Source organism: Rana temporaria, chromosome 8, assembly GCF_905171775.1.
Source record: "Rana temporaria chromosome 8, aRanTem1.1, whole genome shotgun sequence".
Classification (NCBI taxonomy): Eukaryota; Metazoa; Chordata; class Amphibia; order Anura; family Ranidae; genus Rana; species Rana temporaria.
In genome coordinates, this window is record NC_053496.1 from 121,268,426 (window position 1) to 121,374,688 (window position 106,263).

Genomic DNA, 106,263 nt, shown 5'->3' on the forward strand with positions numbered 1-106,263 from the left:
TGTGGGAACAGTTTGGGGATGACCCCTCCTTGACCAACGTGACTGCACAACACTGCACAAAGCAAGTTCCATAAAGACATGGATGACCGAGTTTGGGATGGAAAAACTTGACTGGCCTGCACAGAGTCCTGACCTAAACCCGATAGAACCCTTTTGGGATGAATTAGAGCGGAGACTGCAAGCCAGGCCTCCTCCACTGAGTGCCTAGCCTCACAAATGCACTTCTGGAAGAATGGTGAAACATTCCCATAGACACACTACTAAACCTTGTGGACAGCCTTCCCAGAAGAGTTGAAGCTGTTATAGCTGCAAAGGGTGGACCAACTCAACTGTAAATGGGTCCTTCCTCTTCAGACCACTTTCACACTAGGGCCCGCTCGTGCATTCACTGTAAACCGACACTCGTTTTAGCCGCACTTCACCGCTGTTCAAGCAGCGCTTTTCGGCTGCTAGCGGGGTGCTTTTAACCCCAAAAAAGGGGTTAAAAACTCCTGTGTTGCAGTGCTTCTGAAGCGCTTTTCAGCCACTTCGGTAGCACTGCCCATTCATTGCAATGGGGAGGGACGTTTTGGGAGCGATGTATACAGCTCTCCCAAACCGCCCCTAAGATGCTGCTTGCAGGACTTCTTTCTAACGTCCCGCAAGCGCACCGTCTGGAAAGCACCTATTGTAATGAATAGGAGGCAGTTTTCAGGCGCTTTACATGCATGGGCGTCGGCGGGAGGAGGCAAGGGGGGTCAAGTGCCCCCCCAGAGGCGTATCTAGTGAAAATGGCGCCTATGGCAAGCACTGAAACTGCGCCCCTGTCGAAACATTTGAAACCTTTCAAGCACTCTGGAGACCACTGGCGGCTGGTGCTGAAAATCCTGGGGGGGGGGGGGGGCGCAAGTGAGCTGAAAAAAAAAACAATTGCAGCCACTGTGCCATTTTTGGCCAGTCCTCTGCCGTCATGGGGGCACCTGTCACTCCCCTCCCCAGGCCAAGTAGCAACATTAGCAATTGCTGTGCCAGCGCCGCGCTTCAGCCGGCCACGATGCTGGGAGCTACATTCGTGCGGAAGGCGGCCACAGGAGGACGGGTGTTCTTTTTTGTGTGGGGGGGCAGCTTTTTGCCGCCCCCCCCCCCCTCCCCATGGCACTTGCCAGGGCTGCCATACCCTAGATACGCCACTGACCCCCCCACCCCCCCAGAATCCTGGAATCAGCAAAGTGTCCGCACACTATGGAGGAAAGTGCAGGAAAGTAAGATCAAACATTATAAGAGAATGTCCACTTCACCAAAGCTCAGCCTTATTTATCGTCGGGCTGACATCTGGATCTCCTTCCCTGCTGTCACATGCTGCCTGATCTCTGTTATCTTCTGTTATCAGTGAACTGCTTGCGGAATGTATAAAAGAGAAGAAGATAATGTTGGGACTTTAAATGGGGCAACGGCTATTAATATACCATTGTCTCCATCCCTGTTACAGTAAAACCTTGGTTTAAGGCCGTGTACACACGGGCAAACATGTACGATGAAACCGGTCCGCCGGACCGTTTTCACCGTACATGTCTTTCCCGGGGCTTTCTGTACGATGGCTGTACTAACCATCGTACAGAAATCCGCGCGTAAACAATATGCGGGGCGTGTCCGCGGTGTCGCCGCGTCGATGACGCGGGCGGGCCTGCCAGTTAAATGCTTCCACGCATGCGTCGAAGTCATTCGACGCATGCGAGGGATGGCGGGCGCTCGGACATGTACGGTAGGTCTGTACAGACGACCGAACATGTCCGAGCGGGCAGGATTCCAGCGGACTGTTTTAAAACAAGTCCAGGAATATTTGCCCACTGGGAAAAGGCTCGGCGGGCAAATGTTTGCTGGAATCCTGCACGCTCGGGCCTACACACGACCGAACATGTCTGCTGAAACTGGCCCGGGGACCAGTTTCAGCAGACATGTTTGGTCGTGTGTACGGGGCCTAAGACTAACTTGGTTTGAGAGCGTTTTGCAAGACAAGCAAAATGTTTCAATAAATTTTGATTTGATATACAAGAAATGTCTTGATATAAGAGTAGTGTCATGTCACAACAGAATACAAAATAGAACAGCTTTACCCTGGATGCCTGCATAATTAGATGTGCCTCTTTTGATCATCAACCATGTGAGTTGCTAAATGTTGTACCTTCATTAATTGCTACACTTAGAGGCGCCTCTCTTCTCTTTTATACTCTGTAGCTCCTACTGGATTTTGCTTCTAATCCCCTTAGGGGGGAGGCTGCGATTTGTGGATGAACATTTTATGGTTACACAACTTATCACATTGCTAAAATCTTTTTATATGAACTATAAACGGAAGGTATTATGAATAAATGTTTGTGGAACGAATCATTTGAGTTTCTATTATTTCTTATGGGAAAATTTGCTTTGATATACAAGTGCTTTGGATTACAAACATGCTTTCGGAACAAATTATGCTCGCAATCCAAGGTTTTACTGTACTTGTAAAAAAGGAGGAAGGGGTTATGGAACTTTATATGAAACACACCACTGGAATATGATGAATATGATGAATCAAATAATACAAAATTGATTCACCACAATCAATTAATCAGTCAATTAATACAAAATAAAATTCACCACAGTAAATAACAAATTATAATAAACAAGTAATGGTAACTATAATGATGACATAATATGCATCAATGTGCCCAACATTTGATATAATAAAATAGACCCAATTATCTACAAACATGATAATATAAAGCCATGGTACTATATAATTGATTCATGATTCTCTGAGGTAAAAATCGCATAGTAGTGCATAGTTGCTGTGACATAGCATCAATTAAAATCTTGACACGTTTCGTGGATAAACTTCCACTCATCAGGAGCAGATGTAGCCTGGGTATATCTGTAATAGATAATAAATTTACCATTAAAATAGTAATTAGTATAGCGGAAAGAGGGGGAGCAGAAAATATAGCCTCAACACTCTTACCTATGGGTAGACTTGCAGTAAAAATACATGGATGGTACTAATGATATTGGCGATGGGAAGTACTGTGGAAACATGATCCCCGGGGGAAGCTGAGGTAATGGCGCTGCGGCAACAGCATGGCAAGGACTACCAGTCAATGGACATCCAGTGGAAAAGGATCCCCAATCGATAGCTGTAGTTGTGAATAGTGTCAGGTGAAAGCCCGTAGGGTTTCTATAAAAAATATTAAATAATAATAGTGTGTCATTGGGGTGACGAGTATAACTGATGAGTAGGGGAGTAAGTAACCATTAACCAAGGAAAAGGTAGTAGTCCATACAGGAAAACATGAGTGTGAAGTGAAGGGATTGAATGTGACACCAGAGTGAGTGATCAAGAAATAGAATACCCCCAACAAACCCAATGTGAAAACAGTGCTGCCCAAGATTACCTGGGACTAAGAATAATGGCCTGTACACACGAGCGGAATTTCCATCGGAAAAAAGTTGGATGTTTTTTTCGATGGAATTCCGCTCAAGCTTGGCTTGCATACACACGGTCACACAAAAGTTCTCTAAACTTACGAGCGTTAAGAACGCGGTGACGTACACTACGACGAGGCGAGAAAAAGAAGTTCAATGCTTCCGAGCATGCGTCAAATTGTTTCCTAGCATGCATGTTTTTTTCCCATTGGAATTGCATACAGCCGAAAGGATTTTGCAATAGGAATTTTTTCAGATGGAAAAATTGAGAACCTGCTCTCAAACTTTTGCTGGCGGAAATTCTGACAGCAAAAGTCTGATGGAGCATACACACGGTCGGAATTTCCGACGAAAAGCTCACACCAGACTTTTGCTGGCGGAAATTCCGCTTGTGTATACAGGGCATAAGAAACGTAGTCCAAGATAGTGTAGAGTTGTCACAAGAGGACAATAGGTAAGTATGGTATATACTCAAGGTGCCATAGTGAAAGCCGGTCAGTCCACCGCAGAACCCCACCAACGTCACGCTGCATGCTAGTTGGAGAGAAGACACCCACTTCAGAGCAGCTATCGCTCTAAAATAGGCGCCTAATCCCTCCCTCAATATGCACACTGATGGAAAAAGGTCAAGCCAGAACGCTGCATCACCAATGACGTCACGTGTGCAGCATGTGGGCGTCGTGTTGACACGCAGAGCGTACCTGCCTGTTCTCCCGAATCTAATAAGATCGGGATGTTAATCATGTTTGTAGATAATTGGGTCTTTCTTGATCATACATCACAGGACACAGAGCCTTAATTACTTAATGGGTTATGTAGTTACCACAGATGATTGGACACTGGCAAACCCAATTAAAATTGAGTTCCTCCCCTATATAACCCCTCCCAAATGGAGAGTACCTCAGTTTTTTCGCCAGTGTTTAAGGTAGTTGGTCACGTTCAACATGTGCTAAGAAAAATGCTCTTTTAATGGTCTGGCTGCGGAGACCTAGGAGCTATAACCGGATTCATTCCTCGGGCTGATATCAAAGGCCTAAGATGGTTGGTACCCAGGCCTTGTGTAAAGAAAAAACAAGGTTTGCCTGTATTGTCTCTCTGCGGAGGTCTGGGATCCAGAGTTTGGTGTACTAATACATCAGTGGCATGAAAAGTTTCTGACAGAGTCTTCTACAGATCCAGGTATGAGGTTTTCTTGAATAAAACCCCTGATAAGTTGGCACAACTTGCCCGCCGCGATGGGTGAAAGCTGGAACTATTTTTAGTAGCTTTCCTGCGGCGTGGATTAGGTAAGAAGAGGATAATTTTATTTGTGTATTGTCTTCTTTGAGTAGGATGTCTTTCCTGGTTCTCACCACTGGAGGGAGTAAGTACAAACCTGGTGTTTTCTTACATAAGCCATCCAGGATACATGCTCAGTGAAGTCAGTAAAATTTAACACCACTCACCTCCTTTTGCTGCAGGCTCTGCCACAATACGCATACAGGGGTCCATAATGATGCCCCCCAGTAATCTCTCCCCCCTCTTCCTCGTCTCCTGGGATCCGCCATAAGAGCGGCGCGTGCGCGCGCCGGGAGCGCACTTTTTGCTGTCTGAATGAGACATGGATAGGGGGAGGGCCAAGTGGTTGCTAGTAATCCGTGAGCAACTTAGGACACCTGTGTGCAGGCGCCAAGAGGCTGGTTCAAAAGCCCAGAACGCCAGAGCCTTCTGTAAGCGGCATGGACACAGAGCTATGGGCTGTAAGCATCCCTGTGGATTGAACCAGGCAAACCTAAGACTCCTACTCGGCATCAGGTTGTGCAGATATTTTGTGTATTGTAAGACTATAGCACAACAGTGATTGCATTTGTATATAGTACCTTTGTTTGCAGTAAGGACTATGTCTCAGCGAAGAGGGTCAAGGGCTAGTAAAAGGGGCACCAGAAAATACCTGCGCACGGCTAAGGATTCTGAGCTTGCCTACAGTTTACCATCCCCCACAGTCAGCCTGATAGCAGCCTCACAGGATGAGCCCCTGTCTGGTTTTGCAGCTTCTCCTTTGGCAGCTCCTTTATACGTCACTGAGGACGATTTAAAGGTTGCTTTGGATGGCCTGGAAGGAAGGATTGCTAATATTGTCGCAACCTCATTGAGAGATAGCAGAAAACGGGGTAGATCCCCTTCATTTGCTCTGGCTCTCTTTTCAGATGAGCCTGCTGAGGGTGAAAAATCCCTCTCTGGAGATGAGGATCATGTTCAGTCTGAGGACTCAGAGGATTCCTGTGACTTCTCAGTCGCTAAAGATGCAGGTGCAATATTATGCAGAGATGGTGTGTGCTACTTACAAATTGCCTCCTGTTGAAGCTTCTAGGCCCTCTGTTTCCTCTTTGGGATCTCGTAAATCCCTGCAGGCTGAATGCGCCTTTCCAGTGCATCCCTTGCTGGACAAACTGATGTATGATGACTGGGTTCACCCAGATAAACTGTTTTCTCCTCCTAGGCAGTTTTCCCTCCTTTATCCTATGGAGGAAGGTTTCACTAATAAATGGGGCGGTACCTGCTATTGATGCAGCTATTTCTTTTGCAAATAAAAACCTGACCTATCATATAGACAACGCGCAGGATTTTAAGGATCCAACAAATAAAAAGCTGGAGTCCATATTAAAAGCCTCCTCTTCCATGGCTGGGGCTGTAGAGCAACCTGCAGTTGCAGCCATTGGTGTATGTCAGTTCCTCAAGGAACAAATGAAGCAGATGATTAACCTCCTCCCTACAGAGGAGATTGAGGTTTATGAGGACCTTCCTAAATCCTTGTGCTTTGCAATTGATGCGATTATGGACTCTGCTCAACAAGCATCTCGCTTGAGTCTCCTGCAGGTACACATGCGGATGTCCCTTTGGTTAAAACATTGGGAGTTCGAGGCTTCTTGCAAGAAATATTTGGCAGCTTTGGAGGAGAACGCCTGTTTGGGGATGAGCTGAAAAAAAATACATCCAAAAAATTACAGGAGGCAAGTCTATTCTATTGCCAGTTAAGAGGAAGAGTAAGCGTCCCTCATTTAAACGTACTCTCCCTCCAGCCCCTGGAAACTCAGTCTCCAGGCAGTGGCGACAGCCTCCCCAGTCTAACGCTAGGGAAAAAGCCCAGAGCCAAGCCCAAGGGCAGAAAAGAACTTGGGTTCAAAGTCTAAACAGACCCCCAAAACTTCCCTATGAAGGGATGCCCCCGCTCGGCCAAATGGGGGGAAGGCTCCTGCATTTTGCAAACGCCTGACGGAACGAAGTTCAGGACAAGTGGGTCATCATCACAGTGTCCTCAGGCTACAAGCTAGAATTTAGAGAACTTCCGCCACCCCATTTTCTGAGATCAAGAATTGCCAAAGATCCAAAAAAAAAAAAAGGCCTCTACTGCTGGCATTGGAACACCTGTTGTCCCAAGGGGTAATCTTTGAGTTAGCCCCAGAGGATCAGGGGTCAGGATTCTATTTAAACCTGTTTATGGTTCCAAAACCAAATGGGGATGTCAGACCTATCCTAGATCTGAAAAGTCTGAATCAATTTCTGAACATTCACTCCTTCCGCATGGAGTCTGTCCGTTCAGGTGTTTCCACCCTTCAGGGAGGAGAATTCCTGGTATCAATGGACATCAGAGATGCATATCTACATGTGCCAATATTTCCTGCTCACCAAAGGTTTCTAAGGTTTGCGGTGGATCAGCGCCACTTTCAATTTGTGGCCCTTCCTTTCGGGCTGGCTACATCACCTCGAGTGTTCACAAAGATACTGGCCCCGGCCCTAGCAAGGCTAAGGGCATGAGGCATAGCAGTAACAGCCTACCTGGATGATATGTTGATCATAGATCAGTCCGCCACACTCTTGGGCCACAATGTGCACAGCACAGTGGAATATTTAAAGTACCTAGGCTGGAGAAATCTTCCTTGCAGCCTCAAAACAGGCTAGAGTACTTGGGCATGATTATAGACACGTCCCTAAGCAAGGTATTACTTCCCAAGCTGAAGGCAAAAGCCATAGGAGACTTGGTCCAACCGGTAAAGGCAAAAAGAAGGCCTTCCATCCGTCTATGCATGAGATTATTGGGAAAGATGGTAGCCTCATTCAAGGCTGTCCCTTACGCCCAGTTACGCCCAGTTATGCCTCAGCTTGGAACAAAGATGTTCAGGCCCTGGATCTTCCTATGATCTTATCTCCAGGGGTTTACCAGAGCCTCAATTGGTGGTTGCTCCCCCAAAATCTGTCAGAAGAAAAATCCTTCACTCCAGTTACCTGAAAAATGGTGACCACAGACGCCAGCCTTCTGGGCTGGGGGGCAGTGCTAGAAGAACCATCTGCCCAGGGGAAGTGGTCCTGGGCCGAAAAGCTTTTACCCATCAACATTCTGGAGATTCAGGCAATTCATTTGGCCCTCAAAGTTTGGTCTTACAGACTGCAAGGTTGGCCTGTTCGGGTTCAGTCGGACAATGCTATGGCCGTGGCCTATATCAATCACCAAAGAGGCACCAGAGGTCTGGATGCCCAAAGAGAGGTGAATCACATCTTGGCCTGGGCAGAAAGGCATATTCCTTGCTTATCTGCGGTCTTCATTCCAGGGGTAGAAAATTGGCAGGAAAATTTTTTAAGCCGCCAGCAGCTGAGTCCAGGAGAATGGTCTCTACACCCCGATATGTTTCAAATCATATGTCAGAAATGGGAAACCCCAGATGTGGACCTGTTGGTTTCCAGGTTCAACGCAAAGCTGGGCAGCTTTGTGTCAAAAACAAGAGATCCCTGTGCTCAAGGGTCAGATGCCCTGACAATCTCATGGGATCAGTATTCCCTGATTTATGCGTTCCCTCCAGTTCCGCTTCTCCCACGATTCCTTCAGAGTAAAGAGGGAAGGAAAGCCGGCAATTTTGGTCGCCCTGGCTTGGCCCAGGAGACCCTGGTATGCAGAAATCATAAGGATTGCAGTGGGAAAACCCTGGGTTCTCCCACTACGCTCAGACCTACTGTTGCAGGGTCCAATATTCCATCTTGCCTTACAAAGTCTAAATTTGACGGTTTGGTTGTTGAGACCCACATTCTGAGGAAACGTGGGCTCTCAGGGCCAGTCCTATCCACTCTGGTTAATGCTAGGAAGCCGGCCTCCAGGCTCATCTACTACAGAATCTGGAAGGCATATGTTTCCTGGTGTGAACTCAGAAGATGGCATCCTAGGAAGTATGCCATTAATAGATTTCCTGCGTTGGGCTTAAATATGAAGTTGGCCTTGAGCACTATCAAGGGCCATACCTCGTTCTTGTCTGTATTTTTTTAAAACGCTTGCCTCTCATTCCCTAGTCAGGGCCTTTGTTCAGGGTGCACTGCGTTTAAATCCGCCAGTTAAGTCTCCCGTGTGCCCATGGGATTTGAATTTGGTATTATCTGTTTTACAGAAACTACCTTTTGAACCTTTATACCAGGTTTCTCTAAGTCTGTTGACACAGAAACATTTTTTTCTTGTAGCCATATTCTCAGCAAGGAGGGTATCGGAATTGGCGGCTCTTTCGTGTAAAGAACCATATATGATTATTCAGGAAGACAGGGTGGTGCTGCGTCCTCACCCAACTTTCTTACCTAAGGTGGTTTCAGGTTTTCATCTGAATCAAGATATAGTCCTATCGTCTTTTTTTCCAGATCCTCAGTCTGTTGAGGTAAAGAGTGTACACTCTCTAGATTAACGCTCCCTGATGACGTAATCCAAACGAAACGTACGTCGAGGCATATACCATTCACGTACAGCAACGTAACTTCCGGGTCTGCTGGTTGTTAGCGGTGACACGCACGCTACTTCGCTGCAGCACATCCCAACGGGACCCTCTCCCTTTACTAACCCACGCTAACAGCCTCAGTGCCGGGATCGAGGCACCGGATCTAGTAAGAAAACATTTGGTTAGCTTTTTATGTTTTTAAAGTTTTATAATAAACGGTATCACACTATTATGGTCTCTCATTCCGGTTTATATACCTCCAAATTTGACTGCAAAACTGGATCCCTGGCTTATTGGATAGAGTTTTCCTACACAAGCGCATTTGACTTCTTTTTAATTAAAGAGTCAACTCGAGCTGGTAAGGAGCCATCTTATAGCTGGTCACGTCGGGTGCAATGTTTACTATATGGTGAAGGTTTTTCACGAGCACAGATTTTCCTCACATCAAGCAACGTTCATTGCACTTATTCAGTGTTTTTATTTGGAATTTATTGAATGCAATATCTTGGGACTTTATTTGCACATTTGCACTTTATTACGCATGGACTTTTTTGTATTTTTATATTTATATTAATTTGTTATTAGGGTATAACTTATTCAATATTTGCACGTAGCGCCCCCTACCCTACCAATTTTCATATTACTGTTCAGGCCACTGATTCTAGGGAGGCTTTTTCCAATTTATGTTAATATTATTTTTTCACATAATTGTAATTTAATTATTCACATATTTTGTTATTGTGATAACTTTTATATTTTTTGTGGCGCGAAACTCATACCAATTCCAACTCTCTAGATGTTGTAAGAGCGGTAAAGGTTTATCTGCAAGCTACGGCTCAGATAAGGAAGACTGATTGTCTGTTTATTCTGCCACAAGGCCCAAGGAAGGGCCAGGCAGCGTCAAGATCCACTATTGCAAGATGGATTCGACAAGTCATTATTCAGGCCTATGGTTTAGAAAAGAACATCCCTTCTTTTCAGGTAAAAGCGCACTCGACTAGAGCAGTTGGTGCTTAATGCGCAGTGCATCACCAGGCCTCCATGGCTCAGATCTCAGCCTCTGGCGTAGTGTGCTGCAGGCAGCAGTATAGGTCCTCTGGCTCGATAGCAGTCTTATTCTGATCTGTGTCTCCCTCCCCTCAAATTTTAGCATTGCTGAGGGACATCCCATTAAATAATTAAGGCTCTGTGTCCCGTGATGTATGATTAAGAAAATATGATTTTTTAATACAGCTTACCTGTAAAATCCTTTTCTTGGGAATACATCATGGGACACAGAGCTCCCACCCCTCTTCGGAGTTAACATGGAACACTTATTGCTTTGCTACAAAACTGAGGTACTCTCCATTTAGGAGGGGTTATATAGGGGAGGAACTCAATTTTAATTGGGGTTGCCAGTGTCCAATCACCTGTGGTGACTACATAACCCATTAAGTAATTAAGGCTCTGTGTCCCATGATGTATTTCCAAGAAAAGGATTTTACAGGTAAGCTGTATTAAAAAATCCTATTATTTTATTACATCAAATTTTGGGCACATGGATGCATATTATATATATATTGTAAAGTTTGAGGGAAGCAGCTTGATCACAGGAGACAGGCTTTTAAATCAAAACTGAGGTTTATTAAACTTAAATGGCTTCACAGCAGCAAAAACAAAAGAAATAATCAGTCTCACCGACTTGTAGAGCTCAGAACTGCTATCGCAGTTAAACAGTCCTTGCAGGTAAGTTCCCTGGCTATGAGACTTCCAGGCAGGACACTGCCAAGTGCTTTTCACAGCTTTCACAACTTTTTCTTGTCCACCATTCACCATGCACAGTCTCCACTATACTCCTCCACTCTCACCTACAACTTCCTGTCTTGCTTTAAACCACTTTCTTGAACAGGTGTGTTAACCCTTTCTGTTCCCTATATATAATGTTTATTATAATTTGTATGTTATTTACTGTGGTGAATTTTTCATTGCCTAGTAGGCTCAATTGTATCCAATAAATGTCATTTAATTGTATTAATTGATTCATCGTATTCCAGTGGTGTGTTTCATACTTTATATGAAACGCACCCCTGGAACCCCCCCATTTTTTCTAATCAACCCCCCCTTTTTTTTGCTTGTGGAATGTGTCTCCAATTGCTGGACTGCGGGACCTGTCAGCATAAACTGTGTATTTTCTTACACTGTCATCCTAGTTGGACATCAGGCTGAACCTTCTGTTATCATGTGAAGAGATTTAACACTTTACTTCCCTGCATGCTTTTGCTTGGCTACTCTTAGGGCTCCTTCACATGTGTGGAAGTGACTGTTGCTCCTCTGAAAAGAGCCATGCTTGGATCGCTTTTCAGAAGCGGTGAGGAGGCAATATGTTGCCTCCTAACCACCTAATTTAAACCAATAATTGCCATACGGTGGCCACATTGAACGGCATTATTCTTTTTTACAGCACCACTCACTAAAAGCAACATGCTGTTTAACCTCCCTGGCGGTATGATTATCTGAGATTTTCGATGCTGGATGCGGTACAATTATTTTGCATGGAACTTTGGCGTTTTATATTTTAGGCCTGCAATTCTTAGGAATAACTCACTTAAATCTGTCCAAACAAGAGTCTAGTAGACATCCCGAGTATGATAAAGGTTGAAACACAAAACGATAAATTATAATATAATGAATAACTATAAATAATTATAACAAATAATAATATAATAAAAATTATTCAATAATGTAATCAAATACACTGAAATTTGCTCAGTTGCAGAATTGTCGCTGTCATTACTTTTATTATTTGATGATGAATTTCCCCACAAATCGCTATCGCTCAATTCTGCAAGTGATTCTAATTTATTATCGCTGTTTTATAGCTGGTCTAAACTTTTGACATAAAAGGGACACTTTTTGGTTGCTATGGACAATCTACAGTTTCAAGGCAGAAAAAAAATTATTTATTTATAATATAAAAGTGCATGCAGGTCACTGGACAGACCACTAGGGACAAAGGGGGTGTGTAATTATTTCATACAGTACTGTAATCTGTAAGATTATACTGTATGTGTATTGTGTTTTTACTTTTTTGAATTTGGCGCAGCTCTCCACCCCCGTGCATCTTAACGTCGCAGGGAACGGAGTTCCGCGTCACTCGGGCACTGGGTGAATCGAGTGAGGAGACAGCTCGCTCACACGGCAGGGAGACATCGCAGGATCCAGGGGATCCCATAGGGCTTTCACACTGGAGAGGTGTGCTGGCAGGAGGCTCAAAATAGTCCTGCTAGCCGCATCTTTGAGGTGCTGTAGGTAGGAGCACCCCTGCCCATTCAAATCATTGGGCAGCGCAGCGGTGCTTTGCGGGAGGGTTTAACCCTTTTTCGGCCGCTAGCGGGGGTTAAAAGCAAAAAAAAAAATGTCAAAGTACAGGATAAAAATAGTGGCGCTTTACCGCCAACGATGCAATGCCTCAGTGTAAAAGTATTCTTACACTGTACAGAAAAATTGGGCTAATTTTATTGTTTTTTTTATTATTTGTTGTGGAAATTTCCTGTGGAGGAAGCAATTGTCATCACTTCCTGTTTGTCATTGGTTTTGTGGTCTCTGGATAAAAAGCCAAGTATGGTGCTCGGTGGAGGCAGTTGTGCGATGGAGCTGAGAACGTAAGCTGTGGTGATGTCAGTTTACTTGGGGATATATATGGGAAATAAAGTGAAAGGTAAGATGCATTATATCAAGAGACGGAATATGTGCTTATTAGCACAGGAGATATGGTGTGCGCTCAGCGTACAGCCGAATTTCTGTCATATTCATGAAAGTGTATTTTTTCCAAAGGTTTGAAAGAATGCTGCGCAAATACTGTGCGACATAAAATATTGCAATGATTGTCATTTGATTCTCTAGGGCAGTGATGGCGAACCTTGGCACCCCAGATGATTTGGAACTAAATTTCCCACGATGCTCAGTTTCACTACAGAGTGCATGAGCATCATGGGACATGTAGTTCCAAAACATCTGGGGTGCCAAGGGTCTCTGTTAAAAAAATATATATGTTTGGGGGTTTTTTAACTTGTAAGCAACAAAAGTCAGAAAAAAGCTTAGGCATGAAAGGGTTAATGCATTCTAGGCATTAAAGCGGGGTTGCAACCACAATTAGCATTTTTTAAATGTATGTCCTTTCATCATGCGTTTTTATAATATAAATCCGGTCACTTACTATTTTACAATCCGCCGCTGCTCCGCATAGTTATTCAAAAGTTATTCATTTAGCTTGTGGGCATTGTGAAGCCCACAAGCACTTACCTGGAAGTCTTGGATGGGGAGTGATAATTGGGTAGCGCACTGCATCCTGGGAAATGATGACACACATTTCCCAGGAGCATTATAGGGAGATGATGTCAGGATCCTAGGTGATTCCAAAGGCAGATTTCGTAGGACAGCATAGCAACAGGCATTTCCAGATGAGTAAAACATTTTTTTTTTCTTTTTTAGGTCTAATGAGCACAATAATGGAAAAATAAATTTGGGATGGAAACTCCACTTTAAGATAAAAAACCTTCTGTGTGCAGTAGCCCCTCCCAGCACCCCCTAATACTTACCAGAGCCCCATCTCTATCCAGCAATGTCCACAAGACCCTCGGCCATCTGGGACTCTCCCTCCTGATTGGCTGAGACACAGCAGCGGCACCATTGGCTCCCACTGCTGTCAATCAAGGTAAGTTAACCAATCAGGAGAGAGAGAGGGTGGGAGAGAGGGTGCTCTGTGTCTGACTGAGCTTCGCAGCATAATGGGGCAGCAGCGTTGGAACTGGCTTTCACTCATGTGTATAGAAAATGACATCCTAAAAACCATTGACTTCAAGCCAATTATAAAGGAATTCTCTACAAAGAAGTTTAGCAAATTGAATAAATAATTAGTGCTTTTGCACTGTCCCATTTCAATCTGTAATTTCTTGTTTTTCAATTTCTTGCTTTTCAAGCTTGTGTTATATTGTCCAAACACTGATGTTGTTGGAAGTACCAATACATATAGCCTTATTGATAATTTGCATTTTATTCTCGTGCATGATTGTGTAGACAGGGCCCCAGTGCACTGTATTGCCCGAGGGCCTATAATGCTCTTAAAGGGGTTTTCCAGCCATTTTTTGAGTTTATTAAAAGTCCGCAGCTACAAAAAGTGTAGCTGCTGGCTTTTAATAAACTGACACTTACCTGCTCCACGGCTCCAGCGACGCGCCAGCCGGGGCTCCGCTCCTCGCCGGCCGGCGTCTTCATTCTTACTGTGGGCACCCGGCAGTGACAGCTTTCGGCTTCGCGGCCGGGCACCCACTGCACATGCGCGAACAGCGGTGCGCATGCACGAGCGGCGCCGTCCGATTGGACAGGCGCTCGACTACAGGGAGGGGCTGTGAAAAGGCGATTAAGCTAATCGCCTTTCCAGCCCCTCGGCGGAAGGAGGAAGTGGGACAGGAAGTCCCCTTCTCCTGAAGCCCCCACTCCCCCCCCCCAAAAAATGACATGCTAAATGTGGCATGTAAGGGGGAGAGGAGTGGGTTAAGCAGAGGTCCATTTTTAGGGTGGAACTCCTCTTTAAGATGGAAACTGGTCACGCAATTTTGTACCTATCAAAAGGTCACCAATGTAAAAGGCAGAATAACGCCTGTAATCTGCCCATAAAAGAGGATTGTGTACGTTTTTTGAGTTTCTGGCGTTTTGCTACAGGCGACAGAACGCTCAGATGTGAACAAGGGGCCATTTAAATGAATGGGATTTTTGCTTGTTGGGCGCTTTTACGAGCTGAAAACGCTCAGGTGTGAATGAGCCCTGAATGAATGGGCTGCTGTACCCGCGATGTGCGCATGCACAGGTGTGATCCTAGGATTATTCCAAAAGGAACACAACTCTTCTGGAACTGCTTAGAAAGTACTAGCTGTGTTTGTCTTCAATCAGTGCATGGAACACCCCCCTTCCCAAATCTGACTGCTGTCCAAAGGTGGCTCTGTTGCTCCAGAGGGGAACCGAAGATAATATAGTCATCTGTTTAGTTTTCCTCTTGACATTTCCTGGGATACCCGTATGTCAGGTGATGATCACACAGCCCGATCACACTTTCCGTCCAATCACACAGCACTGTCATGTCACTGCACTGTGAGCTGTCACCCCGCACATGAGTGTGTGTCATGGATGTACGCCTGAGGGCGGGGTGTGTGCCAATGGGCGGGGTGTGTGCTCCAGTGGGCGGGGTGTGTGTTCCAGTGGGCGGGGTGTGTGTTCTTCTGGGCTTGGCGCCAGGATGGAAGGAGCCGTGAGAGGCCCCGCCCCTTCTGTACGGAGTGTGTTCCTCCTCAGTGCTCCGTCCCGGGCTGGCAGTGTGGATTCAGAGCTCCGGCTGTATATTCAGGTATGTGTGTGTGTACTTACCTCTCTCTAATATTATCTCCTCCACCACCTCTCCTTGTACTCACCGACACCACAACTGCCTTCTATCTCCCCTCTGTGTGTGACATCAAGTCATACTCTTCTTCTTCCTTCTTCTTCATGACTTCGACTTCAATGCTTCAGTCAGGGCAGAGCTGAGAGAACAGGGAGGGACCATGGCAGGCCTGTGCTAGCTGGTTGTATATCAGTGTTCCCCTATTATTATATACTGTATGTGTGTGTATATCAGTGTTCCCCTATTATTATATACTGTATGTGTGTGTATATCAGTGTTCCCCTATTATTATATACTGTATGTGTGTTCCCCTATTATATACTGTGTATGTGTGTGTGTGTGTATATCAGTGTTCACCTATTATATACAGTGTGTGTCAGGGTTTCCCTATTATATACTGTATGTCTGTGTCAGTGTTCCCATATTATATATATTGTGTGTGTGTGTGTCAGTGTTCCCCTATTATATACTGTGTGTGTGTGTGTGTGTGTGTGTGTGTGTGTGTGTGTGTTTCAGTGTTCCCCTATTAAATATATTATGTGTGTGTGTGTCAGTGTTCACCTATTATATACTGTATGTGTGTGTATATCAGTGTTCACCTTTTATATACTGTGTGTGTGTGTGTCAGTGTTCCCCTATTATATACTGTATGTGTGTGTATATCAGTGTTCACCTTTTATATACTGTATGTGTGTGTATATCAGTGTTCACCTTTTATATACTGTGTGTGTGTGTGTGTGTCAGTGTTCCCCTATTATATACTGTATGTGTGTTCCCCTATTATATACTGTGTATGTGTGTGTATATCAGTGTTCACCTATTATATACAGTGTGTGTCAGGGTTTCCCTATTATATACTGTATGTCTGTGTCAGTGTTCCCATATTATATATATTGTGTGTGTGTGTGTGTGTGTGTGTGTGTGTGTGTGTGTGTGTGTGTGTCAGTGTTCCCCTATTATATACTGTGTGTGTGTGTGTGTGTGTTTCAGTGTTCCCCTATTAAATATATTATGTGTGTGTGTGTCAGTGTTCACCTATTATATACTGTATGTGTGTGTGAGTGTTCCTCTATTATTATATACAGTGTGTGTCAGTGTTCACCTATTATATACAGTGTGTGTGTGTGTGTGTTGGTGTTCCCCTATTATTATATACAGTGTGTGTGTGTGTGAGTGTTCCCCTATTATTATATACAGTGTGTGTGTGTTGGTGTTCCCCTATTATTATATACAGTGTGTGTGTGTTGGTGTTCCCCTATTATTATATACAGTGTGTGTGTGTGAGTGTTCCCCTATTATTATATACAGTGTGTGTCAGTGTTCCCCTATTATATACTGTGTGTGTCAGTGTTCCCCTATTATAGACTTCTTGTTTTTATAAATGGTATACTATACACTTGTTTATAAAGTTATTAAACTAAGGGAAGGAAAGCCTGTCTGTGTTCCTTACAGCAACCAATTGATTTTCTACCCAAGGTTAGTCAGACTAGAAGTAGAAATCCTATTGGCTACCAGAGCATTGCTCTTTCTAGTTTATAGATGAACTCTGTATGGCAGTTACCCAGAAGAGGAAGTCACACACCTCTCCCCCAGTTGTATCTGTTATGTGTAGTTACACAATACAACCTATTACTTGTCTCTGGATAGTAAGCACCGATGTCATAGTGACTGTTTGGCACATTCTTTCCCCACCGGGGGTTCCTCCAGAGGTTGTTAGGGATTCCTTGAGAAATTTCTCTCCTATGAGTATCACTGACACCAATGACCTTACCAGTTATCTGTCAGTGGGGTGGGGGTGAGGGTCTTCCCGGAGACCACAAATGTACAGAATTCTTCCTGGCCACTTTCACACTAATCACCTGGGAGTTGTAGATCTAGTAATTATCATCATCAGGGGTTCCCAGAGTTGTAGATCTAGTAATCATCATCATCAGGGGTTCCCAGAGTAGTAGATCGAGTAATTATCATAATCAGGGGTTCCCAGAGTTGTAGATCTAGTAATTATCATCATCAGGGGTTCCCAGAGTTGTAGATCTAGTAATTATCATCATCAGGGGTTCCCAGAGTTGTAGATCTAGTAATTATCATCATCAGGGGTTCCCAGAGTAGTAGATCGAGTAATTATCATAATCAGGGGTTCCCAGAGTTGTAGATCTAGTAATTATCATCATCAGGGGTTCCCAGAGTTGTAGATCTAGTAATTATCATCATCAGGGGTTCCCAGAGTTGTAGATCTAGTAATTATCATCATCAGGGGTTCCCAGAGTTGTAGATCTAGTAATTATCATCATCAGGGGTTCCCAGAGTTGTAGATCTAGTAATTATCATCATCAGGGGTTCCCAGAGTTGTAGATCTAGTAATTATCATCATCAGGGGTTCCCAGAGTTGTAGATCTAGTAATCATCATCATCGGGGGTTCCCAGAGTTGTAGATCTAGTAATCATCATCATCGGGGGTTCCCAGAGTTGTAGATCTAGTAATTATCATCATCAGGGGTTCCCAGAGTTGTAGATCTAGTAATTATCATCATCATCAGGGGTTCCCAGAGTTGTAGATCTAGTAATTATCATCATCGGGGGTTCCCAGAGTTGTAGATCTAGTAATTATTATCATGAGGGGTTCCCAGAGTTGTAGATCTAGTAATTGATTATCATCAGGGGTTCCCAGAGTTGTAGATCTAGTAATTATCATCATCAGGGGTTCCCAGAGTTGTAGATCTAGTAATTATCATCATCATCGGGGGTTCCCAGAGTTGTAGATCTAGTAATTGATTATCATCAGGGGTTCCCAGAGTTGTAGATCTAGTAATTGATTATTGGGGGTTCCCTGAGCCCAGAAAGTTATTTCAAGGGTTCCTCGATGTTACAAGTGTTGGGGAGTATGTGATCCTTCACTCCTTTGCATCAAGTGATATCTGCCTGTAATTTAAATGCAAATGATTGTAGCATGGGGGTTTTTGTAGGCGACTCGGCCATTTTTTTTCCCTGAAGGGGAAGAACCCATTTACAGTTGAGTTGGCCCACCCTTTGTAGCTATAACAGTTGCAACTCCTCTGAGAAGGCTGTCCACAAGGTTTAGGGGATGTTTGACCATTCTTCCAGAAACACATTTGTGAGGTCAGGCACTGATCGACGAGAAGGTCTGGCTCGTAGTCTCCGCTCTAATTCATCCCAAAGGTGTTCGATCGGGTATAGGTCAGGACTCTGTGCAGGCCAGTCAAGTTCCCCCACCCCAAACTCGCTTATCCATGTCTTTATGGACCTTGCTTTGTACACTGGTGTGCAGTCATGTAGGAACAGGAAGGGGTCATCCCACATCTGATCCCGTCCACCAAAAACAGACTATTTTCCATCTGTCCAGAGGATGGATTGGCATCGGATGAAAACGGACAGGCGGTCTGTTTCCATCTGATTGCCTCATAGAGGTGAGCGTACTGTGTCCGCATCCGCTCTGCATAATGGAGCAGACACTGATCAGCAGAGAGATCCCCCGCTGAGCAAGCAGATTCTGCATAGGGGAGATGCCTGTGTGAAAGGGACCTTAATCTCATAATCTAAAGATGGAAGGAGCCAGGCGGGGATTTGTCAGCTGATCGGCACCACTTAGCTGCAATCACTATGTGAGCATTCTGACCGCCCCAGGCGTTTGTCAGACTATACTAGCTGGTAGGGGAGATTCATCAATCTGTGCTGTTAATGTACATAGGGGAGACTGTTATATCTGTCATTCAGCCCGCAGGCGAGAAGAACTCCGTGTGTTGGAGCAGTTTTCGTCTTTTCATGTATTACATACATTTTAATTACAATACTAGTAGTGTTTAAGTCCATGACATCTCCTACATAACTCTCATATAGTACTCTATACAAAAAGTTATTTTGTTTGTTTTTGTTTTTTTTATCTATTGTTTATAAACATAAGTTGTATGTTTAGGAATGCTATCCATGACTTCTATTGGTTGTATTATTTACTGTACAGTTCTGATCTTTCAGGCTTGCTCACAAACATCCCACTTTTATGACATGTCTGCTTATTGCCTTTAGACTTTTTTTTTCCTAGTGCTGGGTGCAGCAGAGCCATAGAAGTCATATTGTGACCTCACAGGCGGATTTTCCTGTTGGAGGGGAAACCTGGCCTAGAGCCAAACTCTTCCCCTTTTCTTTTCCTTGAGTCTTGTTTATTTTCTTTTCCAAATATAGTAGAGCGGGCTTGTTCCTAACAGAGTGAGAATGATCCTGCGGAGTGAGAGCTACTTTCCTATGGCTGGCTGGCAGACCATTGTGGGGAGGGGAGGGGAGGTGGAGTCGGGCTAGGACAGGTACAAAGCAGCCTTCATCCTGCAAAGTATTTCCACCGCCAGAAGGGCAATTACATACTGTGCTGTCATAACCACACAGGATTTCTAAAGCTGAATTTCAGGCAAATGGCTAAATGCACACATGAAATGCATATATTGGTATTACCTGCCAAAGAATTTGTATTTCTGTCCTGAGATTTTTATGCTAGATTCCCTCCTGCGCATTTTGCAGAAACGCACTACAGTTCTAATAAAAGTTTCCTATGGGACACGTGAAAAATCTGTTTCTCAGCCGCTGCATTTTTGGAAAGGGTCAGTGGCTTTTTTTCCCCTTTTTATTGCGTTTTGCGTGTAAAAGACTTCAATGGACCCGCACCAAAAACGCAACTGTTTTGCATTTTTTCTCATTAAAGAGGTTGTAACCATAAAAAAAAAAAGATATCCTGGTCCGTTATAGCCGGTTAAACATCATAGTGTTGTGCTGTCAAATCTGTCCCTTTCTACGATGTAAAAAACCTGGTTGATCCTGCATGTGTCCCCCCCTATGTAAACTGACCACAGTAATCATGACTGCTGATCCATGATACCCGTGATCAGTTTACGTGCCTCTGTCATCCCACTGCTCTCCTCTATCCCCCCTCCCTTTCCTGCCTGTCAGCCACTGTGTGTGAGCGAACTCTTTCTCGCCACACCCCTCCTGCCGCTATTTGTAGCTGGCAGTAAAGTCAAAGAAGAATTACTGCCAGCCCCTCTGTTCTACCATGCTATACTACATAGTGTAAATGTTTGTATAAAATTATGCCTCTGAATACCACATTTTAGATTGTTTCTGTTCGGCCACGTGACCTCTGGCCGCACTCCTTCCCCGATCTAATGGCTACATTAGGAGGGGCTGAGCGGACAGCACAGCGTCCATCTTTCATGCTGTAGCCCTTATATCGGGGGAGGAGAGTGGCCAAAGGTCACGTGGCCGAACAGAAACAATCTGAAATCAGGTATTTAGAGGCATAATTTTATACAAACATTTACACTGAGTAGTATAGCTTGGTAAAACAAAGGGGCTTTGACTTTACAACCACTTTAACAAACTGTGACTAGCCGGTTGTTATGGAGTAGACGGCCGCAACATTCTTAACAACCAATGACTCATCAGCTGTCTGCAGGATTCCCCGCTGAAAGCTGAATGTAAACAAAAGAATGCCAGCATTAAAAAAAGAAAACTGCCAATGACAGTGCATTCTATGCATTAAGATAAAAAGCCTTCTGTGTGCACCACCCCTCCTAATACTTACCTGAGCCCATCTCAAATCCAGCGATGTTGTAGGAGTGTCTTGGCTGCCTGGGACTCCCCTCCTCATTGTCTGTGACAGCAGTGCAGCGCCATTGGCTCCTGCTGCTGTCAATCAGTCGGTTAGCCAATTAGGAGAAAAATGGGGCAGGGCTGGGCCATGACCATGTGTCTAAATGGACACAGGGAGCAGAGCTGTGGTTTGGCTCAGGTTCCCCCATAGCAACCTGCTTGTTGTGGGGACACTCAACAGGAGAGAGGGGCCAGGAGAGCCAAAAGGGACCTGAGAAGAGGAGAATCAGGGCTGCTCTGTGCAAAACCACTAACATGTTTTTTTTTTTTTTAAACTAGACTTTAGACTGGGCTCACACCCAATACCGATGCGGCTCCCAGCAGGGGTCCTGTGCGTCTCTGTTTACCGTTTCAGGTCCGATTTCAGCCTGAATTTTTTCCTGAATTTGGACCAAAAGACGCACAGGCTCCTGCGCAAATTCGCATCGGAGCCGCAGTGGAGATATGTGTACCGGTTCCATAGATAGCCGGTCAAAATCTCCTGCTATTGCGAATTGGATGCGGGGAAACCGCATCCAATTTGCAATGGTGTGAACCCAGCCTTAGTATCACTTAAAGTGCCTCCAACTAGGTAAAATACTTACCTTCAGCCCAGATCCAGCCATCTTCCCTGTGCGAGCCCTCTCAGAGCCAAACAACGTTTCACAAAGATGCCCGCTTCTTACTGCACATATGTGCCATGGTCCTATTCATTTCTATGGGAAAACTGTTCTTATGGCGTCCTCTAGCAGTCTTTTGGAGTATGACATTCCCAGAAGAATGGGGCCATGGGACACATACACAGTAAAAAAAAAAAACTATCCTGAATGTATTACCTAAAACAAATTAATTTAATTCTTAGTTAGAGATACACACAATGGATATATTGGCATGCATTTTTCATGCTAATCAGGGGCTCCAGATTTCCGAGACAGAAAAACTGCATTGGCCAGAGTAACTTATTTTATTTATTTCAGGTACTTATATAGCGCTGTCAATGTACGCAACGCTTTACATACACATTGTACATTCACATCAGTCCCTATCCTCAAGGAGCTTACACTCTAAGGTCCCTAACACATTCATACATATACATACTAGAGGCAATTTACACAGGATCTAATTAGCCTTTTTGCATACAGCATACAGTATGTTTGTTTGCTGTGCAATACACAATAAGCAGCTAACTGCAGTGACTTTTAGGGCCTCATGCACACTGGACTTAAAAAAATACAGCTTTTAAATGCGTTTGGCATTTTGTTCAGCCTGTAAAAGCACCTCTATGTTAGCCTATGTGTTCATGCACACATAGATTTTTACAGGCGTATTAGAAGAGGAGGCTGAAAAAAGAAAACACCAGTGCGTTCAGCAGAGTAGCTGAATAGGCTAGCTGCGTCTAGGCACGTTTTGAGCTTTAATGCATTCCAACAGCCACAATAAATAATCTGGCTGCTGGAATCCATTAATACCTTGACGCGCCTAAACACGGGTGAAGTACATGGCTTTAGGCACGTATTTGAAGCAGCTTTTACCCTGTCAAGAGTTTTGGCTTTCAAGCCGGGTTCACACTGGTTCGACAAAAGCTCTGACATTGGGAGCTCATGTCGCATGATGTGTGAAAATCAATGATTCCCTAAGAGAGCCGTCTTACTGGTCTGACACAAGTCGGTCTGACTTTGAAAATGATCCCTGTACTACTTTGATCCTACTTCAGCCCATTGAATATCATTGAAGTCGGATCAAAGTAGGATCCTTGTCCTAACCATCCAACTTGTGGCATCTGACATTGTGATTATAGCAGCAATAAAAGGAATTTATGTCACATTGGGATTGTTTTGATTGGTCAAAAGAAAAGTCTTACTATCTCAAATTTGTAGCAACATCTTATCTTGGTCAGTCCATGGAAGTAGAACCAATGTAGCAGGGCAAAAGTAGTTGTACAACACTTGTGTTGTATCAGTGTGATCCCAGCCTCAGAGGAGAAAAACAAACGCCAGGCAAGCATGAGGCCTTAACATTGCAGCCCTTGTTTTCCAGAACACCTCCAGTGAGAACCCTCCCTTATTGAAGAAACCCGTGAATCATTAGCAGATGGGGGAATTTTAGGTACAATTGCTAGGTGCAGTCCAACACCTGCTGCTCCTGTGTACACAGCCTGCCCATGCTCTACTCACAGGTAGCTGGCAGCTTTTAGGCCGGGTTCACACTGCTGCGAAGTCAGACATTGCATGTGATTTACCCTGCTGTGCAAATCACATGCAATGTCTGTGCGATGCAAATTCAGCCATACAGATTGTATGGCTGGATTCACATTGCATTCGGACCAACGTTGTACAGGACACTTTTTTTTCACATGGGTGTTCACACCATGCGATCTGATTCCTTTCTGAATTGACAGTTCCCACTGTGATATGCGAACAGATCTGGGGGTGTCATTAACTTTGTATTGACCTCCGCAGCGGTTCGCATAGGTCAGTGTGAACTGAGTTGTATGTGATGCGGGAATCCGTACTGGATTTGCACGGGTTCTCGCATTTGCAGCAGTGTGAACCGATGCTTACTGACCAGATTTTTACACATTAGTACTTTAGGCATATAATTGTATTTATTACTATAATGTGACCTAATCAGTGTGACAGCGTAAATGGAAGATGATTGACATCATATCCTAGAATCACCTGGTTCTGAATTAGGACTATTTAGATGTTGCTGTAACATTACATAAGTATTTATTGCCTTACTTTTCAAAAAAATACTTATACTCATGAAGGCTTGTGATTCAAGCAAAACAGAAAGTTTGAATTCAAGTTTGCAGATTATGTTAAAATGGTTCTAAAGGCAGAAGGTTTTTCTTTTACCCTAATGTATTCTATGCATTAAGGGGAAAAAAAATAACTTCTGCTGTCTGTGCCCCCCCCCCCCCCCTTAAATGCTTACCTGGCATCACACTGAATCCAGCGCTGATCCAACTGTCACCCGCACTGTGTGTGTGTCTATGGTCGTACACAGCCTGCCCCCCCCCCCCCCCCATAGCAAGCTGCAAGGGGAGGAGCCTAGAGCCTCGGTGGGGAACCCCAGAAATGTAGGTTTGTGGCACTCTGTACAATACCTTTTTAAATAGAGCAGGTAAATATGACACATTTTTAAGAAAAAATAGCTTTACAGTCACTTTAAAAGAAATTGACAAAATAATGTTAAATTCAAACACTCTTCCTGTATAGGAGTCAGAAACGACGCGTGTTCTTGTCCTTATCTATACATGGTTTCCTGGGTGTGCAAATCTTTGACATAATCAAGCCTGTGCTGTGCGGAGCTGGATAAGCTTCTGGCAGCATGGTAACTCTGCTGAATGCTCCCCGGAGTCCAGCAATGAGAGACTTCTTCCAGTATCAGAGAATTGACTGCAAGATATTACTATTGATTCTTGGCCAACATACCGTAATATGTGCTTATACAGTAGGTAGCTGTAATAAAGGTGCAGCAACCCACAGTAATGTTTCACAATCCATCCTTTTAGGCTGATGACACCCAGGTGATTATACAACCAGAAACAAATTGCCAGCAGCTGGATCACTAGAGAATGTCTGTCTGTCCCTATGGAATCCCTATTTCTGTAGCCAGGTGCAGCGAATGTTTCTGGTCCTAATGCTACTGAATCTATTTGGCCAGTCGGTGAACACCAAAACATTTGTCCAAGGTCAGTGACTAACCAAGTAGTGAATGAAGGACAAGACTGACAGCCCCAGAGCCTGCACCTTTAAAAACAAATGGCAGCTCCCATATTGCCCCCCTGGGATATTCGTGTGAAGATCGAGCGATCTGTCATCAGACTGTTCCTGTTTGCCATTTAAAGTAGGCATTTTATGTGGAATTTTGGGACAACAATCTGTATTTGGGCTCAGTTTACAAAGCAGTTTTCTGTTGTTTTGCTGATATTTATGTGATATCGCACCTTATCGCTTAGTTCTCAATTCACAAAGGTTCATAACATGTTATATTTGGCCTTCTCTGTAAGCAGTGTTATTATACCACTTATATGACTAATATGACATTGATTTTATCATGAGGGCTGATAATAAAGTCAATGTAAAAGTCATTTCATAAAGATCGCTACACGGGTTATTGAACCTTCAAATAATCCTGGCTTCAGGATGGTGATAACTGAGATCCAATAGCTGTCTCTAGACAAGAGAAGTGCCTGTGTGAATGAAGCCTAAATGTGGTGTCTGCATTTGTTTTCAATTTTTTTTTTAGCCTTTTTTTATTTATTCTGTCTTGGGGCTTGTTCACACCACAACTTCTTCTTTCTTTGTGTATTCGGCTGGATTCACACCTATGCATTTTTTGTGCTTTTTGCATTTTGCAGATTTGCACTACAGAACGTGTTGCATAGGAAACCATGTTAAATGGACTGTAGTGAAAAAAACACTAAAAATGCATAGGTGTGAATCAGGCCTTCCTGTACATTTACATGCATTTGCACTTGTTTTGATGCAGGGTCAGTTCACACTACATGCAGTGTTTTTTTTTTCTGCATGAAAAACACATAGAAAGTATGTTACATTGGTTCCAATGGCATAGTTCACACCAGTGCATTTCAGTTTCATTGAAGGAAAAGCCTCACAATGCAGTTGTGATCTTGTGATCTTACTCTGCTAAGCGGTTAATTCATGGCTGTTTATTTTGTAAACGCAGATTGTTAATAGCTGGACAGCAGAGGAAACTGGACCAAGGGTCACACTCTGACCTCTGCTATGAGGACATTAATATTATTTTGTGTGTGTCTACTAGGGACATACTGATCAGCCAAAATGATTAGAAATGTTATTACTTAGGCCCCTTTCACACGGTCAGACCGTTCAGGTACGCCGGTCAGTTTTGTCGGCGGATCTGAACAGCCGCTCCGTACATCTCTATGGAGCGTCGGATGTCTGCGGTGACATGTCCGCTGGCATCCGATCCGCTAAAATCAGACGGATGGCCATCCATCCATGGCGGATCGGATCGGGTGAGATCTGATGAAAATGGACATGCTGTCTGTTTTCATCAGATCTCTCCATAGGAGACAGCGTCGCTGGACAAGCCCCTCCCTGCTCAGTGAGCAGAGAGGGACCTGTCACTCGCCGGCTCAGCGGAGATGCACGGAGAGATCTCCTGCTGAGCTGGCGGACTCCGCTGCGACGGATCAGCCTAGTGTGAAAGGGGCCTTATGCAGACAAAACTAGTTTGAACAGTGAAAGGTATAAGTTAAATGGCATAATTTGCAAACCTATGTGTTCTCTACACTGAATAAAATAGAGGTATGGCCTAAGCTTTTTTTGGTCATACTTCTCTTATGTGTGACAGGAGTCAATTTTACTAGTGCTCGCCAGTGACCCAGAGTCAGCCTACAGTGGACTAACATCTGCTCTCGGCTGATGTCAGAGCCACTGCAGACTCAGGAAGGATCCCAGCAATAATGTCGGGATCCACCCAGATGTTTGCTACTGATTGCATGAGCCAGCCGCTCCCTTCCCAGCCTGGCCTCTCCAGTGTGTTATAACCCCTGCCAGATATTTTTTTTTGCCCATCTGTGTCCCATTTCAGAGATTTCCCTTCACTTCCTGTCCCATAGCCAAACAGGAAGTGAGAGAAAATCCCTGCAAATTAAGGGAATTTCTTGGAGAACCCCAGGTCACCAGAACTAGTGTCCCCATTGGAAGATTTCCCCTCTATTATTTTTCTGGCGACAACCTAAGTTTTGCCTTTAGTTATATTTTAAAGGGGTTGTAAGGGTTAATTAAAAAAAAAAAAACATACCATACTTACCTCTCGTCTTCTTGGGTCCCTCGGCTGCTGTCTCAGCTCCTCCGAGCAAGAGCTAACCCCCTTCTGGGAAGCGACCTCCCAAGGGGGTTAGCTTGCAGACGAGCTCCTGTGTGATACAGTGCCGTGTCATTCATTTGATTGACAGCAGTGGAAGCCAATGGCTGTGCTGCTATCAATCTCCAATGAAGAGCCACCTCAAGCTGGGGAAAACCATTGCGGGATCGCGCCCACAGAGTTTCGTGGCTCAGGTAAGCAAAACGGGGGGCCTGGGGGGGGCCCGAGAATGCAAGGTGTTTTTTCACCTTAATGCATAGGATGCATTAAGGTGAAAAAACACGAAGCTTTACAACCCCTTTAAGGCTCAGTCCTCATATACGTCCATGTAGTATAGAATAGACATGCGGTTATGCCCATCCTCATTGTTCACAATGCCAAGGGCCTAAGCCACGTGTTGGCATGGGAACTAATGAATTTCTAATCCTTGACTCCTTGAAAGTTAATCAAAAATTAGAATGTTCTTTCTGCGACAATCAAGACATCGACATGGTACTCAAATGAAAAGCCATTTGATATTAGTCGAGTCCAGAAAGGCACCGCCCAAAGGTAATTTGTTATGCTTTTTTGTCTGGATGTTCATAGGAGATTATGCATCAGATTGCAGCTATACATGCTGTGAAGTCCAGTTACAATCAGTGGTGTATCCTCCATGTGTGCAGGGTGTTAACTGCACACGGGCCCCCCAGAGGTGGGGGGGGGGGGGGGTCCACTGTGACCCATCCTGCAAACATGGTGACAGCCATTGATAATCGGTGCGGTGGGGAAAACACCGATCTTCCTGTATGGCTTTTCAGACAGCCGCTTCTCCTCTCCCTCTTGTGGCTGTCAGCTAAAATGCCATACAAGGAGATCGGTGATCACAGCTGTCCCCTGCCACAGTGCCCCACGATCATCCCCCCCAATGTCTGCCATGTTCTCCTCCAGCCCCCTGTCCTCCTTCTCCGCCCCACTGTGTGCTCCCCCCCCCCCCCCCCCCCCCCGGACCTGAATGGCCGCTCCATAGAGCATCTCTATGGAGCGTCGGATGTCAGCAGAGACATGTCCGACTCGATCCGATCCACTAAAAACAGACGTATGGGTATATGTCCCCATCCGTCCATGGTGGATCGACTCGGGTGAGATGCTGTCCGCTTTCATGAGATCGTTCCATAGGAAACAGCAGTGCCCGACAAGCCCCTCCCCGCTCAGTGAGCACAGAGGAGCTTGTCATTTGCCAGCTCAGCGGAGATCAACGGACTGATCTCCCGCTGAGCTGGCGGGAGCAGGTGGACTCTGTAGCGACGGAGTCCGCCTCATGTGGAAGGGGTCTAAAACTGTTACTCTGCTTCAGTTTATGAATGAACAGCTGAAGCTGCTGAGAAAGGGACTGGAGAATCTATGTCCTCAGTCCCTTCTCTGTCTCAAAGGGGAGATGTCAGGGGTCTGTTTAGACTCCTGATATCTTACCAAAGCCCCCCAACAGGGCTGATAACAAAATATTACAAAATGTAAAAATATGATATAAAACTGGGTGAAACAATTGTATAAAATAAACTGACACCCCCCACCCTACCGACACTCCACAGTCCCAACCCCCAAATGAAAAACAAATTTAAATTGTAAAAAATACATACAAATGTAAAAACTATTGACACCATCCACTGCCCCATAAAACCCTCCTCCCACCCCCTTCTCCAGAAGTACTGTGAACTTTTTTTTTTTTTTTACTTTAAAAAAATATAAATAGTAAAAAATAATGGCTAATAATAACAGCAAACTGCTGACACTGTCCCAAAAATCATAATATATATATTTTTTTTATTGTAAAAAGATAATAAAAAATAAATAAAAATTAAGAACTACTGACACTGTCCTACTGACACCATGCTGCACATACTACCAACCACTATACACTCCGCACTCCTCTCCTGCACATACTACCCACCACTATACACTCCGCACTCCTCTCCTGCACATACTACCCACCACTATACACTCCGCTCCTGCACATACTACCCACCACTATACACTCCGCACTCCTCTCCTGCACATACTACCCACCACTATACACTCCGCACTCCTCTCCTGCACATACTACCCACCACTATACACTCCGCTCCTGCACATACTACCCACCACTATACACTCCGCACTCCTCTCCTGCACATACTACCCACCACTATACACTCCGCTCCTGCACATACTACCCACCACTATACACTCCGCACTCCTCTCCTGCACATACTACCCACCACTATACACTCCGCTCCTGCACATACTACCCACCACTATACACTCCGCACTCCTCTCCTGCACATACTACCCACCACTATACACTCCGCTCCTGCACATACTACCCACCACTATACACTCCGCACTCCTCTCCTGCACATACTACCCACCACTATACACTCCGCACTCCTCTCCTGCACATACTACCCACCACTATACACTCCGCTCCTGCACATACTACCCACCACTATACACTCCGCACTCCTCTCCTGCACATACTACCCACCACTATACACTCCGCACTCCTCTCCTGCACATACTACCCACCACTATACACTCCGCACTCCTCTCCTGCACATACTACCCACCACTATACACTCCGCACTCCTCTCCTGCATATACTACCCACCACTATACACTCCGCACTCCTCTCCTGCACATACTACCCACCACTATACACTCCGCACTCCTCTCCTGCACATACTACCCACCACTATACACTCCGCACTCCTCTCCTGCATATACTACCCACCACTATACACTCCACACTCCTCTCCTGCACATACTACCCACCACTATACACTCCACACTCCTCTCCTGCACATACTACCCACCACTATACACTCCGCACTCCTCTCCTGCATATACTACCCACCACTATACACTCCACACTCCTCTCCTGCACATACTACCCACCACTATACACTCCGCACTCCTCTCCTGCACATACTACCCACCACTATACACTCCGCTCCTGCACATACTACCCACCACTATACACTCCGCACTCCTCTCCTGCACATACTACCCACCACTATACACTCCGCACTCCTCTCCTGCACATACTACCCACCACTATACACTCCGCACTCCTCTCCTGCACATACTACCCACCACTATACTCTCCGCACTCCTCTCCTGCATATACTACCCACCACTATACACTCCACACTCCTCTCCTGCACATACTACCCACCACTATACACGCCGCACTCCTCTCCTGCTCATACTACCCACCACTATACACTCCGCACTCCTCTCCTGCATATACTACCCACCACTATACTCTCCGCACTCCTCTCCTGCATATACTACCCACCACTATACACTCCACACTCCTCTCCTGCACATACTACCCACCACTATACACGCCGCACTCCTCTCCTGCTCATACTACCCACCACTATACACTCCGCACTCCTCTCCTGCACATACTACCCAACTCCATACACTCCAACCTCCTCTTTTACACATACTACCCAACTCCATACACTCCATACTCCTGTCCTGCACATACTACCCAACTCCATACACTTCAACCTCCCTCTTCTACACATACTACCCAACTCCATACTCTTCTCCTGCACATACTACCCACCTCAATACACTTCACACTCCTGTTATTCACATACTAGCCACCACCATATACTCACTCCTCTCCTACACATACTACCCACCGCCATACACACCACATCCCCTCTCCCCTCTGTAAGTAATCTCAGACTCTATTAAACCACACCCCTTTTAAGCCACACCCAATATTTCATGGAACTTAAGCCATGCCCACAGTTTCCCATGGTGCCCTGCATTATTATTATTATTATTATTTTTATTGATGCCTGGGGCCCAATTTTTATCTTGCACATGGGCCCACTCATTTTATGCCCCCCCCTGGTAACATTGCATGTGTTTAGTCAGATTTCTCTGTCCCATGTTGTCTGAGAAATACCTGTAATTCCAGGTTCTCCTGTATAGTCGGGTAACTCTTCAGTGAAGTGCCAGATTATATTGTATAGCAGGATGTCTTGTGGAATGTGCTCACCCTCATTTACATGGGAGTGTTACTCTGCAGAACAAAACTGTTTGTATGCATTCACACAGGAGGAGCTCCTGTGTGACCTTAAAGAGAGTTTAACCACTTAAGACCCGGAACATTATGCAGGTTAAGGACCTTGCCCCTTTTTGCGATTCCTCACTGCGTCAATTTAACTGACAATTGCGCGGTTGTGCGACGTGGCTCCCAAACAAAATTGGTGTCCTTTTTTTCCCACAAATAGAGCTTTCTTTTGGTGGTATTTGATCACCTCTGCGGTTTTTATTTTTTGCGCTTTAAACTAAAAAAAAAGCAACAATTTAGAAAAAATGCAATATTTACTTTTTGCTATAATAAATATCCCCAAAAAAGATATAAAAAAACATATTTTTTCCTCAGTTTAGGCCGATACGTATTCTTTTACCTATTTTTGGTAAAAAAAATCGCAATAAGCGTTTATCGATTGGTTTGCGCAAAATTTAGAGCGTTTACAAAATAGGGGATAGTTTTTTGGCATTTTTATTAATATTTTTTTTTTTTTACTACTAATGACGGCGATCATCGATTTTTTTTTTTCATGACTGCGACATTATGGAGGACACATCGGACAATTTTGACACATTTTTGGGACCATTGTCCTTTTCACAGCGAAAAGTGCTATAAAAATTCACTGATTACTGAAAATGACAATGGCAGTGACCTCATGTGTGTTTCTAACTGTAGGGGGGTGGGGCTGGACGTGTAACGTCAGTGATCGTCGTTCCCTATATCAGGGAACAGACGATCACTGACATTGCCACAGTGAAGAACGTGGAAGGTGTGTTTACACACACCTCTCCCCGTTCTTCAGCTTCTGTGACCGATCGTGAGACCTCGGCGCCGATCGGGTTCCCGCGAGTGCGGTCACGGAGCTTCGGAAAACATTAATTCCACCATTGATAAATGCCGCAAAAGGATTAATACCAAAAAACTAGCTAAGTAAAAAAAAAAAACAGATATAAAAGAATGGTTCGAAAGAGTGGAAAACTACAACAAAATGGAATATTTATGCAGTAGTGACACGGGTCAACTCAATACATATCAAAAAGATGGAGACAGTGGAAAGATTTTAAATCATCGGAGGAATACCTGGGAAAAATAATAGAGGACAATAGAAGATGAAAGAAGATAAAAAGGAAGGAACAAACCATTAGGGGACAGGGGTGGGTATGGTTTTATAATTACATTTGATAGATAAATTAATAAACAGCAGGGAGAGGGAAAGGGGGGGAGGGGGATAAATAAAAAAATATATATATATATATATAAAATGAAGTAAAGATATATATAAAAAATCAACCTTTGGAAAACCACAAATGATGCAAAACCGAAGAAGAGACGATAGTAATGAATGAACGAAATCATGAGCAAGTCTCTTGCTGTGGTTAAGTCTGAAGTGGGTTTAAAAAAACAAAACAAAAGAAGCTCCTGTGTGGTGGGGTGAAAATCTCTGGAGCTCTCTGGCACCCAGGCACCACATGTTTTGTGTACAGCCACCAATACAAGTGAATTGCTGTATGTGCCCATGCTCAGGTAAATAGGGATGGGCGAATGGTTCGGTCCAAGCATAAGTATGGCCGAACTTTCGTTGTTCGGGAAACAGCTGAACTTTCGGGACGTTCGTCCTCCCCCCCCCCCCCCCCGAACCGACCACAATGCATTGTGGCGCTGAACAGTGCATTGCAAGCCCTGATTGACTGAAGCAGTAAAAATTTAAGCCAATCAGGGCTCAGAGCACTGATAGAGTCATGATTGGACACTGTCATCATGACTTTATCCAATCATGGCTCATTCCCACCCCACAGTATAAAAGTATTCTTGCAATTGCAGCCATTATCAGTGTGATTTTGGCATGGAGAGAGATAGAACAGGGCTGTGTTCAGTGCTATTAGCTAGTTAGTGTGCTATACTGTGCTATTTTACTTCAATTGTCAGTGTAGAATATTAGTTTAGTGTCAGTCTAGGGATAGTGTGAGTGTAGTGAGGAGGAACATTATTCAGCTGTGCATAGTGTGCAGCTAGAGTAGGGACAGCTCAGATATTTTCACTGTAGTGTAGTGAGACTGTGTCAGTAATCTTGATAGCTCAGATAGCGTCAGTGTAGTGACAAATGAACACCGTCTATTGGAATGCGTTGCTGCCAGTTAAACACCATTTACTTCTGTGTGCGTTAAGTTTAACGCCATATAGTTTTGCGTGCGTTACTACCAGTTTAACACCATATAGTTCTGTGCGTCACTGTACGTTTGGCACATTTTGTTGCAGTATATTATATTGTATCCGTGGAGTGTGCCTGTGTAGTGTGAGTACTCAAATTAAAGGGCACCAAACACCTGTTTACATTGATTAAAGTGCATCTACGAACAGATTTAAACTTCTCCTTTACATTTGCTTATAAGCACCGCCCCCTTCCTCCCAATAATGTCTGGGAGAATAGCAAGGAGAGGCAGACGTTCTCTTGGCACTGTAAGGGGGCCAGCAACAAAAGCGTCCACAGGTGGATGTGGTGGTCAAAGACCAATTTTTCAACTTTTTCTTTATTGACACACGTCCCCCAGGGCAGGACCTGGGCCCCCTATAACCATTGTATGCCCAATTCAGTGGCATCTTAAGAGGATTATAGGCCCCCGGGCAATACAGTGCACCGGGGCCCTGTCTACACAATCGTGCACAAGAATTTACTGCCAAAAATCATGAAATTTACTGGCAGAACCACATTTTTTTTTACTGGCACTGCAAAAAAAGTACCTTTTACAAATTTCTTCATTGACATGAAGGTCAGGTTACTATAACCCAGCCAGCACAGAGTTTCCTCTTACATCAGAGTCTGCAGGATTCCTCCTTACAGTGAAAGGGAACTCTTATGTAAAAGGGAACGCTGCAGATCATGATGTAAGGGGGAACTCTGATGTGGAGGGGGACTCTGGTGACCAGAGACCACCTTATATCAGAGTTCACTGCTTTCTCATTACATCAGAGTTCCCACTTACATCGGGGTCCTTGCAGACTCTGATGTAAAGGGGAACACCAGGAACTCTGATGTGTGGGGCACTCTGGTGACCAGAGACCACCTTCCGTAGAGAAAATACATCAGCAACCACCCGCCCCTTAGACTGGCCTGGCGGCGCTATCACTGACCTCCTCTCAGGTGCAACATGCATGGCTCAGTCAGATGGCTCCAGCTTGGCTGCTCTGGTTTTGTCCTACTGTCTCCTCATGTCTGACTTCTCCCGTGACCCCCATCCTGGCAGCGCTCCCACTGTTGACTCCTCTTCAGACTCTTCCTCAGAGACTGTAGACACAATACAGTTCTACAGTTCTGACCCGCTGCTCTCCACCATTTTTTACTTCCCCCAGGCAAGTGGGCCCCCGGGCAACTGCCCAGCGTGCCCAATGGAAAAGACAGCCCTGGCCCAATTACTTGCATTTAAACCTTCAAAGCGGGCACTTTAGATATTTGACGTTTTGTGTCCCATTGACTTTAATGGGGTTCGTTATTCAGGTCCGAACTTTCGCGATGTTCGAACGTTCGGGACCGAACTGAACAGGGGTTCGTTCGGCCCATCCCTACAGGTAAACACAGATGGCTTCTGAATCGGCATATAGAGCTTCTCCCTAAATGTGAAAGTGACACTATTTGCCTGCTTGGGTAAATGCTAATGCAAAAGCCGTGAGAGTTTACCAAGCATGGCTGTGTACAGGTTGTCACTTATATTGGCATCTGTATGTGGCATGTGTGGTTCCCCAGGTCCAGAAAGCGCTGGGGATTTTACACCTCAGCACACAAGAGAATGCATGAAGATAAAAAAACTTCTACCTTTACAACCACTTTAAGCTCCGTGTGCATGAGGCCTTAAAAAGACATTGGGGGTTATTTACGAAAGGCAAATCCACTTTTCACTGCAAGTGCACTTGGAAGTGCAGAGGCTGTAAATCTGAGGGGTAGATCTAAAACAGGGGTTTTGTCCGCACACATTTTCAAACGCATGCGTGAGCCACAGGGCCACGCCAAGGCACCCTGTAATCTGTAGATCTAAAATGAGGGGAAGCTCTGCTGATTTTATCATCCAATCACGTGCAAGCTAAAATGTTGTTTTTCATTTTCCTTGCATGTCCCCCTCAGATCTTACGCGACTGCACTTTCAAGTGCACTAGCAGTGCAAAGTGGATTTTCTATTTGTAAATAACCCCCATTGTGTATTTAGATTTAAAGTAGATGTAAATGGTCACGTATACCCAGTGAAGTGAACAGCCTCAGATGATACACCGAGATGAAACAAATCTCCCTACATAAGTTTTACATGTATATCTGCTGTATATACTGTTTAGAAAGTGCAAGTCCTGTTAGAATTTTTTCTTCCCGACTCACCTGTGGGTGTGGATTCTTGCCATACACTGTGAGACAGCTGATTGGAGGAAAAGCACACACCCCCTCCACATAGGCAGAGACTTTCAGAGCTGACCTGTGAGTTAGCCCTGGTTCACACTGGGTATGATTTGGAACGATTTGAGATGCGATTTGACATGTCAAATCGCATCTCAAATCGGCGGCAATTGTCGGCAATGGCACTGTCCTAATCAGTGAGACGCCGCATCTGAGATTTCAAAAAGTAGTTCCTGTACTACTTTTTGCGATTTCGGGCCGCGATTTACATTAAATTGCGGCCGAAATCGCGGCAAAATCGCGGTAAAATCGCACATTTTACCGCGATTTTGAATTCGCAGCAGTGTGAACCTAGGCTAAAGCAGCTTTCTGCTAATCTATTTCTAGCACCCACCCTGATACAAAATTCAGGCTGCTTTTATCTCCTGTGTTGGAGAACTTGTCAGAAGTTATCAGGCTGATAACAGAAGAACTGAGCAGGAGAAAGCCACAGGACTTAATGCTTTTGAAGAGAGATAAGAAAACACTGCAGATAAATGTACCCAGCTCAAATTTCATGAATCAGGTTTACATCCACTTTAAAGAAAATGTTACTGATTAGGTTTACATATACTTTAATTTTCTAACATGGGTAATACATGGAAGAATATGGTTGTTGATGTAAGGGTAATTTACTAAGGCTGGAGCACACAGTCAGCTTCAAGCTGAATGATTACTTTGCACAGCTGCAAATTCCGCTTGCTCCAATTTTAGTAATTTCCCCCTGTCATTGCTGTTAAAAGGTGTGATGTAATAAAGGCCTATTTCCTTACACATTTTCTTCTGGCATAACAAGGCTCTGTTTATGTGCCTTGTCTGTATCAGTGAAATTTCCAATAATCTTGTCCACATAACAGAAGGAGTGGCAGACACGGAGAACATTTTTTCTGGTCCTGTCAAGTCTGTTCTGCCAGAATCCTGAATATGTCAGGTAGAAGGAGTTTCTAAAGGACATTGAAATGTAACATTATTTGTTAATAAACAAAAGTCTGTGTTGTGGTAATAATATTGCTACATAAATGCAGATAAGTGTTTTGTTTTCATGTTGTTTGTCTACCGTTTACAATGCAGCCAGCAATAAATACAACCGCACAACAAAGCACCAGTTTTTCAGCTTTTTATAATGGACTGAGATAAGAAACCCCATAGATGGATAGATTTTCAAACAGTCTTAGGAACATCTGTACAAAAATTCTCAGAACATTTGCAAGCCGTTCTAAAGATTTTGTTTGCATTTTAACATTTGATTTTGGAATGAATGCGCTTTATGGAACGCAAATGATATACACTGTAAGCTATCCTGCTTTTTTGAGTTTTCTTGTCACTGCAGTGGAAAATGAACACAGATTTGATCCACTAAAAACAAACATTTCTTAGAACCTTCTTTACCTAAGAATGTACATTCAAAACTCTATCCATCTATGGCAAGCTACAGACATTGGCCAATTTTGTGTTTTGCTTCCACACTTTGCCAAGCCTATTACAGCCATTATGGGCACGTGTATGAACTTTGTTTATTAACTACCTGACAAACCCTCACAGTAAATTCACTGAGAGCGGGCGGCAGGTACAGGTACAATTACATACATGTACATGACGGCCCTCTTCTGGGTTTGGGGCAAGCATGCGCACGTCCCCTGCTGACCTATGCTGTGATTGGACACAGCACAAGTTTGGCAGCAGTTTTCAGACAATGATTTTGGCTGTAATCAGCTAACCAGCTGTGTCTAGGGATGAGCTCGGGCGTTTTCGCACACTCCATGTGCAGAGCCCGCCAGGAAGTCGGCACAGCGATGCGCTAATCCCAGGCAGGGAGACATTGTCCCGATGCTCGGTTGCAGAGATCGGGAAATGTCTCACTGCCTGTGATTAGCGCAGCGCCGCGCCAACTTCCTGGCGGGCTCTGCACATGGAGTGTGCGAACACGCCTGAGCTCATCCCTAGCTGTGTCCAATCACACACAGATCTGTGCTTACAATCACACAGAACTCTGTGTGCATAAGAACAGTGATCGGCTGTTTCTTCTCCCTGTACATTGTTCAGAGTTTTGTGTTAGGCGATAAATAAAAAGTCGTTTTAGCAGGATAATGTATATGCTTAAAGGCTAACTTCATCTTCTAAAAAAATAATAAATGCACATCTTTTTGCAGGTTAAAAAAAAAAAAATATGCATTTATTTTTTTATCAGGAGCCTATAAAGGCATTGCACCCACGATCAGCAGATTATGGGTGCAATCTCAGGCACCTGCAGACCTGTCAGTGTAGATGTCTCCCCATACATCGTACAGGCAGGCAGTTACTTCAGTCCAGGAAGAATCAATGAACTAACCAGCACCCAACCAGCATTCTCTCATTGAGAAATACAAACCATCATCCGCATCCACAGAACTCTGTGAATGAATGACGTAGCTAGGAAAGATAAACTTATCCTTTAAAGTAGGGTTGTCCAGATACCGATACTAGTATCGGTATCGGGACCGATACCGAGTATTTGCGGGAGTACTCGTACTCGCGCAAATGCTCCCGATACCTAAATAGAATACTTTTTTTGTATTTATCAACATGTTCTATGAAAATTCTTTGAGTTTTTTACTACTGCGTGACAAGCAAATAAAACATTTTTATTCATTTTTACTCATTTTTATTCTTTTATAATGTCTTGAGTTAGAGTTCTTCATAATTCTAAAGAAAATATCCTTAGTCTGTATTGTGGTTTGAAAACTGTCACATGACATTTAAAAAAAGTATCGGTATTCGGTATCGGCGACTACATGAAAAAAAGTATCGGTACTTGTACTCGGTCCTAAAAAAGTGGTATCGGGACAACCCTACTTTAAAGTGACACTAAACCATATTATAATCCACTTGAAGACCAGGCCTGGTCTGATACTTTTTGTTTAAATGTAAACAGCAGAATTTATTGCTAGAATAACCCCCAAACATTGTATTTATATATATATATATATATATATATATATATATATATATATATATATATATATGTATGTATGTATGTATGTGTGTGTGTGTGTGTGTGTGTGTGTGTGTGTGGTGTGACCTACATATGTGTTCGCTTCTGCGTGCGCGCATGGGGGGGAGGGGTGCTTTAAAAATGTTTTTATTATTTACTTTATTTAAAAAATATATATATGTAGTGCCCCCCTACTTTCAGTACGGGCGCTACACGAAAGTTAGTGGGGAATGGGAGGCTTAGTTTTACTCCCATTCACAAATTATGGAAATTCAGGTTGCTGTCAATTCCAGAATTTGTCCTGTAGGTCAGTCTGCGCTCCAGGGGTGCGTTGACACCTCTGGGCGGCAGTTGGCGCTAGAGGGATTTTGGCAGACCCACCTGCTCCCAGCAGCCAATCAGAGGAGTTCTTCCCTCGTTGGGCAGGCTGGGGGGGTATATCTGTGGCAGCCGCTTTTGGCGGGCTCTGCTTGCGGGGCCTGAGTTCCAGGTGCGGTACCCACCTTCAGGGTACGCGCATCCATGGGCCCCGCCACCGTGTTCTGCCATGCCGAGACCGTGTACCATGCGGAGCCTTCTCCTACTATTGAAAGGGGCCCGGGCGACTTGCTGGGTCCCTGTCTTCTGCTGAGAGGATCCTAGGCTGGGAGCTGAGCGATGGGGGATTGGCCCAGGAGAACCTAGAACTAAAGGTTGTCCAGGAGGCCCAGACGAACCAACGGGGATCCGGTCACCACACCGTATGACAGGTATGCTCAAGCTGTCAGTGGGTGACATTGATTGAACTAACTGGGAGGATTTGCTCAAACTGTTTTATCACAAATCCTAAATTGTCCAGCCTGTGGCAGAGGCCTTGAGTCAGGCCTGTGGCAGAGGTCTGTTTCCTCCCAGTGATTTGTAAGTGACGCTCCGGCTGCCAGGCCTGAGATAACTGCCTGTCCGGGGGCACTTTACCCACCCTGACTGGGGTGGCGACGAATTGAGCTATATCATTACTGAGAGCAGGCTTGCTCTCTCTGAATATCCAAGGCCTGATACTAAAAGTTCCTCTACGCTCATCAACCTTCTCTATTGTGTGTCATGTTGATGTTGGCCAGGTTGGGCCTTGGAATAAAGCATTGAAAACTGAATTTGTGTATGGACACTTGCTCTTTGCTTACACTCACAGAAGTCACCCCTAGACCAAGTCAAGAAGGTAACTTAGAAAGCCGATCCCAAACTAATCAGCGGCTCCTTCGGGGGTGAGCGCTATATATATATATATATATATATATATATATATATATATATATATATATATATATAATATAGTTTTACACCGTTGCCTTTTTTTATAATATATATTAGCACTTTTATTGCTATCACAAGAAATGTAAACACCACTTGTGTGCAAAAAATGACGGGTCCTCTTTATGGAGACATCTGGGATCTAAAGGACCCCAGATCTCTCCTCTACCTTTTGAAAGCATGCTTCCCCAGCAAAAAAATGGCTGTGTGTACACGTAAATGCTTGTCATTTCTGATCTACTAGAGACCTAGACCATAGAGTCGAGAAGACTATCCAGTCTCTGGTCACCTTTGTTATCCTTGATAACCGCAACCAACAGACCCTTTGTCCCGCCCAGTGCGCTGAAGAACATGGTATGGGCACGGGTGAGCTGTGGGGCAGAGGGGGGGGTGGTTGACCCCTCCCGCTGCTTGTAAAAGTGATCCAGGGACTAATCAGTTGCACGGATCACTTTTATCGGGTAGTGAATCGCCAGCAGAAAATCGATACCAGGGTGATGGCTGGCAGCTGCATGCATGTGATTTGGGAGCAAGTGGTTATTTTCCAAAAATAACCCATACACATCTAAGCTGGGCACATATATGCAGTGTTATTTTTATCTCCCTTCTGGATGGATGCCCATATAGGAAGCTGCTAACTGAAGGGGCACTCGATAGAAGAGAGGGGCCAGGAGCAGCAAAGAGGGACCCAAGAAGCGGAGGATCCAGGCTGCTCTGTGCAAAACCAACTGCATAGAGGAGGTAAGTATAACATGTTTCGTTTTTTTTTTTTAAACAAGACTTTACAATTACTTTAATGGGCCAGTAATCAATGTTCATGAAACTTTTTTTTGACTGTTTGTTTTTTTACCTCCTTGTGATGTTCTCTGTAAGCTCCTGAACCTCTCCTTTTCCCCTCACTTTTTGTTTGGAATGAGCTGTACATGTGATTTGCAGTCATTTGTACTGCTCTATGTTCACTACAAATCCCATAGTCCATCTCAGGAGTGAGCAAGACAGAGTGGCTACATTCCTACATACTGGACTATGGAGAACAGGAAGTCTGATCACAGCAGCAAAATTAAAATAATTTGGAACAGGCTAAGAGAAATAGAAGGTACTTTTCTGAGTTACCAATACATACTTGAATAGGATTTTTCCTTTTGGTTTAAAAAAAAGTTGTGTCCCAGCCAGGAAAGGGACATCAGTAAAAACCTGACGAGGACCCAACCTAATTTATATTAATTAAAAAATAAATAAAAAATAGTTCCAGATGGAGTTCTACTTTGCCTTACTCTCTTTGAAGCTGATGGTAGGCCCTTGGAGATGGAGGTGAAATGTATACATTTGGGTAGAGATGAAAAATGGGAAGGCTTCCAAAGAGAAAGTAGGTATTATAGGTAATTATTGAAATTGCTTAACATCCTTTTTCATTAAAAGGGTTGAATAGGTTCGAATTTCTTTCTTTTTTTTTAAAATAACAAACATGTCATACTTACCTCCACTGTGCAGTTCGTTTTGCACAGAGTGGCCCCGATCCTGCTGTTCTGGGGTCCCACGGCGGCTGTCTTGACTCCTCCCCGCTAAAGCTAACCCCCTCTGGGAAGCTCTTTCCCGAGTGGGTTAGCTTGCGGGCTCCCGTGTTTCAAAAAAGTTATAAATTGATTTGCATTTTAATTAGTGAAATAGGTATATTATGCCCTATCAATTAGCAAGACTTCTGGCTCCACAGGTAATGGGAGTGCTCCTAATCTCAGCTTGTTACGTGTATAAAAGACACCTGTCCACAGATGCAATCAATCAATCAATCAGATTCCAATCTCTCCACCATGGCCAAGGCCAAAGAGCTGTCCAAGGATGTCGGGGATAAGATCGTAGACTTACACAAGGCTGCACACGGCTACAAGACCATTGCCAAGCAGCTTGGTGAGAGGGTGATAAAATTTGGTGCGATTATTCGCAAATGGAAGAAACCCAAAATAACTCGATCTCCCTCGGTCTGGGGCGGTGAGGAATCGGCTCAGAACTACACAGGAGAATCTTGTCAATGATCTCAGGGCAGCTGGGACCATAATCGCCAAGAAAACAACTGGTAACGTACTACGCCGTGAAGGACTGAAATCCTGCAGCGCCCGCAAGGTCCCCCTGCTCCACAAACACATGTACAGGCCCGTCTGATGTTTGATAATGAACATCTGAATGATTCAGAGGAGAACTGGGTGAAAGTGTTGTGGTCAGATGAGACCAAAACTCGACTCGCCATCCCCACCATCAAACATGGAGGTGGAAACATTATGCTTTTAGGATGTTTTTCTGCTAAGGGGACAGGACAACTTCACCACATCAATGGGGAGGATGGATGGGGCCATGTACCGTCAAATCTTGGGAGAGAACCTCCTTCCCTCAGCCAAGGCATTGAAAATGGATCATGGATGGGTATTCCAGCATGATAATGACCCAAAACACATGGCCAAGACAACAAAGGAGTGGCTCAAGAAGAAGCATATTAAGGTCCTGGAGTGGCCTAGCCAGTCTCCAGACCTTAATCCCATAGATAATATGTGGTGGAGGGAGCTGAAGGTTCGAGTTACCAAATGTCAGCATCAAACCCTACCAACTACAGGCAGTCCCCGAGTTATGAACACAATAAGGACTGTTGGTTTGTTCGTAAGTGGCAACACTGCATTTGTAAATGTAACTTCCTCCTGTGCATGGATGTGGGATGTTCCGGGGGTTTGTTATGTTATCTGGGGCTCTTCTTGCCATGCAGTACATGTAGTACTGCAGTGTGGGATGTGTCAGGAGGTGCTCAGAGGTATCTAGGACCACCGTGGAGCACAAGTGGCTGGCATTTGAGGCGTAAGTAGGAGTCGTTCGTAACTCAGGGACTGCCTGTACAAGAAACGTCTGACCTCTGTGATTGCCAAGAAGGGTTTGGCCACCAAGTACTAAGTCATGTTTTGCGAAGGGGTCAAATAATTATTTCACTCATTAAAATGCAAATCAATTTATAACTTTTTTGATCAAATACACCCTTGGATTACGAGCATAAAACATTCCAGGAGAATGCTTGTAATCCAAAGCACTCGCATATCAAAGCGAGTTTCCCCATAGAAGTCAATGGAAACAAAGATAATTTGTTCCGCATTGACTTCTACTGCATGCAATACCGCATGTGTCCAGAGGTGGGGGTGCCATTGAGACTCAAAAATACTCGGCGACAGCTTGGCTGAACTCGGAAACCCTTGGAAAGGCTAGGAAACACTCGGTAACTGAGTATTTCCGAGTGTTTCTGAGTATTTCCAAAGGGCTCCGAACCATTTTGAGCGTCACCGGTGCCCTCCACACCTCTGGCCAAATGTGGTATTGCACACCGCAGAGACTTGAATCCTGCATGTTTTGCGAGACCGCACTCGCAAACTGAGTCAGGATTTAAAGGAAAAAATGTGCTCGTCTTTCAAAAGGCTCGTAAACCGCGTTGCTCGTAAACCAAGGTTGCACTGTCCTTTTTATCCTCACTGTATGCTGGAGCTCAGGTGAGTCCTCTTTCTGGGGGGTGTTGGATTGTGAGGCACTGGGTGCGGCACCAGAGAGAAAGTATTTGGTTTGGAGAAATCGATTGTTACACACGTTGTGAAGGTTGATATTCCTTTACCCGGAAGCATCCAGAAACTTGTATATTTCTAGGGAAAGTTGTTACAAGTCTGGCAATCCTTGTCTTTTTCTGCAGATTAGCTTTCAGATAGGGTGGCTACAGTGAGTTTAACTTTACCAGTAATGCTATTTTATCCCCACCTCCTCTGGTCTGTTTCTATAACCTTGTGGTGGTGAGTCATAAATGTTACACTGGCAGTCACTCAGGCCTCTCCTGTTTATAACATACAGATGGACCTCTGCACTATGGTGCTGACTCATATCATAGGTATGTACCATAAATGGGGGCATCCCAAATACTCTGCTCTTTAAAGAGACATTGTCACCAACTTATAAAAAAAATGCAAGTAAGACCGCAGAAGAATCAAGTATTTTAAAGGTTACTTTTAAGTGGTTTACCTATTTATTTATTTTTCACGTGCAATATTCCTTTGAACTTGCTAGGGAATCAACCATTCCAGGAAAAGTCAGTTCCCTAGCACAGCCAAAGTTCTTCCATCCTACTTAACCACTTCCCGACGGCCGTACGACTTTGTACGGCCGCAGGGTGACTCTAAATCTCTGGGAGGCCGTCTTTTTACGGCCTCCGCTCCTCCTGGCCACTGGGGGGGGGGTGCGCGTGCCCACCGCATTACTGGGATGCCAGTGCGCGTGCCTGGCGGCCGCGATGTCCGCCGGGCACCCGCAATCGGCGGGTGCCTGGCGGAGACAAGGACGCACAGATCCACGTCCTGTCAGGGAGAGAGGAGACCGATCTGTGTCTCTTGTACATAGGGACACAGATCGTTCACCTCCCCCAGTCAGTCCCCTCCCCCCACAGTTAGTAACACTATGCAGGGTACACATTTAACCCATTCCTCACCCCCTATTGTTAACCCCTTCAATGCCAGTCACATTTATACAGTAATTAGTGCATATTTATAGCACTGATCGCAGTATAAATGTGAATGGTCCCAAAAATGTGTCGAAAGTGTCCGCCATAATGTCGCAGTCCCAATAAAAATCGCAGATCGCTGTCATTATTAGTAAAAAAAATAATAATAAAAAATAATAATTCTGTCCCCTATTTTGTAGGCGCTATAACTTTTGCGCAAACCAGTCCCCTATTGCGATTTTTTTTATTATTATTATTATTATTTACCAAAAATATGTAGAATACATATCGGCCTAGACTAAGAAATTTTTTTTTTTTTTTTTAATTGGGCTATTTATTATAGCAACAAGTACAAAATATTTTTTTTTTTTCAAAATTGACGCTCTTTTTGTTTATAGCACAACAAATAAAAACCCCAGAGGTGATCAAATACCACCAAAAGAAAGCTCTATTTGTGAGAAAAAATGGACGCCAATTTTGTTTAAGAGCCACGTCGCACGACCACGCAATTGTCAGTTAAAGCGACGCAGTGCTGGAAGCTGAAATTTCACCTGGGCAGGAAGGGGGTATATGTGCCCAGGTGGTTAAACATCAAAGTCCTCTCATTTTCTGGGAGTATCTAATTACTGTCTGTGCTGGCCCAGCTCCTCTACTCCTCTTTTATCTATCTGCCAGGAGAGGGGGAGTGAAATAGCACATAGTGTCAACTAAGGGCGGGGGAAGCCAGTGATTATCGCTAGTGGCTATAGCAGCCGCTTGTGATAATCGCAAGTGAATCCAGCAGGCTGGTTGTACCCAAGTTGATCGATCAACATGGCCATTAAAGGAGAAGTACAGCCAAAGCTTGTTTGCCTGTACTTCTCCTGTGGATCACATGAGTGCAATTTGTTCTGAACTCCTGTGACCCATTTTCAGCAGACTGAAGCATGCTGTTGGCTGACTTCACAGAGCCGGTCAAGGCTTGGCAAAATCATGACCATATGGTCGTAATCTGCCCATATGCCTGGATCGGCACCCTTCTCAGCAAGCCGCTAAGAGCCTGAGCTGGCCGTTCCTGTCCCCTCCACAGACCAGCGCTCCAATAAGCACGGGGGGTGGGGCAGAGAATGATGACTGACAGTCACCAGCTCTCTGTTCAGGGAGCTGTGAGAACCGAGCGATCTGCGGTGTTTGATCGCTTGGTTCTCAGTGTTAGAGATGGTGGGGGACAGATGCTGCATCCACCTAGGTAAGTATGATTAAAAAAAAAAGTATTCCCATACTTTTCTTTTCAAATATGACTATAGGCAAACTTTATTTTTGCATAGTGCAAGGGAAGGTTTTAATCCCGGTCACATTTATTTTTTTTCCACTATCTGTGTCCCTTTGTAGAGATTTATTGCCTGTCCCATAACCAAACAGGAAGTAAGGCCGCGTACACACAGTCGATCCATCCGATGAGAATGGTCCGACGGACCGTTTTCATCGGTTCACCGATGAAGCAGACTGATGGTCTGATGTGCGTACACACCATCAGTTCAAAATCCGATCGGGTCAGAACGCGGGGACGTAAAACACACAACGTGCTGAAAAAAAACAAGTTCAATGCTTTCAAAGCATGCGTCGACTTGATTCTGAGCATGCGCGGGTTTTGAACCGATGCTTTTGCGTACTAACCATCGGTTTTGACCGATGGTCAGCCGTCCATTTTAAAGCAAGTTCTAAAACTTTGGTCTGAAGGACAAAAGTCCGATGGGCCGTACACACGGTCGGTTTGGACCGATGAAACTGAACTTCGGTCCGTTTTCATCGGTTTGGACCGGTCGTGTGTACGCGGCCTAAGAGGACATTTCAAAGCTCACATTTCAGTCCAACTTCGGGAGCAATTTCGGAGACATCTGTGCGGGAATCGGTGCGGTGCTGAAAAGAATGCGTCTCTCCCCGATTTGGATGTTGCCAGTAATAAGCGGCGATTTGACATGTCGGATCGCATGTCAAAACGGCCTCATGTGAATAGGGTAATGGTTCAAATGTAACCGTTTATGGCTGGCCTAAGTGACAGCTCTGAAGCTGAAGCATTTAATGCACATGTAATCTCACGTGAAGAGTGTTGAAATGAACGGTCTGGTGATAGACTGGCCATCCATATCAATGGACAGTTATGAACAATCTGTAAAAAATCGGAGGTAGGGGGGACGATTTAATGAACGATTTCCTTAGAGCAGGACTGCTGGTAAATTTTCCTTTGATCAGCGCATGCAGCCAATTTTCTGCAGTGCTGATCAGTGTTTTCTGACAGTAGGAGTCCTGCTGTCAGATAATAGCTCAATGGGGAGGATTCCTCCATTCACCTCATATTTGTGGATGGGGGAATCCGTTCTGATTTTTTTCGATCAGACCACTGACTGATTAAAAAAAAAACACGATCGATGTATGGCTATCTTTGCTCACCAAAAATTGAAGAGACCCTGTCACCAACTTATAAAAATGAAGATTAGTGCATTGAAGAATCAAGTATTCAAATGCCTACTTGCATCCTTTGCCCTTATACATGTTTATTGTTTACTTGCAGTGAGGCTTTGAACTTGTTAGACCTGAAAGGGCTCCCTTCCCTCACTCTGACGGGTGCTGCTGCCTCTGAGGTCTGCACGTTCATTTCAGGAAGCAAGGGAGGGGGAAATTTGTTATGGGGATATTTTAGCTTAGGAGGAAGAGGTTTGTAGTGGAAGGAGGGTAATTTGCTTGTTTTATATGTGCCTCTTGCAGTGACTGGCATTGATCAAGTGCAGAAAGACACGTCACTACATATACTATGAATGAGCCCTTGTATACACATCCCTAAGATTCATGAAGAATAAGACTCATCCGTTATAACCACAGATCCTTTCATACACTCGTATGCAGGATACTTGAATACTTGATTTTACAATGCACTAATCTGCATTTTTATAAGTTGGTGACAGGGTCTCTTCAATTTTTGGTGAGTAAAACTAGCCATACATTGATCGCGTTTTTTTATTTTTTTATGTCCATCTGACAATGGAATAAAAAATCTGTATGGCTCTGACAATGGAGCTTAAAGGGTAGGATATGCGTGTATTTATTTTTACAGTGATATTTGTATTATCATTTTTCTAGTTTTTAGGCAATCCTTACTTTTTAATAGGGTCTTGCTATGTTATCTTTTTTATAAAAAATGTTCTACACCCCAGTGATCTTTGACCTCTCATGTAGTTCAGGTAGCTCTCCACCTCTCCAGGGTCTCCTTCCCCTGGTTTTGAAGAAAGAACCCTGGGGTAGATTCAGGTACTGCTGCGCACTTCTTACGGAGGCGCAGCGTTACGTTTTTACGCTACGCCTCCGTAAATTACTTGCGCTACGCTTGATTCAGGAATCAGATATCTCCGTAATTTGCGGAGGCGCTCCGTAAAAATGGCCGGCGTAAGCGCGCGTAATTTAAATGATCCCGTAGGGGGCGTGGATCATTTAAATTAGGCGCGTTCCCGCGCTGAATGTAGTGCGCATGCTCTGCCGGGAAACTTTCCCGACGTGCATTGCGGCAAATGACGTCGCAAGGACGTCATTTGCTTTAACGTGAACGTAAATGGCGTCCAGCGCCATTCACGATTCATTTATGCAAACAACGTAACATCGCGACGCGGGAATGACGGGTATACTTAGCATTGGCTGCCCCTGCTAATAGCATGGGCAGCCTTACGCAGAACCCGACGAACGCAAACGACGTAAAATGCGTACACAGGGCGCGCGTAGGGTTGTGAATCAGCGTGAGTATGCAATTTGCCTTATGCCAGTCATATCTTAGGCTGCAGTCGGCGTATCGACCTTTCTGAATCAGGAGCAGTCGATACGCCGGCGCAACTAAGCAATTGTGCTGCGTAACTATGGATACGCAGACGCAATTGCTTACTGAATCCACCCCATTGATCACAGCTAGGTATAATGCTACTCCAGTGGGGTTGGATGTCACAGGAAGGGTGTAATGTTTTATCTTCGGTTCTGATAACAATGTTGAACTTTGACATATATGTTATCTGTTAAGCCTCCTACACACGGAATGAGAATATCAGACAAACGATCGTCTTCTGATTAATTGTGGATTCAAGCAGAATGAGTGTTGGGTAGAGCCAAATGGTGCCTTGTTGGATAGATCCAAATGGTGCCTCTTTCAGAATCCAATACCTCTTTTCCTCTCTTTTTGGCCAGATGTATAGACTTTCATAAATAAATGTATTATTTAAAGTAGATGTAAACACCATTCATGAAATCTGACCTGGGCACGTATATCTGTAGAGTTGACTTATCTCTCTCTCCAAAGCCAGTGTCTTTCTGGTGCTCTGTTCCTCTGGTATCAGTATGATAACTTCTGACAAGTTCTCCAACAGATAAGCAGAGAGCTTGTCTATTCACAGTACAGCTCTGCAAGTTTCTTCATTCCTCTGCCTATGTGGAGGGGGAGGGTGCCTTTCCTCCAATCAGCTCGCACACAGTGTATGCCAAGACTCCCCTCTCACTGCAGAAACAGGAAGAACGTTTTCTAACACAATGTGTGCTTTCTAAAGAGAAAGCTGAAGACAGCGGCCCGGATTCACGAAACACTTATGCCGACGTATCTCGAGATACGCCGCGTAAGTGTAAATATGCGCCGTCGTATCTGTGCGCCGTGCCCACAAAACTAGATACGCCTGAAAATAGGCTTCATCTGACCGACGTAACTTTCCTACGCCGGCGTATCGTTGGCGCATATTTACGCTGGCCGCAAGTGGTACTCCCATTGATTTCCTATGCACCTATGCAAATGAGGGAGATACGCCGATTCACGAACGTACTTGCGCCCGGCGCATAATATATGCGCTTTGCGTAAGTCGTATGTCCGGCCTAAAGTTATTCCCCATATAGGAGACGCAAGTCATGCAAAGGTATGGACCAGGGAACACAGTCGTCGTATTTTACGTTGTTTATGTAGTACGTGAATATGACTAGGCGTAGGTTATGTTCACGTCGTAGGCAGTGTTTCGATGTATCTTAGGCAGTTGTTTCGACGTGATTCTGAGCATGCGCACTGGGATGCGTCCACGGGACGGCACATGCGCCGTACGTTATTCGTAACTTTATGATGCTCAGTGCTTCATTTACATGGGGTCATGCCTCATTAGCATGGTTCATGCCCACTTCCACCTATGCTGGCTTACGCTGAGGAAACCCAGCATAGATTTGAGAGCGACTGGGGGCGAGTGCTTTGTGAATACTGTGCTTGCCTCTGTGCGCTGCGTCGGCGTAGCGTACATTCGATACGCTACCCTGGCATAAATATGCACCAGTGTCTGTGAATCCGGGCCAGCAGATCTACATGTAAAACTTATGTAGGGAGATTTGTTTCATCTCTGAGGTTGTTCACTTTACTGGGTATAGGAGAGGGTTTACATCTACTTTAAAGCGTATTAAAAGCCAAAAACTCTTTTTATCGTTTTGGACAAATTAGGGGAAGGATTAGAACTCCTGTGTTGTGTTTTTCCGTGCTGTTTGAGAAAGTTTCCTTCCTTCCTTCCTTCCTTCCTTCCTTCCTGTCCTGCTGGCAGCATTTTCTACAGATAGAAATGATTGAAAATCTGCAACAGGGACACACAATTCAATTTGATGGGTTTCTAGTCTTCCCCTAATCCAATGTGACAGAAAGCGTGGGAACATTTCTTTAAAGGCTCATTCACATAAGCAGCTGGAAGGGAGAATAATAGGTAGTTGATCCGCAGTTTTGCTGCTCCATCATATGCCCCCCAGTAAGCTGACAGACAAGGTTGTACACATGCATGGCCATGGCAAATGTTCTACCCCATGTCACTGTCTATGTCCATAGAAAGTCCCGTACTCGGTCCCGTACTCTCGCCAAACACAAACAAGCCAAGCGGGCCACAACTGCATGTAATGACCGTGTTTGCAAATGTGTGGGCTTTTCAGGGTTAAAGTATAACTATAGGCAAAAGTGATTAGAACACCTATTAGCCTTTTATTGTTATCTGTGCCCCTGTTGGGGAGATTCACTCTCTCTATTTGTCATGTTTACCATTATCATTGAAAGTAAAAGAAGATCTCAACTTTTTGGTTGACCCCAGAAATGTAATAGAGGAGAAATCTTCCAATTGGGACACTAGATCTGGTGACCTGAGGGGGCCCCAACGAATTGCCTAATTTGCAGGCATTTCCTCTCACTTCATGTTTTGCCTATGGGACAGGAAGTGAAGGGAAATCTCCCCCATGGGACACAAATGGTGAAAAAAAAAAATCTCAGGGGTTATAACCCTCCAGTACTCTATCCAAAATGAAGACAACGTTTTGCCTATAGTTCTACTTTGCCAGACAGCTGGAATAATATGTCACTCGCTTACTTAGCATTTCACCATGGATCGCTTTTCAGAGAGGCACAAGTGGGAATGAGCCCTAACAGAGCTGAAAGCCGCAGAAGCCCGATGGGATTTAACCTTTCCCTTCTCTATGTAAAACGAATGTAAAAGGTTTTGGCTGGACATATCCTTTGATGATCACATGTCTACATTGTACGGAACTAGTTTTCCAGCGTTTGAATCCTTGTATTTGTTTCCTTTTCTACCACTGCTTTTCCTGCATACAAGTGTATGAAAGGATCTGTCATTATAACTGATCATTTTATAGTCTATAAATTCTTCATGAAACCCAGAACTGGGGGGCATCTGTGTAGGTGTGTTAGTGTGTGCTGTGCTCTCTCTTCCTGGAAAGTTGTGCTTCATGGTGCTGGTAACTAGGTAGGTTAAGTATTTGTGTTTGCAAAGCTTGTGTGTGGGAGTGGAGTGTTGTTGGCAGCTGTTGTAGCTATTTTCATAGCGATCACTCCCTAAGTGCATTAGGCCCACAGCGCCAGGCCTTTTCAGAGCAGAGCTGCAAGGAGTGTCTGCAAGTAATGACATAGATATGGAGAATGCAAACAAAACCAGGAAGATGGATTGTGGAGCAAGCTGTGTCCTGGAACCACCCGTTAATGCCGCCTGCTTTTTATTGCTGCTCCCCAGTCTTAGATTCTCTGTGGATCTATCAAACTTTATGTTCTAGAATATGACTGGTTCTCTTGCTCAGTGCTGTCAGTCGCACTGTATCTTGCTGTGTTTGTTCTTTTAAATGAGCATACAGAAAGTAAACACTTCTATGAATGTGGGGCAGTCTCTGCTGTATGTAGTCTTGGGGTGCCTGCAGACATCAAAGAACTTTCACCCAATCTCTCAGGACCTGTCTTTGGATACCTGCATGGTCCTGGCTGAGTCTAACCATTAAATTGGAGTGGTTGGGGGAAGCCGATTGGGGCCCACAGATTCTGAGGGACCTTTGCATGTCTGCCCACCTATAAATATATTGGTAGTTCCCTAATGAAAGTAAATCCCAGCAAAGCTATGGGTCACACTGCCTGCCACTCTCTGGGTATTCTTAAAGAGTGGTTCTATTTTGTCACATCAGCTTCATCATTGTTACACAGACACAAGTGGCTTTTGAAGCAGTCCTCCTAAGTTTTCACTGTGTCATATGATGACATGATGCAGAACCTAGGGGGTAAATGATGTGGCAGCATCTTCTCTCCTTCTCCAATATGGGCACCTTACTTGCCAAACAAAGGGGCACTTCTCCACTCACCACCACCGTCAGAGGGAAATTCAGTGACCACCAGTGTAAGGTGCTATCTTACTGATCACTAATGAATGGAGCCAGTTACTGACCACCAATGTAGGGGTTCATTTTGCTGACCATCACTGTAAAGGTTCATTTAATGTTCAGGAAGGGAGAAGGCCTCCTGCTAATCTCCTCTGCCGCAAAGCAGGCCGTGCCTGGGTCCCCCCTCCCGGACCCCTAGTGGGGGGACACAACTCTATCCTTTTCCATTAGGCGACAGTCATGCTAGCCATAAACCTTTGCAGAGCCAAACTATCGTAATAATCTTAGGGTGCCTGTTGTCAGGCCTTCTAACGGCATAACCTTTTAGCAGTATCAACTATTGAAGAGGTAAAGGGGAGAAGGAGGGGGGCGGAGAGTGGTCATAGAGAGAGGTAGGGGAGATAGAATACACGTGACATTTGAAGGTATTTAATATTGCATGTAACATTGATGTTCTCTCTTCAGGTGTTGAGGCGCCATCTCTAAAGTCATGAGTTATCCTGGTTATCCTTCAATGGGCGGGTTTCCCCCTATACCTACAGGTAAGACATTAGGCACCTTGTATTCATATTGCATTGTTGTATGTATTTACTTTATACTGTATACCGTGTATTGATTATAGTTGGGCTTTCCATTTAATTTTTTGCTTTGTATTGGGCATTTTGTCAAAATACATTCTGATTTTCTGAATTTTGAATATATTAGTGTAAGGACTAATACTGGCCGAAGGATCAAATTGTTGATTGAAATTTTCTAAACAATTGTCCAGAAAACCTAAGTCTCTTTTGCCCAAAAATACTTGGTCTTACCTGCTAGACCAGAGTGTTTTTTTTTCCTGTAATCTGTACACTGACTGCAACTTAAGCACAGAAAATTGTACAGACCTTCTTGCATATGCTGAAATGAAGATGCTAAGAGAATGTAACTTCAGCACACAGGAGAGCACCTCCAGAGAAAGGTACAGTAAGTGTACCATATTGTGGTAAATGCTGGCCCTCCCACCACTTTTGAAACAAAAAAGGTGTAGCGCTAAATATATGTGAACTAATATACAAGACTATATTGCAAATCTAGTAGCGTATAATCATAGCATCAAAAGTGATTCAAAGTCCGTAAATAAAGACAGAAAAAACCCAAAAGACCTTGGAATGATAAAGTCCCATGAATTATACCAAATAAATCCAAAAAGGTGAATTGATCCAACAAAAAAGTGACTTGAGGTTGAAAACACGAAGTGAAGATCTGTAGTGAATCCACCACCAAAATAAAATGGAGGCTTACCAGAAATAGTGGACCCAATTAAGCTTATACTTAGTGGGTCATACAAGCTTATAGAGTGATGGTATCCCAATTCCAGAGGTCTCATAGATGGCAGGCAGGAAATAGATTTCCAATGCGATGCAGTAAATGAACCAGAAGAAGGATTATCCCAATATCAGCCAATGATGATAAGGGCTTGAGCCCATGTAAACCACTCAAAAGCTCAGCACATGGAGAAGGATAAAGAGAAAGCAAAGATGCACATAGTGTAAAACTGTATATGGAAGTTTACTTGGCAGTAAAAAACATGAAGTTTACACTCACATTTCAGCAGATAAAATCAGGCATATAATCATAAAAGCAGTAGGATCAGCGGGTTCCCGACGCGTTTCGATCACTAGATCGTCATCTGGACTTTTAACTTCTGCTTTAGGCTTGATTCTCTATGTATTTTTTGTGCTTTTTGCATTTTGCACATTTGCGCTACAGAACATGTTCCATAGGAAACCATGTTAAATGGACTGTAGTGCAAAATGCAAAAAAAAAATGCATAGGTGTGAATCGGACAAGCCAGGGCCAAACGTACCGCATTCTTGTTCAAATTGCATGCTATTCTTTGCAGTGCGATTTGAGCCCATTTATTTTGTATGACTCCAATTGCACCACATCCACACGAAAAGGTGTTCACACCCATGCAATCTGATTCAGCCAATTACACTGCGCTTGCAAACCGTTGTTGGGGTGTTGTTAATATTGACACCCGCAGCGGTTTGCATGATTGTGATACAGTGTGGGAAATGTACAGGAATCGCTGTGAATCCCGCACCGCATCAGTGTGAACCCGGACTGAAAGAGACCTTACCACCACTTAAAAATATGCAGGTGAAAGAACAGAAAATCAATTATTGTTGAATGCTTGCTTGTGGCATTTTTTTTCTTTCCTTAAATAATTTTTTATTTACTTACAATGTGCCTCTGAACATGTTTGCACATTTTACTGCTTCAGAAGAGTCCGTTACCTAACACAGCCTCTTGCATTCCTTGCACATCATAGCTCTCTAGGCTAGGATTGTTATATTACCGTCTGTGCTGGCCCCGCTTTTCTGCTCCGTCCGAAACCCTCATAAATAACCTTTTTATGTAGCGACTGGGGAAGGAGTGAAGGTGAATACTATAAAATGTCACTTGAGTGATCTCACAGAGTCTGCTGGGGCTGCTGACATCACATAAAAGATGGCGACACTCAGGAGTAGTCTCATGGCTTTTGGATAGACTTTTACAGGTACCGTATTTATCGGCGTATAACACGCACAGGCGTATAACACACACCCTAACTTTAAGAGGTAAGTTTCAGGAAAAAAACTTTCCACAGCCCCCTGCGTATAACACGCAGGCACAGTTTACCCTCTATTTTCTGGGTAAAAAAGTGAGTGTTATACGCCAATAAATACAGTATATAAAAATGCTTAAAATATGCACAGATCATCTTATTATAAGATTATTGTAGAACTGAAAGTGACAAGATCTCTTTAACCTCCCTGGCGGTATGATTCTGTCAGAAAAAACATGCTGAAAGCGGTACCATTATTTGCAAGGAAATTCGGCGTTTTATATTGTAGGTCTGTCATTTTTAGAAATAACTCACTTAAATCTGACCAAACAAGATTCTAATAGGCATCCCGGGTATGACATTTTTTTAAAAACAAAATTATAAATTATAATATAATAAATAATTATAAATAATTATAACAAATAATAATATAATTATAATAAAAATTATTCAATAATGTAATCAAATCAAAATCACTGAAATTTGCTCAGTTGCAGAATTGTTGCTGTCATTATTTTTTTTTTTTTATGACGAATTTCCCCACAAATCGCTATCGCACAATTCTGCAAGTGATTATAATTTATTATCGCTGTTTTTTAGCTGATCTAAAACTATTTTTGACATAAAGGGACACTTTTGGTTGCTATGGACAATCTACAGTTTGCAAGGAAAAAGAAACGTTTTTATTATATAAAATGACATGCATGACACAGGACAGACCACTAGGGACAAGGGGGGTGTGTTTTTTTTACATACAGTACTGTAATCTATAAGATTACAGTATACTGTATGTATAGTGTTTGTTTACTTTTTTGAATTTGGCGCCGTTCTCCGTCCCCGTGCGTCGTAACGTCGCAGGGAACGGAGATCGGCGTCACACGGAGGCACTGTGTGAATCGAGCGAGGTCCTGCTCGCTCACACAGCGCGGTGGCATCGCTGGATCCAGGGACAAGGTAAGTAAAACTCCCTGTACATCCAGCGAGGCGAGCCCGAGTCTGACTCGGGGTTACCGATCCTAGCCCAAAAATCTCACCCCGAGTCAGACTCGGGAACACCGCCCAGGAGGTTAACTGTACCATAGCCAATAAATTGTGCGGCACTGTGAAGCGTATGTTCACCTTTCCTAAATTATGTAAATGCTTAATCCCTTGTCTCCTAAGGTACATTTTAGCCGTGAGCTTGATATCCATTTTTTAACAACTGGCAAACGTCTTTTAGATAAAAGTTATCTGGGTGTTTCCCCCTGTGACTAATGAACACAGAAGCCACATGTATTACATCACTTTGGGGTTCACAGCTGTCATTCCTTGGATACTGTAGTGAAGGATACAGCCAATCAATCACCCATTGTTTCATCCCTCTGTACACACCCCAAGCAATTTTAAAGCTTCACATATTTCATATCTATTTACGTGACACAACTCCATCTTTAATAATTTACACAAATATGCAGATCTGTGGGGTGTGATTTCAGACCATTCATTTTCAATGGGCTGAAATCGCATCGCACCACACCAAAAGTAGTCAATGCACTACTTTTGCAAACTCCTTGCAACCGGATCGCATGGCAGTTCTGTACCATGAACCTAGTGCTGGCAAACTCTGTATTTGCAACCTTTGTTTGGGTTGTCATTAACTTAATAACAGCCACTGCAGATCGCAATTGCGGTGTGGGAAAGGCACCACGTTCTGGTGTGAACTGGCCCTAAGACTTTAGTTTATTGGCAAAGTTGACTTATTTTTTGGATTTTTAAAATATTTTTTGTGTATTCGAGATCCAGTACATGTGACTATAGTATACAGGGGTCGACAGGAAGTTAGGAGATAAGGGCAATGATTAAAGAGGTATTAAACTCCAAAGCAAATATTTATTACCAATTCTTTGATGTGTTGGCTGCGTTAGGTTTCTTTTTTAGGCTTTCTTTCTTCTATTTTGATCTGGTGATCCAGTCAGTAGGTCTGTTATTCAACAGAACACTCTCCTGAAAATGTATAAGTCTTGAATCAAACCATTTACCATTGGCATGGGTGCTTACAATGATCAGCTTTTCTATACTCCTGTAAAATCTTTAGCCCAGAAGGAAAAATACTATTGCAGTAACTGCAGTGTAAGTTAGAGTTTGGCTTCAGTTTGTTAAAGCGGTTCTCCACCCTAAAGTGGAGTCCCGCTGATCGGAACCCTCCCCCCCTCCGGTGTCACATTTGACACCTTTCAGGGGGGAGGGGGGTGCAGATACCTGTCTAAAGACAGGTATTTGCACCCACTTCCGGCCCGGCATTCACAGGCAAAAGACGGGCATTCCGTCACATCCCGTCGCCCCCCTGTTGTGTGCTGGGAACACACAGCGGGAGCCAATCGGCGGGCGCGGCGCGACTCACGCATGCGCCGTAGGGAACTGGGCAGTGAAGCCGCAGCGCTTCACTTCCTGGTTCCCTCAGCGTGGATGGCGGGGGGAGCAGCAGAGAGACGAGCGATCGCTCGTCCTCTGCTGCGATCGGCGCTGGACTCCAGGACGGGTAAGTGTCCTAATATTAAGTCAGCAGCTGCAGTATTTGTAGCTGCTGGCTTTTAATATTTTTTTCCCATGGCACATCCGCTTCAATGTATCTAATGCTGGCCATACACTATACAGAAAATCGGCCGAAATTCGGTCATTCAGACAGTTCGTTTCATTTTTCGAACAGTTAATGGGCACAAAATCGATAATCGTTGGGATGTTTTTGAGCCGAAAAAACGAAGGACAAGTTTGGAAATTGTCTGCCAAACGAACGATAAATCGGAAGGTTAATGTGTTTGCCGCCTGAACTTTCTGCACTAGGTATATGTAAAAAAACGAACCAAATTTTTTTTTATTTATGTCCACTGAATGATGGCAATATCGTTTGCGCTCACGGCCGAACGTTCATTTTTCGAGAATTAGTTCGGACGATTTTTCGTAACGTGTATGGCTAGCATAAATCAGCTAGATACTGACAATGCTGCTGTCCAAAGGTGCTCCTTCATCCAGAGCGGAGGCCCTGTAATACAGGAACAGTGTTACTGGCCAGGGAAAAGCATAAGAAAATAAATCTGATGCAGTCACCACATATGATTGGTAAGCTGCAATATATAAAATTTGGGGTTTTGGGTTTAATTTTGCCTGAGGAATGTTTCCTGTGAAGCTCTTTGTTTTCCTGGCTGTGGGGTTTTGCTACCTTATTAAGTGGCACATGCAGCGGATATAAAAAGTCGGGTTTCAGTGATGTAAAAAAATGAGACAAAGATAAATAATTTTCGAACTTTTTCCACCCTTAATGCATACCTCACAACTTTTTGAAATGGGAACGAGGGACATTTATTGGCAAAATGTATACTATTGCGGCTTTCTCTTCATTCCGTATATTGCTATTGGAGCCTGGTTGAATCCAAGGAGTCTTGAGTCCCATCTTATACATCTGCGGTTTGAGCCTATATTGACCTCTTTTTTTGGCTAAAAGGGTCAACATCATTTGGTAAGGTGCCATCCATATTTAGAGCACTTTTGGGTGATTTTTCACGGTGAAGGTGGAGCTATTCACAGCGAATCCGAAGGCTAATCACTATGCACTAAAGCACTTTATTAAAGGACTTTTTTTCAGCTAATTATACACTATTGGTATCTACCACATTAATGGACTGCACTGTTGCACTTTGGCTACAGTTTTTCATTGATTCAATTGTATTTACTATTTAAGTTTGTTGGTGATATCATTTTTGTCATGTCACATTAATTAATCGCACAGCACGTGATTGTTTTTATTGGTGAGGTATTCTTATTTATATTTATTTATATATGTGTATTACTTCATTCATTATTTACACCTTGTATTTATCGTAGCGCCCCCACCCTCTTTTTATTCATCACTTATTTCAGTTTGGACTGATTTTGGGGTGCAGCTTAATTTTTACTTATTATTCACTTAATTTGGCGCAAGATATTTACCCCCTTTTCACTAGTATTCCCTTATGTACTGGCTTTTGACATTTAAAAATGGAGCAATTTAGAAACTGGATGAAAGATTTAGCACTCGGTCCTTAAGTGGTTAAAGATAAAAAGTGCAATTTATATAAACTATGGGCCAGATTCACGTAGGAGAGCGTGTCTTTGTGCGGGCGTAGCGTATCCTATTTACGCTACGCCTCCGCAACTTAGACAGGCAAGTGCAGTATTCACAAAGCACTTGCTCCGTAAGTTGCGGCGGTGTAGCGAAAATCGGCCGGCGTAAGCCCGCGTAATTCAAATGTGGAAGAGGTGGGCGTGTTTTATTAAAATGAGCCGTGACCCCATGCAAATGAAGCGCCGATCGTACGGCGCATGCGCGCGCATGCTCAGTATCACGTCGAATTTACTCCCTAAGATTCTCCGGCTGAATGCCTGTGACGTGAACGTAACCTACGCACATCCCCATTCACGTACGACTTACGTAAACGATGTAAAAAGATACGCTTTTTCCGACGTCCATACTTTGCATTGGCTATGCCTCATATAGCATGGGTAACTTTATGCCGGACGTAAGCCTAACGTAAACGGCGTAGCGGGCGCAAAGTACGTTCGTGAATCGGTGTATCTACCTAATTTACATATTCGACACGTAAATCTAAGGAAGAGCCCCTTGCGGCCAGCGTAAATATGCACCCAAGATACGACGGCGTAGGAGACTTACGCCGCTCGTATCTTGGCCAAATTTGATTCTAAGAATCAGGCGCATAGATACGACGGGTCACATTCGGACTTACGACGGCGTACGTGAAGATACGCCGTCGTAAGTCCTTTGAGAATCTGACCCCTTATAATTCAGACCAAAATTGGGGATAAATGAGGAGGAAAGAGGGACAGAGGTTCCAAATCAGAAACAGTCCCTCGCAATCAGGGACAGTTGGGAGCTATGCTTAATGTGACCAATAAACTGTACAACTCATTTGAACAACAAACTGAAATCTTTAGGTGGAGGGAGGTAAAAATAAAAGAACTTTAAATAATATGGTTACATAAGTGTGCATACCCTTAAACTAAACTTAAACTTGGCACCTTTTGATTGTATTACAGCATTCTATATTTTTGGGTAGGAGTCTATCAGCATGGCACATCTTGACTTGGCAATATTTGCCCACTCTTTTTTGCAAAAACACTCCAAATCTGTCAGATTGCGAAGGGCATCTCCTGTGTACAGCCCCCTTCAGATCACCCCACAGATTTTCAATCGGATTCAGCTCTGGGCTCTGGCTGGTCCATTCCAAAACTTTAATCGCCTTCTGGTGAAGCCATTTCTTTTGTTGATTTGGGTCTTGTCATGCTGAAAGATGAAGTTCTTCTTCATGTTCAGCTTTCTAGCAGAAGCCTGAAGTTTTTGTGCAAATATTGACTGTTTTTTGGAACTGTTCATAATTCCCTCTGCCTTGACTAAGGCTCCTGTTCCAGCTTAAAGTGGAGGTCCCCCTAATTTTTTTTAAATAAAAGCCAGCAGCTATAAATACTGCAGCTGCTGACTTTTAATATTAGGAAACTTACCTGTCCAGGGTGCCCGCGATGTCGGCAGCTGAAGCAGATCTGTCGCTCGGCTCTCAGCTGCTGCCGCCATCATCCTTGGTAAGGGAATCAGGAAGTGAAGCCTTGCGACTTTACTTCCTGGTTCCCTACTGCGCATGCACGGGACTTGCTGCGTGTCCTCACTGGTCCTTGCTGTCTTCTGGGACCTGTGTGTCTCGCAGAAGACAGCGGGGGAGGACAGAATAGGCGGTGGAACGTAGATGACCTATACCCGGAAGTGGAAGCAGATGCCTGTATTACACATGTATCTGCTCCCCCCTGAAAGGTGCCAAATGTGACACCGGAAGGGGGGAGGATTCCAAAAAGTTTAAGTTCCATTTTTGGGTGGAACTCCACTTTAAGAAAAACAACGCCAAAGCATGGTGCTGCCACCCCAATGCTTCACGGTGGGTATGGTGTTTTAGTGATGTGTTGTTTTTGTTAGTGTTGAGCAGAATATGCCATATTCGATTTCGCGATATATCTCGAATATATATTCGAATATTCGAGATATATTCGCTAAATTCAAATATTCGTGATATTTTATCGAAATTAAATGATTGCGATTTTTCGCTATTGCGAATGCGAAAATAATTGCGATTTTTTGATAACTGCGGTAGGAGCACTCTGATTGGCTCAGAATATTCGTGATATTTTATCGAAATATCGCAACATGCGAATGCGATATTTATTGCGCAATTTCGAGAAATGCTGGAGGAGCGCTCTGATTGGCTCAGAATATTCGTGATATTTTATCGAAATATCGCAACATGCGAATGCGATATTTATTGCGCAATTTCGAGAAATGCTAGAGGAGCGCTCTGATTGGCTCAGAATATTCGTGATATTTTATCGAAATATCGCAACATGCGAATGCGATATTTATTGCGCAATTTCGACAAATGCTGTAGGAGCACTCTGATTGGCTCAGAATATTCGTGATATTTTACAATACAAAATAATTGCGAATATTCGGCAAATGCGGAAGGAGCACTCTGATTGGCTCAGAATATTCTTGATATTTTACAATACAAAATAATTGCGAATATTCGGCAAGTGCGGAAGGAGCACTCTGATTGGCTCAGAATATTCTTGATATTTTACAATACAAAATAATTGCGAATATTCGGCAAATGCGGAAGGAGCACTCTGATTGGCTCAGAATATTCGTGATATTTTACAATACAAAATAAAAAGTGTTTTGCATTGGTGGTGATTCTTTACTCTATCCATCTGTCACAGCCATTTGTCAATCAAACACCTTGAAGATTGAACACGTTCATGCAGCATGCTTTGGACTTTTTTTCACTTCACATATCAAAGACATTTTTATGAAAGATTATTTTTCTATTATTGGGACTATATTTCTTTATATATTTGTTTCACTGTGTATTTCATAAGTTATTTGCGCTTGCTTATTTTATAATTTGCCCACATGTCTTGTCACTAGACATATTTTTTATTCTTGTAGAGCGACTCCATTTTCTGTCTTGTATTAATTTATGTTGTATAACATTTTTGAGTTGCTGCTGTATTCTCCCCTTTTTTAAGGTATGCGCAATTTTTTCCTTCTTACAAAAAATAATATCAAACATACAAATATTCATAACATACACATACACAAAGCCCCCCCCTTTTGCATCAGAGACAATCAGAGTTCTCCTACCACAGTTATCGAAAATTCGCAATCATTTTCGCATTCGCAATAGCGAAAAATCGCAATTTTTTTTTTTTTCAATTTGGCAACATAAACGGATCGCCTCAGCTTAGCTACTCGGCCCAGGGTCTCTAATCATACCAGCAATGCTTTTAGACGTCGATAGGATGTGATCTGTTTTAAAAATCAAATTGAAAAAATGCGAATATTCGGAATTGCGAATATTCACCGCGAAATTCGAAATATAGCGCGATTTCTCGAATATGCTATATTCGAGTCGAATATTCGCAATGCGAATATTCGTGAGCAACACTAGTTTTTGTGGCAAACATATATTTTTAAAATTTATGACCAAAAGTTTCAACCTTGATTTCATCAGACCATAACACATTTTCCCACATGCTTTTGGGAAGACTTCAGGTGTGTTTTTGCAAAATGTAGCCAGGCTTGGATGTTTTTCTTTCATGAAAAAAGAAAAGGCTTCCGTCTTGCCACTCTACCCCATAGCCCAGACTTATGAAGAATACAGGAGATTGTTGTCACATGTACCACACAGCCATTACTTTCCAGATATTCCTTCTGCTCCTTTAATGTTGCTGTAAGCCTCTTGGCAGCCTCCCCGACTAGTTTTCTTCTTGTCCTTTCTTCTGGTCTTTTCATAAATTTTGGAAGGATGTCCAGGTCTTGGTAATGTCACTGTTGTGTCATATTTTCTCCACTCGATGACGACTGTCTTCACTGTGTTCCATGGTATATCTAATGCAGGGATCTTCAAACTACGGCCCTCCAGTTGTTCAGGAACTACAATTCCCATCATGCCTAGTCACGTCTGTGAATGTCAGAGGTTTACAATGCCTCATGGGATGTGTAGTTCCACAACAGCTGGAGGGCCATAGTTTGAGGACCCCTGCTCTAATGCCTTAGAAATTATTTTGTACCCTTCTCCTGACTGATACCTTTTAACAATGAGATCCCTCTGATGCTTTGGAAGTTCTCTGCGGACCATGACTTTTGCTGTAGAATGCAACTAAGAAAATGTCAGGAAAGACCTACTAAAACAGCTTACCTTTATTTTGGTTTAATCAGAGGCACTTTAACCACTTCAATACCAGGCACTTTCCCCCCTTCCTGCCCAGGACAATTTTTAGCTGTCAGCGCTGTCGCACTTTGAATGACAATTGCGCGGTCATGCAACACTGTACCCAAACTACATTTTTATAATTTTTTGCGATATAAACGAAAAAATAGACAATTAAAAAAACAAAAACTGATGGGCAGTAATAGGCAGCTTTGGTAGGCAGCACTGCTGGGCACCAATAGGTGGCACTGGATAGGCAGCACTGATGAGGAGCTACTGACAGGCATTATTGAGTGGCACTTTGGGGCACTGACAGGCATCACTGATGGGGCACTGATTGGCACTTTTTTGGGCACTTTTGTGGGCACAGATTGGTACTGGCATCCATTTATTATAGGGACAGGCTGGCAGAGGTTGGGCACTGATTGGCAGCTGATAGGGGCTATGCTGATAATCAGTGTGCTGAATATCAGCACAGACCCCCCCCCCCCCTGACAGGGAGAGACGCTGATCAGCTCTCCCTGTCAGCGTGAACCCAGGAGAGCTGTTTACCGGCACTTCCTGGTTCACGCGATGACACACAGCACCTCTCATCACCGTGCTGTGCACCGGCTCTGTTATCCTGATCACATCATATGACGTCCGATCTGGATAACACAACCACTTTGCCGCCGTCATTCTGCTATATGGCGGGCAGAAAGTAGTTAAACAATGTCAGGTGTGTACTGACCCCTATTTAATATGAGTTTGAATGTGATTGTCTAACTCTGAACGCGGCTACATCCCGTTATAAGAGGGTGTGCACACTTCTCCATCCACATTATTTTATTATTACATTTCAATTGAGTTGTACAGTTTATAGGTCACATTAAAGGTGGAAAAAGTTCTGAAATGATTTATCGTTGTCTCATTCTTTTCCATCACAGAAACCTGACATTTTAACATGGGTGCGTAGACTTTTTATATCCACTGTACCTCCTAATATCGACTTTTTTAGTAAATTAGCCTTCCTTCCTGAACATTCCCCATGCCAGTACAATGCTGATTGCCTCATTCAGCACTTGGCCATAGAACAAGCAAGCAGACTAGGGTTCTGAGTGAGAGATGAGGTGTTTTGTACATAACCTGTCCTCTCTCTATAGGCTACAATAACAAATGGGTGTTGTGAATTTGTTTGGAAAGTGGGTGCAAACCATGTGACCGCATCCACTAATCCCCTTAGCGACATCACAGTGTGCCAAGGATTACATGGGATGTATAAAGCAGTCTACTATTTTAAACCTATTTCCAAAGTAAGCATTTGTCTGGAGGTATGAAATCGGTATGCACACTGTGTTGGCCCTGTAGGAGGTTTGGGTGCAATTATAGGAACATTTACTGTATATGTTTTTTTTACACACCTACCATTATATTTGAAGCCGTTTACATTAACCAGCATTTTCTGTGCTTATTTCCATATGGCAGGAAACAACCCCTGGGGAGTGCCCGGTAACCCTGCTCCTATTGGGCTGGATGTGTCAGGCTTCTCTCAGCAGTACAACCCTCAGCAGTATATGGTGAGTTCTGCACCTCGGTTTCTCATCTTTTACCAGAGCTGATATCGGTCTTCTAAAAAAGATGCTTTATACTAGTACACATAAACATTTATAACACATAACTTTCAGAATATGTAAATATATTTCCTGGCGCATCATGGCAGCATACATTAGGTTTTGGTTCCACCCCTCAACCTGACAGGACTGTTGGATTATAAAGCTTTACAGGATCTGGATCACTGCATTATTTTTTTCATCCTTACATGTAGGAGTGGATCGCTCTTGGGGAAAATCCCTTACCAGAGCTCGCTTCAGCCAGGTTCAGCGTCTCCTGGGTGGAAGTCCTGCCTGTACAGCCTCATAACAAGCTTTATGGTGGGAGCCCCACTCTGCTGGTCTCAGGGGTGCCATTTTGGACACAAGCTTTAAATGAGCTTTGAGTTTTGCTGTGTTTCCAGTACAGCATTTCTATTTGTTTGGGACTGCTGTCCCTCCCTGCACATTTACAAAAGTACTACTACCCATGATGGCACTGCTGAGAGAGAGAGAGAACAGGTTAGGAGTACATAATTACCTGGCAGATGTCCGCCTCCAGCAGAGTGTCAAGAAATGCTGGTACATCATCAATATTTGCTATTGCGCATTAATCAAAGCTTTGGATGGTTGATCAATTGGAAGAGAAGACCGTTATGTCCTGCACAGAATTTTTTTTTTTTTAAGGCACTATTGGATATTCAGGCCAATACCCTGCAAAGTTCCTCAGCAGAAAGTAGATTGGAAAATACATAAAGGAATGTCTGTACTGAAGCCCAGATATCTGCCAACAAGGGCATGCTTGAGCCTGTTGGGTTCTCTAACTTCCACTTTCCCAATGATCCAGGCAGTGGCACACTTGAGTATTCCAATTCTCATTCCTCAAGCAGGGGAGCGGAGTCTCCATGCATCAGCAGAATTGCATCTTCAAGGAAACAAAGGACTACATATGGTGGTGAACCTGAATAGGCATTGGCCAATTGTGCCTCTGGAGGCAGGGGTGGTCACATCAGACACAAGCCTTTGTGGTTGAGGAGTCTGTTACTGAGACTAGGCATCCTAGGGCTGATGGGGTTTCGATGCTCAGAGTGGTGTTGAATATAATGGAAACTAGGGCAGCCTTCCAGGTCTTGTTAGCGAAGACCTGCAAAATCACTGGAAGGGGAAGAAGTTCTCATGCGTTTGGACAACACAATGGTAGTGGAGTCCATTCAGAGGTGGGGGGATACGAAAAGCCATACTTTGCTTGCAGAGGTTCTTCGGATTCTCGGGTGGGCACAGCTTCACCTGACGGACTTAAGGGACTTAAGGGCATGTCATTTTTCAGGGAGAGCAGCTACCTGCTCCCAGATCTGCTCGGGCCGTCTAGGCAGCTCAAGCAGAAACTCTCATCTCCCCCTCCCTCCCTGCAATCTTCTGGGACATGTCACAGGTCCCAGAAGATTACCCGACAAATGGGGAGTCATTTTCCCTTTGGTGTCATGTGACTTGTTAGTGTTACAAGGTTTCAGGTGTGAATGGGGAGATGGTGTGTTAAATGTGTTGTTATCGCTCTCTCATACTGGTCACTGGAAGTTCAACATGGCACCTCATAGCAAATAACTCTGAGGATCTGAAAAAAAGAATAGTTGCTCTACATAAAGATGGCCTAGGCTATAAGAAGATTGCCAAGACCCTGAAACTGAGCTGCAGCACAGTGGCCAAGACCATACAGCGTTTTAACATGACAGGTTCCACTCAGAACAGGCCTCGCCATGGTGGACCAAAGAAGTTGAGTGTATGTGCTCAGCGTCATATCTAGAGGTTTTCTTTGGGAAATAGACGTATGAGTGCTGCCGGCATTGCTGCATAGGTTGAAGGGGTAGGAGGGTCAGCCTGTCAGTGCTCAGACCATACGCCGCACACTGCATCAAATTGATCTGCATGGCTGTCGTCCAAGTAGGAAACCTCTTCTTGTAAAGATGATGCACAAGAAAGCCCACAGTTTACTGAAGACAAGCAGACTAAGGACATGCATTACTGGAACCATGTCCTGTGGTCTGATGAGACCAAGATAAACTTATTGGATTCAGATGGTGTCAAGCGTGTGTGGCGGCAACCAGGTGAGAAGTACAAAGACAAGTGTGACAGTCAAGAATGGTGGTGAGAGTGTCATGGTCTGGGGCTGCATGAGTGCTCCCGGCACTGGGGAGCTACAGTTCATTATGGGAACCATGAATGCCAACATGTACTGTGACATACTGAAGCAAAGCATGATCCCCTCCCTTCAGAGACTGAGTCGCAGAGCAGTATTCCAAAATTACAACCCCAAACACACCTCCAAGATGACCACTGCCTTGCTAAAGAAGCTGAGGGTAAAGGCGATGGACTGGTCAAGCATGTCTCCAGACCTAAACCCTATTGAGCATCTCTGGGGCATCCTCAAATGGAAGGTGGAGGAGTGCAAGGTCTCTAAAAACATCCACCAGCTCCGTGATATCATGGAGGATTTAAAGAGGACTCCAGTGGCAACCTGTGAAGCTCTGGTGACCTCCATGCCCAAGAGGGTTAAGGCAGTGCTGAAAAATAATGGTGGCCTTGCTTTTGTTGCCAGCAGATTATACATTAATGGCTGTGTGTTGAGTTAGTTTGAAGGGACAGCAAATTGACATTGTTATACAAGCTGTGCACTCAATACTTTTCATTGTAGCAAAGTGTAATTTCTTCAGTGTTGTCACATGAAATTATTTACGAAAATGTGAGGGGTGTACTCACTTTTGTGAGATACTGTATGAGCTGGAGTTTGGCTTCAGTTTGTTACTGTATTTTAACCTGCTAGTCCATCTAACACTCCCCTCCCCTTAGACTGACAATACTACTGTCCAAAGGTGGCCATGTGCTCCTTCATCCAGAGTGGAAGCTCTCTAAAACAGGAGGTGTGTTACTGATCAGATCATCAGGTAAAAACCGAGGTGGGAAAAAAGCTTAAAAAAAATTATGTAGCCACCCCATCTAAAGATTGGTTAGCTGCAATATAATACATTTTTGATTTTGGGTTTAATACCGCTTTAGTATCTAACAACAATATATTGACATTTCATTTAATTTTTTTTTTATTATAGGCAGGTCCACCAGCTGGATTTGGAGGCATGAACCCACCACAAGCAGGCTATCCTTCTGCACCTGGCGGCGGCTACCCCGCTGCACCTGGCGGCGGCTACCCCTCTGCACCTGGCGGCGGCTACCCTTCTGCACCTGGCGGCGGCTACCCTTCTGCACCTGGCGGCGGCTACCCTTCTGCACCTGGCGGCGGCTACCCTTCTGCACCTGGCGGTGGCTACCCTTCTGCACCTGGTGGTTACCCCTCTGCACCTGGCGGCGGCTACCCCTCTGCACCTGGCAGCGGCTACCCCTCTGCACCTGGCGGCAGTTACCCCCCCGCAACTGATGGTGGCTATGGGGCACCACAGCAGCCTCAAGCACCAGGCTTTGGCATGTATCCTGCTCCAGGGGGTGGACCACAGCCTGGGATGCCCGGATTTGATACAGAATACCCAGGACAGCCATCACAAGCCCCAGGTCAGCCACCAGCAACATACCCTGGTCAGCAACCAACTCCAAGTTATCCACAGGCTCCAGCAGTTAATCCCTCTGTACCACAATACCCATCTCTGCCATCAGTGAGCCCTATTCCCCCACTTAAGGTATGTATTTTTTTAGTTTATTGTCAGCAGCAACCAATTTATTCTATGTGCCATCAACATACTATCACTGTTAAAAAAAAAAAAAAAAAAGCCTTTTATTTGTCCAGACCTTTGATTCAAAAAAGTGAAATTATAGTTTTGTTGATTTAAAAAACCCCCTTCAGGCTCGATAAATATCTTACAAGGATTTTACCAAATATTTATCCAATTCACTAGCTGCTTCTTTTATTTACTGTAGCTTGGTATGTCAGTGTTTTTTCCTGGAATTACCCTTAGTTTATTAGAAGAAATGCTACAACCCGGGCATGGATTGAAGTGGTTCTAAAGTCTCTCAAGGTTTTTTACCATAATACATTCTATGCATTGAGGTATAAAAACTTCTGCAACTAGTTTCCCCCCGCACCCCATTCCCCCCCCCCCCCCCAACAACACTTACCTGAGCCTGATCTTCTTTTTTTCTTATTATTCATTCTTTATTCTTTTTTCTGCATTCAGATATTTAACAATTCATTAAAAACAGGAAAAAGTTATTCCTTAATGCATCATAGTATTAGTAGAAATACAAAAAATGAGGCCACCTTAATTGGAATACTGAGGGGGAAAAAAAAAAAAAAGGGAGAAAAATAAATCACTTTCACTGGAGTAGGAGAAACACCCAGGCCAGGAAGTCTATATATTATTTTACCCGATTTTAATATTATTATTGTACTTTTTCTTATCCCTCCCCACTCTTTATTCCTCCCGGCTTAGTACTACTCCATTAATCTCTTTTCGTTGGTTTCGTAGAGCAATTCCCTCGCCCGGTTGTCTCCCCTCCCCCAGCTAGGTCTCAAGGCTACAACAACCATAACTCTACTGGATTATCACGCATGTGCCTTTTCAATCAGATATTATATTTTGGTTATTCTCCCTACTGCAATTCTTACCCTCTAGGGAGGAGCGCCCCTTTTCTCCAACCATGGCTTCCACATCTTCTCAAAGTCCTTAAGATTACCTCTTTTTATGTAGACTGCTCTCTCTTTACAAATCGTCTCATTTATTTCCCTGATCCATTCTCTTACTGCCGGGGGCGTTGTCGCCTGCCATCTCATGGCTATTAATTTTCTGGCTTGAAACAGACCTCTCAATATTACAACTGTAGTGATCTTCTTCTCCTCCCGTTCCTTCCTGTACCCCAATACACACAGTGTGGCCTCCATCTCCAGTGGTATTCCAAATGTGTCACTCAAGATATTAACCACTTGCCCACCAGGTAAATTCTGGCACTTCTCTCCTTCATGTGAAAATCACAATTTTTTTGCTAGAAAATTTATCAGAACCCCCAAACATTATATATTTTTTTTTAGCAGACATCCTAGGGAATAAAATGGCAGTCATTTCAATACTTTTTGTCACACCGTATTTGCGCAGCGGTCTTACAAGCGCACTTTTTTTGGATAAAAATCACTTTTTTGAATTAAAAAATAAGACAACAATACATTTTGCCCAATTTTTTTATATATTGTGAAAGATAATGTTACGCCGAGTAAAATGATACCCAACATGTCACGCTTAAAAATTGCGCCCGCTCGTGGCATGGCGTCAAACTTTTACCCTTAAAAATCTCGATAGGCGACGTTTAAAAAATTCTACAGGTTGCATTTTTTGAGTTGCAGAGTAGGTCTAGGGCTAGAATTATTGCTCTCGCTCTAACGATCGCGGCGATACCTCACTTGTGTGGTTTGAATACCGTTTTCATATGCGGGCGCTACTCGCGTATGCGTTTACTTCTGCGCGCGAGCTCGTCGGGACGGGGCGCTTTAAAAAAATTTTTTTTGGTTTTCTTATTTATTTTTATTTAGTTTTATAATTTTTTACACTGAAAAAAATAAAATAAAAAAAATTGATCACTTTTATTCCTATTACAAGGAATGTAAACATCCCTTGTAATAGAAAAAAGCATGACAGGTCCTCTTAAATATGAGATCTGGGGTCAAAAAGACCTCAGATCTCATAATTAGACTTGAATGCAAAAAAAAAAATAAAAAAAAAAAAATGTCATTTTTTCAAATGACAAAAAAAAAAATGTTTCTTTAAGAGGCTGGGCGGGACTGACGTTTTGACGTCACTTCCGCCCAGCAGAGCTATGAGGACGGGTGAAGGAGATTTCTCCTTCAGTCCCGTCCCCGCTCAGCTGCCGGACACATCGGATCCCCTCCGCCGCTACCGACGGCTCCGGTAAGCGGCGGAGAGCGCAGGAGAGCGGCGGGAGGGGGGGGGGCCCCTCTCCCGCCACCGATAACGGCGATCTCGCGGCGAATCCGCCGCGGAGACCGCCGTTATCGTGTACACCACCGCCCCCTGCAAAGATGAATATCTCGGTTGTGGCAGCAGCTGCTGCCGTTATCGAGATATTCAACTTTAAAAAGGAGGACGTCTTTTTGACATGGGGCGGTGGTCAAGAGGTTAAGCACTCCCTCCCGGTATCGAAACAGCTTTGGGCAGCGCCACACCATGTGTATTAAGTCTCCAGGCCCCTGGCATCTAGGACATTTATCATCTAGTCTTCTTCCGTACTTAAACAGGCGCTTGGGCTTGGGCTCTATTTATCAACATCAGGTGGGAGACTTTCTGCGGGGGTGAAACCGAAACCTTCGGTCCCATCTCCAAAATTCTCCTCCACTGCTCCTGTGTTATTTCCCCTATGTCCTCTTTCCATCTCTCTCTTACTTTAAGGAGGTTAGACCCTGTGTTGACCTTTTTGCTTATCTGTCCATATATTTCAGATATGAGACCTTTAGTTGGACCTACCTTAACTACATTTTGGAAGAGGGGCATTTTGTTCCACTCTAGAGTTTGTGTCCTAAATTGGGCTTCAAGGGCATGCCCTACCTGAATATAAGTAAAGAATGAGTGTAAATTCCTCTCTCAAATCCAGGAATTTCCTATACCTACCACCCTTATACAGTTGTCTTAGCCTTTTAATACCATGTATTTCCCATTGCCCAACCTTTCCTATCTGGAGGATTTCCTGCAAATTAATATTATTCCACAAAGGGGTATATTCAGTAAACCCAATGTATCCCATCAGTTTTTTAACAGTTTTCCACATTTTAGTTTAGTTTAGTATCATGTGCAGCTCCATTCAGTCATTGTATTTAATCTTTAGCATAGATTTTGGATCAAACAGTAAGCCAATGACATTCCCAAGGGATTGTGTGAGTTCTTGGAAAGCACGTCTGTAAACAGTATTGTTGCAATAATTTCAAAGAAGAAAATAATCGAGCAGCTAGAGAATTGAACAGTTTTATGTCTTGGCACTTTTCAACAAAAGTGGATTTTTGCTTTAAAACACAAAACGATCAGAGTTAAATCAGACTTTGCTCTCTGCCTATAAAACAGTAAGTAGCATTCATACAGATATTCCGTAGCAGCAGTATACCTTCTAGTTCTAGTCTTTTTTTTATTTTTTTATGTAAAGTGGAGAATGACTTCCTTTTTTTTTCTCGATTTTTGGCCTGACACTCTTGTCAGCCAGTTATTGATTGTTTGTGTCCCCATAACAGAGGTTTCTCCTCACTTCATGTCTCTGTGATCACACAGGAAGTACAATACATTTTCTTTGAAAGCGCCCAATTAGAAAAAAAAATAGCCACAGTTTTAACTGTTCTTTCTACCAGGAACTGCCTTTTTATTGCTGTCTGCATGAGAGAATGTACTAATTCCTGGTGATCAAAGGGCGAGTCTCTTCATTGGTGACATGGAATGTGGAGAATATTTCTTCTGTATATGGAGTAGATTCACTTGCTATTACCTGGTTTTCTATGTGTATAGATAAACAGGCAGTCATTTAATTTTTCTCCCATTTTTTTTTTTTTTATCTTTATTTAAGGAATGCAGATTTTACAAAAAGGCAAACATGTCAACCAACCATATCCAATAATAGGCAATGATAACTCGTCAAACAGGTCTATTTACATTAGTGGGGTAGCAATCAAAGTTCCATTACAACGTTATAGTAATACAAAAGACTGTGGTCTAAAGACTCCGCAACAGTACTATCCTGCAACCAGAACAGTAGAGGGAACCTCCTAGCCCGCAATATACATAGCAATATACATAGTTTTAACGGACAAGTGTAGACCATTGGGTAAGACCAATAGGGAGAAAGAAGACCACCTGGGGCGTAGAGCAAGCTTTTCCCTATTGATCAGGTACCGAGCCATTATACTTTAGAGGACTGAACCTAAACATTATACTTCATGTAGGTTGTGGCTCTCAGTCCTGAATTAGCAAGAGTGGTACCAAAGGATCACCTGAAACCGGGGGAATTTTATCATTTATAGGAAAAAAGAGTGGATGACACCTTTGGTGTCAATGGGGGAGACAAAAAAGGAAAGGAGGAAAATTAGAGGGAAAGTAAGAGGGGGAAATATGAGGTTCTGGCAAGGTCGACGACCCAAGACTCCAAATTATCCCAAAACAAGATACTCAGATGTAGGACTTATATTCGTCTGAGAATCGGAACAGATTCCAATGTGTCCAGCGGGTGTTGTGTTCCTCCTCCCTTTCCCCTAGGGCAGCTGTGAGATGTTCCATCCGCTGAATATCGCAAACCCTAACAAACCACTCCTTCCCTCCCATTGTAGCGCACAGCTTTGATAACATGGATAAAACAATTTCTGTTTTTGTTAGGCTGGAAAGGGTACCATTACCGATGCACCAAACTTTGATGCCCTCAGAGATGCAGAGGTGCTCAGGAAGGCCATGAAAGGATTTGGTAAGATGTTAAAATACATCATAAGTTTCTAGATTGTTCCATTCCCTTTACCTTATCTCTGCTACATTTCTTATTTTATTTTCCTGGTTGAATTACCCTGAGATAAACTATGTCTTGGATCGGCCAGTGTACTTGACTGAAATATAGTTGGCATTATCTCATGCAGTATTTTAGATCATATAAATAAAAGACCATGTGAGACCTCATGTTGGAGGTGACAGAGGGTGTAGAGAGAAGTTACAAGACACAATGGGGTTGATTTTACAAAAACTGGTGCACACAGAATCTAGTGTAGCTGTGCATAGTAACCAATCAGCTTCCAACTTCAGCTTGTTCAATTAACCTTTGACAATGAAACCTGGAAGCTGATTGGTTGCTATGCACAGCTTCAGCAGATTTAGTAAATCTCCCCAATAGCTGAGAGCCTTTCAACCTACTGACATCCACAAATAACTGAAGATACATTTTCACTTACTTAGCCATTATGTCCTCGATCAACGCTCCATATCTAAGCAGATACCAAGTAGCAAAAAGGAAGACACTTTGAGATAGCTGCACTTAGTTATAATATCAAAACACTTATAGCCAGAATTCTAATAAAACATCTAAAACCAAAATGTCACCATGTAATTATTTACATCATAGAAATAAGTCACAATATATATAAACTGCTTGATAAAGAGAAAAAAACAGTTCAGCCATGTGGTGGAGACCCAGTTATGTAGTTTTGGGAAATCACATGCAATAGGGTTGATTTGCTAAAACAGGAGAGTGCAAAATCTAGTGGTAGCCAATTGGCTTCTAATTTCAGCTTTTTTCAATTAAGCTTTGCCGAAAAAACTGGTTGGGGGCAAATGTAGAATAAAAAGAAAGTGCTATTGATTTTTAAGGCCCCATGATATTTGGGTAAATGTTTACCAAAGAAAAAGTTTCGCTAAAAATACACTAAAATCATTATTAACAGACACAGCAAATTTTACAAAATTCCTACTAAATATAAAAGCTTAACCTGTATTGAGTAAATAAATATATTTGTAAATTTTAAATTGCATCCCAATTGACAGGCAATCCCATTTATGTCAATTGGGATGCAACAGCTGCACAGACATAGCTGCTGTTCCAAATCTGACACTCGTGTGGATGTGGGTTCATGACCCCAAACACAGACAGTCTAAGCTCAGGGACATGCATGCGGACCTACATGGATGTAAAATTGTGAGCAACGGCTCTGTTTGTGCAGGTGCTACATCCCAAATGACATCAATGGGGCTGCCGGCACAGAGATGCACGGAACACCTGTGCATCCCTGTAAGGACCTGTGTAAACAAGGCCTTAGGCCCCTTTCACACAAGCACACCAATCTGATCTGCCTGTCCATCTTTTAGGCAGGCCCAATCGGACCACCCATTTTTCTCTATGGAGAGGCTGATGTAAGTGTGCATGTATCCGTTTACACCTCCCTGCATCCCTTCCAGTCCGGTTAATTCCGCTGAAAACATCCACCTAGCAGATCGGATCAGATGGTATCTGATGGAACTGGACAGGCGGTCCAGTTTCCATCCGAACCCCCATAGAGAATAGCTGGCTGTTTCTACGTCATCTGTCTGCTCAGTGGGGATCAGCAGACAGAGTCCGCTCCATGTAAAAGGTATCTTATCAGGATCGGCCGGTCCATTAGAGTTTTTTTTTCAAGCCACATGATTAGAGCATGAGGCTCTAATTGGCTTGGAAAAGGTTGGGCTCGGGGCACAGAGCATTGCACCCCGAACACACCCACTTGTGACAATAGCAAATTAATATTCGCTATTGTCTTCCGGGTTCTGCCGAGGAGGGGTGAGAGTGGGGGAAGACAGTCACCGTGGAGAATTGGGGGCGGGATCATCACTGTGCAGGCAGACCGCGCGGGGGTGATTTGCCGTCCCCCAAAAAAAGTCTCTGTGTCTCAATATTTTGTTTTCCTATTTTTATTTATTTGTTTACGTTTTCCTTTTATTTATTTTTTGTGTGTGTGTGGGGAGGGGGGGGGGGTCTTTAGTGAGATATTAGAGGTCTAATCAGACACCCATATCTTTTTGAGACAGAAAGACCTTTTCCCTGCAGCAATTTCCTCATTCATTCATAAAATGACGGTCTGATACATAGTAACTCTCGCAGTTACTATATATCAGCTGTCGGTGGGACATCTAGGAGTGATCTGCGTGCCTGTGGCCACTCTACTACAGGGGGAGCTTGGTAAGCACATGTTTACCAAGACCCAACTTCACCCCAACCCGCACCGCTCCTCAGCCTGACAGATCGTGGAGATCAGTGCAGGGAGAAGCTGTAGGCGGAGGAAGGGAAGGAGGGATGTTGCTCGGTGCGGCCATGGAACAGGGTTGTGTGGGCAGTATGGGGGTGATCTGAGTGATGATGGGCACATCTGGATCCCCCCAAGCCCCATGCAGCACCTGAGGCCGGCGGGATTGGAAGAGGAGGGATGCTGGCTAATGATGGTAGCTGCAGGGGATGGGGTTTGCTGGGGGGTCGGATTGGGTGTGGGGGGGGGGGGTGTAATCAATGCTGGTGAAGAAGGGGGATAAAGGGGCTAGTAAAGGAGAGTGGGTGGAGTAGTTTTAGGTGAAAAGTTAGTGTCTACGGACTTGGTCACCTGCGGGCACTTCTGTAGGTCTGTATGGCTTATGGACCTGGCAGTGAAAGGGTTAAAGCAGGTTAGGTTATAAAAAAAAAAAATATTCCAAGCTTTGAACATCTCATGGAGCAGTGAAGGGGGCTGAATATAAATGCACTTTTCAAATATTTATTTGTAAAAAAATTGGAAAATCATTTTATAATTTTCCCTCCACTTCACAATTATGTGCCACTTTGTGTTGTGTAAATAAAAGACATTTATGTTTTTGGTTGTAACATGACAAAATGCGGAAAATGTCAAGGGGTATGAATACTTTTTCAAGGCACTGTACAGTACAAACTGAGCATAGTTCATTGTCATGTCACATTAACTGATGTCTAATCAAACCCTTGGCATGTTAGGAACCGATGAGAAGGCCATCATTGAATGTCTGGGAAGCCGGTCAAGCAAACAGAGGCAACAGATCAGCTTGTCCTTCAAAACTGCCTATGGAAAGGTAATTCTGGAGTTAGTCTTGACTCTGTACATCTATATTGCAGTAACTGTTCTATAAAATTGTAAGCTATGCAATGGTAACTTTAGGCTGGTGTTCACGGAGTCCAATGTTAAAAGCTGTATGTTGTATTAAAAATCTGAAATAATACTGCTGCTGTCATATTTCCCATCAGATGCATGGTTTTTACCTCACTACACTCCCCTGCAAAGGCCCAACATCCACATATGGGCCTCGCCCTTTATTTTTAGGGCACATTACATGTGTGGTGTTTACCACCCCTCTAAAAAGTGATATGCAGTGGATTGCTTTTCAGATGCATTTAACAGGTAGCTTGCATGCAATGCTGCCTCCTGAAGGTTTGTCTTCACCAGCGAGAGCTTGCTGCCCGATTACAAAACGGTGCACATTACTTTGCGGTTGCAGTGGGTTCCCAATCACTTGAATGGGTTGTGTTTGGTGGTGGTACCACTTGCCAAACACAACAGGTTATATCAAAATGTTTAACTAGGTTATGGATCCACATGACTATGGAATAAATCCAAGTTGGATAAGCAAATTTTTTAGTGCCTTTTGCTACAATTGCATGATTCAATATATATGTTCCTTGGTTTAATTCCTAATAAGGTATATAGTTAGGGTTGCCACCTCATCCCTTTAAAACAGAACACATATGAATTACACAGGTTCTGAGGCTAATTTAATTTAGATAAGGCTCCACTTGAGTTCAATTACCACCTTAATCAGCCACAGAACCTGTGTAATTCATGTGTTCTGTTTTAAAGGGATGAGGTGGCAACCCTATATATAGTTGGTCACACCATTAATCCAAATACCACAAATTAATAAATAAACCCTGCACAGGGAGCTCTTGGATAGACACATTCAATTCCACCTGTTAACTATTAGAAGTGAGACAACATTTTGCGAATCCACTCCAAAGAACCAGGATAAAATCATTTACATAGATTTTTACAAAGAAGCAATATTGCACAGTATCCTATTGTATTTAACATCCACTTAAAGTGAAACTTCACCCAAAAAGGGAAGTTCTGCATTTCTACGGGGATGGCCCCTTCCTGTTCCAACAAGTTCATGAATGTAAAGGCAGGTGTCCCAATACTTTTGAAAATATAGGGTATAATATATATATACAATATATACAGTGGGTCCGGGAAGTATTCAGAACCCCTTAAGTTTTTCACTCTTTGTTATATTGCAGCCATTTGCTAAAATCATTTAAGTTCATTTTTTTTCTCATTAATGTACACACAGCACCCCATTTTGACAGAAAAACACAGAATTGTTGACATTTTTGCTAATTTATTCAAAAAGAAAAACTGAAATATCTCATGGTCCTAGGTATTCAGACCCTTTGCTGTGGCACTCATATATTTAACTCAGGTGCTGTCCATTTCTTCTGATCATCCTTGAGATGGTTCTACACCTTCATTTGAGTCCAGCTGTGTTTGATGATACTGATTGGACTTGATTAGGAAAGCCACACACCTGTCTATATAAGACCTGACGGCTCACAATGTCAGAGCAAATGAGAATCATGAGGTCAAAGGAACTGCCTGAAGAGACAGGATTGTGGCAAGGCACAGATCTGGCCAAGGTTACAAAAAAATTCTGCTGCACTTAAGGTTCCTAAGAGCACAGTGGCCTCCATAATCCTTAAATGGAAGATGTTTGGGATGACCAGAACCCTTCCTAGAGCTGGCCGTCCGTCTAAACTGAGCTATCGGGGGAGAAGGGCCTTGGTGAGAGAGGTAAAGAAGAACCCAAAGATCAATGTAGCTGAGCTCCAGAGATGCAGTTGGGAGATAGGAGAAAGTTGTAGAAGGTCAACCATCACTGCAGCCCTCCACCAGTCGGGGGTTTATGGCAGAGTGGCCGACGGTGCTCAGTGCAAGACACACGAAAGCCCGCATGGAGTTTGCTAAAAAACACCTGAAAGACTCCAAGATGGTGAGAAATAAGATTCTCTGGTCTGATGGGACCAAGATAGAACTTTTTGGCCTCAATTCTAAGCGGTATGTGTGGAGAAAACCAGGTACTGCTCATCACCTGTCTAATACAGTCCCAACAGTGAAGCATGGTGGTGGCATGGTGGTGGCAGCATCATGCTGTGGGGGTGTTTTTCAGCTGCAGGGACAGGACGACTGGTTGCAATCGAGGGAAAGATGAATGCGCCCAAGTACAGTGATATCCTGGACGAAAAACATTCTCCAGAGTGCTCAGGACCTTAGACTGGCCAGAGTGCTCAGGACCTCAGACTGGGCCGAAGGTTTACCTTCCAACAAGACAATGTGGTTGATTTACTAAAGGCAAATCCACTCTGCATTACAAGTGCACTGCAAGTGCACATGAAAGTGTGATCACTGTAAATATAACGGGAAGATCTGAAATCAGGGGAAGCTCTGCTGATTTTATCATCCAATCATGTACAAGCAAACATGCTGTTTTTTTTTTACTTCTTTGCATGTCCCCCTCGGATCTACATCAACTGCACTTTCAAGTGCACTTGCAGTGCACTTGTAGTGCAGAGTGGATTTGCCTTTAGTAAATAAACCCCAATGACTCTAAGCACACAGCTAAAATAATGAAGAAGTGGCTTCACAACAACTCCATGACTGTTCTTGAATGGCCCAGCTAGAGCCCTGACTTAAACATTTTGCCGCGTTGCGCTTAGAAGCATTTTAAAAAAATGGCCAAAAACTAAAAACGCCTATAAACTAAACGTTTAGTCGCGTTTTGGCATCTGAAACGTGGAAATCTTCTGCGTCTGAACCCATTTTTTTGCTCTCAAAGAAACGCAACTGCCTAAAAACGGCAATAAACGAGACTGTGTACATGATCACATAGGATAACATTGAATGAGTTCAGGGGAAGTTGAAAAAGCATCCAACTGCCTCTGAACTTACGTTTAGCAGCGTCCCGTGTACATGGGGCTTTAAGTGCATAATGACAGATGAAAAAAAAGTTAAGTGAAGTAATGTTTGGACACAAGAAATGTGATGGTTTAGAATAGATGGATAGCCACCTGGTGCACCTCCACCGTGATAAAACAGGATGTAAGCTTACCATATCTCTAGACTCAGCGGTATAGGAGTCTAGACAGGCATTTAAATAATGATCCAGCACTCAAAGGGAATCACTCAGTGGTTAGACCGGAAAGGAAGGTATCATGGCTGGCCAAACAAACCCCCGGTGTTCCTCAGAAGTGCCTAAAAAGGAAGAAAAAAGGGGTCCACATAGTGTAAAACTATTTTATTTTGAGAAAAGGTTGCTAAACTCTTACAGCAATCCATTGAATAGTTAGCGGTTAAAATGGTAGTTCCCAGGATAAAAATGACTTGTATACAAGCTCCATTGGCGTGGTTAGTTCAGACATAGACTGCATAGAAGCATTTGACTCCCCAAATTATCACAGATTTGTTGTACTGGTTTGTCAACAAAGGGGTGGTCGCTCAGTGGGGCAATATTATTTTGTAAAGGAAAAGTAACTGCATAAATTCATAGTTTTCAGAGGTATTAAAATTTTCCTGTAAACTGTATTACATTTTTGTTGATAGGATTTGATAAAGGACTTGAAGTCTGAGCTCTCTGGAAACTTTGAAAAGACAATCCTGGCTATGATGAAAGCACCAGCTTTATATGATGCATATGAGCTTTATGAAGCAATAAAAGTAAGTTGCAATCTCTGTCCTGTGAAATATAGCAGGAGTTCAGTGCACAGGATTGGTCACTATTTTTTATTTTATTTTTTTCCACCAGGGTGCTGGTACAGACGAGGAATGTCTAATTGAAATTCTTGCATCTCGGTCAAATGAGCAGATACATGAAATCAACCGTGTATACAAAACAGGTGAGTGATTATCGTATAAATACATTTATTACATTAATTATCATTATCAGTGCTTTGCTCTTTATGAACACTGTGCCCATCTAAACAGATGTGATATACTTACTTTTCTAGCAGCCATTTCTTCAGATTCCACTTCTGGGTATAATCACACATTTGCAAAAGCAATAGATGGGTGGTGCAATCAGACTGTTGGGGAGGATGACAAGATGAATGAGGTGAAATAGGTAGTCCCACAACCCCCCAGGGCTATCAGATGGCCAGGAGAAAGCCTATTAAACAATACCAGATAAAAAAAAAAAAATCAGAGTCTGGTGCAAGGAATATCCTGAAACGATCATGTCACTACATAAGATCACTTGCATGGTGGTGGGGAGAGCAAGGATCCAGCCCCCATGGCTTTAGCTGTACGGGGATCGCTATGGCAGAGAAACAACTGGTGTCAGAGTGGGGAGAGCTGTCAGCGGTGTTGCAAAATCCTGAATGGTGGCCGTACAGCAAGGTGGTGCTGCATTCTGATATTGCACACACTGTGGAGAGGTCTGGGGAGGTTTTTCTGGGTAGCCAAGAGGGGGGGATGTTTGCTAGGAGATGCTTGAGCATGAAGATCACCTCCGAAACGCATTGCCTAGCCGTCATCCCCCTATTGACTATCCAGAAGACGTTCCCCAGACTTCTTCACAGCATGCATGCTGTCCTGCAGCCCTGCACTGCTTAGTGGTCACCATCCAGGATTTTTCCAATCCACTAACAGCTCTGCCACCAGGGGCTTCTATGCCACAGCTATCTCTGTACAGCTAGTACTATGGGCTGGATCCTTGCTCTCCCCTCCACCCTATAACTGATCTTATGTAGTGCCAATACTCCTGATCATTTTTATAGGATATTCCTTGTGCCAGGCTCTGCATATTTGTTTTGCCAAAGTTTCTGGGTTCCTTTGCTGTGGTTCATCTTGTCCTGCAATGACGTATGAGCCAGTGAGATCAATATACAACATGCAGCAGGGGGATCAAGTATTCGCACATTTAGAAATGTTGAATACCTGCAGGGGAGTCTGAACACAGGGACTGCCAGAAAAGTAAGTATAGAGCATCTTTTCCAGGCAGGCTTCAATTCTGTATCAACCTTGTAGTGACAGGGTCCTTTTAAAGCCTGGCCCTTTATAAATGAGGACAGCAGAAGGCTAATGGCATGTTTCATCTGAATCTCATATATTCTCAGTTTGAATGAGGGTTTTATATGACAATTTACTTTTTTATTTTTTGTGCGTTTCTTCTTTAGAGTTTAAGAAGACCCTGGAGCAAGCATTGAAGAGTGATACTTCTGGCCACTTTGAGCGGCTACTTGTTTCACTGTGTCAGGTAATTTTACAATTTGCTTATTGACAGAGAAAATCTAGAAATGGTATTTATCTCTTGCTAAAATGACATGTCATCCACCCTAGAATAGCAGAGCTGACTACTTTATATCCTGTATCATATCAGCACTGGTGACTGGTTGTACTGAGTCCATAAAATCATTGGCTCAGCTATAATTGTGGGCCTTTGTGGTTTTTAGCATAGTGTTTAAAGTCCTGAACCATGGTGCCTAACGCTTACATGTAGCTTTTGGTAACATTTTGATCAATGAGATGAACAGTGGCAGCCCATCCCATGCCGGAGAGCTGCCCCCTCTATCCACGGCCACTACCCTCATGGTCTATCCATGGTTGCTATTTTAACAGGACACCGCCACCCCCTATTCATGCGTCTGGCCCCTTTCAGGACGCCAGGCACGGGAATTACAGCGGGGGGGGGGGGGTTTAAGCACCTGATTAGACTCTAATAGGCTTTAAAAATAGGGTGGGCTTGTGGCGCAGAGGAGCTCACCTAGGTGTTACAACAGCAAATGAATATTCGCTATTGAAATGCTGATCCTCAATCCGGCCAATCAGAAGCAGGTCTGAGACCTGTTTTCCGATTGGCCTAAAAGAGAAGAGTCCCAATTGGCTGACGAGGAGAAGGGAGGAAACGTAAGCCGCCGTAATGCCCATGGAGAGAAGGGAAGCCGCCTGTGAAGCCCAGGAGAAGCGCTGCCCACCATAGATGGGGTAAGTGCACCAGACCCGACCAGGATGGGGGGGGTTTGGTACTGGTTGCAGCCCCCCCAAAAAAAATTACCACCGGCCGCCACTGGAAATGCATACTAAAATAATGTCTGGTGATCTCTGGATGTCTGTCTAGCCAGCCATCTACAATATGAAAAAAACAAAAGAACAAAAGCTGGACAGCCGCACTCCAAAATTTTCTTTAAAAGAGATGTCTTTATTTTCAACTGTGCATACAGTCACTGCAAGCCCACAAAAATCAGTATGGCCAACGTTTCGCACTGGCGTCAGTGCTTAGTCATGGCTTAAGCCATGACTAAGCACTGACGCCAGTGCGAAACGTTGGCCATACTGATTTTTGTGGGCTTGCAGTGACTGTATGCACAGTTGAAAATAAAGACATCTCTTTTAAAGAAAATTTTGGAGTGCGGCTGTCCAGCTTTTGTTCTTTTGTTTTTTTGCTATTACCGCATTGCCAGCACCCTGGTGGTTCAACAACCCCTGATCATCACGAGGCTCACCTGGAGCGGTGAGAATTCTGTCTGTGTGCCATCTACAATATGCATTTCTGACTTTGCGGATTCCCTGTGTTACTGGAGAGGGGCCACTCTATTACCCCTCGTCGGTAAGAATATAGACCTTAGAGGGCAGATGCAGCCTGCACCATCACTTTTAACTCCTAATTCAGACATAAGCACTAAATACATGGCTCAGGAAAGACCTCTTGTTTGTTCATACGCTGAAGACGACAGTGAGATAATTATTTGATATGATGGAAATAGTCAAATGTGAGCCTGTAATTCAATATCTAGGGAAGCTATACACAGGGATTTCATTGTTCAAAATTATAATCGTCCCCTTGTCAGGCAACCATATAATTAATATTGGAAAACAAGAAAAAAAGGGGGGCTATGCAGCAGCATATGTGGGACTTTGAGTGAAGCACATAAATGTGCCGCCATCCTGGGTACAATAATGTATATAGAAAAGGGAGATTGGGACTTTAAATGAGGTTCAAGACAGTGTGGGTGTGTCGAAGGAATACAAGTTTAATAAAATGAAAATGTGTGGTACATTCACTGAATCACAGGGGTTGAGCATGGAAACATGATTGTAGTGGACAATAAAGATACATATTAATATCAACAAGGAAACTCATGACATATGGCTTAACATATGAAACATGGACATCAGGGATAAACAATGTCATCAATAGTTGATACAAAACAATATGAAGGACAATAAACAACTTCCTGTGAGTAGGAGGTAAGACACATATACTTCCTTAAAGTGACAGGGTGCGATTTAAAAGGGGCATGAGTTGTAGATAATGGTAGCGGGTAGGTCAGATGTGGAATGGGTAAGCATCCTTGAATGGCCCGACGCGTTTCGTGCGTATGCACTCATCAGGGGCTGATGCATCCAAATCTGAGAAAATTGGATAGTATTATAATCTACAAATCACTTAAAGAATGACATAAAAAGCATATAAAAAACATTCCTGCACTAGCATACCTAGTGAGATGGTGTAGAGGGTGGGAATATGCGGGAACTGAGCCATAGCCAGAAGGAGGATGTCAGGCCCGGAAACTGGGGTGACTGCGCCAAATGTAGCCGACACACAGGGCTGGAAAACCTGGGGTGGTTGGTGGCCAATGGGGCAATTAATTAAGTATGAAGCCAGGATAGTCACAAATGGGAGGCTGCCAGGGAGTCTGTGTATGACATAGAAAAATAAAAATATATTAAATAATTAGTAATCCTAACAGGATAAAGGGCATCGACCAGATTGCAGTCGTGTGGTAGCAAACAAAATCCAAAAATTATATCAGGGAATTACCTGGATGTGAAATATCCAAGTGCACAGGGAGTCCCATGGTGGTATGGCAGCGTCCATAGGTGTGGATAAGGCTGTGTGAGGCAGCCTATAAATACCCCCTGGTCCCTGCGTGCGGCTAAGCAAAGGCGCACACCGACGTCACGCTGGCCAGACGCAAGCTAGGAGGGTCTCCCAGTGGGGCGGGGCTCCGCTCCAAAAGGAGGTGATCCCCCATGGGCTGGAGTGGCCAGATGAAAGTGCCGTAAACAGCGTCATGAATGACGTCAGACGTTGGTCACGAGGGCGTGACGTTGATGCGCTGTGGACGCCACCCAGGGCTCCAGGGAACTCCCCGTCTGGGGGGCGGGGAGGGGGGGCTGGAAGGAGGGCGTGCAGAGCGCATCACAGCTTCCGGGTGATAGACAAACATTAAAGGCTAGCGGTAACAGCTATGCAGCAAATCCAACCGGAATAAAAAACGCACAGCTGACATAGGTCTCATGGACAAGGTGGACATGTCTGAATGAGAGCAGGTCCCCAATAGTGGTAAATGGCCACAAATGGGAACGTAGAAACACCACGTAGGTGGCAGGGGAGCACTGCCAGGTAAGTCAAGAACCTCCATCCCTAGTGGACTACAAGAAAAAAAGGGGGGCTATGCAGCAGCATATGTGGGACTTTGAGTGAAGCACATAAATGTGCCTCCATCCCGGGTACAATAATGTATATAGAAAAGGGAGATTGGGACTTTAAATGAGGTTCAAGACAGTGTGTTGTCCACTACAATCATGTTTCCATGCTCAACCCCTGTGAGGCTGGGTTCACACTACTGCACTACTTTCATCCTACTTTGCTCTGTGTTCAATGTTTCCCTATGAGAGCGTCTTGTAGCGTCCTACACAAGTCGGTCCGACTTTGAAAATGCTCCCTGTACTACTTTTGGTCCTACATTGATCCTACTTCAGGCCCATTGAATATCATTGAAGTCGGACCAAAGTAGTATCCTGTTCATGAAAGTAGGATGGATGTAGGACCAATGTAGGATAAATGTAGGACCAATGTAGCAGAGCAAAGTAGGATGAAAGTAGTGTAGTAGTGTGAACCCAGCCTGATTCAGTGAATGTACCACACATTTTCATTTTATTAAACTTGTATTCCTTCGACACACCCACACTGTCTTGAACCTCATTTAAAGTCCCAATCTCCCTTTTCTATATACATTATAATTAATATTGAGTTGAACTAGAAGCATTAAACAATATTATCTTTTTTGTGTAAAATACCAATCCCCCCCCCCCCCCCAATTCTCCTTGTAATGGAAATGAACAAAGACAGACATGTTTGAAGTTCAGCCTGTGTGACATGATCCATGGTTCCCTCCATAGATACATAAGTAAGGGAATAAGTGTAGCCACCCAGGGACAGAATTTGTGCTATCAGCAGGACTATTGGATGAATATAAAGGAAAATAGACAAAAAAAATGAATGCAGCCACTATCTAAGAACTGGTAATCTGCAAAATATTACATTTTATTTTTTTATATAGTTATAATATCAAGTTGTGTTTTTTTTGTTTTTTTCAAATTGGGAACTTACTTATTTCTTTACAGGGCAACAGAGATGAGAGCTCTAATGTAGACATGTCCCTGGTCCAACGCGATGTACAGGTGAGCATCATACAACACAAGTAATATCCCCCCAAATATATAAAAACCAACAACATGAAAAGCTAGTTATATACTGCATCACATCTGTACTACAAGCAAGGCTGTTTTGGCCTGAGTATCCCCTGTCTACGCTAGGTTTGCTGCTGCCATTCAGTAGATCTTTAGAAGCGCTTTGATCTAGACATTTTAGCAATTTTTGTTGAACCAATGCCTCAAAGTAACCTACCTACAATAGACCAAACGGCACATAGAGAACCCTGAAAACTTCTGAAACTAAAATATTTGGCAGGCTGAGATGCACAGCGCAGACCTCTAGTGTAGTAGTAAAATCCACAAAGGTGATATAAAAAGCACATGTAGTACAAAGGAAAGAAAGCCCACTTCATTGCTCAGCAATCCCAGGAAGGCTGGGTGGATGCACAACCATAGCGTCCGGACTACTGTGGAGCCAGCTAACGGATGAAGAGCTACACAGGATGCCTGGCTTCTTGGCTATCTCGCACCCAAAGAATGACACTCAATGGATGATGGTGCACTCATAAGTATAAGGTCACCGGACTCCTTTCGTGAACTCCTACCCTTTCTCAGCCTGAACTAAAGAAGAGGAGTTGTTCTGAAAAAGCATACTGCGACCCTGCACTTTTGAGTGGACCATCATCCTTTGAGTGCTGTAGCGGAGAAGCCAAGTATCCTGTGTAGCTCTTCACCTGTTAGCTGGCCCCACAGCAGTCCGAACGCTTTGGCTACTCCTCCATCCACCCTTAATGGGATTGCTGTATGATGCATTGGGCTTTCTTACTTTGGACTAGATGTGCTTTTTATATCACCTTTGTTGGGTATATACTATTTCATTGTTTCAATAAAGCCTTGAATTTTACTACTACATTAGAGGTATGTCTTCCCCTTGCCCTGATTTGTGTTTTTGGTGCTTCGTGTCTAGTTGCTCTTTGTCTCGTGTTTGGGCTTCCCGCTCATGTAGTTTTTATATTGTTTTTTATATTTATTTATACTGTGTCTCTTTTTTTTTTATACATTTTACCTATTTAACCACTTCCCGCCCAACAACATCATAGGACGTTGTCGACTTTGAGTTGGGATATCTGAATGATGCCTGCAGCTACAGGAATCGTTCAGATATCTTCTTTTTAGAGCCGGCGATTCCCTGCACTGTAAGAACAATCATTCGGAAATCCATGCTTCTCTCGGCTTGCTCGTACGATCGCCGAGAGGGAGAAGGAATCGGTCCATACTGGAAGTTTACCATAGAGAATCTGGCAGGCCAGATTGCCCCCGGATGTCTTTTTGATGTTTCAAAGGACGGGCGCAATGTTGAGGCATCATGGCTGGCCTCTGCATTTGAAAAAATGCATCGGTTGGGAAGCCAGGGATCCCAGATCTTGCTGTAAAGAGGCCCTGTCATGCACTATTCCTATTACAAACTGTTTACATTCCTTGTAATAGGAGTAAAAGTGATAAAAAGAAAAAGTGTCAAAATAGAAAAATAATAGTAAAATAAAAAGCAACAAAAAAAATTGAACGCGCCCCCGTTCTCGCGTGCAGAAGCGAACGCATTTATAGGTCGCGCCCACATATGTAAACGACATTCAAACCACACATGTGAGGCATTGTCGCGAATGTTAGAGCGAGAGCAATAATTCTAGCACTAGACCTGCTCTGTAACTCTCAACTGGTAACCTGTAAAAATGTTTAACGCGTCGCCTATGGAGATTTTTAAGTACCAAAGTTTGGCGCCATTCCAATTTCAATGCGTGACATGTTAGGTTTCTATTTATTCAGCGTAGCATCCTCTTTTAAATTATGCGAAAAAATTGGGCTAAATTAAAAAAAAAAATTGTAATGCATGAAACCATTTTTTCTTCCAAAAAAAAAACGTGTTTGAAAAATGACTGCTTAAATATAGTGCGGGATGAACAACCACCATTTTATTCCCTAGGGTCTCTAATCAAAAAAACATATAGAATGTTTGGGGGTTCTGAGTAATTTTCTAGCAAAAAAATTATGTTTTTTTCATGAAGGAGCTATGTATCAGAATTGGCATGGGTAGCAAGTGGTTAATGGTACTTGCGTTTAGGCCCCCCCATACGTTCAGGGACTAATGTATGGGACGCCATAGCATGCTAATTGAGAATACCACTCATTACAACGTTTAGCTTTGTGCAGCCACAGTTTCAGCCTACCATAGACTGACATGCTCCATGCAGCAGGGCTGTGCACCTGTGCCTCCTTAGGTGCATTAAAATGCTGGGATTGGATGCACATGGGCTAGACATCCTGTGTGCAAGGGGCCTTAAAAACATGACCACATCCTACAAATTCTGCCAGGGCTATATAAACTTATGAACACAACTGTATGTATTTATTCTTTAACAGGTTAATAATGTATTTACAGGAGCTGTATGCTGCAGGAGAAAAACGCATGGGGACCGATGAGTCCAAATTTAATGCCATTCTTTGTACACGCAGCAGAGCACATCTGAATGCAGGTAATTCGAAGCACCCCTGTTTTGACAAATAAAAAAATACTAATTCTTATTTATAACCTTATTTAGCAAATGTTAATAGGAGCAGATTTCATGAATCACAGAAGCTTCTATATCAAGAGACAAAATTGTCTGCAGACATTTGATGTAGGCTAAAGATCTCTCGGTAGCTGGAAAGGTTACCTGGTAATACTGTGGTAATAATATGGGTACTTGGTCCATTTAAGACAGTGGTGGTCAACTTGAAAATTATAGAAGATCTCAAGTGTGGCTTACAACACTTCCAGAGGGCTGCATAATAGCAGTGCATTTGAGTTCATTGCATCAAGTTGGGCAGCCTATTCAAAATGAATGGGTTATAATGCACCTCAACACCCAGCATGTTTGGTCCTACTGCAATTTGTTTAAGCTTATCACAATGCACACTGAAGAAGTTGGAGTACAATAACCTCCAGCATTTGTGTCAGTGGACGCAGTGATGGTCCCTAACATTGGTATTAGTGAATGCAGGAATAAACTCCAGCAATGGTTTCCATGGATGCAATACTAACCCGCAATGATGGTGTCAGTGGACGCAATAACCCCCAGCGATGGTGTCTGTGGACGCAGTAATAACTTCCAGCATTGATGTCAGTGGACACAATAATAACCACCAGAATTGGTGTCAGTGGATGCAAAAATAATACCCAACATTGGAATCAGGGGTTGCAAAAATAACCCCCAACATTAGTGTCAGTGGATGCAAACATAACCCCCAACATTGATATCAGTGGATGCAAAAATAACCCCCAACATTGGTGGCTGTGGATGCAAAAATAACCCCCAACATTGGTGTCAGTGGATGCAAAAATAACCCCCAACATTGGTGTCAGTGGATGAAAAAATAACCCCCAACATTGGTGGCTGTGGATGCAATAACCCTCCACATTGGTGGCTTTGACGCAAAAATAACCCCCAACATGTGTTGTCAGTGGATTCAAAATAAAAGGCATACGTTCATTTTTTAACTTTACTATTCTGCTACATTACCTTAGTTACACTTATTTGATATCATTTAAATCAGTAGACTTTGTTGATTATAATTTTGTGAATATACGGGGGTGCTCACTTAAGTAAATGTTACAATGGAAATAATTACAGAAAAATGCATGTTTACGATTTTTTTATGCTATTTATTTTCAATAAAAATCAAGGAAAAAATATATGTATCCAAATATGCTATCAAATTAAAGTACTGTTTAAAAAATAAATAAATAAAATGTATAATACATTATAGTAGCCTCCAAAACCTAGAGAATATAATGTGCAACACCAAAACATTGATTGACAAAAAGAAGAAAAAATGTTCTGGGACTTAATGGGAGATTCAGGGAGAAAAACATGCACTAGTCACTCCCATACCAAAAAAAGCCTCACTGGACCCCACCAATCTGAACAACCTATGACCCATCTCCTTACTCCATTTTGCCTCCAAATTCCTTGAACACTCGTTGAAAATAACTTTCTTAATCCCCTTCAGTCTGGATTTCATCCACAGCACTCCACAGAAACTGCTCTCCTAAAACTCACAAAAATGACTTGCTAACAGCTAAAACCAACAGTCATTATTCTGTACGCTTAAACCTCGTACACATGCACGGTTTTCTCGGTACAGAAACAGCAAGAAAACTGCTGGCAGAGCTTTTTGCCCAGAAAAACGTTTTTGTGTATGGTTTTTCGTCGAGAAAACTGCCTGGAATCTCAACGCGAAAAATAGAGAATCTGCTCTCTATTTTCTCGTTGGGATTCTCGGCAGTGTTTTCTTGCCGAGAAACCCGAGCGTGTGTATACTCACCTGCCTCCATGGAAACTCGCACATGCTCGATGAGATTTTAGCGCATGCGCGGTAGCTTCCAAGGCATAGTGTAGGGTGTAGCAAAATGGCGGCGACGGCATCGAATGTGACGAGCGTCACCACGTTCTTGCCATTCAAAAGAACGGCGGTGTGTACACTTGGCGAGCAAGAAAGCTTGCTAGGAATCTTGTCAGGAAAAACCACGTTTTTTTCCTGACTGGATTCCCGGCTTTACTCTTGGACCTCTCCGCTGCCTTTTGATACAGGTGATCACCCCCTCCTTCTTAAACTCAATTATCTTAGTTTCCACGGCTGCTCTCTCCTTAAGTTCGAATCTGGCCTATCTCACCACACCTTCAGTGTCACTTACAACTCCACTTCCTCCTCTACAACTCCTCTTACTGTTGGGGTCCCCCAAGGTACTTACCTGGCAGGGGAGACACCATGATCATGAAGGTGGTTCTCCCAGGGCGAGGCACGGCTATTGCACACTCTAGGCCGTGCTGATCGTGGTTGTCTTCCCTGCCGCTTCTCGGCCTTTTGGCTGGGACTGGGTGTGGTATCTGTCCTTATCAGTTGTCAGCGGAGCGCTGAAGCACCTCCTACATGGGGAGGGTGGATGCAATCCAATGACGTCATTGCACCTGGAAGGATGGTTTCAGCAGGGACTACGCTGTGCTGCCCGACAGAATACTGGGGGCCGGCCCATGGTTGAGTCTGAGCCATCTGGAAGGGTGCTCCTGGTGAGGATGGGTGCTGTGCTTGGTCTTGGTCTTTTTGCCGAGTTCTAGTCTGGCCTTCTGGCTGGCTGGTGTAAGTGCTATCTCTGTCAGCGATCCGGTAGGAGGAGCTGGTAATGCCCTGGGATACGACGGGGTAGGACCATGCAAATCCGCCGGGTTGGCTGGCAGGGGTGGAGGGCTGCACTGGCCGGTCGGGGGGTCAGATATGGAACGAAAAGCCTATGGTGCATGTGCCCCTGGAGTGGCAGTCCAGGGGTATCTGAAGATCACTGTGTGTGAGGGACACATTGATTTAAGATACCACGGTCACTGCACCAGATACACGCTTTTTTTAGCACCTGCCTCCTGGGCCGGGCCTTTTGGCTAGGACCGGAGGAATTTTTTATTCCTGGCCAGAGGGCCTGGTCATTGTTTTACCACAATGGCCACTTCTTTCACTCTCCTCTCCACTATCCCTTCCCCCACTTTATTTTATTTAAGCCTGTGTTTGTCACTTTTTTGTCTTTTTTTGTTGTGCACGTTTTGTCACTGTGTGATTAGTAGGGTGCGGGTCCTCGGGCCAGCCCTGAACGTCTTGGGAGTGGGTGGACATGGCCTTCTGGCTTAGTTCGCCTGCTCTCATGGGGTCTCCCTTCGGGGGAGCCCCACCTAGTACTGGGAGGGTTCTGTTTCGGCAGTCCCTCCGAGGAAGTTGGGTCCGTGTCGGCTTCGGTTGCTTGGACCACAGTACCTCAGTCCCCATCTGGAGCCTAACGCCCCGGGGGATCAGGGTTTGGGTCCCTCTTCACAGGAGGACCACTTGACGTTGCACCCGTCTGCACGTTTTTGTGAACACTCTTTATGTGTGTGCACATTTTTTCTGCACCGGTTGGAGTTTTTTGGGTGTGTTCACACGCCATAGGCTTTTCAAAAAAAAAAAAAAAGGTTCTGTCCTTGGACCTCTACTATCCTTGATCTACTCGTCCTCCCTGGGTCAGCTGATAGCCTCCCATGGCTTCCGCTACCATTTATATGCCGATGACACCCAAATCTATCTAAAATCAAGCTCATAATATTTCCTCCCCACCACTGACTTCTCTGTCAAGATCAATGGCACAACTATCAGTCCATCCCTACATGCCAGGGTGCTAGGGGTAACCCTAGACTCTGAACTGTCCTTTCAGGCCCACGTCCAATCCCTGTACAAATCATGCCACCTTAGCCTCCGCAACATCTCTATAATATGCCCCTTCTTAACCAATGACACCACCAAGCTTCTAATTCACTACCTGGTGTAATGTTGGGGTGATTTAGCATCTGGGTAGAGCATACCAGTGAGCAGCAGAGTCCACGCCAGTTGTGCTTTTTAAGGGTTTGTTGACTCACTTTTATTAAAAGAAAGAAAAAACATCCATCCAGAATTTCCCACGCAGGGGGTTTCAAGTTTCTACATCAATAAAGAAATGGTCAAACGAAAATGCCAAGCCACATGGCTCTCTTCAGAAATACAGCCCCTAGGCTTACACTTCAGCCCTCTTGGCCACGTACCAAAGTACCTGTACAATCACTGTACCTTCTCTCAGCTTTTGTGCTGCTCAGCCCACAGCTTTGGGTCCTCTGTCTATACCATGCAGACATGCATGCTTCTCCCTTGCTTGCCTGGACTCCTTGGGAGGGTGGAGTCCAGAACACTGGTCTTGATTCTACTATAAGCCCAGGACCCACCTGCTCAATCAACCAGCCAGACTCCTGGCTGTTTCCAAAACCCGGTCCCAGGATTGGAGATTCCTGCCTATTTGAGAGTCCTGGGCGACCATTACCAGGACAGGGAACTGTAATATCACATACCCCCCCCCTTTGTTTCGATCCAGAGGGAGGAACACCAGCACCCATCATCATGGTTGGGACACCTCTGTGCTGGCTGTCAGCCACATAGGCCCAACCTTTTTTCCGGGTGCGCTTCCAGGTACGTCCCACCCTGGATCTTAACAAGCTATATTTCCCTACACTCAGCCTTCTCCCTCTTCTTTTGGGGTTCCATAAGCACTTCCTCTTTTGAAATTTAAACAGGGCACCCCTGGTCTTTCTACCAACCCTTCTGCCTCCACGCTTCAGGTTCCCAGGTTTCCCAATACCTTTGGACACCACACTGTCATGTACCTTTAACAAATTATTTGGTTCATCATTGATATACATATTCAAACCAACTTTACACCTCTCAATGTTGCAAAAGTCACCAATGCCTTTTTTTTCAGTATTTGCTAGGGCAGAGTCTGCAGAGGGCACACATACCAGAGGGTTGCCATCACCCACGGGAACCTCAGAGGACGTCACCTCCCCGGGGTTCACCCTCTCTGCAGGCAGCTGTCCTACCACTTGACTTGTTCTGATGCCATTTGTATTTTTATCCACCTGAAGAGACAAGTTCTCTTCTGATCCACATACAATTTTTACTGCACTTATCTGTTTGTCACCTAAACCAAACATTGGACTGGGGACCCCAGTCTCATTAACCACCTTCGGTTGGGCCCCAGTTAGGATTTCTGCTGCTTTCTGGTCCACATTTGGCCCTTCCATCTCATGTGATAGTACCACTGGTACAGCATACACGCCCTTCACCGACAACTGACCAGTACTATCTTGAACCATAGCAGCAGAAATGCCTCCTACCTGGCTGTTAGGTGGTGAAACCTCAGACACTTTCTTTTCGCCAAAGCCTCTCCCATAAACCTCTTGTACAGGAAGTAACCCATCAGCATACCTAGAGGCAACTTTTAACACTAGTAATACAGTCATAAATAAACCATTTTTGTCTCGTCTTCCTTTGTGCTGTACCACCTGCCACTCAGGGGTCCACCTAATGGTACTCCGCAGTACCAGACTGTCTGACTGTGGTGGAGACACCCCAGTATAGACTGGCTGTACATCCCAAAGTGTAAGCATCTCCTTTAACACTTTTGTTAGAAAGCATACCCTTGGCTTCGGATTGAAGTCCTTCCTGGGGACTTTCCTGACACTGGGAATGCAGACAGACTCACTTGCTGAGACGCGAGAGGTTGCAAGGTTTAATGAAACCTTCTCCCAGCTGGAGACGACCACAGCCTGGTGCTCTACCAGAGAGCTGCCAGGTGCTTGACTCACACTCAACTTCTCAGGTTCAGCACCAATGAACTGCTTCACATTACCATTGACAACATCACTTTGACACGCTACGTCAGCATCATTTTTGTAGGTTGCGGACAAAGTGTCTGCTGTGTGCTCGCCCTTATATGGTCCATATTTCTCACGAGGGTTAACCCCTGCAGCAGCCACCGCGCCCTCTGGTATAAGCTGTTCTGCCATCCCTTCTGCTGGCACAGCAGAAACTTTGTCCACCTTACTTTTATGCATGAAAGCCTCATCTATCAGGGACATTAGATTTTTACCCCAACTATCCCAATCTGTTGTAGCTGTGCTCCATTCATCGGCGCTCCTTAGCCCTGATCCATCCGCCCAAGGACACACATTAGAACAGATGGGTTTAGTTGCAGATTCGTTACCCAAATTACAAATCATGGCAGACTTCGGTAACACATGTTCTAGCACCACAGGTTGCAATACACCACAACCACCACCACCTTGCTTGGGTGGCGCTTCATAAGCCTCACACACCTTTGCATTTTTCACATGTTGTTTTAACCCACCATTTACCTGCACATTTTTAGTACTAGCAGCTTGCACTAACACATTACCATTACACGGTATAGTTCCACTCTGTCCCACCAGAGTGACATACCAGTTGTCCATGGCAACCTCCGACTTCAATACATGAAGTTCCCTGGAGATTTCTGGGGACAACTGTGCAGTCTTACCATCAGTTGCTACAGGCAACGGCCCATTTGTGACAACAGCTTTTGCTCTGAAATAACCTGGGGTTTTCCCAACAGCAGCAAACTTTTCATTAACCATAACACTTATAGCATTTTTAGTTTTTGCAGGCTGTCCTAGCCCACTGCCTACTTGAGACTGGCAGACATTAGACACAACACTTTTAGTCATCAATACAGGTTCTGTTTGGACTTTAACCCCTGCATTCCCACTTTGTAGGGAGAAGTAATCTTCAAGCACACATTTAGTGGCCCCACTAACTGGGGTCACTCTCACATTATCATGGACAGTCTCGTAACCAGTTCTTTTATACCTGCAATCAGCAGTCCCAGACATCATTTCATTAAAGACAGTCTTACCCACCGCAGTAGTCGGGGTCACTATCTTCATTTGAGTACGTTGTCTTAAACAGTCCTCAGCCACACATTTACTGGCCAACTCCCCCTGGTGGCCACGGGATGAAATCGCACCCCCTGCAGACACAACAGAAAACTCCTCCTTGTTGCCAGGGGTGACGGCAAATATATTTTCACCGGAAACTGGCTCAGCATCATTACCTCCAGGTGCACCCCAGAATCTAGGGCAAGACAATATTTCGTGCCCCAGCTGGCCACATTCCAGACAAGGAACAGGACGACTTTTCTCCAGTGCGTTTTTCTCCTGATGATTCCCGGCTGGCAAGAACGCACAGGGCTTTTTGTGGGAACGTTGAGGCAAATCTCTCCTGCAGCTCCTCTCTCCAGGCACAACTTCCACTCTTGTTGTCATGGGAGATCGCACTCTCCCTGCAGAGCTTTGCTGGTTCTCTCCAACATGCTGTATTGGCTCCTCCAGATGCCACTTGTCACAACCCTTGCAGGCAGGCACACCCCATGGTCCACATACAGCCCGACTGGCCTCCTCTGTGTTGCTATGGGCAACCACTCTCCGTCCTGGCTTTTGGTCAGCCTCTCTTCTGGCACATAACATAGGCTTCACAGACCTTTGTTTTGCTAGGGAGCTTTGCATTGGAGCCAGGGACAAAGGGCACTTGGAGACTGCATGCCCCCACTCGCTGCACCGCAAACAGCGCACTTGGTTTACAGTCTTGTCAGGGTTTCCCACACTGCATCTGCTGGACCCTGTCTCAAGCTGTGTCACTTTCATATTTTTTTCAACTGCTGCTGGTTTAACTGCAGCAGCGTTGCCAGGGGCAACAACACCCCTCTCCCAGGCATGGACAGTTGGGAGATCTCTCTTTTTATCAAAGGTTGGCTTGCCTTCCACTTTAGCTTGGTCCAATCCTGCCAGGTGTCGCTTGCACCAATCCACTGCAGATTCAAACGCTGGTGGACGCTCCACACTAGCCAACTTTGCACTCATTGCACCAGGGTTGCTAGGGACAACAGCAGCCCTCTTTTCACTGGGAAAACTCTTTTCAGGCATGTATGGGGTTCGATCAGGCGGTAACAACCCCTCCAGCCTCAGAGCTCTATCTATCATCTCAGCCATCCTTGCTTCTTTTAGGCATTTTGATCGCCCCATACTCACAATCACTCCAAAAAAAATTGCACAGTTCAGCAACAAATTAGAGCACTGTCTCTTTAAGGCTAGTCACCTTTCTCTTACAGGTTCTCCTCACCTGCACACACACAGATTATGCAGTTTCTGGCAATAGCTCACTGGTATTTGCAAGGATCTTCAGTCCATGCCCGCATTCGAGCACCAATTGTAATGTTGGGGTGATTTAGCATCTGGGTAGAGCATACCAGTGAGCAGCAGAGTCCACGCCAGTTGTGCTTTTTAAGGGTTTGTTGACTCACTTTTATTAAAAGAAAGAAAAAACATCCATCCAGAATTTCCCACGCAGGGGGTTTCAAGTTTCTACATCAATAAAGAAATGGTCAAACGAAAATGCCAAGCCACATGGCTCTCTTCAGAAATACAGCCCCTAGGCTTACACTTCAGCCCTCTTGGCCACGTACCAAAGTACCTGTACAATCACTGTACCTTCTCTCAGCTTTTGTGCTGCTCAGCCCACAGCTTTGGGTCCTCTGTCTATACCATGCAGACATGCATGCTTCTCCCTTGCTTGCCTGGACTCCTTGGGAGGGTGGAGTCCAGAACACTGGTCTTGATTCTACTATAAGCCCAGGACCCACCTGCTCAATCAACCAGCCAGACTCCTGGCTGTTTCCAAAACCCGGTCCCAGGATTGGAGATTCCTGCCTATTTGAGAGTCCTGGGCGACCATTACCAGGACAGGGAACTGTAATATCACATAGGTTATCTCTCGCCTTGACTATGGCAAATCCCCCCTCATTGGATTACCTTTACATACACTGCCCCCCCCCCCTTCAGTTCATAATGAATGCTGCTGCCAGACTTATCCACCTTACCAACCATTCAGTGTCCTTCACCCCTCTCTGCCAAGCCCTCCACTGGCTGCCACTCACCCAACAAATAAAATTCAAAGTAACAATAATTTACAAAGCCATCCATAACTCTGACCCCAGCTACATCACTAACCTAGTCTCAAAATACCAACCAAGCCGCTCTCTTTGGTCCTCCCAAGACCTCCTGCTCCTTGGCTCCCTTGTCACTTCCTCCCATGCTCGCCTCCAGGATTTCTCCAGAGCTTCTCCCATCCTTTGGAACTCCCTATCCCAATCTGTCCGACTGTCCCTAATTTATCCATCTTTAGATGGTAACCCTTCACTTTAAATTAGCTTATCCTGCTTCTAACTAGTACACTGCTTTACTTTAGCCATCAACTCATCCCCCACAGCTATTACCTTTTGTATCAATTGACCCTGCCTCTTAGATTCTAAGCTCTAACGAGCAGGGCCCTCTGATTCCTCTTGTACCAAATTGTAATGTAACTGTAATGTCTGCCTTCATTTTGTTAAGCAATGTGCAAACTGTTGGCGCTATATAAATCCTGTATATACACAATTATCTGAGCAATACAATACAAATACTTACCTGAGCCTGATCTCAATACAGCAATATGCAAAAGAGCTGCTGCTCTCTGCCTCCTCATTGGCTGAGAGACAGCAGCGGGAGCCAGTGAGTGAAGGACGGAGTGAGGCTGAAACAGAACGGGGCTCGGGAGAGAGCACCCATGAGTGCCCCCATAGCAAGCAGCTTGCTACGAGGGAATTTAGTAGAGGGGAGGAGCCAGAGTCATTGTAGAGAGACTCTCTTTGTGTTGTGTTTTTTAAATAAAGGGAGAATCAGAGCAGTAAGGTAAGTATAAGCACCAGAGAGTAATTGGCTCAGGATGAGGGTGATGGGTGAGGGTATTTTATTATTTTTTACACATTTATTTTAAAAGAGAGGAGTGTGATATTTTTAGATTGTTGGACCTTTTAGGGGAAACCACACACTCTGCAATCCAGTTTTGAACAATTATCACTATTATATAGTAAAAAATATATTACAAGTATAAAACGAATGAATGTCATTTTTTTTATTTTAGTGTGTTATGAATATCAGAGAACGTACAACCGAGAGCTGGAGAAGAGCATCTGCCGGGAAATGTCTGGGGATCTGGAGAGGGGAATGGTTGCAGTAGGTAAGTGGCTTGACCTAGTTCTACACATTGCCACTTGATGTCCTGAATACTCTGCAGAGCCGTGGAATGCCAGTCAAGCTTAGCTTGTGGCCATATGTCTGGAATTTGTGTCTCTTTATGACTACATTGTCCTGTGTGCACCTTTTATACAATTCTTATTATGGACTGATAACTTCTGTATAATATCAGCATTATATTGTGCACTCTGGTTATTTCTATTGGTGCTGTTGCTGATTTCTTTGCAGCTTTTGTTGATGCTAATGTGGATTGTTTCTCCTTTTTCCTTAATTGTTTATAAGCTTCCTGAAGATATCTGGTAATTCCGAGCTCACTCACGTCACTTTGGGTCCATTTTGCAGTGTTGTAGTGACATGTTGAGTGGCCTTTATAAAGCCAGCACTGATCCAAAAGATACATCATTTCTATAGTCCTCTTTTCTTAGTGATGAAAAACGTGTATGTGACGAGAACACGGAGGTCATTTTTATGCTGGCTATTAGTCCTTGCATTCCTGTTGTATAAGCTAAAGAACATTAAGGCCCAGATTCTCAAAAGAGATACGACGGCGCATCTCCAGATACGCCGTCGTATCTCTGCCTAGCGCCATCGTACCTATGCGACTGATTCTTAGAATCAGTTACGCATAGGTATTCAATAGATTTGACAGGCGTAAGTCTCTTACGCTGTCAGATCTTAACTGCAATTTTTTGCCCGCTAGGTGGCGCTTCCGTCGATTTCCCCGTCGAGCATGCAAATTAGCTAGATACGCGAATTCCCAAACGTACGCGCGGCCGACGCAGTAAAGTTACGACGTTTACGTTAGGTTTTTCCCGGCGTACAGTTGCCCCTGGGTCTATGAGGCGCAGTCAATGTTAAGTATGGCCGTCATTCCCGCGTCGAAAATTTATAAAATTACGTCGTTTGCGTAAGTCATCCGTGAATGGTGCTGGACGTAATTTACGTCCACGTCAAAACCAATGACGTCCTTGCGACGTCATTTAGAGCAATGCACGCCGGGAAATTTTAGGGACGGCGCATGCGCAGTTCGTTCGGCTCGGGGACGCGCTTCATTTAAATGAAACACGCCCCCTACCCGCCAAATTTGAATTCCGCCGGGTGATTTACGCTACGCCGCCGCAACTTTACAGGCAAGTGCTTTGTGAATAAAGCACTTGCCTGAAAAACTTGCGGCGGCGTTACGTAAATCAGATACGTTACGCCCGCCCAAAATTACACCCATCTACGTGAATCTGCCCCTAAATGTTTATTTTAAAATGAATCTCTCCTGGCAGTTATTATTTCTGAGGCATCTATCTAGCACCAGAGGCTGCTGTTAGCTTTGGCACTTCAACAGTATATGTACAGTATCTATATATGGAACTTACCTGCCCCTCCCCCTCCCTGGCAATATCTTGTGTGAATTTAGCATAGACACTGCAAAAGTGTCCAAATTATCAGTATTAGAGAAATGCAGTTTTGACAAAAAAAAAGGTAAATTCTGTTTTTTCTGAAGCTGGCTTTATGAATGTTGCTTAGCGTTCTGTAAGGGCTTGTACAGATGGCCACTTAATGCAAATGGCCAGCACACATTTGTACTGAGCCACATTCAGAGTAGCCTGAACATTACATGCAGTATTAGATGAAGCACACATATGTACTGAGCCACATTCAGAGTAGCCTGAACATTACATGCAGTATTAGATGAAGCACACATATGTACTGAGCCACATTCAGAGTAGCCTGAACATTACATGCAGTATTAGATGAAGCACACATATGTACTGAGCCACATTCAGAGTAGCCTGAACATTACATGCAGTATTAGATGAAGCACACATATGTACTGAGCCACATTCAGAGTAGCCTGAACATTACATGCAGTATTAGATGAAGCACACATATGTACTGAGCCACATTCAGAGTAGCCTGAACATTACATGCAGTATTAGATGAAGCACACATTTGTACTGAGCCACATTCAGAGTAGCCTGAACATTACATGCAGTATTAGATGAAGCACACATATGTACTGAGCCACATTCAGAGTAGCCTGAACATTACATGCAGTATTAGATGAAGCACACATATGTACTGAGCCACATTCAGAGTAGCCTGAACATTACATGCAGTATTAGATGAAGCACACATATGTACTGAGCCACATTCAGAGTAGCCTGAACATTACATGCAGTATTAGATGAAGCACACATTTGTACTGAGCCACATTCAGAGCAGCCTGAACATTACATGCAGTATTAGACGCAGCACACATTTGTACTGAGCCACATTCAGAGCAGCCTGAACATTACATGCAGTATTAGACGCAGCACACATTTGTACTGAGCCACATTCAGAGCAGCCTGAACATTACATGCAGTATTAGACGCAGCACATATTTGTACTGAGCCACATTCAGTGCAGCCTGAACATTACATACAGTATTAGACGCAGCACACATTTGTACTGAGCCACATTCAGAACAGCCTGAACCTTACATGCAGTATTAGACGCAGCATACATTTGTACTGAGCCACATTCAGAGAAGCCTGAACATTACATGCAGTACACACTTGTACTGAGCCACATTCAGAGTAGGCGTTTAGTGGGACTCTTGGCTGGTATGCAGCAGTAGGAGCCAAGCATTGCAATTTAAAGGCTGTGTGTACGAGCCCTTAGTGTGAGATTTTTCTCACCATTCATTGTTGTTGTGTTTATTTTGTTACATGATCATATTCTATCTCTTTTTTTTTTTTTCCCTCAAGGTAAGGAATGATCATTGGACACACTGTTAAAATAAATAGATATGCTACTGATGTATTCTTTATAATATTCGCTTTTTTTAATGGACAAATATCTGTGCCTCTGCATAAAGGAACATACTGCATTTGAATGAATGTTTTAGTTTATTAAAGTTATGTTTTTACAGATAATCTTCCATTTTTTTTGTGCTGTGCTCAATCGCCACAGTACGAAAATCATAGGACTATTTTTATTTTTATTTTTTTTGTATGAGGCACCTGTATAGTTGTCTATCTGTAAAACGGCCAATAAAGTAATTTCAGAATTACATTTCAAACTTGTATTAAATCATATATAAAATACAGGTGAATAGGGTGATAATTGAAACATTGTCAAGGGGTCACTGACACACAGATGAAGTAGAGGAGTCTCTGTCTAGGGTGGTAGGGGTGTGCTCTGCTGCTGGTGTGAAGTGTTATGCCGCGTACACACAATCATTTTTCGTCATGAAAAAAAACAAAGTTTTTCCAACTTCATCATTAAAACGACGTTGTCCACACACCATCGTTTTTAAAAAATGCTCTAGCAAAGTGCGGTGACGTACAACACGTACGATGGCACTATAAAGGGGAAGTTCCATGCGAATGACGCCACCCTTTGGGCTGCTTTAGCTGATTCCGTGTAAGTAAAAGACGATTTGCGCTTTTCTGTCTGTTACAGCGTGATGAATGTGCTTACTCCATTACGAATGGTAGTTTGGTAGAGCGCTCCCGTCTCATAACTTGCTTCTGAGCATGTGCGGGTTTTTAACGTAGTTTTAGCCCACACACGATCATTTTTTACAACCCAAAAAACAACATTGTTTAAAACGTTGTTAAAAAATGCAGCATGTTCGGGGAATTTTTTTTTCGTTTTTTCAGAACCCGAAAAATGATGTGAAGCCCACACACGATCATTTTAAATTACATTTTTTTAAAACAACGTTTATTTCATGCTGAAAAATGATCGTGTGTACGTGGCATTAGATCTTTACTTGTCAGAAGGACCCGGCTTTTGGCCATGGCAGAAAGGATTGGGGGGGACTGCTACAGGTATGTGCACCTCTAAATGCCCCCCCAGTGACAGAGTCTCTTTGTAAATGGAGGTTTTCAATTTGTTGTGGCATGTACACATTTTAAGGTTACCAGATAACTGAATATAAAAGGCTATAATAACCATGACACATTTAGCATAGAACTTAATTCAGGATACTGATTGAGCATACTTTGTTTTTTTCAGTAAAATGCCTTAAAAACTTGCCAGCATTCTTTGCAGAACGACTCAACAAAGCAATGAAGGTAAGTCACACAAATATATTCCAAACAAACATTCTTCACTGGAGCACAGAAATCCTCAACTATTTATTACCATCTGACAGCTCCCTTATGAACCGTTATATTATCCATACAGGAACTTAATTTCCTAGCTTTTTAGCTATGCACAAGAAAACATGTTTTATTTAAATGAGAAATGTGACAGTGCTGTGTGGAAAATAGTATATTATGACATGGTTTTGTTATGTTGTCAGTGGTGTTTAAGGAAAAGTTTTTAACTGACTCATCTTTGTTTTGTGTGTAGGGTGCTGGGACAAAAGATAAAACCCTGATTCGTATCATGGTATCCCGTAGCGAAGTAGATTTGCTGGATATCCGCCAGGAGTACAAGAGGATGTATGGAAAGTCACTGTACACAGATATCACGGTAAGACCTCTTTATGCATTCCTATTAAAGAGGAAGTAAACCCTGGTGGGGTTTCCCTGCAAAGTAAAGGCATAATGTGCTAGTATACATCGTCATCCGCGCTAAAGGCTGCATCCATCCCCCCCCCCCGTCTTTCTTCCCGGGGTTGCAGGTTCTGAGACTGGCCGGAGGACGTGACGTCACTCCCACGCATGCGCACGGGAGCCGCTGGTCACGGCACACGCGCCTCAAAAAACAGCACGGGGCCCGTTCCTTCAGAGCACATGTGCTGATGACCTTATCGGCGCTGTAAACAGTAAATATCTCCTGAATGGCGTACATTTAGAAGATGTTTACATTAACTATAGGTAAGCCTTATTCTAGGCTTATCTATAGGTACAACTTCCCCGTGGAGGTTTACAACCTCTTTAACACATTACTCTGAAGTGTGCACACAGCAGTGCAGTGTAAAAACTAGAACTGGGTAGTAACTGCAAATGTCCTTTTCTGTTAACCCAGAAGCTGAATAGCAATTGATGGTAAAGCACAGTACATAAAGGCATATGCAGAATAAGTCCTTATCTTTAAATTCTATCATGTTCCAAAACTTCCAATACATTGTGAGTCTGTTCTATGAACCTTGTTTAATCCCTTAAGGACCAGCTGCCACAGTTATACTGCAGCAGGTTGGCTCTCCTGGGCGAATCTCCATCATAGTACATCGGACGCTTTAAGACCTCTAGGGGGCACGCCCGCGACGCCGGCCGCGATGTCCGCTGGGCACACGCGATTGCTCCGGAGAGAGACAGAACGGAGATCTGTCAGGGGAGGAGAGACCGATCTGCTGTCCCTAGTGATCAGGAACAGTGGTCGGTCTCCTCCTCTAGGCAGTCCCATCCCCCCACAGTTAAAAACACTCCCTAGGACACACATTTAACCCCTTGTTTGCTCCCTAGTGTTAACCCCTTCCCTGCCAGTGACATTTATACAGTAATCATTGACTATTTTTAGCTCTGATCACTTTATAAATGTCAGTGTTCCCAAAAAAGTGTCCAATCTGTCCACCGCAATGTCGCAGTCCCGCTGAAAATTGCAGATCATCACCATTACTAGTAAAAAAAAAAGAATTGATGAAAAAAATGCCATAAATCTATCCCCTATTTTGTAGACGCTATTACTTTTGCGCAAAAAAACAATCAATGGTTATTGGGATTTTTATTTATTTATTATTATTATTATTTATTTTATTTACCAAAAATATGTAGAAGATTACATATCAGCCTAAACTGATGAAGACATTTTTGTTTCTTTTTTTTTTAAACATTTTTGGATATGTATTCTAGCAAAAGTAAAAAATATCTTTTTTTTTTTTTTTTTAAAATGTCGTTTTTTTTTGTTTATAGCGCAAAAAAAAAAGAAATCGTACTGTACTTGGTCTAATAGTATGACAAGAAAAGGGATTGTTTTTTTTTAAGGTGTGGGTGTGTGTATATGTGTATGCAGTGTGTGTATGTGTGTATATATATATATATATATATCCTGCAGGGATTTTTGACATAATCTGCATAGAAACAATTTGTACATCTTTCCTTCTTTTTTATAGGGCGACACATCTGGAGATTACAGGAAAATCCTACTGAAGCTTTGCAATGGCACTGACTAAATACAAATCCTTCCTGAATGTTTTCTTGGCTTTATTTCCCCTTCACGTTTTCTTCTGAAGCATGGACATGCCTTGAGTTGGGTACCCTATAATATATGAAAAACATTTTGACATCTATTGAACCATGACCTTGTCCTCCACAGTTGTGTTACTTTGGTAAATCAGTGCCAGAAGCAGTGATGATTTACAATGTGCTGTAATCCAGAACAGGCAGTTAGCTTTCAGGTTACTGCAGTCAGGTAAAGAGATGGCTTAAAATTAATTGCAGTAGATTACTGATCTTTTGCCCTAGCTCATTGAATAAAAACAAATACCTCTTACACTTTTTGTTTTGACGTGTAGAGAAATTATGTGTATAGTCAGATCCCTCTAAATGGACACATTCACAGAGATTTACTAAACTGGTGCACACAGAATCTTGTACAGCTGTGCATAGTAACCAATCAGATTCTAACTTCAAGTTGTTTAATTAGGCTTTTACAATGAGGCTGGGTTCACACTATACTACAGGACAGTAGTACTACTTTCATCCTACTTTGCTCTGCGATATTGGTCCTACATCGGTCCTACATCCATCCGACTTTCATGAACAGGATACTACTTTGATCCGACTTTGTGATAGTCTGACTTGTTCTTTGACCAATCAAAACAATCCCAGAGTGAGATAAATTCCTTTTACTGCTGCTATAATCATAATGTCGGATGTCAAAAGTTGGATGGTAAGGACAACGCTCCTACTTTGATCCGACTTCAATGATATTCAATGGGCTTAAGTAGGATCAAAGTCGGACCAAAGTAGTACAGGGAGCATTTTCAAAGTCAGACCGACTTGTGTCGGACAAGTTAAGACGTCTCTCATAGGGAAACATTGATGTTCACACGTCATGCGACATGAGCTCCCAATGTCGGAGCATATGTCGGACTAGTGTGAACAGCTGCACCAGATTCTGTGTGCACCAGTTTTAGTAAATCCCCACCATTGGAACATGTTTTACTAGAATATGTCTTTCTATTATATTGTTTAGCTAATTCTAATGTCTTATTTTTCTCTGTGTGTATCTATAAAACGGCTATAATTCAGTTTTCTCTCCTTGAAACATGGACAGTGTAGTACATAGGCCGCTGACCTTGGATGAAATCACACAGTCCTCTGTTTCTTGGAAATGTCTAACTGGGACAATCCTTATGGTAACACTCATGCTTGCTTATCATTTTGTACTTCACAAGTTGATGTTGTGAATAAAGCTCAGCTCCCCCTTTTTTTGTGGAGAGAATGGGGAAGGGTTACAAGTTCTGCCAATTTTATGGCCTGGACCGCCATTAGGGAGATTTCTCCTTACTTCCCTTTATTTTTTTAGGGTTAGACAAAACAAGTCTGTGAAAACTACTCAGTGGAGACAGACAGCAGTGTTTCTTTTCCAGTTTGTGTCCCCTATTGGGGTGACCTGTCCTGGTGTCGGATGTTAGACATGACAGAGCATGGGGCGTAATCGGCACAAAGGTGGCACAGACAGTATTTACAATTTGACATAGGAAAGGATTGAAACCTATCTAGTTCAACATCTGAAAACATTTTACAATTTACCAGGCCCAAAGGCATGATTTATAAGTCACTGAAACATATATACACTTTACTAGAGCACAAAATGGTAGTTGTATGCTCCATAGCTGCCAGTCTGGTGTTAGCCTGGAACAGGTTTGTGTAGACATAAATGACAGTCCAGTTTAATTAGAGGCAGAGTGGAAAACCATACCCGGGTAATTGAAAAGACCTATAAGTCCTATAATAATTACAAATAAGTCCTATTTGTAAAATGGGTGGATATGGTGGGCCGTGAAAGTGGAGAGAACTTGCAGATTCTAGGATAGGTTAGGAAATGAATACAAATTTCTGCTCCATCTTCAGGAATAACTCTCCCTGTGCTCTGACGATCAGAGTGGCAGCGACTAAATTGTATGGACAGGAATAGAGATCTATTCAGTCCCAGAATGATTTAGGCCTAGAATTCTACAAAGCCTGAGTGGAAGACGTATTCTTGTCACTAAAATTATTTTTAAGTCACCATGTAATGCTTTTTTTTATCGGATTATAATCGCAATGTTTTTGTACACACTGCATCTCTTTATTTACAATAGGATTGGTTTGTTTTCAAACAAACCTTAATAATAGCTATAAAAAAATGGCTATTTTTTTTTATAAAATGTCTTTTATACTGTTAGTTTCT

The 106,263-nt window shown here is 43.7% G+C and overlaps 1 protein-coding gene, 1 long non-coding RNA gene and 1 other non-coding gene across 3 annotated transcripts; 2 read left to right on the forward strand and 1 right to left on the reverse strand.

Moving 5' to 3' along the window:
- Positions 1-2,691: 2,691 nt before the first annotated feature.
- LOC120909027 lies at positions 2,692-15,747 on the reverse strand. The gene is made up of 3 exons (XR_005741214.1): positions 15,608-15,747; positions 2,978-3,190; positions 2,692-2,890 (listed from the first exon to the last, which is right to left on the reverse strand). It is a non-coding gene; the product is annotated as an uncharacterized LOC120909027 (long non-coding RNA).
- ANXA11 (annexin A11) lies at positions 15,442-104,358 on the forward strand. The gene is made up of 15 exons (XM_040320622.1): positions 15,442-15,543; positions 52,460-52,536; positions 64,331-64,422; positions 67,536-68,117; positions 72,792-72,876; positions 75,907-76,001; positions 79,577-79,690; positions 79,779-79,869; positions 81,148-81,227; positions 85,382-85,438; positions 87,849-87,942; positions 97,823-97,918; positions 101,935-101,993; positions 102,274-102,396; positions 103,979-104,358. Exons 2-15 carry the CDS (start codon positions 52,485-52,487, stop codon positions 104,036-104,038), a joined length of 1,680 nt encoding a protein of 559 aa, XP_040176556.1. The 5' UTR covers positions 15,442-15,543; positions 52,460-52,484; the 3' UTR covers positions 104,039-104,358.
- Positions 90,193-90,351, forward strand: LOC120912486. Its single transcript, XR_005743085.1, has one exon. It is a non-coding gene; the product is annotated as a U1 spliceosomal RNA (small nuclear RNA).
- Positions 104,359-106,263: the final 1,905 nt, after the last annotated feature.

What these genes read in the sequence shown, in the direction of transcription:
- ANXA11 (XM_040320622.1), top strand. Translation starts at nt 52,485, where the DNA reads ATGAGTTATCCTGGTTATCCTTCAATGGGCGGGTTTCCCCCTATACCT. An exon ending in GTTTCCCCCTATACCTACAG is followed by an intron (nt 52,537 to 64,330) that starts GTAAGACATTAG and finishes TCCATATGGCAG; the next exon opens with GAAACAACCCCTGGGGAGTG. An exon ending in CACTGTACACAGATATCACG is followed by an intron (nt 102,397 to 103,978) that starts GTAAGACCTCTT and finishes TCTTTTTTATAG; the next exon opens with GGCGACACATCTGGAGATTA.